This window comes from Lepeophtheirus salmonis, chromosome 3, assembly GCF_016086655.4.
Source record: "Lepeophtheirus salmonis chromosome 3, UVic_Lsal_1.4, whole genome shotgun sequence".
Taxonomy (NCBI): Eukaryota; Metazoa; Arthropoda; class Copepoda; order Siphonostomatoida; family Caligidae; genus Lepeophtheirus; species Lepeophtheirus salmonis.
Genome location: NC_052133.2, coordinates 17,308,050 through 17,441,384, shown reverse-complemented (window position 1 = coordinate 17,441,384; position 133,335 = coordinate 17,308,050). Strand labels below are relative to the sequence as shown.

General features: G+C 32.5%; 8 protein-coding genes and 2 long non-coding RNA genes across 13 annotated transcripts in view; 4 read left to right on the top strand and 6 right to left on the bottom strand.

Annotated features, from left to right (window-relative positions):
* LOC121114009 (uncharacterized) overlaps nucleotides 1-1,654 on the bottom strand; it is a 2,409-nt gene extending 755 nt beyond the window's left edge. The window contains exons 1-2 of one of the 2 annotated variants that reach the window (XM_040707816.2): nucleotides 1,108-1,559; nucleotides 30-1,026 (exon numbers count right to left, since the gene is read on the bottom strand). In XM_040707816.2, coding sequence (XP_040563750.1) covers nucleotides 30-176 — 147 coding nt within the window. In that variant the 5' untranslated portion in view covers nucleotides 177-1,026; nucleotides 1,108-1,559. Of the gene's footprint in view, nucleotides 1-29; nucleotides 1,027-1,107 lie in introns of those variants that run through there. The other variant, XM_071887092.1, reaches the window with a different exon arrangement.
* Nucleotides 1,655-1,879: 225 nt separating this feature from the next.
* On the bottom strand, nucleotides 1,880-8,526 carry LOC121114008 (protein SGT1 homolog). 2 transcript variants are annotated; one of them, XM_040707815.2, is made up of 7 exons: nucleotides 7,658-8,526; nucleotides 7,548-7,596; nucleotides 7,300-7,483; nucleotides 5,778-6,115; nucleotides 2,557-2,664; nucleotides 2,251-2,499; nucleotides 1,880-2,185 (listed from the first exon to the last, which is right to left on the bottom strand). In XM_040707815.2, exons 1-7 carry the CDS (start codon nucleotides 7,684-7,686, stop codon nucleotides 2,051-2,053), a joined length of 1,092 nt encoding a protein of 363 aa, XP_040563749.1. In that variant the 5' UTR covers nucleotides 7,687-8,526; the 3' UTR covers nucleotides 1,880-2,050. The 2 variants fall into 2 exon arrangements, with proteins under 2 accessions (XP_040563749.1, XP_040563748.1); XM_040707814.2 differs by lacking the exons at nucleotides 1,880-2,185; nucleotides 2,251-2,499; nucleotides 2,557-2,664 and adding an exon at nucleotides 2,734-4,605 and having other exon boundaries at nucleotides 7,658-8,427.
* A 6,256-nt stretch (nucleotides 8,527-14,782) lies between these two features.
* LOC121114011 (uncharacterized) lies at nucleotides 14,783-17,146 on the bottom strand. The gene is made up of 2 exons (XR_011779258.1): nucleotides 16,989-17,146; nucleotides 14,783-15,215 (listed from the first exon to the last, which is right to left on the bottom strand). It is a non-coding gene; the product is annotated as an uncharacterized lncRNA (long non-coding RNA).
* Nucleotides 17,147-19,619: 2,473 nt separating this feature from the next.
* On the bottom strand, nucleotides 19,620-21,261 carry LOC121114013 (uncharacterized). Its single transcript, XM_040707819.2, has one exon. It carries the CDS (start codon nucleotides 21,259-21,261, stop codon nucleotides 19,753-19,755), a length of 1,509 nt encoding a protein of 502 aa, XP_040563753.1. The 3' UTR covers nucleotides 19,620-19,752.
* Nucleotides 21,262-21,303: 42 nt separating this feature from the next.
* On the bottom strand, nucleotides 21,304-24,288 carry LOC121114014 (methenyltetrahydrofolate synthase domain-containing protein). The gene is made up of 2 exons (XM_040707820.2): nucleotides 23,236-24,288; nucleotides 21,304-23,176 (listed from the first exon to the last, which is right to left on the bottom strand). The coding sequence occupies exons 1-2, from the start codon at nucleotides 23,692-23,694 to the stop codon at nucleotides 22,580-22,582; spliced, it is 1,056 nt and encodes a 351-aa protein (XP_040563754.1). The 5' UTR covers nucleotides 23,695-24,288; the 3' UTR covers nucleotides 21,304-22,579.
* Nucleotides 24,289-24,610: 322 nt separating this feature from the next.
* mRpS21 (mitochondrial ribosomal protein S21) lies at nucleotides 24,611-25,202 on the top strand. Its single transcript, XM_040707821.2, has 2 exons — nucleotides 24,611-24,738; nucleotides 24,810-25,202. Exons 1-2 carry the CDS (start codon nucleotides 24,727-24,729, stop codon nucleotides 25,092-25,094), a joined length of 297 nt encoding a protein of 98 aa, XP_040563755.1. The 5' UTR covers nucleotides 24,611-24,726; the 3' UTR covers nucleotides 25,095-25,202.
* A 676-nt stretch (nucleotides 25,203-25,878) lies between these two features.
* Nucleotides 25,879-29,094, bottom strand: LOC121114012 (transcription initiation factor TFIID subunit 4). The gene has a single exon (XM_040707818.2). The coding sequence runs from the start codon at nucleotides 28,180-28,182 to the stop codon at nucleotides 26,275-26,277; it is 1,908 nt and encodes a 635-aa protein (XP_040563752.1). The 5' UTR covers nucleotides 28,183-29,094; the 3' UTR covers nucleotides 25,879-26,274.
* sina (seven in absentia) lies at nucleotides 29,070-32,250 on the top strand. Its single transcript, XM_040707822.2, has 7 exons — nucleotides 29,070-29,153; nucleotides 29,321-29,455; nucleotides 29,545-30,203; nucleotides 30,260-30,410; nucleotides 30,478-30,736; nucleotides 30,837-30,938; nucleotides 31,003-32,250. The coding sequence occupies exons 3-7, from the start codon at nucleotides 29,811-29,813 to the stop codon at nucleotides 31,178-31,180; spliced, it is 1,083 nt and encodes a 360-aa protein (XP_040563756.1). The 5' UTR covers nucleotides 29,070-29,153; nucleotides 29,321-29,455; nucleotides 29,545-29,810; the 3' UTR covers nucleotides 31,181-32,250.
* Nucleotides 32,251-33,183: 933 nt separating this feature from the next.
* Nucleotides 33,184-36,506, top strand: LOC121115393 (uncharacterized). The gene is made up of 2 exons (XR_005863472.2): nucleotides 33,184-35,432; nucleotides 35,894-36,506. It is a non-coding gene; the product is annotated as an uncharacterized lncRNA (long non-coding RNA).
* Nucleotides 36,507-68,419: 31,913 nt separating this feature from the next.
* Nucleotides 68,420-133,128, top strand: LOC121114018 (dnaJ protein homolog 1). Of its 2 annotated transcripts, none has more exons than XM_040707823.2 (4): nucleotides 68,420-68,619; nucleotides 69,404-69,772; nucleotides 69,850-70,424; nucleotides 132,350-133,128. In XM_040707823.2, the coding sequence occupies exons 2-4, from the start codon at nucleotides 69,544-69,546 to the stop codon at nucleotides 132,581-132,583; spliced, it is 1,038 nt and encodes a 345-aa protein (XP_040563757.1). In that variant the 5' UTR covers nucleotides 68,420-68,619; nucleotides 69,404-69,543; the 3' UTR covers nucleotides 132,584-133,128. The 2 variants fall into 2 exon arrangements, with proteins under 2 accessions (XP_040563757.1, XP_040563758.1); XM_040707824.2 differs by having other exon boundaries at nucleotides 68,420-68,623.
* The last annotated feature ends 207 nt before the right edge of the window (nucleotides 133,129-133,335 follow it).

The window sequence follows — 133,335 nt, the reverse complement described above, 5'->3', positions numbered from 1 at the left end:
TCCTTCGAATCTTATTTTGAGAGCCTTACTGATTTCTCCATGTCCGATTTAGCTCTATAGCTAGCTCCCACAGGAACGTCTTCCTGATCTATTACTTTAGTATGATGAAGATATTTATAGGCCGTGTTGGAGGGAACGAGTAGTGGTAGACCACCAAATCCAAGTTCAGATGCCATTTTTAATTTATGGATGACAAAATGAATATGTCAAATGCTTTTCTTTTTAAGAACTATTGTTCATGTTCTATTTGTTCTTTTAGCTCATCAAAGTACATAGTTCACATCTACGTAATTAAATGTATGCTAAAAGGAATAGAAAGTTCATATGCAGGCATAAAAAATAAGGACAAAACAACAACGATAGCACAAATATGTATGATATTTATTGTAATGAATGATTATAAGAAATAAAAAAGAGACGACTTGTAAAATTATATTCAAAGTATATTTATCCCTTATGTATCCCAGAGCCTACATAATAAGTAATACCGTACAAATTTACATATTAATAATGTTTGTAATATTTTCATTAATTCAGTCTTGCATACAACTTCGTTCACTAACATTCGAGCGATTTAATTTATCCACAATACAGATATCAATTTTCTGACTCCCGATAATTATATCTCTATACAAAAGTGATTCCCTGGTTCTGCAATACTTGGACTCCTTATACCCTAGAGAACCATCGTATAAATCAGAAGTCAATAGAAGCAGCAAATAGTGACTCAAAATTTGAGGTCCAACCCATGTATCCCCTAAAAACCCTTGATCCACTATAACAGCATAACCTTTCCCCTCCCCTAGCTCACAGGCTCCACCTTTGGTAAACCCCGAATATAAATGTCCATTTGTTGTTGCATCAAGGCCTGTGCTATAGTCATTAAAAACTAAAAAAATGGCAACATCACAGCTTGAAGAAACAGATTTAGAATCGTGCTCTGGATCTTCTGGGTAACGAAGATTTTTATCATGCCGATCAAAAGGACCTTTCCACGTAAGACGAATATTCTCAAGTCCAAGCAATCTATAAACATGATAAATGTACTATTATTAAGAAGTTTGAGGAATAGAATTAGTATTTTATGTAGAATTCATAACAGCATACCTGTTGGCTTGATATGTGAGTTCATTGATGTATCTCTTAACACCCTCCACGGTTTCATCACCCCAATTCTCATTATATATCAAATGACTTTTCAAAATGTCGTCTCCTAAAAAGTAGCAAATGTCTAAGGATCGCCTATCCCTCCACAGGTCGAATGAATTTTTGCGTAAGAACTTTGTTAGGGATTCAGGAACTGGAGAGTAGTCCTTTTTTTTGGAGGGTTTTTTCCCTGAGAAAGGGAATTTTTGTAGATAGGCGAGAGATTTGTATTCGCCAGGGATCTCATTAAGCTCAAACATGGGATCATGCCTCAGACTATTTTTCTGACTCACTGCATCAGTACTATGTGCATTAATTGCAATAGAGAATGTTAATAATATCGAGAGGATCAACACTACATGGAGTCGCATGGTGGCACTTCAATACTTTTCTACCAACTACATACTCATCTCTTGGATTTTTTTTATAAACGTTTATGCTAAAAGTAAATTACTCAGTGGTTGTTTAGGACAATGACCTGCGTTTTTCTTGTTTTCCTACGTGATTTTCTCTATGAAAGGGCTTTTGATCGGTGTTACCGAACGGGTTTTTATATTACCAATATACTAGTCTTAAAAAAAATACGACTGCATTAGAGAAATTATTCATATGGCTATTGTGTAGTACCGTTAGTCGACAAATTGAATGAGTAACATGGCCCATCAATGCTTTTTTTTATGTACCTACTACATACATGAGTGTAAATAAATATTTTTAAATAGTACATCAACACTAAACAAGGGACTGTTTTTATTTATAAGCACAAAATCAAAAAAATGGTGCTTTTTTTGTTTTTTTTTAAATGGTAAATGTAATTAAGTTATTCAATGAATAATTATATATTAATTCATGTATCAGGTCATTTATGTATATAAATAACCATAGAGCAAAAGCCTTGTCTATATTAGGATTTCCAAGATTTAAAATCTACTCCCTCCGGAGGCTTAACATCCACTTTCTCCTTCTGAATATCTTTCCAATTGGTAGAGAGCACAGTACCACCTGACTCCATAAAGGACTTATTCATGGCTTTTCGTACCTAATCAGGTTTTAAAAAAAATCAATATAGCTACAAAATGAAATGGTTAGAGAATAGAAACTCACATCATCATTTCCATCCTTGTAAATCTTTTTGAATAGGGCATCCAGCTCTTCACCCCCATCTAGTTTATCTTCCGCTTCCTTAGTCAATTCTTTCTCCAGCTTATTCCAATCCTTCCCAGAGCTTGTGGGATATGAATGAGGTATTTTCTTCACTTCCTCGGACAGAGTGATAGATGCAATTGGATCAACACCAGATCCTTCCAATTTTGGCCAATGAGCCCCCTCTGCTTTTTTAAGATTGATTTCAACCTAAAAAAGAGAATAATTAAAGTTTTTCTTATTAAGACCTTATTTATTTCAACCTACTTTATTGGAGGTAATCCTATATGAAGATTCTTCCGAAATAATAGGATGAAAAAGATTGAACTCTTGGAAATAATCCTTTCCAGTTGGAAGTCGGGCTCTGATGCTAAACTGTGAGGAAAAAGGGTTAAGATAAAGAATGATTAATTAATTAACTGATATAAATAAAGCACATATCGATGAAAAATAATGAATTATATTATGTATTAATACTAATATTAAAGAAATAAAAATATAAATTATATATCTTTTAAACACACAAATATTTATATTATAATTATGTTCTCTACTATCAAATCAAATCACTGAATCGAATTAAATGAAACATTCGACCTCGAAATATATAAACCATTATAACTATGCATGACAAGATTCCTCATTCTCCACCTCAATCGATTCTTCTTTTGGGGAATGGATGAAGATTTCGTGCTCTTCCAATAATTGTTCGTCTTTTGTGTTTTCCTTTTGACGATCTATATGATCCTGATGATACTTTTTCATATGACGCCTGAGTATATTACTATTGCCCTTCATAAATTTCATTATTTTTTTGCAGGGTATGCAGTACATTGCAATTGCATCCGAGCTTGAGAGCCTTCTTTCATCGTTTGAAGTTAGTTTTTCAGGCCCAACTAATCGAACAAAGTCCCAGTATAGACGCTCCCGCACTTTTGGGTTAGTAAAAAGTCTATGCTCTTTGTTATTGTACAAAACAGAGTTCTCACTCAGAAAAAGTCCATCCGTTAGTCCGTCCTCAATTTCACTAGAGTTGCATATCTCAAAGAGACAATTACTGTCTTCGATAAAAGATATCTTTGCTCCCTCATCTTGTAATTCAATTTTAGGGCGCTTCTTTGGTACAGGTGTGGCTTCCTCAATGATAGGATCTTCATCTTGATGTTCCACTAAATAGTCTTTATGAAACCGTATCATGTGTCTTCGGATTATGTTGCTACTTCCTTTTACAAACTTCATAAAGCTATTACAAGGTAAACAAAGCATTGCTATAGCATCTGAGCTCGAGAATTCCCGTTTACGCGAATCGTAACTCTTTTCAGGCCCAACAAGGCGAACAAAATCCCAGTAGAGTCTCTCTCGTACTTTTGGATTTGTAAATAAATAATGTTCTTTATTTTTGTAGAGTACAGTGTCCTCCGAAAGTAGGTAGCCATCGTAGATATTGTCATCACTACTACTTTTTCTACTGTGTGAGTCTTCAGGAACTGAGCAACTTTCATCGTTGGAGTAGGTCGTATCATTATGCTCAGATTGAGTCCTATCAGAAATTTGTTCATCCTCATTTGTATAGTAAAGATGATTATAGTGACACTTGAGCATGTGTCTCCTTAGATTATTGCTATTTCCTTTGGTATATTTGAGAACCTTTTTGCAAGGTAAACAAAACATGCCTATTGCATCTGAACTCGTAAATTTATCACCTTTCCTCACGTTCTTCTTCTCAGGCCCAATGAAACGAACAAAATCCCAGTAGAGCCGCTCTCTAACTACCGGATTGCAAAACAAATGATGCTTTTTATTATTGAACAAAATAGTATTTTCATTCAGGAGTGCAGCAGCATTAATAAGTTCATCATCTTTTTTCCCAGGAGAGCTCTTTCCTGAATGATACGAAGAAGATGTGTAATTTATGTGATCTGATATGGATTCACTCACATCAAAGGACAATCTCGTCGTACTACTGCACTCCGACCTGTCCTTGATAACACCATTTAAAAAGTCTTGATGTTGTGTGTTTAAATGTTCATGCAAATCATGGTATGTAATTTTACCGGACTGAACTATTTTACGACAGAGATTGCAATATGAACCAATCGCGTCTGAGGTACTAAATTTTATATCATTCTCAGGACTAAAAGAGGACTTGATGGGACCAATTAGACGGAAACAATCCCAATAGGGTTGAGCACTGTTATTATCATTAGAAAATAAGTAATGTTCTTTATCTTTAATAATAATTGCATTTTCATTCAGAAGTATCCCGTCAGAGAGGGTGTCCTCCTCATCGCTGCTATTCTTTGGCATTGTTTTAATCTGAAATAAAAACCAAAGTTATTTAACCTCCTCAGCAACACTCAGAATTGTGTGATTGTTAAAGAAAAAAAAACATTCACCAAGACGCTTTTGCAGAACAAAAAAAAAACAATGCCAAAGAACATAACGATTATTATTAATTTTTCCCATTATTTTCATTTTTCTCTTCTGTACGAAACAGTACGAATTATACGAATTGAGTACATTGCGAAATCCTTCATAATAATAGACCACAGATATGTATGTACTAGGGTTTCTCTCCCGAGATTTTACACCTACAGGAGATTCCCGGGAAATCCCGTATTTAGTTATTTCATAATATAATCTACTAAATACTGTTAGAATAATCCCTCGGTACAAAAATTTTACGATTTATGCTTCGCCCGACGAAGCACTGAAATGTTTCAAACGATGGAACTGCACTATAACAACAAAGTTATACTTTCCAAATTTAATTTTTTTATACTCCATGCATGCAGCAACATACATAAATGGATATACCTACACAAGTGCAGCATATAATGCAAGCTAGATACAAATAAAAAGAAAATATGGAGTAGGAATACACGCAAAAAGTTCATGGATTATTTATGTGCCAGGTAAATGGTTTGTAAACTGTTGGATATCGGCACAAATTTTCCGTTTTTAGAATATAATAAGTGTTCTTGAAGCAGTATGAGAGTCACATTTCAGATGTCAAATATTTTTATAAAAAAAGTTAGATAGAACTTTATTGATTCACGATTTGACTTGACAGTCCACAGGTCGTATTGTGTATTTCACAATTAAACTGACAACACTCCGCTCCACCAAAAAATAAGCTCGTTCATCTTTTACTATTTAAGTTTTTTCTTTATTGCGGATCGGATGGGTTACATATTTCAAAATATGCGGGATCAGCAGGCTATTAAAAAACCAACTTGCGCAATATTTTAATTAATATGAAGAAAATGAAGATTGAGAATATAAGGATAAGACTAGCATAAAATTTATGTTATTCCAGGGTATTTATTATTTACTAACGGGATCCCCATATTTCTTAGAACACACTAATTTCAAAATTTGTTTCGCGGGATCCCGCTCAGACAACTTTCCAGGAAATAAGAAACCCTAGTATCTACCAAGTATGATTAATAAAACACTTGTGAATAAAAATATGCATAAAAACTTACAGAGGTTGGACGAAATTCGATTTTTAGATCTTCACCGTTTAGATTTTTTATACGAACTTCGACAACGACAGAGCTAGCAGTTTGATACCACCCATGAGTGATTTTGGGCGTATCATCGACGGGTGGACTTTTGGGAGATTCAGAGGAATGACTATTCTCATCAATCTTTTTGCTGTCTGATGGAAGAGGAGGAGAAGATGTCGGCTCATTCTCAGCATGATTTTGTTCAATTTTCTTTATTTTGTCATCACACCAAACGATCCACTGCTTAAAACCTGAGTCATTCTTGTCAATTTTGTGACCTTCGGAGAAGGCTTCTCTTGCTTCTTTGTATTTACCTATGGGTGAAACATGGATCATGTAACAATTAATTATTTCATTTTACAAATATCAGTCAAAGACTTTTTTTTTTTTTTAATTATGTGATTCGTCAACACAAGAGTAATCTGGAACAAAAATCTAGAACATTCTCAATCTATTTTTGTAGGTAATTAATAAATATAAACGGCAAAAAATTTCATAGACATAATATTTCGGTCAATTATGAGCTTTATAATTCAATCTCTGATATAACTTAATAGCTATTATAGTCTACAGCAGTGGTTCCCAACCTTTACAATACTGCAGAGGCCTATGGCTATAGCGATCTTTATGTAAAGTGTTTTCTTTTTCAATATGATCAACCAAATGTTTTGTTTATTATTGATGAAATTTCTCGAGGAGCCCTTGACGATGCACCGCAGAGCACAAGGGCTCGAAGAAACCTTAGTAGGGAAACCTTGGTTTAGTATTCATTGGAATTATGAGACTTAATTTGACTATTATACTTTGGCTTTTCAATATTTTTATGTTTTTGCCTCTGTTTACTTGACTGTGCGTCACCAGATAACGGCAAAATTTAGCAATCGATTTGATCTAACTTGCTTCGAATATTATATACATATGTTTGCAGTAAGATGCCACAAAATTTTGACAAGTCTAGATCAAAGGTGAAAGTAGCACAAAACGTTATAAATACATAATCGACAATAACTTTGAAACATACTAAGGCACAGTGCTCAAATTGGTGCCATTATGAAGGTTTATAAAGTACTATTTGTACTTTTATTATACTTTCGTATAAAAATATATGTTCTATGAAACTTTTTTTTTCCCCCATTAGTTGGTCTAATGTCAATAATACCACATACCAAATTTAATTCAATTCCGTTTCCTCATGCAAATGACCCATACTTTTTTGTGTGTGTCCGAACAGTTCTAATATCACAATTATAAATTGTTTGATAAAAATGTTATATCCCTAGATTAAGACGTTGCAAGGTTTCAAGTCATCTCTAGGGGTTTTTTTATTTTTAGAAGACTGTATTTATAATAGCAGTGGCACTGTTATTAAAAGATATGCGGACATAAAATGGAATTAAATAGGAAACAATATCCGTGAAATGTATACATGATATTGCAACTACTGATAGAGGAAGGATATTATAAATGATAATGAATTGACGCTTTCATTCATCCTTACCCATATGAAAGCAGGCAATCCCACAGCGTAAGCGTGCTTTGACATCACAAGGATTTAAGGAAATGACTAAATCCGCGTCACTTTTAGCTTCTTTGTACTTTTCAGCCTTAATAAAAGCATGACAGCGACTTATAAGAACATCTGGATCAGGGGACGACCTCTGGGATAGGGATTGAGTGTAAAACTGCAGGAAAAAAGATTATCCATTAGATAATCACGGATGAAAATGAACATAAGTTAAAACTTACGTCGATTGCTTTAGCATAGTCTTCCGCCACAAATGCTTCGTTCCCTTGTCTAAATAAAGAATAAAAGGAATCAATTAAGGGCATTAATAAAAATAACGGAGGAAAATTACACATAGAACTTGTCCCGTTCCTTATCCATGGTGCTTCGAAAGATTTCTCTAGAACTTGAATAATATTAATAAATATAACGTACAAACACCCAAATAAACTTTTAACGAACAATAACAACCTCCTCTTTTTTATTTCTCTCTCCCCCTCTAGCTCTATCTCTTTCTTTCAGCTAGCCACATTCTTTATAACAAACGCTCAAAGGAAGGCTATGCCTAGCGTTGTAAATCGTAAGCATTTTTAGTACGTAAAAAAAAAAATTAACATTGTCAAGCTCGTTGATAATAATTAATAATCGCTCAATAGTGATAATCTTTCATCGTTTAAAAAATCGTTCATGAATTATAAACGATGGATTAATTAAAAAAAGTGAACGACGGATAAATTATCTCGGATACCTATTTTTCAATATTTTCTATAATCCAATTGTATATTAGTTTTTTCACAAAGTACTTTGATTTTTTCGATAGATATATTTTCTCACAGACAGAGTATTCATGACTTTATTTCAGATGAGAATATATTAATTCAAAATTACAGGGAAATTAACTTATCTGTAAATCCAGGGGGAGCATAATTATCAAATTTTATTTTATTTCTTCCATTAAAATAGTAACTGAGTTTAGGGAAGACGCTATATTTATAGGTTCTTGTGTTAGTTGCTCTCCTCAACGAATGAGAGTATGGTAATGATTCACTACCTAAAAAACCCAAAATTCATCCCTAGATGGGATTTTAACTCTCTTTGAGAGCCCATGTTCTAGAAGTCTTCTAGTATTATACATAGAGGGCTAAAGATATTGAGTGTGTACGGAGAACAATAGTACATTATAGTATTTCATGCTATCAGCATGAAATACTGATAACGATTAATGTAAACTAAACAATTTAAAAAAATGTAAACGATAACAAGCCTGAACAAAGTAACCCTGCCAATTTGAAGAATGTTTTAAAGGAGAGCAGCTTAGCTATTAAGACATTTCATTAAATTAGCAGTAAGATTAAGGAAACAAACACAAGAACACTCCATAGGAAGGAAGTACTACGTTTTCGATCCTGAATTCTACTCTGAGTCCAAAAAGGACATACTTTTAACTCATCAGCGTTACTATTCATCATTTATGAGCAAACACCCCCATTCCAATAATGACTTACTTTTATAACTCCTCAGAGTTGATCTTCCTTATTTATGAGCACAAACATCCGTGGTTACAGTTTATACCTATATGTGCCCTCCTTAAAAATGACAGAATAATGATAACACCTTTCTATATAGCTTTAGAAATTAAAAAAAAAAAAAAACGCAATATCCAGGTTGCCAATAACAGCAAAACTCACACGCTAAAAAATATTTAGGGTTTATAACCCTAGCAATGGCGTATGTGCAAAGATGTAAAAAATAAATCAATAAAATGGAGAAGTGTTTTCTAGTTGGCAATCTGAACAGGTTTTTTTATTTTCAAAGCAGCTATTATTATTATTTAATTCTTGAGAAGGGAAAATCTAAGTATAAAGTAATAACTATTACATGTGCTCATGAAAGATATGGTGTAACAATCAGGGTTTGCTCTGAAGTTATAAGCGTAAGTCCTAGTTGGACTCGGATTAGAATTGAGGATCAAAATTGGAGTAGCTCCTGGCTATATCTTTGTTAAACACAGAGTGGCAGGATTAATTTAATAAGTAGTAACAAAGCAAAAATTCCTTAATTTTGGATGGGAGCTACTTCGGACGCCCCTAATGGGATTTGTGTTTATTTCTTTCATCTCACGGCTGCTTAACTTCTTCCAAACATTCTTCAAATTGTCAGGGTTACCACGTTCATTTTTTTATTTTATATATATAGGGGCAAGGCATATCTTATGGATCACTACTGCCTATGCATGATTTGCATTATTTCAAAGTATAAGAGGTCAATTTTTTGAAAAAGAAAGTCAAGTTTTACTCTTCAAAATTATATGTATTAATATTATTTAGTCTCTTTTTGTTGTTGCTGCTGTATAAAAACATGACTTGTAAGAATTGAATTCCTCTAATAAATATATTACGTAGTTAACTACTAGTTATACCTATCGGCGGCTATGTATGTACAAATACAAGATTTGGCTAATCACAATTGTTTTCAATATACTCAGACCAAATTCTATAGAATTTTCTTATTGAATATTTTATAATTAAGCATACAAAATTAAGTTGAATAAAGTTCCAAAATTAAACACAGTAAACCCCGGTCTAGCGCCCACCTGTTTTAAGTGTGTCCCTGCAATTAGAGAACACTTCAGATATTATGTTCTCCAAGAGATAGGACCAAAGTCAGACAGAGGAAATCGAAGAATGATACTTCTCACTTGATCATCCCTCTCAGGAGAGCGTATTCGACTCCTTCCTTGTGAAGGAGATTCCAAGATTGCAATATTGAAGAGTTCCATTCACGATGAGTAGGGAATTTCAATATTTCAAATATAATTAGTATTTACTTTATTTGAATTTGTACGAAGCACGGTATTATATAGCAACATTAATTATAATTATTTATTACGAAGTATGACGTCTTTATCGTTACAATGAAATAGTGAACATTATTAAGATAATTTATTGAAGTATAATAGCATATGTTTATAATAGTAAATTAAATAAGTATGGGTAAATTTAAAAAAAAAAATACAACTCAAAAACAATTATATTAACTATAAATTTTAATATAAGTTATGAGCAGAGAATCAGACAAATGATACGACATAGAAGTTATTGATATAAAATAAAACAAATTATTTGTGACATTATACATATACAAAAAGAAATGAGACATTTTTATACAGAAAAAATTATAATTATTAGCAGAATAGAATATGCATTGGCAATGCAGACAAAACTATCGAGAAAAGAGATGCACATTATCTTTAGGAGCTTCGAATCATCTTCTACTACTTTTCCGATGACAAAAAAGACACACAAGTAATAAAGAAATAAAGGGTCCAGGTTATATATAGGTATCTATATAGATTATACATCACAAACTCCACCTTATAAATGGAATTGCAATTGAGATAAGTTATTTCTGCGTTATATACATCAATGAAACTGAAGGACTCTTATAAATAAAATATTTTTCTTAGAGTAAGAGACGAAGTAGAGTTGACTTAAGAAGAAAAGGACTTCAGAATTTCAATGAAGGAGCAGTGGATGGAGTATGAGAACTCTTTATGTTCTTCACTTGGGATTTCAGTCGATTATTCTGTCTTTTTTAGGGAATTCATTCGTTCTTATAGCAGTATACGATTATTCCGTAGAAGATTTGAAGGAATTTATGTGTTAATGAGTGTAGATGCAATGATTCACGATGTCAGAAGTCACTATCACAGACCTTAATGGGAAGAAGTATCTACACAATGAACGATCCTTCATTTAAAGAAGATGGGATCCATCGAGTGGGGCACACAGAGATGAGATCCCTTGAATCGAACATGAAAAGAGGATCAGAAGACGTGTGTCTAGAATATCCTTATGAAAAAATATGAGCTTCTAGGGAAATGGATGTATGCAGATCCAATTAATTGCAATCTAGGCGGAGGGGGAAATTTTTTAAGGTATTTGAGTAATAATATTAATTATATTCAATATTGCCCTAAGGCAAACTATAGTCTTTATTAGAGGGAGATGTACAACAATTACTAATAAATAATGAAAAAAAAAAAAAGAAAAAAAAGAGGACACGCAACAACAGTTTTCCTTTTCTAATCTCAAAACAGTAATTTATTTGACCAAACGCAACCAGCCTTTAAGACATCAATCATCATGTAATAGATTTACAAAACTTAGAAAAGTAATAAATAGTTCAATAATACTAGTAATAAATAATAACCTATAAGAATCGGAAATTAAACTTTATTTTCCGATGCCGTTTCCGATTCCAATTTCTGTTAATCGTCCCATTAATACTTTTAACTGAATTAACGTCATAATTAATTTTCGAGTTTATTGAATTTATAAAATCCTTCCGGAAGCTCCCAACAGCACTTAAAATGAGAGAAGAATAGACCTGTAAAAATAGATGATAAGTCATCGTCGATTTCAATACCTCTCGAACTTTTTGATTTAAATCCTACCTTCAGATAGTACAAGGTAGTGAATAAGTCTTGCTTCACCTAGTTAACTGTATTTTTGAGATGAGCAAAGAGTTTCAATCATAAAGTTAGACACAGCAATGAAAAGCTGATGTTGTTATCTTTCAAACGAGATATTGCAAACAAATATTCCTCACTTCTGGACAAAGATGGAAGCAAAAAGGTTGGAGATTGTAACTTTGATCCGCACCGGCCATGGCATGCCGGACATCGTCAAGCATCTTGGGGTTAACTGCCAAAACATCTACCGTGTTCGCAAGTGCCTCGAAGATGGACCCAAATTAAACGATCTTCGTCGAAGCGGTAAGCTAATCAAGCTAATCCCCGAAGCCAACAAACATTCTTTTGATCCCAACCTGGCCTTATCCATGGGCAAATTTGCAAAAAAAAAAGTCTCGTGACTCGTATACTGCGTCAAAGAAGTCAAACCTAGTGGAGGAAAGTTAAAGAGGTTTGAGAAAAGGCCATTTTTGACTCAAAAGCATACAGAAAATGGCAACAATTACGTATTGAGCGTTTGAGTCTTTTTGATTAGTTTCTGACTACTCCAGATACCGGAACTCAGCCCCCCTGGACCACAATATCTGGTGGCAAATGAAGTCCAAAGACTACCGAGTCTGCCACACCAACATTGCCAACCTCAAGTCCTCCATGAATAAGAAGTAGAAGAAGATGAGAAGCAGCTACATCTAACATGTGTGCGTGGCCCTTTGGCCCGCTTGGAGCTGACATTACCACCAATGGCTGCCAAGTTCACAAATAAAGTAAATTAAGAGTTTCCTATAAAAAATTAAAGATCCTAAATTCGCCTAGCAAAGAGATTTTTTTATTATCAATATTAGACTTTTGTAAGTCTGTAGCGTAGGAGCGCTAAAGTTTACACATAAACCTCCCAATGAAAGATATGTCAATCCACCACTGATCTGCGGGCCCCTCTCTCATTCAAAGATATATTTTTTTAAAGATACTAGTCAAAAAACTTTAATCACCTTCCCCATATTTTGAGAACCCCTACTTTATTCTAAAGTCTTGAATCATAGAGAAATAAATAGATAGATAAAGATCATTTCACTTTTTTGAATTGTAAAGGATGGAATGTCAGTCGGAATACTTGGAAAAAAAATCAAACTCCCCCAACCCCTGTATAAAAATTCTGGCAACAACCCGGCATATAGAAGTGTGAAATAATTAATACAGGATAGCGCAATAGAATTCAATTATATTTCTCTATAATGCATATGACTGGAACAAATAAACAGTATTTAACTCGGAATTAGTGATTCTCGCTAACAAATGCTGTTATATGTATGCAAATATCAACATTTTAATTTGCAGATGAATGCGAATGCAAGTATGCGATACAATAAGATTAGGAAATGATGATTCTACATAGCTGGAATTTCACTTTTGCTAGAAAGCCACCTATACTCCCTGTTTTAGGACTATGGTATGAATGACGGAAGTTATGTTTCAAACATTGTATAAACAGATATAAGTAAGTTTTTATTAATTAATTAATTACAATAGTCAACAGATTTTTAGTCTTACCTTTCGATTGGGAGGATGTTGTCAACAAGTTGTAACTTGTATAAGGAAATTGTACAAGTAGCAACCAAAAAAGGAGATAAATAATTTTAAATAAATGATTTACAGTACTTGAAATGAGAATAATTGTATATTCCATGGATAATCGATATATTAATGGTGTCATTTTTGACTATTTTAATCGAAGTTACTAAAATATAAGTATTCTGTGGCACAATATAAAGTTAACATTTAAAATAGCGTCTGCAGAATTATAAATATATGTATTTATTTTAAAGCAAAATTTATAAAATCCATAGTTATTCAAAGAAAATTAATTTTTTTGGAAAAAATGGAAAATTAAATTAAACTTCATTTATGAAATTTGTAGAAAAAAAAATTCCAATGAATTTTTTTTTTGGGGGAGTCTTGAGCCCCTGCGGACGCTCCTGATTTATACTAGGTAATTTATGCTGTTTTTTTTAATTTTCAAAAATTATTTTTTCTTTTTAAAATTTTTTTTTTTAAATATTCATGTGTTCACAAAAAATTAATTTTTTTAGAAAAAATTTCAAAGAATAATTTTTGGAAAAAAAAATCTAAAATATTAATTTTTTTTGAATAAAAATTAAAAATCCACAGTTGTTTACAAATAAATTAATTTTTTTGGAAAAAATTTCCAATATTTAATTTTTTGTACAAAAATTTCAAAAATGCATAGTTATTCACAGGAAATTGAGTTTTGGAAAAAAAACTTGAATTTTTGTTTAAATTTCATATTTAAATTTTTGAAAAAAAAAATCAAATATTATTTTTTCTAGTGAAAAAGAAATATTCCTTAATTTGGGCATGGGGGGAAAGCCCTTGTAGACCCCACTTATGTATACCATGTAAAATATGTTATGCTTTATATATATATATATCTTTCAAGGCTAAAAATTAAACTAAATTATGTAGATGTTTTACAAAAATATTGTTCAAGAAAGCACTTTGTAGGCCACAAAAGAAGAAATTTCGATTTATAAACTTCATTTCATGTTTTGTGACGTAAAAGCAATCAGAAAAATACCATCTCAATCGAAGGGCAAAAAAAAAAAAAAAGAAGTTGAAATGTTATTTACAGGTGTTATTATCAATAGCCAATAGGATATTGGATGTGGAGAAGATAGACAATAGTTAAATCAAGAGCCGACCACTTTGTGCCACCAGGGTTGTCCGGAGAATTATATATATATATTTAGGGGGAATATATTTGTTAAATTCTCCGGAAAATATAATAAGTTTCATGTCATCACACTGATAGTTTCGCACAAGCATTTCTTCCAAAAAAAAGGGAAAAGCTCTAAAATTAATTTGGTAGCTAACCAATTCTTCCCAACTAAAGAACTAGAATTGCCATTTTTTTGGGAATTGTTCACTGCTCATGATTGGTTAATTATATTTAAACCAATCAGCGTTCATAATACAAATTACACTGTATATTTTTGTGATTACGATGTAACGCCGTGCTTTATTTCCAAAATGTAATCAATGAAGAAGAGATAATGAGGCTTAATAAATATATATGTATATCAAAAGTACATTGGTCGATTTAAATAAAAAGAAACAAAAAAATAAGAACAAAAACACTAGTAATTCCCTTAGTGTCCAAGTCTAGCTAAATGATCCAGATTATTGTTCCTTTTCCCATATCTTCTAAGAAATTCTGGATTGACATACCACATGAAAGGGAAATGATGAGGATCGATGAATCCTTTCCTATTATGCATTCTTGAGAGTGGAGGAGTGGAAGTAATTTCACTTGTTGTTGATGGAGGGGATTTGTTATTATTATCCTCCTGATATTCTTGTTCTGAGTTACGGAATATTTGAACAAAATCTTTTACCATCATAATTGCAACTTCAGGATGACCTGTGTACATAAAATGGATATAAATAGCTAGACAGGTAAAAAGGCTCTTGGGTCCTTTAGGTAAGTATACTGAGTAGAATTTTTTTTTAAACTAATCAATCAGAAAAATTATGGATTCGGAACGTGTCTAAAAGTTCGAATTCGCGTCTTAACGTCACTTTAAAAAAATTGCATGAATTTACAATTCTCAACTAGTTATTCTCCAACTTTTTACATTGCGTACCACCAATTTGCAAAACTTTTAAATATGATAATTTTCGTTAAAATTTTGGATGACTTATTTTTTTCTAAAACTCACTCACAGCTTTATGAAGGTTTGTTGAGAGAAAAAAATGACCTTTCCTCTTATAAAACCATATATATATTAAATAATGACTCACCTATCTACTCAAAGATTGAGAACAACTGATCTAAAGCCTTTTTACAACAATACTGTATGCTCAAATACTTTTTTAAACGTTATAGGTCTGTTTTAGGACTATAATTGAGAGAGTTCCTGAAATTTTAATGCATTTGTGTATTTAAAAGTGATGCACTTAATGGTTATCTTTAATTGGTTCACTGTAAAATGATTCTGGTAAAATGGTTGCAGACAAATTGCAAGACAATATTATTATGTGCAATTTCATTGCAATTATATTATATTTGGACAATCAAACTATTGATTGATAAAAAAAGCTCTACCGCAGCCACTTCCCGGAGGACTATGGACTTCTTATATCTCAAAATCTAACGGGTAATGCAGATGCACAGCTGGGGCCCAAGGCAGATTTAATTCTTCCTCCGACGCTTCTTTGAGCATCAATGGCCCATTCTAATATCCTATAATACACTCTGGACCATGAGTTGTACTGGTGAACCGCTGGTTACCTATAACACACCATTTCTATCCGAGGGATTAGTAGACTAGATTATTGAGCATTAATTAATTATATAATTTCAAAGGTGGACATTTGTTAAACACTTTGATCAATTCCTTAAAAACTCTGTCTAAAGGAATGAAAATAGAAATCTTATGAATATAATTAAAAACTCTTCTTTGATTGCTGACAAATGAATTCATTATTATTTCTGAAATTTGGTGGTAAAAAAAATAAAATAATAAATTATCAACTAGAGTCTATTAACTTCAATTAAATTGTATTGCCTTGTCATATATTTTCGGGTTCTTTTTAATCGTATCTCCTGGGTTTTTAGTGGTAAAATCTGTATCTTATAGAATTTACAGAAAAAATGCCCTTCCAACAATTTTAATTTTTAGATATTTTTTTAAAGAAAATAAATCCTAAAATCCTGTTTTCCCATTATAATGTTTTCTTCCAAAAATAGATTTTTATCTTGACCAAGACAAAAATTCTTTCATTTTGAGGGGCGGGGGACTATAGCCCCTCCAGCCCCGCGCTCATAAATGTACGGAAACTAAATTTTGTCAAATTCTTAGCTGATTGGATTGATTTGATATAGAATGACTCAATACAAAATAACTTTTCGCTCTCGGATAACCCATTCGTTGTGCATGTTTTTTTTTTGCTTCTCAATGAGTTAATCATTGTATTATGTTATAAACCTTATAGTTTTTCCAAATACAAGATTACACTCATGCAGAGTACATTTTTCACATAATCTTGCACATATGACGCCCATAAATGAGGTATAAATCAAATAGAAATAATTGTCTTCTACAGGACATATTGGATGTAACTAATAAGTAATAACTAATTCTAACAACACAGTGGTGAGTCCATGAATATACATGTTCAAAAAATTACTCACTGGATTGGATTTCTGCTTGACAAAGTTGAGCAAATGATGCAGAAGAAATAAGTAGACAAAGTATGAGGAACTTCATGTTAGTTTTGATGTAGCGTATAGTAAATAAATGCGAGGAAATCAAATCCAAGTCTCTCGAAACCCAGGGACGAAATGATGATGCTCTGTACAAAAAACATACAAAAAAAAAAAAAGTTTGGGCGTTATTTTTGAGGATCAATGTGCACTCACTTCCCTCACACGCATAATATTTCCCCATTTTTATTTTATTTTTAAACTCTTTCAGCTCATCATCGAGTAATTTTCACAGCCAATAAATATTTATGGTGAATAAACACAACAATAGTAATAAAATTATAATGAGTTCGATATTTAATCCATGAGGATAATAAATTGTGAGTTGTGGACTCAATTATCTCTTACTACAATTTTCAAGTTTCAATTTTCTTTTCTGTGGAATTAATTTAGTAAAGAAATACAATATTATTTGCAGCAATTCAATTTCGAGGTCCAATATTTAATAAAGTGTTTCTTCATTCATGACGGAAGTTAGTAGTGAATACTATTATTAATTAATTATGTATAGTAGAGGAGACCGGGAACAGTTGCAACACTTTGTTTTTGGTTCAATTACTCTGAACTGGGTTGACTACAACTTTACAAATTATAACACTGCATACCTACATATGCTTGCTATCGTTTGAATCTATTAAAAATTAGATCAGTGAATAGATTTTCCACAAATTGCTTTTGAATTAATCTTATCGAATTTGAGTTAGAAATTAAGAAAATTATAATAAATAATGTTTTTGAGAATAAATAACCAGCTTTTCATGATGTTGAATTATTGTATTATGGTAGATTAAGATATTAGGTTGGGGGAAAAAGTAATTTCGCACTTCCCGCCCTTAATTTAACTAAATATATCTCCTTCATTATTTGTCACATAGGATGAGGCGGTGTAAAGGTTTGTTTGTATACTACAAACACTTTTTTTATGGTATTGCACTTGGCCGGGTCAGTAGTGAATTATCGTGCGTAGAGCATGGATATCTCAAAGATAGAAATTCGCCATATTTGACATTTTTACTACCTGAAAAGGAAAAACGCGTCAAAATTTACCAAGAAAATTTGCAATGTATACGGGGGTGATATTCTTTCGATTTGTGTTGCACAACAGGTGTTCGAGCGATTCTTATCCCCACCCAGTTCCACCCTCTACTGTAAACAACTCTATTGCTTAAAGCTGACGATCGAACAGAAGCGGCCAGCATTGGTAAATAGGAGACATCAAGCTATTATTAAGACAATGCCATGCTGCACACATCTTTGATGACGCGCCAAAGCTCGGGTGATAAGTTCTTATGCATCCACCCTACAGTCCGGACCTGGCACCTAGTGACTACCACCTGTTCCGGTCTATTGCCAACGCACTCGGAAGTACAAATTTGGCATCAATAGAGGCCTGTGAAAATTGGCTGTCCGATTTTTTTGCCATTAGGGAGTAGGACATTATGAAGTTGGATTATCGTTGGCAACAATTTATCGAGCATAACAGGGGATACTTGACTTAAATCGGATGATTGTAATACTTCTTATACAGCATTGAAATAAAGTGAAAAATAAAAAATTATATTTTTCCACAACTATTATAAAAAGATTTATATTATAGATCCGATAAATCAACTATCCAAGACCCTAATCTGGCTAAAAAAACATACTTGATGTGAAGCGTAATTCTATAGAAGAATAAACAGTGTAGGAAGAAAATGCAGAACTTGTTGCAACTGATTATCTCAAATTTCTCCTCACTGAATGAGTTTTGAATTTTGATAAAATTATATCAACTAGTAGTAAAACAATCAATAATTAATTCAAGTGATATCAGTAACAGGAAAAACAATGAAAAACTGAGTATACCATTACCAAAATAAGGTTTCTTAAACTAATTTTACGCCTCAAAAACTGTTTTTGTCAAATATGTCAAAGAAAAGTTAACAAAAATGGTTGATGTCTTCCCACAATCATTTACATTCTGTTTTACAATATAAATGTAAATTTAATGACAGTAGCTTATTTGATGTTCGAGAAAAAGGGTTCCCCAACTACATATTATGGTTCTAGGACAATTGGCGAAAAATATTATTGCCGAAAATAATTACTTAAATTAAATTATATACAAACACGTCGAACGGAAGAAGTGCAAATTACTTCTCCGTTATCAGTTAATTAATAATGGTTAATTCGACATGAGGGATCATTCATAATAGAAAGTAATCATGGATTTACAAAAAAGCATAATATCAGGCAACACTATGGGAAGATCACTGTTCTTGCCTGATATTATACTTGTTCGTCAATCCATGAGTACACACTATCGCGTTGTGTACATATAATGATCATTAATACAAAAAATATTTTTCTACAAAAAACATTAATTAATTTACCTTTCAGACAGGTATAGCATTCGAACAATACCTATTTATCATACTAGCTATCCTTTTAAATTGAATTTAAATATATCACTTTCAGGCTAATGTTCCAAATTATCATTCAGTAAAAATGATTTCGACAAATAGTCCGCTCACGATCACCGGAACAGTATTCATGACAATAAAATTTTGTAGACATAGCTAATAGATCAATAGATATACTTTTATTCTTGACATTCTTAGAAAAATAATTTACTTATAGAATATAAATCAAACTTAACCCAAAAGCATTTAGGTAAGGTTCCAACTCTCAATAAAAAAACACTTTTTTTTTTTCATCTGTCAAAAAATTTGCTTTTGCCACTTTTCTTTCTTTTATATCCGAGGGAATTTTCAAATCCCGACATTTTATTCTTACTCTTTCGCCTTTTAACCCGTTTTTCTTTATTCTTAGCTTGTGTGATAAGTGAGCTGAGAATTTGACGGTTAAGGTTGTTATCATCTTTTTTAACTTTCTTAGAGAAAAACTTCCTTTTAAGTGCAAGGGATTTATTCCTCTTGAATGCTTGACGTTTAGAGAGATTCTTTGTATTAGTATTATTACTCTCTTGAACATTTTCCAAAGAATATTCAACAACATGTCCAATGGATGCAGGATACGGAGACACTAAATATGCAGGGCATTGATGTAAGTAATGTCCCTTTTTGGCACAATTAGGACACCACTTATCTTTAGGATCAACAAATTTTTCAACACGTACAAAATCCCCTACATTCGTAGTCAAATGAAATCTTCTCCAAACATTCGGACATGCCTTTGTTTCATGGCCAAAACAACAACAGACGGAACAACGAAACTTATCAAATCTTATACATCTATTGCACCCACGAGTATAAATACGATTAGCTTCCCCACAACGAAGGCACATAGACTGATCACATCTAGTTTCTCGATGCTGACCACCGCACATTGAGCATTTTATCTGTTTACGAGGTGAGGGGCATACTCTAACCGAATGCCCTTTTTCTCGACAATTGCTACAGCGAGACAAAGGCTTTTTAAAATAACGATTACGATCTTTGAAGGAAGAGTTGAAGGATATTGTATCTTCCAGATTCACTTCCCAAAGATGGGGATCGTCAGGGAGTTCTTCCCAAATTTCTTCTAGAGTCTTATTTTTTGCTGTATCATTCACGTCATTGTAAAATTGATTCATGTGATCTGTCCAAAATTTATTTTTTGAAATTTGTCTTGCCAAGGAAGGTGTTTCTCCAACAATAGATTCAAATGAGCGAAAAGTCGTTTGTTTCCTAGTTTTAACATCATCAATATTTAATATAATATTCAAATCTTTATTTTCTTCTTCAATATCCGATGAAGATGATGAATCGGAGGAAGAGTTTGACGGTTTCCATTTTTGCGTATAGGCTCTTAGATTTTTCTTTTGAGTAATGTGAGACTCTTTAAGACCTTTCATGTGTTTATATTCGATTTTAATGCCATTATCATCATCTGAAGAGGAACTTGATGACAGGCCATGGGCTTTAGGTGTGGTTAATATTGTTTGTAATCTGGACTTTTCTTCCTCCAGTGGAGATGGGGATCGACTACCCTTTGGGGAGCAAATCCCGCTATCTGTCTGAAGAAGCTTCAAACCATTATTACTTTTAGCTTCAATAATATCCTCCAGTAAACCAGACTTGTTTTTTGCATTACTTACGACGATTGACACCTCCTCGTCAATTGATTCTTGATGATGTATTCTACTATAGAGCAAGGCTTCAGTTTCTGGATCAAATTCATCATAAAACTCCTCGTCATCTATTTCAGCTTCCGTTGCCATATTATTTTCTTAATTAATTTTGTTAAAAACATAGACTCAAAATCTGAAATGAACAATAACAACGTTGTCAGATCATTTATATATTTTGTGTGTCAATTCATTATAGTATCAAACTCCCAAATTTTATTATAAAAATTAAACAAAATGTTAAATATACAGATTGAAACTCTTCTTGAATGCAGCGAACAAACAATCATTTTAACGACTGATGACAGGGAAAATATCGGCATTTAGGTCAATGAGGAATCAAAATAATAATAAAAAGTACTCTTTATACATCGCTTTGATGTGGAGGTATACACATAAAACCCCACTTCAGGGGATTTCGTACAAATGAAAAAAACACTGAAATGTCACATTTACGACAAATCAGGGAACCTCTCATTAATAAAGAATACATCATTTAACCACCTCAGTAAAATTCATAAAATATACATGATATAAAGTTCAAAAACGTACCAAAGGGCAGGCATTTCATGACATTACGAGGAGTTAATATATAGATTTATATATCCAAAAGCGAACAAGTGCAAATTGCGACCAAGAAAGTATATATTTCAAAGGGTAATGCAACTCAAGACTAATTTGTCTATTGAAACACCAACTGTTCGACTAGTAGATAGCGGATAGCCAGGCTTGGTGACTCATATCTTTGTGAGTAATTTGAAATATCGCCAGCTAACATAACAAGAAAAAATATCTCATGCTTCAAACCAAGGAGTATCCATTCTATCTCATGAATTTGCAGTCTCTATAGAGGTAGGCTCACATTGAGATGAACTATCATAATTCAAAAGAGATGGAGAAAATGGAAATAAATGGAATTTAATTATAATCCACGAGGTTGCGTGTTCCCATCCATGGTTGTTTTGAAGAAAATGAGTACAACGTATGGTGTGAATTGATAGATGGTATAATGCTTTAGGATCAAAAAGGAAAACAATACAGAAAGATTCAAGACATCCCATTTCCAAAATATTGGAAAGGGAATCTTTCAAATCCTATTGATCCATGCAATTTGAATCAAAAGTAAGGAAACTATTGAAATTTACCTTATTAAGACTCAAATTTAAACTTATTGAGAGCATTATGAATAAAATCATCATTCATCACCTTACTTGTCTATATACATACATAAATTTACATATATATATATAACAAGGATAATAGCTTAAGATACAATATACACGTATACCGAGCAACATGACAATATATTCATGTTGCTCTGTATAATAATTTATTAAAACGAATAGAACCGTAGTTAGACGGGGTGGAAGTGAAAGTGCTGGGGAGAACAGGATAACTAAAAGATGGAATATTAAATGAAATGCTTAATAGCAGGATACTGTTTCAGCATTTCATTAGAACAGAGATTTGGCAAAATCCCCTTATCTGGTTTTTTAAATCTATTTTTCACATGAGTGATGCATTTTTTCGTAACAATAACATCTGCGGGTAGATCCTGCTTCTGCATAACAGAATTGGGCAAAACAGACTCATCCAGGATTTGTACACAATCTACTATAGTAGCAACGGTTATGTTTTTTGCTTCCACGACTCCTAATTCATGGAGAATAGCCCATTCCAAATCAGTTTGGCCTGTTCCAGTATCAATTCTAGCCCCACTTTTATTAACAGCAACTGAGCCCACAATGACCAAGTCAATCTTTTCATGAAAAAACTTCTTCCTACATTTGATTGGCTTTCCAAATGTCTTTAAGCCACGTGTTGTTGATGCGAGAACATAATCCACATCTTTTTTTAGTTTGTTTGGATCGACGCGCCACAAGAATTGGTCGGTTTTAAAATCTGTCTGACGAAAGTAAATCACTTTCTTACTACGAAGACACAATTCCCGCATGTACGTTAAGGACGCAGAGGGAGAGAGGAGGACCACTTTGGCGGACTCAAATGTCTGGAATAGGATATGATATAATAAAAAAGGATTTTGGAACCTCGAATTAAGTCATTTACCTTAGTCTTGGAGAATAAAATAGCTGCACTCTTAGAATTTTGGTAATTGGGGATTTCTCCGTAGCAGGGTCTCGGAAAGTTTGAGAGAATGGAACTACTCCTCTCCAAGAAATCCCACATCCATTCACGAGTCCAATTCTTGATGGATTTTATGCTTTTTTCGGGTATGGGACGAAAGGGTAGAACGCAATTGCTGTTGTCCACAGGACTCTGAGAGGACTTGACACTCTCGGTCTCACTCGTTCCAGTATTCGCCTTCCAATTAGGGAGGACCATCAAAGGGGGAGGATGGGAAATGTCAATTATTTTGGGCATTTCCAAGTTTGCCACGCTGGAGGAGGAGGAGGAGGTTAAAATGTTATTAAAGTTCGTGGACAACTTATTCAAACGAGAGTTTAAATCTTCGTCCGAGATGAGAGGAAGGCCGAACTCGTCATATTTCCCAAGACTTGCAGCCATTTTTCAAACGCCAAAGAGAGCTAGAGATTAATTATAATGATTGAATTGCCTCAGTTAGCTCCAAGAGTGTCAAGAGTGTCAGTCACTTGGGATAAGAGAGAGAGTTCTAATCTAAAATCTAATGTAATAAACTAATAACTAATATCTCTCTCTGTCTTGCAGCGAGGAGGAAATTGACGTCACAGCTGCTGGATTTAGAATCCAATCCTCCATCAACAATAAGTTTTATAGCTGCATGGAAAAAGGAATCCACAAACAGCTCACCCACAAAAACACGCAACTTTGCATCTTATTCCCACCTACAAATATCAAACAACATTCGAACAATCGTTTCAAATTACCTACGACTCATTTATAATAAATTCAATGCCTATAGAAACAAGCATAAACGTATTTTGATATTGCTTGATTTCACTTTTTATGCTAATAATTATGACTTAGTTTAACTTAAAAGCATGTAAAAAAGTATAATATGATGATGTAATTGTAGGCATGTGTATTATGTAATGACATGAATTCTACGTTTTAATTCAAAAATATATTAGCAAAGGGTTTGAGTCATTTCAGGCCCCATTCTCCAATAAATATTAACTGAACAAAGAAACTGATTTAGAAAATATGGGATTTTTTAAGGCCTTGTATATAAAGGATTACATAATATATTTTAAAAAGCTTTTTCATAAGCATTACAATTCTTAGGGATGTGAAAATTGTCCAAATCCTTGTGAGCATCTTAATAAACTGCAAGATATTAGTGCTCTTATTAATTTTTTTACCCCTATTTTGCAAATTGAAACGTATTAAAAGCGAGCAAAGTGCAAGTTTTTATTGTTATCTCTAGTCAGCAGATAATATGCTGGTTAAAAATCATTTGATGAGGTTGTGGGATTTTAGGTATTATAAATATAACAAAGTTCTAACTTTATTTACATTTCCAGACGTATTTCTAATTATGTTTAAATAATATCTACAGCTCAAGCGATTGAATCGTTACATCACATTGATTTTATAGAGCTCCTAGAGGCAATCCTTATGCATCTATCGGTAAATATTTCGATGATTTCATTATTCATAATATGTATTAATCCCTATTCAATTCTTCTGAATTTGTGCAGGGATCTCTTTTCAGATTCGCTAAGAATCAAACAAAATGGATCGCTCGTACTGTTATGGTAGAAAACAATGATGTGGAGAAAGCCATGAAGGTTCTTAATGGAATTGTCGCCAACGAGGGTATTCTACAGAGATGGAAGCTAACGAGAAGATATGAAAAGCCGACCATCATGAGAAATCGTGTCAATTATGAAAGAAGCAGAGCTATTTATGAAGAAGACATGAACAATAAGATCAAATTTATTATGAGAAAAAATCGGACTAATCCTTATCCTGGATGCTCATAATTTAACTTCTCTGTGTTTTTTCTATATATTGGGGGAAAAAATAATCTATTAGTATTTGTAGTGATTATATACATACTGTTAACAATGAAATAAAAATAAGTTATTTTAGGGGTTGTAGTAACTTAATATCGTGTCTCTCCCACCTTAGCCAGACACCATGCTTAAAATAATTATTGATCAATGCATTTTCTCTCCAATAAACTCTGATAGAACCTTATAACCAATAGAGTTACGCCGAGCATATGCACACATTAATAAGAAAACTGTTCATCTAAGACATGTATCAACTGATGTGCAGTTCTATTTTTTTCCTTCCAACTCGTTGAACTATACTAATAATGAGTTACTTCTCCTAGTTTCGATTCCTCGAACGGAACACTGTATTACAACGCTCCTGTGAGAGGCATGTGTCATTTCAGTTACCCCCCCCCCAAAGATCGCTTCATACTCATGTCGGGCCATAACAAATGCAATGAAGAAAGTCTGGACACAAGTTATTTCTCATCGCAATCACAATATATCAGTAATACAATGAAAAGCTTCAACTCCCTCTAGTTTTATAAAGTGTATCATTTTTTTAAATAATATTAAATAAAGTACATTTAGCTTTTAGCAATAAAATATGGCACAAGAGGCATAACTATGTAGTGAAATGAAGCTTGAAAATAGGGAACGACAATTTTTTCATTCATTCAGTCACTCACTATTATTATTCATTTTCTTCTTTTTTTGAAAGTAATAAACGTAAGTATTGTACATAATAATAAAAAGATTAAAACTATAATAATAATAATATCTTCTTTTTTAATATTTTTTTCTCTTTTTTTGGTATTATAATATTAAAAATATTTTCTTTACTTATCGACATGATTTTTTTTATATAATTCCGAGTCCAGAGCACTCTTTAAAATTTATAGAAAAAAATATATATATTGTTGATTCAAAAACAATAATGTTCACAAAATGATTTATCTTTAACACAAATAAGCAAATGACGAGACGGTGTCAATGGAACACGGATAAATATAATCGTAGTTATAAACGGAAATGCCAGAAATAATAATATTTTTTTTTTTTTTAATTCATGTTTTTGCAAAATGGTCAGAGCAGCAGTTGTAGAAGCAGCAACGACCATTCATTCATATTTGTTGTTAGAAGGTGAAAAGTGCACTTTGAAAGACTAAGAGCAATATGCCTTCCATAGGATGGAACTTCTTTTAAGTTCCTTTTCCTGTTCCATAAGAAATAACAAGTCCCTTTGATGGACCCTTTTGATTCTAGGGCGGATAGGCATAGCCGCTGTTTTGGAGGTTCCTAGACCTCCAATTAGATTATCGTCTAATTTGAACTTTTTATTCCTAGGTCCACCAGAAGCTAAGAGCGCCGTATTGTTAGCTTTATCGTGCCGTAGTCTTTCTTCTTCAAACCGCTGTAATTCTTTGGCTTTAGCCTTTAGTTTTTCTTTTTCAGGGTCTTCAGTTCTGGTCCGGGATCGGGCAGCCCGAAGAAGAAGTTCCCGCTCAGCTTCATCGTGACGTCGCCTCTCCAATTTATCTAAATCTCCGAGGAAACTCAACTGGGATTTAACGTCCTGCGTTATTTCATAGTCTTCCTCGAGTTTAACTACATCCATACGATGCTCTGCAATGATACTAAGTTTCTCAAGTAAGGTTTTGAGACGCTCCTCTGTAGCATGAGAAATAAGAGATATCACATCAGTTGATGGTTCCTCAAGACCTCGTTCCCTGCATATTTTGGCCACTTTAGAGTGCAACAAGCCTGTTTGCAAAAATGTCTCATCTTTACAAGAGCGTATTTGAGTTCCTACGAGATCTGTTGGGCCTTGCATGCGTTGACTTTCTTCTTGCAAATTGACGCCTCCCATGGCAGCAACATCATTGATATCTTCATCGCCAGCCACTGAATAAGTGTTGGATGATTTTTTTTCCTTCACTGAGGCAGTGGATATGGGTGTGGGCGGAATGATGGGTGCAACTGAAGGAGACGTAATAGGTAAAGATGGAGGAGGTGGAGGTGGTGGAGCTATTTGAGGTGTTGATATTGACTGTGGAGTCGGCATTCTAGTAACTGGTGGCATGATGACAGGCCTCGGTGTAGGTGCAGATCCAGCAGTTGAATAGGATGGAATTTTGGTATGCTGTATTAAATGCGTAGTAAGAGGTCTGGGAGTGGATACTGTGGGTATTGGAGGTCTATTTAGGGTTACCACAGAGCGATTAGCAGGGTTGAGAGGTGGTCTCCCTCTAGGCGATTGTACTATTGTGGGCGCTGCAACTGTCAACTGAGGTCGTGCCATGCGAACATGATTTGTAGAGTGAATGGGAGGGGCGGCAAGGACATTTCTCGGAGGAGCTCGAACTCCTTCAATCGTGAGTTCATTAGTAAAGAGAGACCTTTGCAAGTAAGGGAGGGATCTCTTGAGAAAGGGAACGAGGCAGGGCTGAGGTGACGAGTTCAGTTCGCGCTGGAGTCGCGTCGTAAACACTTCCGGGTCCACTTGTCCATCAATGAGTCCTTGAATGAGATTCCGGACATTCCGCGCCACAGACTCGGGCTGTTCGGATGCGAGGCGCAGGAGGGTGGCCAAAAAGTTTTTGCATTTCAGTTTGGCGGTGTCGGGCGTCATCTGACCCGTCATGCCAGAGGAGGAACTCGAGGAGGACCCGCTGCCCGAAGACACTGGCGGGGGAGCGGACGAAGGAGTGGACGACACACTCGAGGCGATGGGAGGGGCGGCAGAGGACACCACGGCGGGGGACGAGGAGGGAGGAAGCCCGCCCGTTGAACCCACGCGCAGGATCTGGTACTGACCATTGTCCGTCTTCACCAGGAGGTGTCCTGCCTGACCCGTCGGAATACCCTGTCCCGGCTGTAAGGTCTGCAGCGTCTGCAGAGGCACTGTTATTTGCGATCCGGGCTGACCCGGTAATCCAGGCTGATTTATCACCACATTCCGGCCTGTCACGGGGAAACGCACAGGGGAACGAATCCCCGTTGTTTGAGGTCGAGCCAACACAACCGTCCGATGCGGAGGACCCGAACTACTTGAGCTACCACGAATTATCATTGTCACTCTTATTTATATCTATACTTAATATGGCGCTTCCTCCTTCCCCTTTTTTCCTCTTCTAGCTCACAAGTCCCACTTCTTCTTTTTCTTCTCCTCCTCCTTCTCCTCCTCTCTCTCTCTCTCTCTCTCTTTCTTCTCCCTCTCTAACACACACACTCTCTCTCTCTCTCTCTTTCTAACTCAACACCCCTCAACTCACTTTCCCCACATCCACATCTTCCAGTTAAACAACGTCTTGGCACTCATTGAAAATTCGGGTAAAGCCTCTCCACACCTTTGGACAAATCTACTCTTTCACCATCAAAACTTTATCAATATAAAATCTATACATTTGTCTCAAATAGTTTAAAAGTCAGTTTATATCAACGTTCATCTTTTTTTAGGACGCACTCTTTTATCCTTTTAAGGGAGTGCGACGAGCGTCTTTAATTAAGCGTTTTCCTCCACTACCACGCATACTTTTTTTTAATTATGTGGCAGGAGATGAGCTTCTGTAGGGATGGAAAGGAGTTTAGTTAGGTTTCATCAAAAAAGTTCTAAGTTTGTGATATGACGTTTATCAATATAAGAAGCTCAAACGCATATAATATAATATGGGTACCACTTCATGCTTATTCTAATCCATTTTATTTAAAACCCACCATTCATATGGAATGCATCGGAATAGAGATGCTTTTACTAAATATAAGTGCTTAGACTCCACGTCATGATTTTTTTTTTTTTTTTGTAGGGTAAGAGACCCAAACGTTGTTCACCTGATATTATGTAAAGAGATGTCAAAGCAAGAATGCATTATGTTATGATATATGGTGTATTTTCCTTTCTTAAATAGAGCAATCTAATACTGTATTATATATGCATAAAATCATTTCGTGTTTTAGTAATACACGAAATGATTTGATGCACATTTCCCCACTCTGACGTTCTACAAATCCTTTCAAAAGTAAAAAATTACGTAGTGGATGACAGTGAGTACACCACTATATGGATATCTATCCACTATTAGAATATCCTGTTTGTGGATATACATAGGAAATAATCCTATAGTTATAATTATCAAACAAATGTCATTCCGTACATCATGAATAATTATTTTTAAGATTATGAAAAAGCGGAGCAATTCCATTATTTCTAGGTCCAAAATGAGAGAATGCCCTGTTCCTTTAAATGATAATAATATGGATTTAAAATGAGGGAGCTCGCTAGAGAGCAGCTGAGTGTTGGTATCCCTGGGGGTGAGAAAGAGTGAGAATTTGATTCTATAATTTCTGTACGTATTCAATGTTATTGTAGTAGTAGAATTAGTAGTACTAAAAGGCAGAGGAGGATGGATTAGTTCATAAAATATTATCTTTACAGAGCGAAGGAAGGGAAGAAGAAAGAGAAGAGAAAAAAAGGAAGAAGAAGAAGAGTAGTGAATTGAACAGACGAGGAGGATCGAGCGACAGAAGGAGAGAGAAAGAGAGAGGGAGAGAGAGAGAGAGAGAGAGAGATAAAGAAGGCCAAAGTAAAAGGAAAAAAATAGAAGACGATTTTTGGTGTCTGGAATCCTCTGGATATCGAAGAGAGTGCTCTCCTTCCACTCCCTGAGTGTGTCCTTGATTAGGATTGTGTACTCTAAATAGATGGCCTCAGGGTCTCTGGCAGTTGAATTGCATTCAAGAGGCGGAGGGAGGTTAAGCAGCAGTGTGACTTGTGGTGGAGGCCTTGACAGGAAGATCCCTCGTTTCCACTCCTCGTCTTCTTCCTGTTCATCGCCGCCGCCGTCGTCGTCCTTGTGCTCTCCAGCCTTGGGAATGAGCTCCTCCTCTTCTTCTTCACTCAACAACAGCAATAGCCCTTCTTCCTCAGGCGCCGTGTCCGCTGCCTCCATCACGGCCATGCCAGTGCCCCCAAACAGCTCTTCCGCATCCACTTCCAACTCTGCCAACAATAATTCAAGCAACATCAACCACGATTTGGCATCCTTGTTCGAGTGTCCCGTGTGCTTTGACTATGTGCTGCCTCCCATACTCCAGGTACGGACACACTGTGCCACTCACTCACACATCCCTTTCTTGTATGTTTCTTTCAGTGCCACGCAGGACATTTAGTTTGCTCAGCATGTCGACCAAAGTTAAGTTGTTGTCCCACTTGTCGGGGACAACTAGGAGGAAATATTCGGAATCTCGCCATGGAAAAAGTGGCCTCAACAGTCATGTTTCCATGCAAATATCAATCCTCAGGTAAAGAAATCAAAAGAGGAAGGGAACGCTTATTCTATCTCATCTAAAAAAATTATAATTTCAAAAGGTTGTGGAGCTTCATTACTTCACAATGATAAACTCGACCACGAAGAAACGTGTGAATTTCGTCCATATTCATGTCCCTGCCCGGGAGCAAGTTGCAAATGGCAGGGGTCACTAGAACAAGTCATGTCACATTTAATGCAAATTCACAAATCCATCACTACACTTCAAGGCGAGGATATAGTGTTCCTAGCAACAGATATCAATTTACCTGGTGCAGTGGATTGGGTCATGATGCAAAGTTGTTTCGGTCATCATTTTATGTAAGTAGATTTGAAGAAAATCACAACACGTCCACTGAGAGTGTTGTATAGTAGAAAAGGAATTCATCGTCATATTCTCCTTGTGCATATATATATATAGGCTTGTGTTAGAAAAACAAGAAAAGTTTGACGGGCATCAGCAATTTTTCGCAATCGTACAATTAATAGGTACAAGAAAGCAAGCAGAGAGTTTTGCGTATAGGTAGTGTGTTAACTCTTAATCCATTTTAAAAATCACAAATTACTATCCCTCTTTCTCTTCACAGATTAGAACTAAATGGGCATAGACGACGCCTTACTTGGGAAGCTACTCCTAGATCTATTCATGAAGGAGTCTCTTTAGCAATATTGAATTCTGACTGTTTGGTTTTTGATACGTCTATAGCTCAGTTATTCGCGGACAACGGAAATCTTGGTATTAACGTTACCATTTCTATGTGTTAATAATAAACAAATTCAAATGAGGGAATGAAACAAAGAAGACTCTCTCTCTGGGTTATAGTTTTAATATAGGCAAAGAGTTTTTTTTATACTCTTATAAAATCAACTGATATTGATTTTATTTTTTATTTAACTCAAAGCCTCTCTACTATTCAAAAAGAAAAAAAAAGTGTTATCTTCTAGTTGTGTTTTTTTAAGAAAAAAAATCTGCATAGAAGTACGAACAGTTCTTATGTTTTCCAAAATAAGATCATTCCTATATATATATATAGATAAATTGACTTGAAATGTAATTCTTGCTATTTTATTTATCAAAATTGTATTATTGTAATGTCTTTTTTAATACATATTGAAATGATATTAAGTAATTGGTACACAGGCTTGGATAGATATTTTTTTTTTTTCTCTCTCTCTCACACAAACACACACTATCTCTTTATCCATTTATCGATAGCAGCTATAATAACATTTTCGTTACAACTAATGATGTATAATAATAATAATGTCTTCGCAGAGTTTGAAGAACTTTTTTATATTCCTCAATTCTTCCTTTTTCAATAGTAAAAAAAACAACACATCTTTCTTTGGGGAGAAAATAAAAGAATTATCAATTTGAGAGATTGGGGAAAATATAATTTATATTATATAACATATATGTATAGGTGCAGTGCCAATGATAGCTGTATGAGCAACAGTAGCCTCCCTTGTTTTTGTCATGCCTCCAAGAAGCTTAAGTCTCAAGTTTTATTCAATCAATGCCATAACTTTTTTTATAGTTGTAATGGGATTTTTCTTGGATGAGTGTGTCTATTCTCTATTTTTAGATCTCACACACTTAAGAATTGAACTCCTCAACAAAATTATATATATATTGCATAATGATTATAATGTCTTATATAACTTTTTATTTGTACATACTATAACCAATTGATTGTATAATAAGTGTTTCTGTGTGTTAAACTTGTGACACAATCATTTGAGAGATGGAAAAAAAATCTGTATTCTAGTACAAGGATTTAGATAGAAAAAAAATTTAAAATACACTGAAATATATATATATTTATTTTTGATTACTTTATGTAAACTCTTTTTTTTTTTTTTTTTCAATTGAAGGTCATTAATAATTATAAAATAATGATTTTAGGAATATTCATCAAACAGATGTTTCTCCAATCTCTTTGGCTGCTCTATGCATTACCATCAGTTAACTGATCTCCCAAGTAGATGATATGCTAATCTCAACAACAAATATATATATATCATATTCACTTATCTGAGATTTTCCATGATAGAGGGATATTTGAAATGGTTTAAGTACGTAAAAAAAGGTCAATTGAAAGAGGTAGTTGGTATTAGAAGTTCTCATTATTATTTTTCTAAGTAAAAAAAAAAAGAGGTGAAGGCTAAAACTTAGTATTTTTAAGTGAACGTCATAAATGTATGATCCCATATTGGTCTTCCTAAATTTATTATATTCAATCCGCGGATATGGAATTTAATATTTCAAATAATCAAATTTAAAAAAAGGTCCATTTGTAAATGAGTAAAAATGCCTTTTCACAGTCTGAAAAAAGTTCATCAAAATATTATGTTTTCCTTAAAAAAAATAAAGGAGACTCTTTTTTTTTTCGTTTTTTCGGAGAACCTAACATTTCTACTCCAAATTATCCCTGCTGGTCTTTGGTAATATTTCTGATAATTGTATTCTTGAGTCAGTGAGTACGTACATCTTAATTATATATGTACTTCGTTGAGAACAGTGTTAATTTTGTCAAAGACAAGACGAAATAATTTTTACTGAGATTTCTATATATAACTTCACTTGTAGTTGTACAGGAGGTTTATTTCTCCGTACCCCCCAAAACCTATGCTCCATGTTACTTAGTAGTAGTAGTTACGATTTAGTCAGACATTATTAATTAAATACTAATTTTAAATTAATGTAGAGTCACATTTATATTTCCTTCATATAAAATAACATTATCTCTTCTTCACGAAATTTTCAGTGGACGGGATGATTTGAAAAATATGTGACGATATTAACATTGGGTAAAAAGAAGTTGATCTTTGCTTCTCTAAGAGAGGATCTGGATTAATTAAATAGAATCTTAGAAAAAGATTCGTGTCTTGAGTTGTATTGTCAACTACGGGATTACTGTTATTCAATATTTAATTGTAAATTTTCACTGTTTAGCAAGAGCTAGTCACTCTTTCCAATTTTTAGAAATACAAGCAAAGGGCTACCGGGCATTGCATGGACCAAGGAAGGAGTGAAAAATCACGTTGACAATGGTGTCAATGTTATTTCTTCTTAATGTTTAGATCCCTTCGGTGCGGTCGGGCATTATCATATCGTGCCTGTATAATATATATATATATATATACCGGCCGTTAAAGAACATGACTTTAATTGCGTTTTGAGAGGTTGTGGTTAATTGTATACTAAAGTTATGTTAACAAAAAAGAATATCTGATTGTTTATCTTTTGAATGCCTTAATTAACTAGTTCTTAAGGATAAATATTAACGAAAATGTAACAAAACAGTCTAGGAGTGAATCGTTTAGTCCGCGCCGGATTGAACAATTCTGATATTGTAAAAACACTTAATTTCTACGGAACCATCGTTTGAAGGGTCAAAGGAGAGATCAACAATGGTGAAGATATCAGTGATGGACATAGAAGGGAAGGTTGATCAAATTAAAGCATGAAACGGCAAAAAAAGCTTTTTTGAAAAATCCGAAGATGACGATGGCGGACTTGGCAAATAAGCAGTCGGTGAGCCGTTACACGGTATCCAATGCTATAAAAAAGCTAGTAGAAAGTATTTCCAACATATTGAACGACCTTTAGCTCAATAACAACGACAATTACGATTTGATCGGTGCAAAAAGCTTTACAATGACCTGAATTATCGCGAAACCCGAATTTTGTTCTTCTCGAACGAGAAGACATTGACAGTAGATCCCGTGTACAATAGACAAAAGGAACGGGTTGTATGTTTGAGAAAAGTCAACTACAACCTCTGTAAAGTGTCTAACATCAAATATCCGGCCTCAGTAATGATGCTCGGGATTGTTTCATCTAAAGGTCACAAAATGAAGCCAATTTGATTCCCCATTGAATATAGATTGACTAGCAAGGATTACTAGATTATTTTTCAAACGAAAGTGCATCCCTAGGTTTGCAAGATCACAAAGCAATCAAAGAAAGCCAAATATTGCGTTCAACAAGACGGGACTCCTATAAATACGACAAAAATTGTGTAGGATTCAATGGCAAAAAAAATGAAGTTAAAAACTTAAAATAAAATACTAACATATATGCAGGAAAAAATTGGTCTAGATAAGAAATCCATCTTTTATTTTTTTTTCAAAAGAAATCAAAACTCTCCAAGAAAATTCCAAAAAACTTTTTTCCACTAATTTTGGAAAAAATTTAGAAAATAGAACTTATTGACATTGTAATTGTAATTGCAAAAACAAAAAAGTTATTTTGAATAATGGCGTTGAAAAAATAACACACGAAAACTTGTTCATTTTAGCAAATATTGCAAAAATGGTATAATAAAATGTCCCGGAAATTAAAAATACTTGCAAGATAATTAAGAATATTAAGTTTTATGTCCGAAATGCATCGTTTTGTGGCATTTCTTTTTTTTAAAATGAATTTTTTTTGTGAAAAAAACGGAAAATAAATAAACCATAAAATGACAGATATTTCATTTAGGCATCAATTTTTAAGTGTACAATTTATATACAAACCAACTTCCAGACAAATTTCTACAAACTTAATTCTATCTACGAATCCATTTTTTTTGCAAATGAAAAAACTTCAATTTTCACCGATTTCTTTTTTTGCCCAGAACTAATTTGATTTTGAATTGCATCACATCCGAAGTGTATTTGCTATGCGGACGACCTGACAATGATTTTTCTGGTAGACCTTTGCAAACAATTGAATAAATAAAAAAGACTCTGAGCCTTCTAGAAAACTTTTCAAAATGTTCTGCACTGTAAATGAATGTGGAAAAAACAGAAATTATAGGTGAATACAGTGATCTAATCGAAAGATTTTGGCCACCCTTCCACACTACAATGAGCACAAAATTGCTAGGATCTTGGATTGGAGATGAATGGATGGAAAAAAACATATAAGAAATTAGGTCTAAGTTTGGGCAAACTTATACTTTTTCCCCATCTTTTAAGCTCAATACCTGGAAGAGAGTTCGAGCTGTGAAGTCATACAGTCTCATAGGTAGTACATTTTGTTAAGGGTAACACCATATGAAAAAAACGAAGTAGCGCAGGTTTCCATGCTTGAAAAGTATTTTCTTGGGCTAAACAAGAAAAAAATATATCGTCGAGGAAGACTCTAAAATACGGCGGCCTTTCTGTCATATTTTTTGATGACTTGTGGAAATCTTTTAACACCTAATGGATTGAGCAACTCTGAAGAGAGGATCAATTTTAGAACAGTCATCTATCTAACTTTTTCGAGAGAAGTTACACAGATGAGCCCCACTCTGGACTTAAAAAAAGTTCCAAGACCGGCAGTACCATTACACCTTCGGTTTTCTTTTTTAACCACATCTACTCTTAGAAAATTAAATTTGACTCCCACATGAGAGCCTTTTAGCAATTATTTAGCAAGAAGAAAAATTGACTACCCCATCAGTAATTGCTTTGGTGTTATTGATAATTATTTGCTATTTTCAGCGGAAAAGTGGCTAAAATATCGAATACTCTCCGGTACTCTCGAAGTGAGAGCAAAGTATTTCACTGGTAATCAACGTATGTGTTATTTCTGCTAGATGGAGGATGAAACAAGCGACAATTTTCTTTTCGACTGCACAACACTTAAGCCATTGTATATAGAGATTGGAAGCATTTTAAACGAAAATTTTAACTTTTATCGCCCAAAGCGAGACGATTACATAGCATTTACATTGGAAAAGAAGAAAATATGTTTAAAGCCATTATCTCCAAGGACCAACAAGTTTTATACGCAAAGAGAAGCTCTTCAACTGCAGATATATCTGGTGTTTTATCGATGGTGAAACTTCATATCCAAGTTTTAAAAAAGACAATTTAATTTTTTATCTATTAACTTTTTTCAATAAACAATATCTTTACTTGAACATTTCTCAAAAAATACTTTTATATCGTTTATTAATAAAAAACGTAAACATCCTACTGAATCAATAAACGATATAAAACACTTTTATATCGTTTATTGATTCGGTTGGATGGATATTTTTGTTATTATATTAATGTTAAATTATTAACTATTTATTGAAATAGATACACCTTGTGGCAAAGAAAAAGAAAAGAAGATTTTGAATAAATATAGAACACATCCTTATTCGTATAGTGGTTTTTGAGTCGCCAGTCACTTGTTGATTTATATCTCAACACCCTAAAGTCTCCTTGAGCTCCAAAATTTTTTTTTTTGGATATTGAATAAGCTTAATTCAAAAGAATCATCCATACAAAGTTTTAGCCTCCTATGCCCAACGGCATGGGTACCCCCATGAAGGCCAAAAAAACTGTATTATATACATACAGATAACAAATACCTTATTTTGCAACACAGTTCAATTTTTCCAATTTGGAGTTAATTCGTCTGTTACATAACAATAGTGCGTCCAAAATGCCTGAAACTTTCGTGACTAACTATCAAAAGATGCTAGATAGATGTGATTAACTCTTATTTACGAGAAATACCATCTTCACGTTGAGTTCATAAACTTTTTAGACAACCCTCGTATACAGTGCACCCGGTGACGTCTTTTAAACAGACATACTTTATTATTTACCCGCTAGATGGCTCTTTAGTCGAATCAATCTTAATTTTTAAAGACTTCTTCACAAAAATTAGCAAGATTTTTTGAAGGTTCACTTAATCCCTTAATGAAATACCCATATTACCTAATTGGAAAATCCTTTTAGATTGAAGGAAGCAAGACTAGATATCATTATAAATATCCAGGAAGTATTACTCTGAATTATTAATGAAGATAAAAGATTCTTAAATATTTTAATCTAGTCCTTTGGTACTATATATAGATCAACTTGCTATAAATCTAATCTGAATATGAATAATAATAATTGTTTTTCACGTAGGTAAGCCACAATTTGTTTTATTTAGATCATTTTATAGCCATCAAATTTAGTGTTCTTCTATGTTTGGATCATTTTCCAGCTGCACGTCTATTTTAGAACTCCATATTAGGATTTTTTTTTTTTTTAAATGAAGGGTTAGTCGTCCTCATCGCTTGAGGCATACTTATCTCAACGAGTATTTAATATACTTAGGAGCTCTCATAATACCTGTAATATTTGAATTTATATCAAATTGATTTTAATACAAATTTTGATATTGTAATATATTTGCAAGACTCACCCACGTTCCTCTATATATGTGAACAATTATGGAATACATACTTGTTGAACAAGTAATTTCTAGCAAGAGTTTTAATTTCTTTTTATCTTCCGTTATTATATTATTAGTTTCTTAAGAAAAATACGTCTGTGAATTACGTCCCAAATGCTAAATGACGTCATGATGAAAACCTCTCTACTATTAAAAAAAAAAGTATTATTTTGTCTAGATCCATGTACCTTTTGATAATTTAATCCTTTTTTCTACATACACAAGGAAAAAGGTACTGTGGGTTGGGGGCCGTCTTCTCGCAGAAAGTGAGTTTTGAGTCTTTACTAATTACCCATACTCTGCGAGTGGCTTTTGCGTTGTGAAAATTAACATCACCTGAATCCAATTACTCAAAAATTGATAAAGAGGCAACAGATATCATATATGGCCTCAAAAAATTTGAACGTTACCTGCTAGGACGAAAATATACCATAAGAGCCGACCACAAACCTTTACAATTTATCCTTGTTCCTAAGAAGGAACTTCCCAGCATTGTGTCTGCAAGACTGTCTCGTTGTGCTGTGATCCTGTCGTCATTTACTTATATAATTGAACATGTAAGGGATTAACAAAACACAAGCAGATGCTTTGTGTCGCTTTCCGGTGGATGATTCCGGTCAATGTACAGATCCTACTGACTTACTTATGGTTAGAGCCTTGTCTATTGAGTTCTCCAGAGTCGACAATACTGGCTGGTGTAGAAGGGGACCATGAACTGTTTAAAGCTATTGAAGCTTCAAAAACTGGCAATTAGTCTGCAGTGTCTGAAATGGGATTGTCTATCCCTAAGATATGGCTTATTGTTTTGGGCATCAAACTCTTGGTACCGACTTCCCTCCGTTGAACGTACCTAGATGAACTCCACCTGGATCATTGACGATTAGTTAAAATAAAATTGTATTCCTGTCCTTTTGGAACCGGAGCATAAATATAAAATAGCTGAATAGAGGGTATTTTTGTCTTAATAAGTTAACGCCGTGAGTTGCAAATTATATCAAAGTAAGGTAACAGTCACACAACCCTACAATTTTATTATAATAGTTGAAGTAAAAAGTTCAAAGCGTTTTTTTGCTTTATTTTGACAATAAAATTAGCATAACGATTTAGAAGGTTCCAAACGGTTTTTTCTTCAGTTCCTGGGATATAGAATAAGTACTCAAATACCAGTTTAACTTGATGATTTCCATTATGTTATTGACATTTTCGACGTCCATATTACCAGGTCCATAAACTGGGGGAGGAGGGGGGGAATGACCGCCTTCTCGGCCTTTTCACCTTGGTCGTAGTGATACTTAAGAATGTATCGATTTTTTTCTTTTTTACCCTTCCACTTTGGAACGCTGTAACACACAACTGGCTTGACTAAACACAAAGCTGTAAATTAATTCTTGTAAGTGTACGCTTAACCTTTAAACTTTTTTTGATGCTATGTATTAATTGTGAGGTATAGCTTACTAAAGACATCTAGCGAAAAACGCTCAAAACTTTTTACTTATCCTAATATAACGATTTCACTTATTCTAACAAAATTGGACCCAATTACCCCTATGGTTCCAGCGTCACTGTGCCCTGTTCTCTATCCTACATTTGGGGACACAACAATTTAATCACTCATTGTACATGCCGTTACTCTTATTGCCTGGTAAGTTTTAGTGAGGTCATACTGTGTGTGCTGTAATCTTCAAACTACAAAATTACTCCGTTTCAAAATGAAAGGTTTGTGACGGATTTAATTATATTTATAGGAAATTTAGCAATTTACATGTATATATTAGAGTCTTTCTGTGACCTTTACGGGTGCCCACACCATTGGAGGCCGAAACTTTGCATGGGTGCCTCTTTTGAACCTGGTCAGGTTAAGACTGGGGTGATTTTTTCAGGGGAGGGGGGAGTATGATGGATCCTTATTCCATACCCAAAACACAAAAACCGTTTTTTGGAGCTCAAGGAGACTAGATAAAGGGTTGAGTTATTAATCGAAAAGTGACTGGCGTCTCAAAAAACAACTATAGTAATGATAACTTTTTCTAAATTTTTTCAAAATCCAAAAAGTTATGCGCATAAAAATAAATCGGGGAAAATTGCACTTCCATTTTTTCATGTACAAAAAAATGGATTTGCAAGAGAATATTGGATTCGTAGATAAAATGAAGTTTGGAGAAATTTATCTGGAAATTCGTTTTCATATAGATTTCAGACATAAAAATCCATTTTTATGTCTGATATAATCCTCAACAGTGCACTATTGTATTTTCAATTTCTGGAACATTTTATTCAATAATTTTTTTGCAATATTTGCATAAATGAACAAGTTATCGAGGATTATTCTTTCAAAAAGATGACTTCCCATAACTTTTTTGTTTTGCAAGTACGAAAAAAATATTGGTTTGTTTGTGTTTTGTCTTTGCAATGACAATAAATGTTTTCAACAACATTCTTTGAAAGATTAGTAAAGAACTATTTTTTAAAATTTCTGCAATTTTTGAGAAAAAAAAAATGTATTTCTCATCTTGACCATTCTTTTATTCATTTTGAAGTCTATAATACATATATATATTTATTTTTTTATTACAATGCTCGTCCACACCGAAAGGTTCTTAACGTAAAGAAGAAAGAACATTGACCATTGACAATGTAATTTCTTGGTCTCTCTCTATGGCCTGAGCAACGCTGGGTAACCTATGCCTATCACTATTATATATTAGATACTACATAAACATCATGAGTAATTGTCTTCACAATTTTCTTACAAACAAAAGTTACTTTTGTAGTCACGAAACCATGCTTTTTATAAATTTTTTCTTCATTATACCAAAGGGAAAAGCTTCCAAAATATAATTTTTGTCTCGCAAAAGCACTCATTAGACTTTACCCACTTAAAAAAGGGAAATATTAGACGAGTATTCTTGCCCATGACAAGGACAAATTGTAATTTTTCCTTCAGAGCAGTGAACGTTCATATAAAGCAGTGGTCTCCAAACTATTTTGAGTTCGACCCCTAAAATATGTTGCTAGACAATGTGTGACCCCATCACATCTCATTGAGAGATGAATATAAAATTTGTTGTGCATTTTATACCAATGTATGACTTAAAGACTATAAAACACATCAGCAGTTGTGGTTGCAAAATTAATAGAAATAGGGATCCAGCATGAGATCCCTGCATCACTAGCAATCTCACGCACCTTCACTCTTCTGTCATCCATCACCATATCATAGATTTTATCAATGCTTTCTAGAGTATTAACCTCAACAAGGTGTCCATAAGGTTCAGCGTCACTTGTGCCCATATGGACACTCTGAAAATTTTGAAACCACTTATAAACTGTTCTAATCGAAGGTGCAAAGTCCCCATACTGTTTATCAAGCTTCTTTTTAGTCTCCTGGGGCGGTTTGTCTTTCATAAAGTAATGTTTATTCAACACTCAATTTTTTTTTTTTTTTTTTTTTTTGAAAACCACTTCACTTCCTCGATTCAAACGAATACCAAACAGAAAGAAATAGACTGATTTGCATGAACGTTGGTGTGTATTTTTCGAAGAAATGCTACTAAGAAAATATAACCCCTATACGCACCATTAATATCATCTATCGGACTTTGATGTATCGTACCGACTGCTGGGCAAGACAGACATATATTAACAAAACATGCAACCTTTCATACACTTTGACGTCAATATTAAAAGGCTTGATGGAAGTCAAACATCAGTCGTACAAGCGTTATGGTACAATTTTGTATTTCTATTAACCTTCTTTTTCTTGGAATCATTTCCATAATATTAATTCTCCTTTTTCCTTAAACAAAGTACAAAATTAAGACTCACAAAAAATAATAGTACAGGTTTTGGATGAACAAATATGTTTATAACCAAATCAACGTCTTAATTTGATGGAGGGTTACTGTGCATTGTGTAAAGCAGGTCTATTTTAGTTTTAATTTTGGACACAGCAAGTAGAAGATCATTAAGCGGCGATCTGTATTTTTTTATATTTAAGTTAATACAGAAATGGTTCTATCACATAAATAAGTTGAGCCAAACGGTATAAGTAAATCTAAAGCTGATTTAGCCATAAGGGGGTACTCATTCATCATAGAAATCCAGAATTCGGCAAGTTTTTTAGAATCAAAATCTGTTTTTAGTCCTTTTTCACATGGAAGTTTGATAAGCGACCAATGATCAGCTGTCGTGGTAAAAGGAGCGTATCCAGTTATGTTTTGTGGAGCACTATCTTCTGGGAAAGATTTTTTAAAATGATCCATGAGAGACTCTTAATAAATATGTACATTCATCGCTATTTAAGTTTTGATGCCAGAATTGAAATTATATTTTCCTTTTTGAAAATGATATCACCAGCACATTGGAAACCACTGTTATAAAGACTTAGAATACATTTTGTCGTACAAGCGATTTCAAATCCCTTTATGCATCGACTGTGTAGCCTTCCACTTTTGGATAATTTGCAATTATCATACATCAACAAAATACTGCTATTTTTTTTATTATAGTTATGAGAGATGTAAAAAAACATTCCTTAAAAAATTACAATACTTTTTGTATTTGGTAATCTGAGCAGAGTTTTTTTAATTTTTTAAAGTTGTTATAATTTTATTTAATTATTGCAAAGAGACACAACCTCCAAGCATAGAGTGCATTTATTCCAGGGCTGCCAATGAGTGACTTTTCCAACGAAACCTTCAGACGTAGCTGGTGTCCGGTACTTTTGCCTTAAAGTATTTTGCCCAATCGCATTTTGTTTTTGGATATTTCGTCTTAAAATATAAATAAATGAAGCTTATACGTCGTTACTGTTTATTTTTGGTTAAAATTGATGTTCCATTTGATTTTTTAATCAAAATATGTTCTGTGTATTAGGATAAAAACATGAATTGGTTGTTTTCTGTTGGAATAATGATGGAGTTATTATGATTTTCTTTCAATATATACTTGTTTGTCAATCCATGAATTCTTTCCAAAATAAATAACCTGTCATGTCTAATACTAATACTTTATTGATAACGGAGGAGTAATAAGCTTTATTACCTATTTAGTCTCTAGTTCGAATTCCTTACATATTGAAGTTTCGACAGTATGCATTGAAATTTTGGGGCATAATTTCATCCTTTTCCCAAAAGAAAACGGGTATCATGTACGTCATACTTATTATATATATATATATTGACGTAGGAAATGGAAAAAGATCTCGACTTTTTCGAGACGTTCGAGTAATTAACACTTTGAAGGGGCACGAAAAGTAGATGGAAGGTCTTCTTATATCTGTGGAAAAAGTTGTGAATTTGGTTTTGGAGTAGTCAGAGGAGGGTGAGTTCTCTCGGAGTCCATCCGTTGACTGAGGGATGAGGCTGGAGGAGATCCCTACGCTTGACGTACCGAAGTTATTTCCTTATTATTAAAAGGTTGTGATAATTGAATTTCAAGCCTCCTCGATCGCTGTCTCCCATTTCGAGATAGAAAGATAAAGTTTGGAAACAATCATTTAACATATTTGATAGTAATACTAAGTACATATTTTGATTAACCAATTCAAAAGGAAAATCAATTCCAAACAAAAAATACTGGTATGACGTAGCTATATAACCCCCATTTAAAAAAAAACAACAACAAAAAACACCAAGGCTACAAGAATATTAATATATTAAGCTATTTTACTCTCCGGAAATGCATCTTCAAAAACTGGTAGAAGATGAATATTATTTTCAGCAAAATATGCTTTAAAGTTTGTTCGTTTTCGCTTAATTTTTGTTATAAATTGAGTTATATTATGTTTCATAACCCTGGATATATTTACCTTTTTAGAGCAACTGCACAACACTTTCAAAAAACAAGAATCTGTTAAGTTTTTATTTTGTTAGAACTACTCTTTAAATTTAGATACAACTATTCATTTTTCATTCATTGCTGCCATTTTAGCTGATTTCCCGCTACTTCTAGCTGATGTTTTACTAGTCTAACTGGTAAGAATATCATCTAGCTGATGGCTGGAAATCTTAGCTGATTTTCGCAATAGTTTAGCCGATTATGGAAAAAACAACTTTTTAAGCGATTTTTTAGCTGTTTTTTTTTTGTTGAAACTATCGAATTTTTAACCGATTTTAGATGTACATCTATCTGATTTTGATTAAACCCACCTGACAACACTGTTTGCATTGAAAAAAAACATTTACAACTTTCTTTTCATTGATGAAGTCTGTTTTCATCAGTCTTATTGATTAGGATTAATTATTGCATACAATTAGTTTTAAAAAAATGGGTTGATTATTCATTAGTTTAACCCCCAAATGAATGAAGAAGTGTGAGAGTAGTGATAACAGTAACAAAACACTTAAAGTTGGAAACAGGGCCCAGAACTGTGGTCATCGTATCACTATAGTTTGAAAACATTTCATTCAATGTTGAAACGTGTTCATACCGTTTTAAAGCATATATATATATAAGCTTGTATCAAATAAGTAAATACAATTTATCTCTAATGAAATAACATAGTAAAAGTTCTTTATTAGCTTTAAAAAAGATCCAAGATTCGATACAGTTTCTAAACTAATAACCAATAGCTCAAGAAGATGTTGTAAAACCCAATGTCTGGTCCAAATCCCCGAGCATTGGCAGCTAATCTGAGAAGATTTTCACAATAGACGGATCATTTTGCAAGTATTTAAGTACTTTTTTGTATCTTTCAAGCCTTAAGGTCTTCAGTTTGTCGGTGAGGAGATGTCTTGGAGTCGTGGGAAAGCTCTTCAGGTTGAGGTCATCATGAACTTCCCTCCTGATGGTGATAACGTCCACGTTAAGCTCGTCATCCAAGCGGTGAATTGACACGGTTGGATCTTCCTTGATCTTGCCCTCCAGGAACTTGAAAAATGTTTCATCTGCCTTCAAAGCATTAACCTCACCTTCTGGCCTTCATTTTGACTCCTTTTCCATTCACCCTGGCCTCCTTAATATTCCGGACTGTCCTCACGGTCAGGCCGACAATGTCTGAAATTCTTTTTGTATCAACATCGGGGTTGGGAAAATCTGAAGCCCTTTGCCTTTTTGATTCATGTTCACTCATTTTTCGTCTGATTTTGATCAAATAAAAACAATGCTGAAGGAAATAACGCATGTATCGGAAACTTACTTGAGATGTCGCCCAAAAGCTTAATTAGCGCAAAAAAAATAATTTTTCTGAATGGAAAGTTTCCCTTTCGCACTCTGTATTTATTTCACCGTAAAAATGTCACATTATATTTTGTATATATGTATATAATTTACATTTGTCGCTAATTATATTTTGAGTTCATTTGTAATACGTAATATAAAAGTTATTTATATTACGTATCATTTGTCATCATTATTATTTTTTTTTTTGATTTTCTGTATTCACTTCTATTAAAATTTATAAGTAATACTTTTTGCAATAGTTAATCGTTTTTTTAGTTTTAGTTTTATTTTACCCATACTTTTTTAAAATAATATGACCCATATACGTTATAATAGTTTAACTTATCAATTTACTAGTAATCTACTGTTAAAGCTAAAGTGCATGCCATTGGTTTTTGATTTCTCAATGTATAACATATCATATTAGCGCCTTTAAGGTAATAAACTTAAATGATTTCAATATTAATTTTCCTACGATATAGAAATATCAAAGGTTTTTTATGAGTTTCATGAAGTAACTCCGGTATTTTTGAATTTGAAAATTTTAAACTACATTTTAACTCTTCCAGTGTTATTTAATATATAGACGATTCTCATTTCTATACCAGAATCACGTGATATTATATTGTCCAAAACCATAATTTCAATCAATAGTACCATATTTCTTGCTCCCACTTTCTCCTTGCACGCGTTCGATGCCCAGTTCTGGCTATAACTATGTCTAAGTCCTTGCAAGGAACACTAAAAACTACTGGAAAGGAAAGAAAAATATAGTGCTCACACAGAGAGGCTGGCTTTCTCTTTTCCTGTAACTACAACAATGATTTATAAACATTGATTGATAGATTTATCCGACCCGATCCGAAATTAATCAATTTCTTATCTTATCCTAAATTATACTTATCCTATCACTTAATAGTGTTATTTTATACCCAGACAAATTAAAACATTATTTATATTACTTTCGATATTGATTTAGCATTTTTTTCTTACATTAGTTTAAAAATAGTTTTTATTTCGTATGTTATGATAAAAATATAATATTGGAGTACTGGTGGGTCGAATGAAGTTAGACAATGTTTCCATTATTGCACTAATGATGCAAATATTTTATCTTCTCTAAGCAACACGAAAATTCTTCATCACAACGTTGAAAAGTTTATCGACAATTTTCAGAAATATAAGTAGAAAAACAGTGACCAGATTTGCTAGTTGTTGATATTATTTCACATGATATTGGATAACATACAGAGTAAATACTCAATTACTGTTACCTACTAAAAACTATCAAAATACCCTCAACTAAAAGTAAAGTGATTCTAAAATATTACTACATTTAGTGTATACATAACTGTCAGCGTAAAAAGAATCTCTGATCATTGCTAAAAGACATGAGCGTATCTCCCTTCCACATCAGTTTCTTTTATTTACAAGCGAAGTTCATTTCTAGTTGACGCTATTATAGGTGTGCGCGTCTAAAACTGAAGACTCTGGAATTTTTAAAAATAGTAACATAATTCTGTAATTTTTAAAGTGGTCGAATAATTAATTTATTTAACATGAAAGATGAGAGTCTTAGACACATGTCTATTCAATATGGCCGCCCATGTTCTCCACTACCAACTCCAGCCGGGACCAGAACTTGCAGCATGACTTGGCAATGAAGCTCTGGTCGAGGTTGTCTCAGGCATTCTTGAGGGCTGACTTCAGCTGGTCCTTAGACTTACATTGGACTCCCGACGGTATGTTTACAAGCAATATCTATAGTATTGGGGAGTATTGCTTACCTGTGTTGTGGTAATTTTTCCTTTATTACGGGATTTATATAAAGATTCAGTCTTAAAATCGGTCTCTTTAAAATGCAGAGTCTTGAATTCGCTGTTATGGTGTAGTCAATCTTGGCATGGGCATAAACCATTTGCTTAAGTTTTTGGAGTCTTTTATGGGGAATCTGTGAAAGCTCAAATCCGTACCCTTTGTAATGCCGTCATAGCCTTGGTTACACCCAGGAGCAAAACACATCATCATGATTAATTATTAATTAAGTAATAACTGAACAAATTTCTTAACTATTGTGGACCACATTTTCCTTTGTTATAATTTAGGGAACAAAGGAAAGTGAGCCCGAACTTCTAGTTGTTATAGTATTCATTGGTCCTTGCTGAACTCAAATTAGAATTCCTGCGTATTTTTTTGTTGGATAAGAAATGGGTTTTGTGTCAATTTCCTTCTTCTCATAGCTAATTGTAGCTAATCTGTTCTTCTCACAAAAAATCTGTTAATTGTCTGGCTTACTGTGGCAATTTCCGCATTTTTTTGAAACATATCGACAGGCTAAATTGCCAACAATTCTAGTTATTAGCCCCACTACAAATTACGGTGATTTGAGCTTATAATGAATGACAGACTGATCCGAGGGAAAATGAGTCCCTTTACTCTTTACCCACTACTGTAATTTGTAAATATACATAATCAATTAACTTAATCGAAATTTTTGATTTGTGTATCTATGATAAATATGTATACAGCACATTGAATTGATAACAACTTATGTATAGCTAGTATGCATAACGAATCGTTTATTCCTTTTGATTGTAAATAGTGACGTCATATCACGTGACGTTCATATACAAATATTTATTCAAATAATTGGCAATGATAAACTATATATTATTTGCTATATAATTAGTATATACATAAAAAAGCTACAAATACATTAAATAAACAATATATATACCCTTGAAAACTTATATTTAATTCTTCAAATTGTATGTTCTGGCTTAATAATGCACATGCAATTAGATCCAGGCTGACTTTGAGCATGTTTATTCATCAAATTTGTATTTGTAAAGCAACGTTCTTCACTAGCAAAAGTTACAGGTAGCTTTAAAAAATCCGACGCACAATATATATGTTAGTTGGAACCATGGTGTTGCTAGCCTCTTTTGGAGGGGGCGAGGGGGGTTTGAACCGCCCTTCCAAAAATTTCGTCATATCTAACAAACATTTATAAGTCTGTTTTTAGTGTTATTGCATATATAATCTAAAATGATCCAACAAATCTGTCTGAAATTTAGCAAGAAGACGTATAAAATAACCAAGCATGCCTATGATATTTTTTTTTGGCCCCCGAGTTCATTAACAGGATGTTTTTGAGCGAAATAAAACCTCCTTTTCCTTTTTTTTTAAATTATAGATATATTTTTTAACAGCAGTAGATTTTTTGAAATTATTTTTCCAAAAAATTTAAATTTTTGTGATAATAACTATTTATTTGTTAAAATTTTGGTGAATAGCTGTTGTTTTTTGAATTTTTTCGAAAAATATTAGTTATTTAATTTTTGCGATTTTTCTTACAAAAAATGTAATTTTCCAAATTTTAATCCCCATAAATAAATTTCCAATATTAAACTATTTGAAAAAAAAAAATTTAATATTAAATTTTCTAGTAAAAAGTACAAATTCCTTAATTTTTTTTTTTTTTTTTTTGGGGGGGGGGCTACAGCCCCTTAGCTCACCCCTGGGAACGCCCTTGTAACACTAGTCAACGAAATTTCAATTTTTTTATTTGTTCTCGCTATGTGTCTGATTTATTTTACCTCAAAAAGCAAGAAATTGACCTTTATAACCCAAAATGTCTGCTTTTTTGAAATTATGTTTTTACAACATCTGCATGATTATTCTTCGTCTTGAAGGATCTAAATCAAAGAAAAAAAATATGAAATATAGTTTGTATGTACATGCATTATATATTTGCATTATTTATTCATATTTTTCTTAATATGCGAAAAAGTATTTAGAAAAAAAATAAAAAAAATGGTTGATAATGTAGCTTTTTTGTATAATTCTTCAATGATCACAATGATAAGACACATAGTTTGTATTAAAGTGAAGACAAACTACTTCATATTAAAGAAGGAGCACTAAATTAGAAATAAAATTATTATAAAAGTGATAATTTTTTTGTTGCTTGAAAAAATATCAGAGTTTAATGATAGTACTCGTAAATGAAATGTTGCTCTCTGTTGGCCACGAAAGCATAAATTTGAGTTACAATATTCTTGTGGTAAAAACAATCATGAACACATCATCTCAATCCAAAGGGAAATGTTTGTTTGCAAGAGTGTTTTCCGAAAAAATTGAGACGATCTAATTTTGTGTTTACTTCATTTGCAATATTTTTGTTAAATGTATCATTAAAGAATAACAGGGTATTTTTCTTCATTCCTTTCAAGTGTGTAAGTTTCAAGTTTTCACCCCGTATATTCTCTCTTAAAGAATATTAGAATAATGTAAAAAGCCTTGGAAAATAAAATATATATTCAGATAGCAACTACAAAAAAAATCTTGTTCAATTATAATACTATTTTCATCCATGATCTTTACCGTCATTTCTAATTTCTTGTTCTTTTTTAATTTACTAATCTTAATCTAATGGATTTAATCATATTAGTGGTATTTGGTCAATGTCTTTAATTATGACATCATTTGCTTTCTTAATCTAATTTTCATATTTTTACAAAGATTATTCTACATACATTTCTGATGACATTTTTTATCGGTAAAATAATATTTTTAACTACTTCATGTGAACAATAAGCAATGCTATCTCCAGTGTAATTGGGAATAGTTATACGTTTATGGATTTTATCATAATAAAATTCACTTTATGTCCGATTTTAACATATATTGACGAGATTCATGACGAGAATCATACTTCATAATTTTGAATAAATCAGCATAATGATAATTATATGATTTAACATCCTTCATAAATTGATTAATGCACATTAACCTTTAAATATATTTAAACTCCTTATCAATAGGGGAAAGATTGGTTGCTCTTACCATGCTGAATATTAAGTACTGAGATTAATCTTTATGACTAATAGCAAATATTAATTTTCTTCAACATATTAAATCATACGCTTTTCTTAATGGATCAATAAAGCAAGATGTGACTAGAAGATTCTTATTACATTTATTTTCTTTTATCATACTTACTTGTGACCAAAAATTTAAAGCTTGCCCAACATTTACTCTATTCTATTTACCGACTTTTATTTTAGATTAATCAAATTTACCAACATTGTTTGCTGTAATTTGAAAAAGACTTGAAGAAATAGTGTTAGAAGGAAACAAGGTTCAATGGTAACAATCTCCTTCGATAAGATAATATCATTAGTAAGAAGAAGATTTCTCTAAAGGCTTAGTTATACAGGGATTTTTTTTTTTCAATTTGGATAACTGGATTATTAATTTTAACGCCATAATTTATACCAAATAGCTATATTTTGAGAACCTATATCAGTTAAAAAACTAATTTCCTAACTTCACTTGACATTTTTATTAAACTGGTAATTATGGAACCATACTATATACCATCATATACATTTGCAGTAAAATAGTATGCCATAACTTGTTTCCACATAATAGTATAAATTTGTGTTGGGTTTCGGTCTAGAAATCCTTGACCGGTCTGAGACCTTTATATTTTTTGCTTGTCCGAATTAGTTCTGTACAACAAAAAGCTCAGTCTTGACCGGTCTCATATAAAAATTCGGTCTAGATCGGTCCAAAGGAAAAATTCGGTCTAGTTCAGTCCCAAAAAAATGGGTCCAGACCGATTTTACAGATAAATTGTTTATAACATGACGTCATATGTTTTTTTCAAGCACAATGACGTTATACGAAGTTTAAAGAGAGATAGCTCGGATTAATTTTGATCCCGCCGTCTCTTATATGTATACAGTATTTTTTCTAGAGCTTATCGTGTACTTTTGAGATTTTTGGAAAAAAAATAAATGACAGCTGATCTAGAAAAAAAAAAGGTCTCTCATAATATATGAGACCGAAAAAATCGGTCCATAAAGTGAGACCGAATCAACATCGGTCCATGGTCTGAGACTGCGGTTTGGACCGAAAAATTGGTCCAAATCTGTCTACAAAAATCACTTAAGACCGAACCGAAAAAAAAAATACTGGCTGGACCGAGTCTCAACACTAGTATAAATCCAAGAGAATATAAAAACTAAGGCATTGTTTGCGTCCACTTTGGCATTTGGAAAGGTTGATTCTCTTATTATGAAGCCATTTTTTTACAACATTATCGACATAAACATTAATTGAGCTTTCATCTTAAGTCAAAAAAGCTCAATTATCTTTTTCCCTCATAGTTCTAAGCTTTACTCTTAACATATCAAAAATTTCATACCAAATTCCTTCATTGAAAATATAAAAAAACTCTCATTCTGTTCTGAAGGTTTCTTACACTTGGAAAAGATAATTATTTTTTTCATAAAATTCATGATTTAAGGATTGTCTTTAATTGACCTGTTTGTAAAAGTTATATTTGTCAAATTTTTTACCCTTCGATGTTTTTATTCCATATTATCATTTTATTCTGTAATTTACTAATCTATTTTATCTTTAGTTTGATATTTTTTAGTCAAGTTATAGCACTATCTTGTTCTTTAATCTTGCGTAAGTAATTAGAAATTAGTAATTGTCCACCCGCACAACCTGTTGGCAATAGCATATTTTGCAAAATAAAATTGGGTCTCTTGTGACAATTTCTTATCATTCAATAGTTTGGTTGTCCTAATGCAATATAAATTTCAATGACACTGACCAGGCTTATCAAATTGTTTGCAATGAAATTATATCATGATCAAATCCTCTATGATCAAATTGCTTGCAATGAATTCTTTCAAAATCAAACTACCCACAATCATTTTATCCGACAACGTAAATGAACATGCTCTATTGGGCATTTTGCAAATGTATTTTACTCATATCTACCCAGAAAGATGAATTTAACTAAATTAATTATCTACCTTAGTAAGAAAAATAACTAACTAACGTTCATGCACACGGTTCGCTTTTTTAAATAAACTAAAAGCTATTAGATAGGACTGTTATATTAATTTATATAAGTGGAGGGCCTTCATTTAGAATTCGTATCATTTTATACTCAGTCATTGGTCAGATTGTCAATTTCAAATTTCGTTTTCTTGTATACTAATAGTCAATAGACAATGTGGATAAATGGATAGAAGTTGTCCATTGAAAGGACATTACTCCGTCCTTTGATTCTACATTACGCATATCACTTTTCCGAAGGATCATTTGAACAGTCAAGAATACAGTGAGAATCTTAAAGAAATTAAACTACAATGCTGTTTCTAGTAAATTTAATTTAATCTTATCTCTCATAAGATTTAGCATATATTAGTCAAAGATTAAAAAAATGATGCAAGACAAGGGGATCGAATCAAAAAATAGATATGAAATAACTAAGAAAGAAATCCTTATGCCTCTCCTTGTAGGATGATGATGCTTTCTTAAATTTTTCGGATTTAGAAGAAATTAAGAGCATTGTTTTTTTTTTCATTTTTAGTGTTCTGGGATTACTTTTCGTTAACTTTTATTGGAAAATAAATACTTTAATTGAAAAAATATTTTATCGAAGTATCGAACAGACAACAATCCACCTGTTAAAAGACAAATAACGAAATTGTCTGAATAAACTCTTAATTAAATATATAAACATTTCATTTGAGTTGTATGCATGTTAATTTTAGTTCCATTTTGTTAAATTGATGAAACATATGTCTAATGGTATGTCCTTACTTACTCAAACTTGTGTTATTTATTAGCCTACCTGTGTGTAGGAATGTATGAAAAACAGTCACAAGGTGCACATCGTATAGTTCTCCTGACGTATAAGGAAATAAAAATTTAGTCGTATACATGAAATACTGCAGGAGTGTACATAAAACATCGAACATGTGAACCTGATATTTATCATATTTATATTCTTGATTTAACAAATAATAATTTAGTCGTATTAATGACATATTGCATATGTGTGCATATTTTACAAGAGCGCTGTTTCTGTTCGTTTTTGTTGGCGGTCTCTTATTCATATAATAATTCATTTGTATTCAAGGGACCCTCAGAATATATATATATATATTACTAAAGCAAAGTTTGTTTGCATTTCCATCTGTATGAATACATGAAAAGAAGTCATGGGATGCACTAGATATAGTGCTCCATGATGTATATCATAAGAAAATTTCGTTCTAAGAAATAACAATTTAGTCGTACTAATAAACTATTGCAGGTGAGTGCATGTTGCATCGAACGTGTATACAGGTGTATCCATGAAGCGCTTCCTGATTTATATCATATAAATATTGTGATTTAAGAAATAATAATGTCGTTTTATTAATGAAATAATGCAGGCGTACGCATGTATAACAAAAGCAATGTTTCTGTTTGTTTTTGGTCTCTTATGGATATCCTAACGCACGTGCATTTACAGTATATATTAAAATTTGAATGAAATATAAACCCTGGTACGCTAAAATGAATTTTATTTATTTTTATTTTTGAACGTTCTAAAGTACTCATGAGTCATCCTATTATATTTTCTTTTTTTCCCAAACTCTTATTATTTTTCTTTCATTCTTGGAGACAGAACACACATTAACTGAAATAAACATTGAGTAGTTATGTGTAAATGCACTCATGAAAAACGAAGAGCAACTATGGGTTATCTTCTATAATATTAAAGTAAAATTTGTCTAATTACTCGACGCAATGCCGGGTACTACCGTTGGTGGCTGAATAAAATCAAAAAACCATCTGAGACTGATATTTTTGTCCCATCATACAAATAAAAAAAAATCGTACCAAACAAAGGCCAAATTCCTACCAATTTATTAGAAAAAAATTGATAAATAAGTGGAAGCATAATCAAGTGTTGTAATTTTTCGTGACTGACACATCACTACACAACACACTGTAAACACAGGGATCCTCTGATAATTGTTTGACTAATAGTAATTATCGACCATATTAATTAGTAAGGATGCCATTTTTGTATGGAAATAACTACTTTGGAAAGTTACATAACAAAAACGGTTGTTGTGTGTGCTGTTCCTGCTTTTTTGTGCATTATTTATTAGGTCGTCGGGGTGCTAAGTCTTCCCACTGAAGTAAGCATTATCGCCTACTTTTGTACTAATTGTTTAAAATTTGATAATATGGATGGTCAAAAAATAAATAAATAATAAATATATGTGAATTAAAATATTATTATTATATTCTTCCTGCATTTTTAAATATAGAAGGTTCTACTCTTAATAGCAGTAGTTCATTTTCTCCCCTTTCTAAAAGGCAGCTGATATTAACAAGTGTTTTATTCAGTAATACAGATTACTATAAGTATAACAAAATCCCATCCTTACTATGCATCATTCATAGTCACTCAAATAAGCCCCCCAATTCCGGTAATTACAGCACTGTTACTATCTACCATGCAGCAAGTTTGGAAAAGACCCCTTACAATATTTTTTAAATATAACAACAACAAAATTTTCAAAAACATTTTAAGCTTGTTTTCAAACATAATATATTTAGTCCAAGAGTCTCAAATTTTTGGGATTATAAAAACAGCATTCAAAATTTATATACAGAGTTACATTTAATAACATTCATACTTATAATGAAGTCCGATCCTCTTGATAACCTGGTCCACACGTTGCTGTAAGCTTTGGCAGCCAGGGTGACCTCGTGCGTATCCAGCTTTGCATTTGTGCTTATTCTTGTTTTGCACTTTTAATTTACATTCCCTGGATGGATGGAGTAGCCACAAGGCCAAAAAAGTGTAGGATGTCTTGGCCACAAAATTTCCTCAATTTTGGAGCCCGGCTTTTTGGCGTACAAACTGCCCAGACCTGAACCCATGTGATTTCTAACTCATGGGAAGGGTTTATCAGGAGGTCTGTGCCAAGTATCATTCGTTTGTGGAGGGCCTGAAAAAGGCCATTACTTGTACAATGGTAAAGTTGGATTCGTATGAGGTTGCCCTGATCTACCAAAACTTCTGCACCGTGTGTCCGAAGATATCAAGAGAGGCGGATCTCGATATAAATAAAAGTAGTTAAATATAGCATTCAAATAATAATTTTAAAAAAATGGTTTTTCTTCATCTAATTCGTTTGTTAAAAGCCTTTCAAGACTTTCCCAATTCATCTGGACCACCCTGTACAACAAGTTGCTGAGCTAGTCAATCCACCACCCTTCAAAGAAATATCCTAGTCACCGCCCTGATTGGGAAATGATACAACACAATGTTACCATGCAAACTTTCATGCCGGGGGAGGGGGACTGAAAAAAGTGCCAAACTCAGTTGGCTGTTAGCCAATTCCGGCCAATTCTTCCCAACGATGGAATTATTATACAACAATTGTTGAGAAGTGTTCACTAATTCTAATTTAACCAATCAACGTTCAGAAAACGGAGTAGGGGAAACATCGGTATCTCTTAATAAAATTCACGGTATTTTTTTTAATAAAAATAATTTTGAATCTTTTTTATTAGATTTATGGAAATAACCTCAATACTTTTTATAGTATTTTAGAAAATTATTTTGTGTGCGGCCCCTATATGTACTATGGTTTATAGCACGGAGCCTGAGACAAGTTCTCAGATTAAGTTGACAAATTTGTAATGTAATTATATCGTTAAAATTAGAAACTAAAAAACGGTTGTTCCGTGTGTTCTTTCTTATTTATTTGTAGTAATGGTGTAGTTTCTCCCTCTGAAGTACGAATTATTGTTTATCTTTGGTGTAAATTAATGATTTAAAAATGCACAATAAAATCACTAAAAACATCATTATAATATTTAAAAGGAGCAATTTATTTAACCTCCTCCCCCTCATAACATAAGTTCAAAAGGCCATTTATCATGAAAAAACCCACAGATTTATTAGGTTCAAATGATTGAATGTATACTATAATAGGCTTACTATTGGAATTAAATAATTTTATAAAAACAGGGATTTATGAATTTCACAGGCCTAGTTTTTTATATATGTGCATGTTGGACTATTAAACCTAATTAATACTTTTTTTACATAAAAATTTGACAAATGGCCTTTTAAACATATGTTATGTCAATGTAGTAGTAATTTCTCAGTTCTTCTACCCCATTTGAAGGGGGCGCTCTTGAGCCTAGCCTTACAGGTTTCTAGTATTATACGTAGTAATGAAAATCCTTTGTATAATGAGCATGTTTAAAAAACGCCCCCAAAAATCAACATGGTAATCCTGACCATTTTAAAAATGTTTTGAAGGAGATAAACAACAATCAGCTATGACAAGGAAGGAGGGGGAGAAGGCAATAATCAGGGACATTGGCAAGAACTACAACGATGTCGATCCCTAATTCGACTCTGAGCCCAACAAGGGCTTACAATTACAACACTGCAACAAATCCTCAAGGTTACTCTCCCTCTTTTAATTGAGCACCCACGAATATTAAATCAGGTTTTGACTATAATTGAATCCATTCAGGAAAGGAAGTACACAAATAAGGTTATTGAATGATAAATATAATTTTCTGACTACCAATTCCAAAAAAACAGGACGGCTAAAAAATTCAGACGATTTACATGACTAATTATATGAGCCAGGCGGTCTATGTCTCGCTCCTACCTTCTCCTTGCGCTCTATTTTCATTACAAACTACTCAACTCTAATAATGCCCCTTCTTCTAAAACTGGCACTGAGAATAGAAGAAGAAAATGTGGGCAGGTAACGAAAGACAACGTTTTTGTATCAATAGAATAACATATCCTTCCTACATTAACCTATATTGTAGTTATCCTGATTCTGAAATTTCTTTACGCACAATAGTTCATAATAATATACTTCTAGTAACCACATTATTTGTCATTTAATTGGAGTTGAAACCACTCGTCGTAAGAAAATCAAGGACGTTGCCAAGAAAATATATGATTTACCTATTTGAAACAAACTTTTAAGTAAATAAATAAGTTTCCCACGGATTTATGAATAACAAGCTTATTTTTTTCCAAACAGAAACAAAAAAACAAAAGCTGTGCATGTTACGCAGGGATCTGCTCCGATTTTTGATTATACTTATTTCAAAATAATCATCTTAATTTTAAAAACTTTTAATTTCATATATGAAGTTTCCAATAATTATGCATGTCTTTCGTTTAAGCACAAACAAACTTAAATAGTTACCTATATATTATCCGGGTTGTTTAAAATAATTGTTTTAAAAAAATGGGGGATACTGAGAAAAATTTTCAAAGCGCCCTCTATGTAAAGAACATACTCCTATATTGAATAACTAGCAGTACTATCTGGCATTACCCGGAGTAATTAGGCATCGGCTAAAAGACAAATTTTACTTTAATATTATAGAAGATAACCAATAGTTGCTCTTCGTTTTTCATGAGTGCATTTACACGTAACTACTCAATGTTTATTTCAGTTAATGTGTGTTCTGTCCCCAAGAATGAATGAAAAATAATGAGAGTTTGGGAAAAAAAAAATATATAATAGGATGACTCATGAGTACTTTAGAACGTTCAAAAATAAAAATAAATAAAATTCATTTTAGCGTACCAGGGTTTATATTTCATTCAAATTTTAATATATACTGTAAATGCACGTGCGTTAGGATATCCATAAGAGACCAAAAACAAACAGAAACATTGCTTTTGTTATACATGCGTACGCCTGCATTATTTCATTAATAGAACGACATTATTATTTCTTAAATCACAATATTTATATGATATAAATCAGGAAGCGCTTCATGAATACACCTGTATACAGGTTCGAAGCAATATGCACTCACCTGCAATAGTTTATTAATACGACTAAATGGTTATTTCTTAGAACGAAATTTTCTTATGATATACATCATGGAGCACTATATCTAGTGCATCCCATGACTTCTTTTCATGTATTCATACAGATGGAAATGCAAACAAACTTTGCTTTAGTAATATATATATATATATTCTGAGGGTCCCTTGAATACAAACAAAATCAAAATTAAGGGAAACCAAAATGTGATTTCAAACTCAAAGGGCTTCCTAAGAAAATATTAGAGTTTGAATAATTAAAGCTTTGTACTCAATTTACTCTAAAATTGAACAAGAAAATGATTTTTTTAATATTTGTATATAGGTCTAGGTTAAATGATCTACATACATTTGAAAATTGTTTCTCTAAGTTATATTATAAATCATATTTAGAGTATATTTATCATCCATTTTTGAAAGATAAGTTGTCATGACAACAGTTAATATTGTGACTTCATAAAGCAAATCATTTACGTACTTGGAAAAACATGCAATAACTTTCGATAAAATTTTATTGCTAAGTAAATTTTATATTAGCAGTATTCACATATCTGTTTTAAATAGCTGCAAGCAATTTGATTTATAAATAAAGGGTGAGCCATAAGTCTTAGGACAACTTCAACAGCCAAGAAGGTATAATTTGTCTATTACGTGTACCTTGACAACGGCGTCTGCATAATTATATTTTTGGGGAGGGGGCGTTGGTTTTTTGAAGTTTTAGTAGAAATTCATTTCAAAAAATCATTTTTTTTGCGGGGGGGGGCAACAGCATTTCCAGCCTGCTCACTGTGGACGCCCCCGCCTGTATACATACAAAACGCCTACGGGATCAAAAACAACTGGTTGTCGTTTAAACATGCATAAAACAAATAAACTTTGCTTTATTAATGTGGATATCAATCTTGATTTTTTGAAGTGTGTGATTTACCCGTTACCCCATTAAAGTATTATAAATATTTAAAATAGATCATTCACGTGGTACTAATGTCATTAATTCGCTGACCAGGAAATATTCATACTTAATTTGGATTTCATTCAATTTGATAATACAATCAGAAGAGCCTAATTTTATAATTTTGAAAAAAAGAGTCAACATATGAAGGTACTGACTACATATCAGGGAAGTATCGATATTATTTGTGCTCAGATAATCGATTAAACAATACCAAAGAGTTGCTTGAATTGTCACTTATAAATAACTGTGTTTCCTATTATAAATTGTCAATGCCCTAATAAAAACTAGAGGTAGTTCTCGACAATGCCACGAACAGACAAACTTTGCTTAAATAATTTACATTTTGTCAAAAACATAAAAGGAATTTTTAATTTGAATTGCCCACGCTGAAGGAATGTAAAAAGATTTTTTTTTTTTCTATGACAACAGTACGGGCTTTCATTATGGTGCCAACTATGAGTGCGATCTGTAGATCAGTTTGCTTGCAATAGCTGGATAAGTCAGTCTACCTCACAAGTGCTCCACGATTTTACAACGAACGAAATTATTGAACAAATATAATTTCAAATGTTCTGTTCCATTCAGGCTTGCACAACATTGGCTGTGTGGGCGGTAACTTTATAGTTAAAGTTTTATGGTAACAGTTAAAATAAATGCTTCCACGACAACATGTCAACAAATCCAGTAAATATGGATCTTGTATAAATGTATGGTATTAAATTTTTCCATAATCAACCCATTGTTAAAATAATTTTAGTCAGAATTGGTACAATGGTCAACTGTTTAAAGCCTGTCACTGCACTAAGTGGCCATTGTATCATTGAAATAAAATAAAAAATCTTATTTAACCTGCACTAAATGATTGCTTCTTCAGATTCCCTTATCTGACCGCTTTTACATTTATTAATTTACTATTTAGTTAATTTTTTTATATTAATCAAAATCTATTTATTTTATTTAAATCGGATATTTGGATTTAGGTATATTTTACGTTTATATTTAAATTAACACGGATTATACTTATAAACAGTCAATATCATTTAAAATAGCTGAATTTCGAAGTATTTATCTGACATTTTCCGTCTGTTTGTACAAAGTACTAAATTGGCTTTAAAGAAGAGCTTCTCACTGGAGGCAATTGTTGGGAGACTGGTATTCATGTTAAGGAAGACATTCTTATTCTTATATACGACAGTATATAATAAAAGTCTCTCGATTTATTAGACAAATATATGTTGACTTCTTGTTCAAAAGTATCAGTTCTTCCTGATCTTTTGATATTAAAGCCATAGGAAGCTGTTTCCATTGACACTGTTTGGTTGGACAAAGATTCCAAATCATCCATTGCTGTGAGTTCTTCAGATAGATACCTTTGAGCCCGGACTCTGTACGGATATTTTTCCAAGAATTCTACTTTGAATTCGGGGAGATAGACTGAGGCAAGATTCAAAATAGAGATCAAATCGCTTCTTTAGTCCCTCCATCGCTGCATCAACCAATTTATCAACTTTCTCCTGTGTCTTTTCAATGTAACATTTAAGAGTCTAAATTGTCGGAAGGAGGTGTCCCAAAAATATGGCTTTATACTCTTACAGGAGTTGTAAGGCATCTGCCATAAGGTTCATTACAATTATCCATTCATCCAGGAAGTTGTACTGATGAGGTGTGAAAAGTCTGACATTGGTAACAGCTAGGAACGATTGGAAAGAGCTGGGATCCTTGTCCTTCATTTTCCTAATCCGTTGGACAGAATCATAAACATTTTTCCACTATATGTCAGAGAATTAAATTTGAAGTAGTTCTTTAAGTATGTTCAGGGATATTAACACTCTCAGTACTCGATTCCCTGGTCTATGAAAACTTCCAGTAACCCCTAAAAATTCTGATGGCGCCGCAAAACACTGAAATTAAAAAGTACTAGTACTCTGAACTAGGTGGGTCGGCCCACTTAAAACAGCTTATAATTAATCAACTTTTTCATGGATTCCATTCAGCGTTTTAAGTACTAATGTTTGAATTTTAGAGGGCACTTAAGTATGGATATACCCAAGGGCTCCCACCTACAGAGGGTGAGCGAATTTCAATTTATATATAAAACTAACGGGAGTACCCAGCATTGCTTAAAATTATTTGTTCAAATATAACTCTAAGTTATTCTACGTCTTTTTAAACCATATTCATGGTAGATTTAATTTGAAAATGTTCAATTTGTTTATATTTATGCCCCATTTTAAATTTAAGAATGTATTTAAAAATTATAAATATTTGAGAAAAGACTTCTTTTTAAACAATATTTTTTGTAATTCCTTCTTGTGTATTACAACTTGTGACCCTATTGAAAATTTTAACTAATCATTGTGACACGGTGAAGGCAAGGATAAAAAAAAATTATCCACCTAAATTACCCATAAATAGGGTTGCTTTTAAAACATTGTCCATCATCTTTTTAAAAATCAATCTTGTGTCATTACGAAGTTTGGGACCATCTATATTTTTTAACAAAATTATTGGAACACCAAGTTTTAATGACAGCTTATTTAGATGCATTTTAGTTAGCTATGTAGAATTAAGACTCTCGGTTGGATAGCTTAGTGGGTAATTTGTATCCATTACCTCGTCAACAAGTTGATATGTTCTGAAGGATATTTTACCCAGAAGATCTCGAATGACTTTATCAACTTATTTAATCCTTGGTACTAGAATGGTTCCTTTTTGTAATCATCGGATTTTATTGTAGTTTTAACGAAAAAGAAACTTCTCTTAAATTTCTAATAAAGAAAAATATTTATTTCCACAATGCAGATTTTTTTTAGACCAGTCCAGACCCATCTTCTTTATATGACCGAATTAGTTTAGTCCTCTCAAAATCATTTCGTTTTCAGACCGGTTTAGGATTTCCAGACCGAAACCCAACACTAATATACTGGTACTATATACTAATATATATCAATTTTATCTTAGGCACTCCAAAGACAATAATAATTATATCCTGAATGAACAAAAAAAGTAGTAATCTTTGACCAAAAAATAGTTACATATTATAAACAATAAAAAATAAACGACGAAATGAACGCCATTCATTTTTTCCCCGTTCATCGTTCATTCGTTCGAAAATGAATGGAAAGCGTGAACACCGTTCATTTTTCGTTCAATGTCCAAGCCCGAACTTATTTAAATACCCGTAAATTCGAGCAATTTTATCGCTCTTCTAAAATAATGAGCCCGCTCCCGCTCAAGAGTTTCGAGCAGCGCTCAATTGACGTATTATTATTCAAACTCTAACGTCACCTTTTGACATGCCACTCGAACAATATTACCATATATCTTTATAAAATACTCATGAGCGTTCTATTTGCGCTCACCTTATTTTTTCCAGGTTATGGATTATTTTTAGTATTTATTTAGAAGTCTAAAATAAATAAAGTTTTACACTATTTATGGTACTGTTAGAAGGACTACAGCTGTTGAAATAACCAACCTAATTAAGAAAAAATAAATGCGCTGAAATTTCCCGAAGGAAGCAGAAGACGAGTTTGTTTACCAGACTCCACAGAAAAGACTGTTTTTGCGGAGAAAAGTCTGAAGGGAAGACATTCTGGGACACTATGCATGGTTCGTATCCTCACAGTGCTCTGCTGGAGCTCACACTACTGATTGTATTTCCATAGATGTTCCTATACAAGTAGGCGTTTTCGAAGCATGGTTAAGATCAAGGTTAATAGGAATACAAGGTTAGACCATCATGTAATCTGGCTTGCTAGAATTTTCTATCTTATACCGGGCCGTGCAAAATTATTTACCGATGATGTAAATATACTTTTTAAAAGGTTTTGTGGCAACCAATCTTATTGTTTTGTATTTTTAATGTTAAAATAAACAAAAATCCTTCCTGTGAGAGCGTACCAACTTCCACACGTGAGACCATGTCCAATCAGGAAACAAGGAGGATCGAAATTGCAGCCCTCCTCCGAGCGGGAGTGCCTCATAACAGCATTAAGGAACAGGTTGGGGCCTCGTTGAAGACAATTTACAACGTTTCCAAGTCCTTGGAGGCTGGGGGTGATCTCAAGCATTCCCCTGGGGCTGGCAGGACGCCCACTGCCTCAACAAGGCAAGTAAAGGCAGTGTTCAAGAGGACTACAAACTGGTCCATTGCCGACATGGTCAAAAAGATGGGAACGTCGACATCAACTGTTTCAAGGGCATTGAAAAGGGCTGGAGGAAAGTCCCTGAGGCGTACTGAACGCCCTCTGCTAACTGAACGTCAGCGAGAAGTCAGACTTGAGCGTGCCAAGAAAATCTTGAATGAGCTCATCTGAACACATCATCATTTTTTCAGATGAGAAAACTTTTACGGTCGATCCTGTGTTCAACAGGCAAAATGACTGTGTTGTGAGCTTCAAAGATGTTTGGAGATCCAACAGGAAGGCCATGAAGCCGGTATGGTTCCCCACTGCCTCAGATTAACAGTGGATGATTATGTGAAGATTCTGGCGTCCAAGGTCCTTCCGTGGATCAAATCCATAGTCAGCAACTCTCCTTGGTTTTTTCAACAAGATGGAGCACCCGCCCACGCTTCCAAGAAAGCTCAGGAGTGGCTCAAGGACAACATGAACTTTTGGCCCAAGGACTATTGGCCCCCTCAGAGCCCAGATCTGAACCCACTATACTTATCTATCTAGGCACACGTGGAGACCAAGGCCTGCAAAAAACGACACAAGAACATAAATGCCTTAAAGGCTGCTGTCAACAAGGCCTGGGCCTCCGTCGATGCCGATTACATCCAGCAAGTCTGTGACAGCTTCAAACGTCGCCTGACCAGTGCCATTGAGTCAGATGGTGGCTACATTGATTAAATTTGATCACAAACTATTTTATTATTCTAAAAATGTATGAACAAATTGTTTCTCAAGTCATTCAAATGTCTTTATTGTCCGCAATATGTTCTGAACAAAAATTGGTAAATAATTCTGCATAGCCCGGTATATTGTACCGATTGCTGGTCAAGACAAGCAGATTTTGACAAAATACAAAATCACTTATAGTTTATGACGTCACTATTGCTAAAATTTTTAATTTAATGTATCGTACCGACTGCTGAGCAAGAAAAACATCTACTCTGACGTCAATATTAAATGCGTGGTGGAAGTCAAACATGAGTCGTAGAAGGCGTTAAGGTGTATAACCTTGTATTTTTTTCGAAAAATTTAATTTTTTGAGAAAAGCCGTGGATTTTGATTTTTCCCCAAAAAAGTACTTTATTGAGAATAGATATGGATTTATGAAAAAAATTTCCAAAAATTTAATAGTTGAACTGTTTTTCCTAAAAATATAATTTTTAGAGAATAGACATCGATTTTTGAAATATTTTTCCAAAAAATTTAATTTTTAAGAATGAATATCGATTTTTGAAATTTTTGCAAAAAAATTTAATTTTTTGAGAAAAGCTGTAGATTTCCATTTTTTTCCTCAAAAAAATACTTTTTTGAGAATAGATATGAATTTTTGAAATTTACCAACAAAAAAAAAACCTGCGAAACAAAGTTATGAAACAAAATATGGATTTTTCAAATTTTTTTCCAAAAAAAAAAATTTTACAAAACAAAATAAAAAAACAAGATTCCTGCCAAAATAAAATCCTGCAGACAAAACCTTTCATTGAATTTAAAAATGCTCCGTGCTGGTATGGGGGTAATTGAGTTAAATGAATAATTTACAAGTGGCACATCATAAAACAAAGGTTGAGAACAAAAAATAAAAAAAAAGAATAACAAGGGGGATTTATATGAAAAATTCTGTGAATTAATTTGAAACATTTTTGAACTAAAAGATAAGTCATTACTTTTTTCTGATGTGAGTATAGGAAACATTTTTTATTTTTGTTTCTATGTATTTCCTCCCACCCCAAGTCCAGTAATTAATTAATGCAAGGAAAAATATTGATCAACAACAACAAAAAAAAAAAAAAAAAATGCGAAAAAAGTTTCTAATCTATAAAAAAGTATGCAGGATGGACTAGATTTGTACAGGGGCGTACGCAAGATTATGTTAGGGGGAGGTGGGCTTGTTTTTGGATTTAAATTTTTTGTATAAAAATTTAAAAATTAAATTTTTTGTATAAAAATATAAAAAATTAAATTTAAAATATTAAATTTTTTGTGAAAACATTTGAAAAATTAAATATCAATATTAAATTTTTTGGAAAAAAATATGAAAAAAAAATTCAAAAATCAATGGTTATTCACAAAAAAGTTAAAAAAAATTCCAGCAAAAATTTCAATATTAAATTTTTATGAAATTTTTTTTAAAAGTCAACTGTTATTTACAAAATGTTAAATTATTTGAAAAACTAATTCAAATATTAAATTTTCCTGAAAAAAAATTTTAAAAATCAAGAGCTATCCACAAAAAAATTCAAAAATCAAGAGTTATTCACAAAAAATTCAAAAATCAACAGCTATTCACAAAAAAAATTCCAGAAAATTCCAAAAAAATTTGAAATATTTAATTTTTTAAAAAAAATCCAAAATAAACTTATATTTACTAAAAATAAAGTTTTTTTTGAAAAAAAATCCAAAATCAACTGCTATATACAAAAAATAAAACTTTTTTGCAAAAAAATTTCAAATATTTTTTTTTATTGAATTTTTTTTTTCAAAAATCAACAGCTACTCACAAAAAAGAAATCAAATAGATATTTTCTATTAAAAAGTAAAAATTCCTTCATTTGGGGAGGGCTATAGCTCCTCCAGCCCAGCCCTACGGACGCCCCAGATGTCCGTAGTATTTTTTGGTTCCGCAGCGATGCGGAGGCACGCATTATTACTAAGCTTTTCTAAGTAATACTCTATTTGAGCAGAAGAAGATGTATTTCTAGGGAATAAGGTGTGATTAAGCTACTTAGACCCACACCATATTCTCAATATATTTGCTTGATAGTCATGTGTATGTATGTAACTAGAGAACAGTTTAAGTGGTTTTGTTCTGACGATGATGATTTTACCGGTAGGAGTTGTCTGGAAGCATCATATTTAATGAAAATATACATATTTTCATCCATATGTAAGGCTATCATCAAAAATACATTTTATAGCCTTTAAACAGGGTTCTCCAGTTTTGAAAATAATTTAACCTGATATTTGTACGTAACGTGATTCAAATGGGCTATCGAGTTTTTAAATAAGCTTTAAAAAATGTAGAATAAAACATGCAAACAACAAAATATATCCGCTTTAAGATAGAATATTTAACGGCACTTATTTTGAGGTCATTATGACGAAGCTGTGTGGCTCCTATTCGAAACATCGTGATTCCAAATCAACCATTTATGTTGTCATCATAGAGTGGAAATGATATAACATTAGGTAGAAATGTGTGAGTCTTACGTCAATTTCGTGAAACTTGAGAGGACATGATTTGACAGAAAAATGAATTGTGATCATTTCGATCTTGTTTTTTAACCAAATAATTCCTGTATATTTATAGTTGGCGTCCATACACAAATTAGGTCAATGGTTCAAAGTACTAATTAGCTCCATAAATAGTTTAAAAATAATTTGGATTTGACGCAACACCACTTCGTTAACATTGAAAAGTGTGACAATCATGATATTTTAAAATTTGTTTTTGAGCGTCACTCTCTGGAAAATGAATCAATGCTTGACTAACCGTACCTCTAATAATTATGATTAAATACAAATATGTGACTTTATTACGTCACAAAAACATTTTGCAGACATTATTATCTCAAATTACAAAGTCAAACCATGAGTAATTCTAAACGCATTAATCTTTTAGAATGTTCTATAATAGTCTCTAGAAAGTTCATTTAATATCGATTACTTTTTTGGCTTACAAGCTTTTTTTTGTTTTTGATGTGTCGTTGTCGTTGTTTTTTATATTTTAAATGCATGCACAAAAAATAAGAAATTTAATTAAATTCGCAAGAAAATAACCAGGCAAATAATAACTTGTAGTTCTTGTTGTAATACTGGGTGTTACATTGAAATCTGAACACTTACTAATCCAATTGTTAATGAAGATTTAAATTAATTTATAAATAAATATATTAAAGCGTAAACAATTAGTAACAAAACAGAACAAACCCGTGTTCTCGGGCTTACGGACAAGTTCAGAAAATGAGACTTAAACGTGATTGACGAATTTCCATTCGCGCTCTCTTAGTAGTTGGGCGTCTCTAGGACCATTGTTTACGCCATTACCAAGTCCAAAACGTTGGAGAGGAAGAAGGGCTCTGTCAAAAAGACCAAACTGGAACCGGAGGAGTGAAAGAAAACAGCCCAGGGCAATCTCCTCAAGACCATTAGGGTCCATACAAGAGATCTCGAGGTCTCACACCAGACTATTCAGAGAGCTATCAAAAAGTTGGTGCAAAGAGCCTTGTGAGGGCTTTGACAACAGTAATGAATAAAAAAAAACACCATCTCCTCCGTTGCAAAAAACCTTTTGAATACACATTTTGGGTGCATGTCGAGGGGAAGGCCTTCAGTGTCCATCATTCAAACACCCCATCCCCCTAACTGACAAACCATAATATAGGACTACATCTGCAGCGGGTGCCATGCCTTCCACCCCGTCTGGAAGCCATTATTACCGCTAAGGGAGGCTACATTAATGATTATGAGAGCTCAGACACAAATCTATTTATATCATTAGTTTTGTTGAAATATACTATATAATTTTTTTTAATAAAGTGTAAAATACATTTTAATGGACTACTCGGTAGATCTTTATTTAATAGAGAAATGGTTTGAACACAGTGCTTCTCAAATTTCTTATTTATATACCAAACACCTTCAAACAAACCACGTCTGGGCGAAGGTCAGTCTCGTAACCAGTTCTATATCCAAAGTGGACCATTCCTAATTCTAGGAAGGGCCATGATCAGCCCTAGGATTTTTCTTTTAGGATTGATATTTTTTATGATAAAAAGGGCCAAAAAAAAATTCCACTATCATTGGAGGGTCACATGACCATTTTTTTTCGTACTGAGTGGGAATGAGGACCGTGTGCGGCTCCTGAGCCGCCAGTTGTCCATACCTGATATATTAAAATGTCTATTAAAAAGAAGTAAAACGTTTATTTTGTCGGTGACTTAGTATAAGGTGTTATGATGAATTGAGACTTTGTTGAAGTGTGGAAAAAGGACACTTGTAAAAAGAGGAGTTGGTCGAATGTCCGACCTAAAACACACTTTTAATTATAAAATAACAATTTGACAGAATAAAAATTGGAGCTCTACCTGCCTCAAATGAAGCCAGCCTTATCCTATATATTCACTGCATTGTTTTTAAAAGGTATGGTAGGATTTATACTTCTTTTTTTCTGTATATCACTCAACCTTTCTTTAAAAACAAGAGAAATAAATGGCAAATAGCACGTCATTACGTCATTCTCCACACTTTTGGAATACTCTATATATAACAATTAAATTAAATTAACTGCTTTCCAGCCTATAATTTGCAGAGTTGTTGTAAAATAATGAATCGTGTCCGCACTGGTTTCATAAGTCATTTTTGTTAATGGACCTAGACCTGATTTGAATCCATAATATGTACTCTGACTCAGAACCAGTGGATAAGAGCTGCATATGATTCCACATTGTCCGAGTCCATTTCGTCTTGAGGTTGAGACAGGTCCTTGGACATAAAAAAGGACTCTAGTGAATCTCTGGGCTTGGAGTATTCGGACTCAGAATCGTTAAAGGTAGATCAAATGAGCTAACAATCATATACACAGCATCAAGGTTGGCTGATATCATCATGTATCACGAATAATAGTAGTCTCAAGTGTGCCGCAATAGTGATGGAACCCTGGATTTATAGGAAGGATGATTAGGTTAGTTGCAGATTGCCTAGTGCCTACATACATAATAAAATAAGGAATGACATCATATGGAAGCGCGCCATTTGTTCAATTTTACACACACTCATTATAGTCATGCATGTATGTAACATATTTTCCTTCCCAAAAAACATCCTTAGTCAGTGATGGCGATGCTCGCCTGTAAGACACATATGTGCGTAAATGTGTGCTCAGAATACCTGTGATTGAAGTAATAGAATTATTGTTCTTTTATTCATCGTGTAGTGTTTGTTAAACTGTATATCTCTACGTATACTACGTTCCCTCCACTCCAAGTACTTTATTTACTCGTCTTTCCAACTGGATTTTTTGTCAGTACTTTGAATTGAATTCCCAATAATTAGAGATACTTAGCACGTGGTTCAATAGTTATTAATTATTATTGCTATTACTTGTAATAGCAATGACGCATTTCATATTAAGCCTGCTTTGTGAGTCTACTAGTATAAATAACGCATGAAAAGCATTGCGTTGCTAATTTATTTATTCATGTTTCCGAAGGGATTTTGTAAAGGAGATAAAATTGGTATTTTCCATGCAGCACCTATGTGTGTACTTATTAGTACACACTTGATGTGAACTTCACACCCACTCCTTAGTGTGTGTCATTCATATATGTGTAATCCCTTAGAATTTAGATAGATCCTATCGTACTTATTATAATAACTAAGGTACTTGACCTATCAACAGAGGAGTTACGCATCCTACAACCTTCATTTTGAAATGTTGCAACATCTCTTTCTACATTTTTGCAGCGCTTTCGCTCTGACCTACTTTTGTGCCTTGCTTTTGCATATTTTCTCTCAAATAGTGTTGCCAAAATGGTATATTTCTAGCATTCATGAGTCATTCTACGTTCTATGATGTGATCAATTCATATTTGTTGAGACATATGCACATCAGAGTTAGTACGCGACTATGCTTGGACAACTACACATAAATCAAATTTGTTTTTGTTAAGTATAAGACTGGCAGGGAAAGAAGGGCTTGACTTGAATGATGAATATTTTTTTTTTTTTGAAAAATGAGTTGAGTTATTTCTAATTGTAGGAATTCAATTCAATCCTAATTGTATTTTTCTATATGTCTACTAAGTCTATTTGCGAATGTTTCACAGAGGACAAAAGGCTTAATTAATCAGTATACTTATTCTAATCATCGATAAGTGAAGAAAATCATTGTTAAAGTTAAAGGAGGACTTTTATTCATTAACCAGCAACTATTGAGTCTTGATTATGACCATTATGGGGAAAAATTACTACGAGACACTAGGACTCAGCCGAGGGGCTACCGCAGATGAAATCAAAAAGGCATATCGAAAAATGGCCCTAAAGTACCATCCAGATAAATGTAAAACCCCAAACGCGGAAGATCGATTTAAGGAAATTGCGGAAGCTTATGAAGTTCTTTCGGATCCCAAGAAAAGGGATGTCTATGATAAATATGGCGAGGATGGTTTGAAAGGTAAGAAACCTTCCTTCATCATTCTTGTAGTAACAAGTTTACATGTGTATTTGATAATAACTGTTCATGACCTTTAGGTAATGCTGGAACGAGGAATTCTGGCTTTACCAACTTTAACAATTTCAGTCACTCCGATGCTCGAGCCACTTTTGCTGAATGCTTCGGAACAAGTAATCCCTTTGAAAGTATATTCTCTCAATCTATTTTCGCGGATATGGACTTTGATGATCATTTTGGTGGTCTTGGTGGTCTAGGTCGCAATTCTCGTACCCCTTTCCGTTCTCAGTCGTTCAATGTAAGTGGGCACCTTGGAGGATTCCAAAAAAACGAGAAAAAAGTTCAGGATTCTCCTGTTGAGCATGATCTGTTTGTAACCCTAGAGGACATTGCTAAAGGGGTGACCAAACGAATGAAAATATCCAGACGAGTTGTTTCAAGTGATGGAAGCATTCGTAAAGAGGAAAAAGTTCTTACCATTAACGTCAAACCTGGTTGGAAGCCTGGGACTAAGATAACCTTTCAAAAAGAGGGTGATCAAGCCCCAAATAAGATTCCTGCTGATATCATCTTCATTATTCGGGATAAACCTCATAAGAATTTCACTCGAGAAGGATCGGATCTGAAATATGTTGCCAAGATTTCTCTTAAAGAGGTAGGATTCTCTTTTAGTTTATCATCTATTTATTTATATTTTATGTACTTAACACATGGTAGGGGCGGGGATTTCCTATGTTAAAAGAGTTTTACATTGTAGATACCTACATTCCCGTAAGGAGAACTTAATGAAAGATCAAGCACTGCAAATTATAAAAGAGTCCATGGCCATGACTAATATTTTTCTTTGATCATTGACTAGCTAGAGATGAAATTTTAATTTATTTTTTCTTAAGAAAATCTTTTTTCATTTAAGTCAAAATTTGAAATTATTATTTTTATTTATATATGTCGTGTACAAGAGGAATTTTGTACCTGTTGCAACTAGTACAAGTTTCAACCCAGAAAATGAGATGAACAATCTTAAATGCTCCATTTACAGCTACTTGAGATACGGATAACGCAATAATAGAATATTCCATGGATGATTGATTTATTTATGGCGTAATTTTTGACTAATTTTATAAAAAAATTGATAACATATACAAATATTCTCTGACACATTATAAAGTTTAAATATGCCCTATGTTGTAATTAAATAATGAATTTGAAGACTAAGAATTTGCAACTGATAAAACTTACAAATACTAGTTGTAACTTGTGCACAATATATTATGTTCAGTAAAAAGTCTGAGCGTTTTTTGGTAGATGTTTTAAGTGAGTTATATTTCACGATTGTATCATAAAAAGATTAAAGGATGCTTAAAGGTTAAACGTACACTTAAAAAAAAGTTCATTTAGAGCTTTGTGTTTGGCGAAGCCAGTTGTGTGCTACAACGTTCGCAAGTGGAAGTAAAAAAGTAAAAAAATCGATACATTCTTCAGAATCACAACGGTCAAAGTAAATAAGAGGCAGCCCCAAAAAATTGTGCTGTTTATGGACTCAATATACGCTTTTGCAACAGGAAGGCAGTGGTTCCACCGATTCCGTTCTAGTAATATGGAGGTCGAAAATGTCGATGAAATAATGGAAATCGTTGAGTTTGACCGGCATATGCGCACTTATTCAATTGCTCAAGAACTGAGGATTACCTAAAAAACCGTTTGGAACCATCTTAATATGATAACTGTTAATTTTATTTGTATTTATGTTATTGTTACATCCCTTAAAAGTCACATGACCAGAGAGCACATTTAAAAATATGGGATAGTTTGGAACAAGACTTTATATGCGACTTTATGAAATTTCTGTCTGTACCAAAATTTGAGTCCAGATGGGTCTTTAAAAAAATCCCTTAGGATCGAACCGGTGAAAAAATTGGGTCTCGGGGCGAGTCTCAACACTAGTAATGGTGTTATCTCGCTTACATAAAAATACTCGCTTGTTTTTTGTTGTAAACTGTCGATTCACTCATCTCACTTGATACGTCATGGTTATTTCATAATTTATCATTATTGATAAATAAACTAATTAATAAATAGTTCTATACTTTTGCTCCGTTTCCGAATTGACACGAATACAATTTCTTGTTGATCACTCGATGTATATACGACGTATGTATTATATTGGCCATCTAATTATTTCCATGCAGACATTAGGCTATCATATAGAAATTAGTATGTATACCAACTGCGTGTAAAAAGTATAGCAGTTGGTATAATTGACTCATTTGGGTAGTTACGAGATGATTTCCGGCCTTTTCCTGCTTCTTTCTGGAGAAAAGGTTGCATGATATAATAAAGGTAACGACGTGTAGTTTCTTTTGGAGTGAATATTATAAATGATACAAATCCCACTCCTAGGTTTAGTTTGCTCCTACCTCATTTATACAAACTTTTGGATAAACAAATCATATGTTCAACAGGAGATATTGGGGGGGGAAGGTGGATTATATCCTGATTGCTATTTTTCTATAATATTATGTAGAATGTATATACAATACATAGAAATAATACTAAATACATGCTTCGAAGAGCTTTTCAACAATTCGGCGTGCTTGAAAAAATAATGACATCATTCTATATTTTTAAGACGAACTATGCCCAAAATCTCTGTATATAAATAAATACATTTATATGCTTATAACACGTCCTTACCTTTATTGTATCATGCAACCTTTCATCCCACAAGTACCAGCAAAAAGGCCCAAAATCAGTTGGTATTTAGCCAATTCTTCCGTACTACATATAAAATAATAATTATTCAATCATTGTTTATCTTAAAAAGATATGATTCTAATTCTACTAATCAACGTTCAGAACAGTGATTAGGGAAAAAGAAGAAGAAACATTAACAGCTGAGAACAAAATACACCCTTTATTTTTTGTGTCAGTGAAGTAAATATTAAATACTTATTAAGCAAAGTATATAACATATAAGTACATTTACCAAACCGTTTTTGGGAGTCGCATGTATCATCATATCCTTTTCATTCTTGTATATTTTGAGCTAACTCTGTTATGCTAGTATTAACAGAATACTATCACCAATACATCATTAATATTTTATTTCATTTCAACATTTTTGCGAATAAATAATAAAATTTATTATAAATCAATGGATTATATGTAATCAAAATGGTTCTCTTTTGTTCTTGAAACAAGTCAAGCAAAATTGAGAAAACTAATGTTGGGGTTCGGTCTGAAACCGTTATAATTTTTTTGGGGTCGAGCTAATTCGTTCCTATAAAAAAGTTTTTATATATGTCCACGAAAATATAGGGTGGTATCCAAGAAAAAATTGCTCTAAATCTGTTGAGAAAAATCACGTGAGATCTAACCGGAAAAAAACGGTCTCGGACCTTGTCTCAACACTAGTATTGTGTTGGTCCTTATTTAAGACTGAAGACAACAGTCCCGTCCAATTCAGTCTTGGTCTACTCCAGTTTAGTCCTAAAAACTGTACAAGTACTGACGGTCTTAAGGACCGATAGAACCGGTCCTAAGACTGGACCCTACCGAATAAATAAGGGCCGACACAACACTAGTTAGAACCCCTCTCCTTCCTATTTTCTTCCTAAAATAAAGAAGGTTTGTATGAACTATAAATAACTAGGATTTCAAGACTTTTTAAAAGTATATCATAGAGGTGAAAAACTGCAACCCGCAGGCCGTATATAGTTCGGCAAATAATTTGGAGCGGTCCGCCTAAAATCAATTTGATTCGGTTAAAATTTCTACATATAAGTAATTTTCCGTTTGAATTGATGAAGCAAGTGGCAATCTTGATTGTACATATCAACCTTTCCTCTACCATAAAGGGTAAGAAAAAAGGCCCAAGTCCAACTGGCAATGCTTGGCCGATTGGATTTGGGCTATTCTTTATTTACTTATGTAGAGAATATACCTGTAGACTGACTCAGTTTTACTTGATTTGGCTGATATTACGTTACTTCATGTAAGCTGTTGTTTAGGGAATTCATGCTGGATTTTGTCTCTTTTAAAATATTCAAAGATTTTCATGTTCCCCCAGCAACAGCTGATATGAAATCATGCAATAACGGGGCCCTCAAACAATCTACATTTATACATTATAGTTCAAAGGATGATCATTTTTATTATTATCGTATTTCAATTTTAATATATCAACACTTATAACAGTTTGGTTAATGAGTTCCATGAACATCCTATATCTGGGCCGTTCATCAATTATGAATTTTATTGAAAGGGAATTGAACAACTGTACTATATCTATGTATTTTCCCTAACCTCTGGTGACTTTATGTGGGAGACATAATATTTTAGCTCATTACAGGAACTTTTAACGTCCGACTCGTCCGGCGCTAGTATCGTGGCAAAACTCAACATGATTTTAAACGAAAATGATGAGGGGGGAAATGATAGAATGTAATAAATCTAAGCTCAAAGCAAAGTTTATATCACAAAAAACATGATGCCACAGAGTCATTTGAGATCCTGTTAGATTTTGATATGATAGAGGGCGCTGTAGTTGTCAATGGGAATAACGATTTGATTCCTCTATGTTCTTCTTTCTCTATTGTTCTACTCCGGCCATATCATGTTTGGAATTCCATTGTCGCATCCATTAATATTGGAACTTCTATAAAAGCCATAATTTCAACCCCCATATATCTAAAGTATAAGAATACTTTTTTTAAACAAAAAAAGAAAAAAGATCTACTCCATGTTCAATGTTCTTCAACATTCATATATCAATTACGTGCCTACCTACGTTTGTACACTCTTCTTAATACTAATGTATAACAGTTAACTAAGATCATGATTGATGGCTTTAGCTTCTCTTCCTGAGTAAATTGATTTAGTATGTACACAGGCATGAGGTATGTAAGTACTTACATAGGTAGCTAGAATTTATGTTTGTTTAATGTTTAAAGAGTTATAGCCTTGAAATTAAGAGTTAAATATGATTAATTAATTTTAATTATTATTATTGGATCTCAAGTTCTAAATTGCTATTGTTATGTATGTGAGCTAACAATTAATAGTATGTATAATGTTTGAGATGTTTATAGTAGACACGGATCTTGGACCTGGATTCGAAGTACCGTGCTAAGATATTAGTAAGCTTGTCCGAAAATATAAGAGAACCGAACCGGCTTCGACTACTCCAATTTCTTTACAGATCCTTAAAAAAATCCAAGGGATATTTCGCATCTTAAAAAGCGTATAGCAGTGCTTAATAAAGATAAAAGGGGTCTGGGATTCGGATTCAATGTATACAAATAACAATATAGGTAAATTTGTATTATCTGAGATCGGAACAGGCTTTGTATATCCATAATTTTCCGGATCTTTGAAAAAATCCGACGGTTTTTTTATCCTAAAGCTTTGCTGAACAAAGATAAGGGAGGTTTAGGATCCAGATCCGAAGTGCTCGGATATTTATAATTAATTTTGCATTATCCAAGATCGTAACATGCTACGGATACCCAAACTTTTACGGATCTGAAAAAGTTTATTGTATTGCTCAATAAACATAGAAGGAGTCATGGATCTAGATCGGAAGTACTCGGGTATAGGTAAATTTGTATTATACGAGATCCCAGCATGCTTCGGGTACCCAAAATTTAACAGATCATCCAAAAGACCCAAGGTATTTTTTGGATCTTAAAAAGCCTATAGTATTCCGGTATTGGATCCGGATCTGAAGTGCTTGGGTACAGTATATGGTATGTAAATTTGTATTATCTGAGATTCTAACAGGCTTTGGATGCCCAAACCTTTACGTATCTTAACAAAAATCCAAGGTATTTTCCAGATCTTAAAAAGCTTATGATATTTATTAATAAATATAGGATGGGTCTTGAATTCAGATTTTATGTACGCGGGTATTTTTTTGAAGGTTTGTATTATCTGAGATCCTGACAGGCTTCAGGTAATTGAAGTTTGCCGGATTTTATATAAGATCCGAGGGTTTTTTTCGGATTTTAAAAGCTTATAGTATTGTTTAATACCTAATTCTGGTGCAAAAATTATTATTGTCTATATCAAATGTTGCATCTTAATTTATTGCTTGGAGCGGCATCTGAATAAACAGTGCTTCGCCTGTGTATTCCAGTGTTATAACAATAATTCATATAATAATTATATTGTAATGTTAATAAGATTGAGTTATTTATTGTTACGTCATCAGTAATCAATAAAAATATAACTTTAATCCGGATCATATTTTATCTATATTTTAACTTCAATTAAGATGCTTATAAAATTTGAGACACGTATCCTTCAAAATTTCGTTTCGGATTCGAAATTTCGATTAATTAATATTAACACAAATATTTACGTCTAAAGCCCTGAACCCACCCAGATCCGAGAAAAAGTGGATCTTTCCTATATTTAGTTCCTAGTTGTTTTTAAGGAAAAACAGGAAATTGATCATGCTGCAAAAAATACTTATTTTTAGGTTTCAAGCCAAAAATAACTTTCCTCCCACTCAATTTAATTAAGAATATATCTATGTTTCCCCTTTAAATATTAGGCTTCCTCCTATACTTATTTTTACATAGGTACTACATAGGCAATATAACCTGTTTAGTTTTTTGAATGAAAATAAACTTGGATTGAAAGGATCACGTAATCCCATACAGAATTCCTCTTGTTGATGGTAATCTTTTTGATATATTATATTACCATGTACCTCTATGCATTTCAAAGAGATAACGATGTTAAGCTAGTGTCCTTGAGATGACCTCATTTTGTGGATCGTGTACATACAAGTGTCAAACGAACTTACTTGCAAAATATTTTACCTATAAGTTGTTACTCAAAAAAGTAACATTTTTTTAGTGGTGTGTCAGTGTTTATTTAAAGACCGGCCTTTATAAGTTTTTAGGACTGTAGTGCAGGACTGGACCGAGACTGAACTGGACATGGCTGTAGTCTATAGTCCAAAATAAGGACTGAAGCAACACTAATTGGTGGTGTTTCCACCAATTTTTTAACAATGCTTTATTTTTTAGTTCAATGTCGATTTTTCAACTATTTTCACCTCTTCTTGCAAAAGTTGATGAGTTGAACTCGATTTAGCTATTGTTAAACGTTGAACAGTGCCCTACTATTAGGGACAGCAGGTGTTGTTTTGAGAGTATGCTTTAGTTAGCGAGAGGGACTTATGGTACCTACAGTGCAAGGCTGCTCGACTATTATGATGAGTAAAGGTTCATCATAGACATGTTCCAATATATATTAATAGGTCTGGAAATTTGTAAAACATGACGTATGAAAATATAAGAACTTGGATCCTGGAGGGCAATAAAAACACTCAAAATGTCCGAATTCGGTGCGCAATGTTGAGTGGCATTGGGAAGCTTAATCATCTCTCTTCTCAAGCAGTGGGAGGTCAATAAAAAAAGAAAAATGATTATGATAATTCACCAAATAAGAATTTTGGATGTTATCCCTTTAACCCATTTTTATGTGAGGCTTGAACCAATTTTGGAGTTACAAAGACTATTCAAAACATGCAAAAACTACATTTATAGTATCTTAATTGTTAATTATTCCCTAAAAAATCGAATTTCCGATGCTCTTCTGATTAAGAGTCACCAAATATCCATACATAAATAACGGTCAATTTTTCTACTCCTCTTTTGAAAAGTTTTTCTTGGGGGTCGGCGTTTTGAGACATTGTGTTACCCCAAAAATTTCCCCCGGATTTTACAACGTTTATGTAGTGAGCCCCTTGAAGTGTACTTCCTAGTTTTTATAATAATCCTAACCGCTTTACTGACTAGTGATGCTCTATTTAGCTAAATAACATGACCAATCGATTTGAATTATTTTGAAGGTTTATTTATAAAAATAATTAACTACTTTAATTAACTATGTATTCAATTAAGCATAATGGCTAGCTATTTTTATGCATAAAAGCTAAATAAAAGTATTGAACGGATTTAATTGGGGCATGAACGTTCTTTACTTATTTGTATATTATGACACCTTATAACAACATCTGCGCCATTTTGCCGTTATTAAGTTGTATTTTTTTAGTTTGCTTATGTCCTACTTGTAAAATGAAGTATTGTATTATAATATTAGTCAATGTGATTTCAAGTAGAGGGCGCTTTAAAATTTATTGTAAGCTCAATATTAGGACGATTTTAAGTCTCATATTAAGGACGAGTATAATTTTATTTACTATTATACATATGCCGAATAATTATCCTAAAGAAGGGAATAGTTGGCAAACTGCCCACGGATTTTGGGCCTTTTATTCCCTTCTTCTTTTTAGAGTAAAGGTTGAGAGTTGTGTTATTTTAAAGTATGTCTGACAGACTATTTTCTCCTTACATACATATTATCTCAATTTTATCTGCTGTCTATGTTATATAATTAATGCAGTTAAAGAATTTAACTTGTTGAAAACATAATCAATACTCAGGTTCCTGCATTTTTCAACGATAATAATTCACGTTTTAATTAGTCTGATGAGGTTAAGAACGATAAAGAAAAAACGTATTTAATTATTTTTTTACGACAAAACGTTTAGTTGAGTCCATACTATGTATAGAATACCGGGTGCTGGAGAGTAAATTCAAGCCAGAAAACCTAGTCTGCTAGAGTCAAATAATATTTAAATTTTGTTGGCTTAATTTAGAGAACTCAACTTTGCCAACCTCAACCTCGATATCACATTCAAACCGGTTCTGAAAGCCAAGTGGACTCTTTGCATCATTGCCTTGTGCATCTTTTCCTATACTGAGTTGGCAGAGACTGAAATTAATGTGTGTGGCAGGCCTTGCTCACGACATTTGCCCAGAAATAGTAACCCTATGTGTCGGCGTCAGGTGGAAATGATGGCCACATGCAATCACCTAAGAAGCTTTGGTCAAATTGACAGTGTGAACAATGACATCATTTTGTTCTAAGATAAGTTGATATCACAGTCTTCCTATTCACGCTAATTTGATAGGGGGATTTTGGTAAGACAGTGACCCGCAGTGAGGAGGTTGGAGACTTTTATGGAAAAAAAAAAGTCTTAAAGTTTCGAAATTGTATTGAAATAAAGAACTGGTTGCTTACTTTTTAGCCCTAAATAATGGTTAAAATGGACTAATACAATTTCTAGTAGTGGCTATTTGAATACTGGAGGGAAATAGTTAACCAACATTCAGTTTAGTTTACGTTGATAAATGTGTTGGATTTCGGTCAGATAATCCTAGACAGGTTTGAGACCGTTAGTTTTTATTTGTGTATCGTTAAAGGACTAATTCGGGCATTTAAAGAAATTGAACAGGCTTCTAAGAAAAATTTGCTATAGGTTGGTCCCAAAAAAAATCTCCCTGGATCGGTCTCATTTAAAATTCGATCTAGACCGGTTCTATAGATAAATTGTTGATGACATCATGTGTGAATCCAAAACTGCGGACATCAGAAGAGTAATTCGTTGAATTTTTTTAATTTCTACAACTCATAAATCATGATAGCTAAAGAAATTCAGTCTATATAGATTGAGACCCCTAAAATCGGTCCAGGATTTTACAACGATTAAATTTGAGAGTACGGCCTTATATCGAAATATTGATCTAACCCGTCTGAAAAAAACATTTAAGACAAACCGAATAATAGATTCCGTTTTTTGAGCGACTCTCAACACTAATAGGTACCTATAACATTTAATCAACAATTCCAATACTTGTATCTATGCATTTGAAATAGTTAATCATGACTTGTATTTTGTATTATTTCCACAAAGAATGTTGTACAAGAAAGGTTCATATTACTTTATTTTTTAAGTCATTGCTGTAGGTTGATTTTTTGGAGGTTACTTTGGCGTATATGTACATATGTATTATTAAAAAAAATCTATTTGTAAAATGGATAATTATAGCTCATAGCCGGACAGCTAACTAATCAACGGTGTTTATTTATTGATTCTCTTTGTTTCATGACGACAGCAGGGCGTATAGGACGTGTCCTTCACACTGTCAATACTAGAACTGTTATAAAAAAGAAGACATAAAGTTGAGTGAGACACTCTTTTAGTTTTAGGACTGAACTAAACTGGACGGGAATGCAGTCTTCAGTCCTAAATATGGTTCCATGCAATACTAATTGTAATGCCCTAATGTCCAGTTAGACAAGTTTTAATATATTCAGGGGTTTAATAATGTGTATAGCATATGAAAGTCTAACAACTTTGAGGCTGGAGTCGAACAAAAACACTCAAAATGTTCGAATTCGTTTTGCCAATTGAGTAACCTTGAGAAACATAACCGCCTCTCTCCTCAAGCAGGGCCCAGTCAATAAACAAGAGAGATGATATTTCACTAACAAATAATTTTGGATGTTATTCCTTAAAAAAAATTTATGTGAGGCTTGAACAAATTATGGAAATCTCAAGTCTCTTAAACATATAGAAAAACTTCATTTATAAGCTCTTAATAGATAATTATTCCCTGAAAATCTAATTAGGATTGAGTGTCACAAAAATGGCTCTCACAATTGTATTCCTGATTAAATATAAACAACTGACGATCCTCTTCTTCTCCTTTGTTCTTATTTCCTGTTTTGAACATTGATTTATTGAATACCAATGAATTCTCATTATAGGTACGGTAAATATTCATAAATACAATAAAAAAAAGAGAATTGTCCATAATGGGAAAAATGACGTAATTGGCAAACCAAATGTCCCTTTTGAGATGTCACAGTTTACCTTACCTTATCATTTTTCCTCGTGATGTAATTTTTTCTACCCTTTGTAGGATTCACGTTATTAATTCTATTAAAAGAGTGAATTAATTGATTTTGCGTAGTTTGTTATATGATTATTCAAAGATGGTACATAGCTTAAAATTGCTCACATGGCTTTGTTTTACATTTTGGGTTTTAGCTAGTGACACTAATCGGTTGCCAACAGGAAGAGTGAATTTTCTTTTCCTAAGCAGCTACAATTATTATTTAATTCCCTGAGAAGTGAATCTATATTTTTAGACTGTACACGAGCTGTCCCCCCAAGTTAAATAACTTTTGCTTCTGACTAGATTTTGTTCCCTGTCAGGGTGACAAAATTTTAATCAAAAATAATGTTTCAAAAAAAAAAGAAGAAAAAAAAAAAAAAAAAGATTTATATTAATTAAAAAAGGTCATTTGGGCAAATTATGCAGCAAATCAAAAAATGTAATATTTAAAATTTCTTCCCCAAGACTTTATTTTCTGTGAATAGCTATGGATTGTATAATTTTATTGGAAAAAAATTTAAATATTTGAACTTTTTTTCTAAAAAATTTAATATTCATTATTTTTTCCTAAAAATATATATATTTTTTTTTTTTGAACAGCTGTGGATTTTTCAATTTAAAAAAAAAATTTAATAGTTAAGATTCATATTTTAAATTTTTTTTCATACAAAAATTTAATATTGAATTTTTTTTTCAAAAAACAAACTTTTTTTTGAACAACTGTTGATTTTTGGTCTAAAAAATTGAATATTTGAGACTTAAATTTTGAAATTTTTCTCTAAAAAATATATTAGTCGAGACTGTTCACCTAAAATTTGTATGTCCTTAAAAATAAAATTATAAAAGTAAATTTTTGGGGAAAAAATTTCAAAAATCCATATCTATTCACAGAAAATTAATTTTTGTGGAAAACAATTGCAAAAATTAAATTTTTTGCTCTGCTGTATAATTTGAGAGAATGACACTTTTTCTTTAAAAAAAAATCTATTGAAAAGCCAAAATTCCTCAGCTACAGGCCTTCCATCCCACCCCCTGGAGACGCCCCTAATTCAACAATATATAATAATTTATAAGTATCAATATCCTTCATTGATAGAAGTGCTTTTAAAAGGTGTTCCCGACTTCTCTCTACATAAAGTTGATGATTCATCTACCTTCGAGATTCAACCACAGACTATAATAGAGTGCCCATTATGTTAATAATTAATATTAAATTACAATGGACCATTCTATTCAAAGGAGTTTATTTATGTGCAGCACTCCACTTGCAAAAATAACTGCAGCAAATAATGCATCTCTCTTTCTTTTTAATATCATAGCTGTATGTTAAAACTAGTGTTGAGACTCGGTCCAGAAACGATTTTTTTTCGGTCGGGTTTACATGATTTTTTCTAGCCTGATTTGCTCTATGAGCTTTGGAAATCCCTTTACTAAACACCATCGGGGGCTAGGGTTATTTGAAGCCATCATATATGGGTGCAAGGTGATTCTCAAAATGCTGCTTTATAGCTGTTAATGACTGTATTACTGGGGGTGTACTTTACTTGTTTACAAGGCCTAAAGTATTTTGAGGCAAGGCTTAGTATTGGGGATAGAGTGTACGGTTCAAACTTTATTTTATAAACAGGATTCCACGGTTTACGGGGAATTTTGTAATGGTTAAGTTGTCACTCTTGAAAGAGCTTACCATAGGCTATGCTTGTGAGCAGCTTACATGTGATTCCTTTCCTTTACCTTATTGAGTTAATATAGTCTGGCTTTCCAGCTGGAGAGGTTAAGATAATTTTTGTACTATTTACGTGTTTTGGTCAATGGTTGAGTTACTTTAAGCTCTAGTAAAATACAAGTTTAAATAAGTGTGTAAATTTAGTTTACGTTGTGGGGCTTACCCCAAGTTATTTTAACTTGGGTTAGTTGAAGCGTAAGATGCACCGATTTTTTTCGATTTCAGTTTGTTGACCAATTTTTTTCGGTCTCAATTTATGGACCGATTTTTTTCGATCGTATATATTATTAGAGACCAATTTTTTATTATAGATCAACCGTCATATGTTCTAGAACAAATACTGTATACATATAAGAGGCGATGGGATCAAAATTAATCAGAACTATCCCTTTTTAAACATCGTATGACGTCATTGTACTTGTAAAAATATATGAACGCTCTCTCTTTTTTTTGGGACTGAACTAGACCGAATTTTTCCTTTGGACCGATCTAGAATTTCCAGACCGAAACCCCAACACTAGCTAAAACCTACTCACTTGCTTCTTCAATGTATGTTGAATCTATGTAACAAGACTATCGATGGGAGTAAGTCATATGAGTAATAGGAAATAAGAAGTTAACGTATCCTTGGTAAGACTACATAACATGTACTCGCCTCTTGATTACGTAATATATTGTTACGATTTCCTTCTTTACACATAATATGTACATAACTGCAATCGTCTACAACAGTGGCTCTCAAATGGGGGTACTTGGAGGAACTCCAGAGGGTACTATAGATGTTAAAGAATATTTTACATGTGGTACATAACTCAGGGGTGTCTGTAGGTGTGGGCAGGAGGGATGTAGCCCCCCCCAATTAAGGAATTTTGTTTTTTTTACTATAAAATTTAATTTTGGTTTTTTTTCTTGAATAAATTAATATTTAAAATTCAATTTAATTTTCTGTGAATAGCTATGGATTTTTAAATTTTTCTCAACCAAATTAATAATTGATGAATAATTATTTTTTTTTGTAATATTTTTATAAATTTTTCTTTTTTTTATGAAGAGCTGTGGATTTGGATATTTTTTTTTGTAAAAAACTTATTTTTTTGAGAATATATATGCATTTTTTGAGAAAAGGTATGGATTCTTAAATTTTTTTCCAAAAAATGTTTATTTTTTTCTGAATAGCTAAGGTTTTTTGAAATTTTTCCCCAAATAATTTAATTTTTGAAATTTTTCCCCAAATAATTTAATTTTTGAAATTTTTTCAAAAAAATTTACTTTTTTCCCCAAAAATTTAATTTTTTGGATTTATTTAAAAAAAAATTGGCCGTCTTTTTCTTGCTTCAATTAAGTATAATAGAGCTGTTTTCACTCAAGTCCAGATTAAAGATTGGACGTGTGGGTCTTGGAACTGGATCCAAAGTACCGAACTGGCTTGAATCTTAAAAGGCTTATAATATTACATAATAAAAATAGAACAAGTTTGGAATCTGGATCTAATGTAGAGGGGTACGTTATAGGTAAATTTGTATATCCAAGACACGAACCGGCTTCGAGTACTCGAACTTTAACAGGTCTTTAAAAGAGCTGAGGAATTTTTTGGATCTTAAAAAGCCTATAGTATTGCTTAATAAATATAGAACTGGTGTAGGATCTGGATCCAAAGTACTCAGATACGTAAATATAGATATAGGTAAATTTGTATTATCCGGGATGTGAAACGGCTTAGCATACCAAAACTATACAGGATTTTAAAAACCTATATAATTGCTGAATAAAGATAAAACGGGTCGGGGATCTGGATACGAAGACCTCTGGTACGGTATTGGCTTATTTATATTATTTGAGATCCAAACAGGATTCGTATACACAAACTTTACGGATAATAAAAAAGATCAGACGGGTTTTTCGGATCTTAAATAACCAATAGTATTGCATAATAAAGATGAAACTGGTTCGGGGCTCGTAAAAAGTTCACTTAAATGCAGCTTTTAAGTAGAGAAGTAGAATATTTGAATATCAGTCTTTTAAATATATTATATTCGATCCCCGAAAAAATTCATTAAAAGGTCATCAAAAGGTATTTAAAAAATTTCTTTAAAAAACGAGGATTCGAAATTATTTTATTATCGTTCGACAATATTCTGCATTGATTCTGAATCAAGCCCATATGTGTTGGTACTATATCCAAGTCATTTTTTAAAGATTTTTCTTTTTTTGAATAGGATAACTTATGTTTAGAGCAATGGTCACCCACCTTGATAAAGCTGATAGCCACCAGCTGAGAAAAAAAACTCTATAAACGAATCAAAATCATATAATTTTTTTATAGCAAGACCATTGGGCGATAAAGAATAAGCTACTGGGTGCCTGCGGGCATAGGGTTGGTGACCCCTGGCTTGGATTGTATGATTGATTCATCTGTTTTTCATTTGTAGAACTCTGATCAAGTAAGGAACCCCTTACACCTCAGTATACATGAAATGTACATTCTTTTTTACCAACTTAAGGTTATTCTTTTCTGAGAGTAGAAATGTTATTAAATGAATGATGGAATTGAATTAAAACAATCTTTAAATGAATATCTTAAGGAATAATAAGAATTTTTTATTTGTCTATAGAGTTTATATTATGTGAGTAATAATTAATAAATAAAGTTCAAATAATTCCTTTGGGCATTCATTACATGATAGTTATAATTATATTCTCTCGTAATTAGTCATCTCTTCGTCTTTACAAATGCTTCTTTTTTATAACTATTGTCCACTCTGGATTTTTTACACTACTCATATATACCTTGTTAGTATCCTCTAAGTTTTTTTTTTGTTTGAATGATCCCTTCTTATTAAGCAATGCACACCTAAATAAAGAATATTACAACAGATGCAAGTAATTTTCCATAATTATAAAAAATGGTTTGCCCCATTTTTTACACTGTTTGAAGGAGAGGTAGATAGATAAATAGAGATCAAACAACTTGTTTAAACTTCCAAATATGCATTCAATGATTTTGGATTTTAATACCATAAATACAAAGTTTTACCTGTATCAGTCTGGGGGTTCTATCGGTTACTGTTCTTGAACCGCTTTAACCAAAACTGACAAACTCAAATCGAGAACACTCAATATTACTTATCCGTCTTGGATAGTTCTAAATATTCCAATAAAATTTGTTACCTCCCTTAAAAATTATCCTTTTCTACTCCCTATGATTAGCGATGTGAAAAGTGTCAAACTCCCGGCAAGCGTACCTTAAAAAAAGGTAATTTTTGTAACTTTTCATTAATTATTAATTATCCCTCCCTATCTTGAAAATGTATACGTATTAGCGAGCAAGGAGCACCATTATAATTTATAGTCATCCTTGTCTGCATATACCTTATCCTTCAAATTTACCAAATTTTTTAATAGCATTGCCTCTGGTGCTCTCATTAACGCTCACTGGGATTTTGACACTTTTCACATACCCACCTATGATATTTACTAAAGCTTAAAGCAAAGTTACGAATCGCACAATTTAGCTTGGGAAGATAGATGGTTCTGGAGATGTCACTTTTAATGATGTCGTAGATGACGTTATTTGATCATTTTTTGTCATTGTCGTTCAAGTCGTAAACAACTGTTCCTTTACTTTGCAGAATTTGACTTGTTAATTCAGTTAAAAGGAAAAGTTTATGGAGGCTGTTTAGTTAGTTAAGCAGATATATTCAGCGCTCCTAGCGGACAAAAAAAGTGTTGCCACGATCACTACTGCCTTATAATAATAATGATAACGTAGCCTTCGTTTCGCTTCTTTCTTGTAAAGCCTTAATATTGACTTATTGGGGCAAAATGAAAGGGGGGGGGCAGCACTTTTAGTTTGAATCGATTGCTGAATCGAGAACAAAACGGATCAAGCCATCGAGCCTGGAACGAGTACATTTACTTATGAAAGAACAAAATAACTAAGTACTTGACTTAGTGTAAAATATTTCGAATCTGGAGTTGCAAAACTTGACCAACAAAATATTCATATATCTATGTATTTATTCAACAATGTATTTAGTAGTTCCATTGCAAGTATGTATAATAAGACTTCCTTTGAGTTAGAAGAGTCCTCTATTCGTCATATATTCCACAAAACGTATGCAACCATGCTCATATGGAGGAAAACACGAAATACAACTATCCGCCCACATAACTAGATATTTATGTATACACATACCTAAAATCAAACAAGGAAATAATAATTGGGGATATTGTAGATGACATCAGAAAAGGTTTAGAGGGGTTTGTGTCATGTCATATAATGACAGCCACCTATGCATGCAATACTCATTTCCAAACAATCATCCAGGATGATTAAAGTCTCTACTACTATTAATAATAATAATATAATGGCTCTCCTGAGAAATCCTCACACTCTAATTAACCTTTTCATTGTGTGTTTCGGACTATAACATCCTTCAGTACAGAATTAAATTTGAGGGGGGATTCTTTCTTTGTTTAATTTTGGTACTACTTGAAAGAAGTAGGCAGTATATACTTTGTTGCGTGTGTTTAAATAAATAAATTCTTCACTAATAATAAAAGTAATTATCTATCTACCTATGAATAAGTACTTTGGAACTTACCCTCCACATCGTAGAATCCCTCATGAGAAATTCCTGTTCTTTCTCTCCAACGACCCAAGCAGAATATTTATTTAAATATTAGTGTTGAGACTCAGTTCGAGACCGATTTTTATTTTATTTTATAAATGTTATTTTAATTTGAGCTTAAAAAGATAAATAACTCAACCTGACCCGTAATTTGTACTCGTTGAAATCTTTTTGCCTCATATACGCACTGCCTTTTATGTTATCGGTTCGAGCTTTACTCTTGTACCACGCTCAAATTAGTCATATAGCTAGCACGTCCTTATCTTTATTGTATCATTCAACCTTTCTTCCAAAAAGTAAGAGAAAAAAGGACCAAATCCATCTGGTAGTTAGCCAAATAAGGAAGTCGTACCAACTGCTATTTAAAAAAAATTAGTTATGATTAGTTATTATATTATTTCTGGGAAGAAATAGCCAAAATTTATTCATGGAAATACTAAAATAGCCAATATATATATATTATATAAACGACGAGGGATCAACAAGAAATTGTATTCCGAAACTTTTGGAATAAGTATGAAATAAATTATTAGTTCGCGTATTTATGAAAAATAATAAATGATGAAATAGCCATGACGTATCAAGGGAGAAGAGCTGACAACAAACTGCTTAGGATATTTTTGTGTTAGGAGAATAAGTAAAAAGGAATGGCGTTTAAATAATTTATACAGCAGTAAAGTTCGAACCTATTATATATATATATATATAAAGGAAGGGAATATTGTCATGCAGCAAAATTTCATGGAGGAAAATGTTATGAAGGGGTGACCGTGAATCGAACATACGTACATTGAGTTCGATAGAATAATTTTTCCCTCGGGCGGAGTCCACTGATCTTCATCGCTTCACGAATTTTTCTCAGTTTGGTTGGATGTGATCCTTTGTAGACCGATCTATATAAATATTTTGGTCGAGACTGCAGTTTTAGACCGTGGACCGAAATTCAATCATTCTATGGATCGATTTTTTTCTGATCTCCCACAGCATACCTTTATTGTATCTCACAAACATTTTGAAAGAAGAAAAAAAAAGAGATTTGAATATGTTTGTTTCGATCCTCTTCCCAGTCAATAGAAGGAACTTACAGCTACTGTAAGTTATCCGTGGAGAGTTTTCCGGCTATGAAACCATTAGAAAAGTGGTCGCAGGAGTTAAAATGTGGGAAATGGCTGTATACTGATCTATATAGTAACAAAATGCAACGATCATAGTTCTGATTTATGGATAATGGTATATGGCTCTAATATAAAACACTTGTCAAGGTATTTGAAAGAATCTAACCCCCATGACTACATTAGTCTACTATCTATACTAATAATAATAATTTCAGTAGTTGTCACGCGAGGTTGCAAAGTTTTTGTGAAATTAAAGGCTCTCCTTTCATTTTAGGCGTGTTTTTTTTTTCCTGTTGATTTTCTTGGAATCTTTTAGCCAGCCCTAAAAACAGACGACACGGCAAGATTTTTTATCCATTCTCAACCTCGAGTGCTATTAGGGAAAATATGGTAGCTAGCCTTGTGTATTTTTCTTATTGCCCACTGTCATTTATTATTTAGATAATAGTTATTATACACATTGAGTTAATAATCAATGACTGGGTATGAAATGCCGTGAATGCTAAATTAAGACCCTTGATTGATGTACATACAATAGTATAAACATCCAAATCCTATGTAATACATTTTTGAGTTCGTAAGACGTAAAGTCAGCTCCTTTAAATCATACAAGAGTCAACTTATGAAATGTGAAGAAAACAGCTGAAGGGTAATGTACACCCCATCTTTGTTTATTTCAAGAAACGAGCAGTGGGAACCGATATGTGTCTAAATATAAAGATTGATCTTCCAGTTCTGTAGCAATTTTCGGGTAAATGTTTGAGGACTCCTGGATTTGAGATAATGTGTTTGTTTAAAATTATATTATCTCATACATATTTGACAGATGAGTCTAAATTAAAATATTTTTCTGCAAATAAAAGGATTCATTATTTGATCAGTTTGTATGTATATAGCTTAGACATTTATACATAATGATGAAATACAATATTTGCACATAATTGTTCAAAAATATCTTCATTAATTTTATTCATAATAATCAATGTATCCATGGGGATATTCGGGATCCCCAATTACGGAATGACAATTTATGATCCCAAATATATACATTCATAAATGATTATTATCCTTTAAATTCAAGGACAGCGTCGTTTTTCAAATAAGGACATCCATAAATAGATATGTTGTTTATAATTGAGTTCTATTCGTTGTTTATTCTATACGATAATTAATTGATGTGTTATAATATCCTATTACTAAGACTGTCTCTCCATGACTCAGTCAAGTGAGAAGGATAGTATATAATACTTGAACAGTATTGAATATAACACGTCTTTAAAATAACTGTTAATTAGGAGAATGTCATCATCTTTTACTCGACAACATAACAAATTAATATATATTAATTAGAATCTTTGTTCTTATAAGGATCACAAAACAATTGTTGAATGCCAACAGCAGTACTATAAGAAGTAGTCATGTTATGTAGTGTTGTCTCGACTTAAGTCGGTTCGAATCGGCTTGAATTGAGCTGAGCCGAGTAAATAAGTTAGAAAATCAATAAAGAAAGATAAAAATTAAGTAGTCACTCCTAGGAGTTATAAACAGACGACCCCTCTTGGGTTTAATTATATAGATATTAGTGTTGAGACTCGGCCCAGCACCGATTATTATTATTTTTTTTTTGGCTCGGTCTTAAGTGATTTTTTCTAGACCTATTTTTGGTCCAGACTGCAATTTAAGACCTTGGACCGATTTTTTTCAGTCTCACTTTGTAGACAAATTTTGATTCGGTCTCACTTTATGGACCGATTTTTTCCCGTCTCAATTATTATGAGAGACCAATTTTTTTTTCCAGTTCAACTTTCATTCATTTTTGTCAAAAAAAATATCAAAAGTACACGATCAGTTTGAGAACAAATGCTGAATCCATATAAGAGATGGTGGGATCAAAATGTATCCAAACTATTTCTGTTTAAACTTTGTATAACGTCATTGTACTTGAAAAAACATGGGGGGCTACGGCTAGGTGGTGGGGACAATGATGTCATGTTATAAACAATTTATCTGTAAAATCGGTCTGGAACGACTTTTGTGGGACCGAACTGGCTGAATTTTTCTTTGGACCGATGTAGACCGAAACTTTCCTTTAGACTGATCTAGGTTGAATTTTTATGAGACCGGTCCAGAATTAGTTTTTGTTCCGCCGAACTAATTCGGTCCAACAAAAAATGTAAATGTCTCAGGCCGGTCTAGGATTTCCAGACCGAAACCCAATAGTATTAGATATAGGTTAAAAAAGAATGAGAATTGAAGATCGTGCTCATTTTGTAATTGCATCTCAAGAGGATTTAATATTTTCCAAATAAATCTGTTATGATTATTCTTTTATTTTTGAAGAGGGAACAATAATTAAAAAGTAATCACGAGTGCGTCAAAGACAAAGAGTTACATTTAGGATTTGTGGTGGAATTATAAATTTATAAGTAATTGTTTGACTCAGAGTAGAATAGAGGATTGACATCAGAGTATCAGGCTATCCTGCTATCATAGCTAGATAGGGAGTAGGATTTGTGTTTATTTGGCTAATTTCATAGCTGCTTGTAGCTAATTTAATAAAACATCATGGCAGCTACACTGCTCTCCTTTAGAACATTTTTCAAATTGTCAGGCGGACAACATTTTTAACATGCGGGAATTTATTATTATTTGAATCTATGAATATAAATATATACTCGTCTTTTCTTTTTTAATAAGAGGAGCTGAGCTTAAGGTGCTCGCGCTCGTTGCTACATTGTTAATTCTTAGACCGAGTAAACATTAAAAAACGAGTCTTCCTCAGATGGACAAACTTGCTTAATTAGAAACGATATTAAGTAGTGATGGAACGATTAATCGGGTTTGGATAAATAATGTTTTTTTTGCGATCCCAATTTTTAACTATTACTTTTTCTATGAAAAAAAAAAATTAAAAAAAATAGCTCCATCCAAAATTAATGGATTTTTCCTTTTTACAAGAAAATTTAGAATTTGAAATCACACTCAAATTTTTCCCCTCAACATTAAGACTTTCGTAGTTTCAATCACAGAACCTACGTCTTCCTTGATGGGAATTGTACGAGGTTAAGTGACCGGAAAGGAATTTGCATTACACAAACATGACAATCCCGTCATAATTTATTAGCAACTACAAAATATTTCATCTCATAAAACTGATATTCTCAATCAATTTATATTTTTTTTTTTCACTAATGAACAGAAAAATATTTTAGCTTCCTTACGTTTAAAAAAAAATTATCAATTAATTAGAAGGGTCATTTTTCACCCAAAACGTCAAAGCCAATTTAAAGATACATAAATAGTACAACTATTTATTAGAGACAACAAACTTCTTAATCTCATAAAAACAGATTCCGTCAATGAATTTTTATATTTTTTTCACTAAAGAATAGAAAAAGATGTCATATTCCTTAGGTGTTTTTAAATTTTTATCTATCATCTGAAAGTGGTGATTTTTGGTCCTAAACTACCACGTAAACCTGCAGTTCATTATTCATTAGTGACGACAAACTATTTCGTCTCATAAAAACTGATTCTTTTAATCAATTTATATATTTTTTTCACTAATGAATAAAAAAAGATGTCATCTTCCTTAGTTGTTTTTAAATTTTTATTCATCATCTGAAAGTGGTGATTTTTGGCCCTAAACTACCTCGTAAACATGCAGTTCATTACATCTTCTATCATTAGTGACGACAAACTATTTCATCTCATAAAAACTGATTCTTTTAATCAATTTATATATTTTTTTCACTATGAATAGAAAAATGTTCAAGCTTCCTTAAGTTAAAAAATAATTCTTTGGGTCATTTTTGAACCAAAACTTCGAAACCAATTTGGAGGTCATTCTAAGTTATTAAATGACGCAGTATATTGCAACATTTTCTTGAATTTTTGCAATGCCAATATAGTTTAAACCCTCTAAAACATTATAAGTGTAATTTTTTTTGTAATGTCTTAAAGAAAAAATCATCAAATTTATGATTTAAAGATATATATATTTTTGGTGTTTTATGCGTCGCAAAACTTTTCGAGCAACTTAATACGTGGGGTAGAATAAAGATGGATAAAGCTTATTTTGTAACATACCTAATATATCAAAACAATCATATATCAAGCAGCTGATATTATTAACATACGTCATAATTCAGTAATACTATATGTCTCGCTCCGTCCCTCTAATCGCGTTCTTACAAAAAAAAAAAAAAAAAAAAAAAAAAAAACAATCTGTAGATCTGAGAAAATATAAATTACATTTACAAAACTTATTGCATTAAAACAACTATTCCTGTTATAACTAGTTTACACTCCATTTGTGTTTAATTTTTTTCTTGTCAGTTTTCAAGCTTTAGTACAATTTATAAATTTATTAGATTAGTCATAAGTTCACATGGTTGTCTCTTGTATTTTGACGGAAATTATACATATATATATTTATATATAATTAGTTAAAAACGCAATAAATAGCTAAATACAAGTAATCAATAATAAAACATGAGAATTGGAAATCATATTTTATTTTCTCAATGACGATGCCGATTAAAGAAAAACAGGGGCGTCCGTAGGGGGGATGTAGTCCCCCCCCCCAAATGGAGAAATTTAGACAGATGATTAATATGGGGGGGGGGAAATTAGCCCCTATCCCCCAAAAATAAATGAATATATATCATCCTGCAGGAGCACCTGAAAAAGCACCCTATTCTCCGACTCCGATCTCCGATGAATTGTCTCATCACTAGTTGAGAGGTACAATTATATTGTGTGTGAATTCATGGTACATGTAATGTATGTTATTTTCAAATCCATACACTTCATTAGCTTTTGAAAGATGAATCGTTCTAATAATGCATGAGGGAAAGTGATGTGTCAGTGAGGTATACATATAAAATGTAAAACAAAACTTTGACCTTATTCATTGTAATTAACATAAGTATAGACTTATGGTCATACATACTTGAATTGCTTTCCCTATGAATTAAATATATTATATCTCTCCCTTGAGACACGACAGTCTTTTCTTAAGGGATGTAACAATGTTTCTGTGCTATGCAATGCATGCATAATAATCGTTTAACACTTTGCCGAGGAGGAAGGTTCTAGAAAACGGATCGGAGGGGATTGGTATTTCCTGCGTTCCTTTTATTTCTAAGTATGTATGCCCTTACATACAACATTATTTATCCAAGTATAATTATATGTATAATGCATGTTTATAAATACGTGTTTCTATGCCTATTTTGTGGAAGGTATCGGCCCCAATCTGTCTAGTATTTACTCACATACTATCTATGAATTTTGCAATAGAACATAGGTATTTACGCTTTATATTCTACTAACGGTTATTTTTGAGGTACTCAATCCAATAATCCTTGTCTCGCTTCTACTAAAACTACATATACACTAGTGTTGGGGTTGGGGTTGGAAATCCTAGACCGGTCTGAGTCCTGTTTTGTAAAAAAATTGATCTAGATTGTCCAAAGAAAAAAATTCGGTTTAGTTTGGTCCCAAAAAAATAAGTCTGGACCGATTTTACAGATAAATTGTTTATAACATGAGTACAATGACGTTATACAAAGCTTAAACAGAGATAGCTCGGATTAATTTTGATCCCGCCGTCTCTTATATGGATACAGTATTTGTTCTATAACTTATCGTGTACTTTTGAGATTTTTTTGAAAAAAATGAATGACAGTTGATCTAGAAAAGAAAGTGTTCTCTCATAATATATGAGACCAAAAACATCGTTCCATGAATTTAGACCGAAAAAAAATCGGCCCATAAAGTTAGACCGAATCAACATCGGTCCACAGTCTGAGACTGTCTGGGCCAAAAAATCGGTCCAAATCGGTCTACAAAAAATCATTCAAGACCGAACCGAAAACAAATTCGGTGCTGGACTGAGTCACAACACTAATATACACCTAGGTAGTTATTCGTAATTATGCCTTTGAATCATAGTAATATACATAGTAGTGTTGTTTGGTAAATCTAGAGTTGTAAAAAATATTACGTTGGATTGGTTTTATTTACCAAATCTTATAAAAAAATTATTTTATTGTTGAAGAGAGAACATTTAAGTACTAAGTAGTCACTTGTGCATGAGTGGGAAAGAGTAAAACTGAGGAGTTTTCAGGAGTGGGCTGGAAGGATTACAGCGCCTTGTAGCTGGAATGTTTGCTTTTTAACAGATTTATTTCTTGTTAGGATGAAAAAATTTGACACAAAAATGGGGGTAAAATAAATTTTTATGAACGATTTCTTTTCGTTATAAAAAAGGACATTGTGCAAAATATGCAACAGCCAAAAAATTGAATATTTGATTCTTTTTTCAAAAAATTTAATTTTTTTATGAATAGTTATAGATTTTTGAAAGTAGTATCCAAGAAATTTAATTTTTAATGAATAGCTATTGATTTTTGTTTGTTTTTTTCAAAATATTTAATTTTCTGTTAGTAGATTTGAATTTTTGAATTTTTTTTCCAAAAAAGTTATTATTTGAACTTTTTTTCGAGAAATTAAATTTTTGGAATTTATTTCCAAAAAATTAAATTTTCTGTGAATAACTATGATTTTTTTGCTTTTATAATTCATGGAAAGAAATTTTCAGAGCTGCCAATCAAGAGTTTATTACAATTCAACCAATCAACGTTCAGAACACTGAATGGGAAAAGGAAGGAAGAAAATTTACAGCTGTCAACCAACGGTTGACAATTACTTACTGAAGTTTCAGCCATTTTGGAAGCGCATTTGTATGTTGTAAGTTGTGAGCGTTATTGTGAAGAAAAAAAATAGGAACTTTTATTTTTCGACATAGTCTCCTTGGTAAGTCTACACACTTCTCCTAGCACAGTTACAGACGGGACGGATTATAGAGATGGAAGCATGCATCACTGGGAAAATTGTTCAGAGTTACAAAGAAACTATATTGAAAAATAAAAAAAATCAGAAGTTTTATTTCACAAAAATATAGACATCAAACCTTTTAAACGACTGTTACATGACAACTGCGCATCTATAATGGATGCAAATTAGGTATGTAACTGTCAAGAGGTCATTGACAGCTGTCAAATTTCCTGCTTCTTTTCCAATTATCAGTATTCTAAACGTTTTTTTGGTTTAATTATAATAAACTCTGTAAAATTCATTGCTTCAATTCTTCTATTATTTCTATTACTAGTAGAAGAATTGCCTACCAATTACCAACTGATTTGGGTCATTTCCCCTCATGTTTCTTTTGCGAAGAGAGGTTGCGAGATACAATAAAGGTAAGACAGACTTGAGAGATGACGCAAATTCTGCAAGTTCCATTTATAAGACGTAATTCGTCAAGGACAAGTTATATTTTTGCGATAGAGTGATTAGTCTTATTGTTTTTCAGCCTTAGGATACAAATTCCTCGATATATTTGTACTTGATATATACTTTGTGTATATATAAGTTGTTGTCAGTTAATAGATATTTGACAAGTTCGATAAAACTTCATACCTATATCATATATTTACATACAAAAATGGTCACTTTCAGTTTGTTTTTTTTTTCAATTATTTTGCCGTTTCATTACTTACTTAGAGATAATAATCAATCATATAGTTCGTTCTTTGATACTTTGAAAATATGAATATTTGTGTTGGAATTTGATCTGGAAATCCTTGACCGCTCTAGGACTAGAGATGTTAATATCGCAAAGAATATTCGAATACGGTTTATTCTACATTTATTTTATTTGATTTACAAATATAGAATTTAATTAATATATGTGCTAAAGACAATTTAAAATCTCTATTTTGGACCATTATAATGTTTGTAAGACCGAATTAATTCGGTTAAAGTTTGTCGGTATCGGTATTAAAATATATTTTTCATTCCAACAATTTTTGTTGGGGAAAAATAATTTCGTACTTCCCCCATATTTTGGTGTATTGAAAGACATCAGTTCACCATATGAGAAGTAATATTGGCCCATATTTCTCCAGAAAAGATATCAAAGAAGACCAAACTGGGGGAAAAAATCAGTCTCGGACTGATACTCAACACTAATGCATTAATCAATTGGGACCCGTGCCTCCAATAATTTTTGGATAGTAGTATATGCAGTCTTATTAATGATGAGTCATCCATGGTCACTCTAACAAATCCCTTAATAACAAAATCGTGATTGTACATGGCTAATGATCATGCTATTTTAGGTAGGACACACACCGCCTAACTTAATGATTTAATTACTCCAATGTACATTATTAAATACCTACCTATATAATCATCGTTGTCATATCCGGTATGTTAAACAAATATTTTCTTTTCCCTGTTAATCGTTGATCAAATGATAATCATCATGAACTTGATAGTCAGAGGAGTATATAATATTTGTTTGTAAGCGGGAGTGGCTGTTCTTTGTGGCAATTTGAACATACTTTTTTATTTCCCAAAAGCTGCTATCATTAAGGTTGTACCAGTCCTTATTTATTCGGTCCAGTTCCCTTTTAGGAACGGTTCTATCAGTCCATAGGACTGCTGATCCTTGGGATCGGTCCTTAACAGTCCGTCCTTGAATTTTTCATAAAAATATCGATGATTTATTAAGACAAATAAGATGTATGAAATATGTATTAAGATTATTGGACATACCTAGCAAAAAATATTAGTTTTTCTCACTATAATACGAATTATTATATTGTTAATTAGTTATAAACCATAATTTATTCTATTATTTAACGGAATAATTTAAAAAGGAAAACCACGCTCATTGACGTCACAAGGGATCGATTTTACTCTCTGTAAGGACTGACAAATGGACTGGACTGAAATTATCTCAATATAAAGTTATAACTATTGCGTGGACTTAGAAAATACAGAGAGTAATATTGAGGGTTTGCTCAGGAGATATTAGTGCAAGTTCTTGTTAGACTCTGAGAATAATTAAGGATCGACATTGGGGTAATTCTGACTTATATCACTTTGCTATATGCAGAGTTTATTTCTTACTCTCAGAAGCTTTTTGGAGCTGTTCTAATAAAACGTCATAACAGCTAAGCTGCTCTCCTCCCAAACATAATTGTCAGGGTTACCATCTTAGTTTTCGGTTTCTTTTTAAACATACCGACATGACATACTTTATGGATCACTGTTGCGAGTGCTTTAATTTATATATACGGGATGCACTAACATCTACTGACACTAAATTATGGTAAAAGTGTACGTTTGTGCGATATGCATAATTTAAATTATTATCTAATTGACATTGAAGAAGTAGAAATAAGAACTACATAAATATTACACCTCTGCAGAAAATAAAAATCTTTTGAATCTGATCACCGTCCGCACCTTGTTCCTCGGCTTCTTCTAAGTAATTAGCATATCAATGGAAGAAAAGAAATGATTTGTACCTAATTTAATGTGTGTATAACTTGGCTATCATTTATCAGGGGTGTGTAAAATGTATATGGAATCGTTGATTGTGGTTCATCAACACCAAAACAAGCTAGAATTAATTTTAGTAAAATAGAGATTGGATTATATTCGTATTCTTTGACGAATTATAATCGTCAATCTCTATCACCGAAATTGAAATTGTAATTAAAAGGTGGGATTGATACTTTTTTTTTTTCTTACTTTTTTAACAAATTCCTTTTCTAAATAAATAACACGTCATGTATATTTTGTTGGACTGAGCAAGAAGCCCTATTTTATTGTTCGTTAATTGTATTTCCAGAACTTGGACACAATTAGTACAGTCTTACACAAATTATTACAGTCCCAGATCGGCGTTGGGAAGGAATTTTCAACAGTTTTTGGGGGTTTAGTCAAAAAGAAATAGAGAAATTGCCTTGCAGGCCGGAAAATTATAAAAGATTGGCTTTAATATTGGAAGAGTCTTCTGTTCATCTCTATCTATAGAACTCTATAATTATGTCTAATGATTGAAGCCTAGTGCCCCCGCATTTTGAATAACTATAAATATAGTATCAAATTAGGGAACACTGAAATTGGTGGTTGGATCAATTTTAATACTGAATAATTTGTTGGTTGATCTAAAGTCAGAGGAGATTACCTAGCACCGGTAGAAGAATCTGTACCACCCTCTCCATATATTACTGATTAGTGTATGCCAGTTTAATCAACATCAAATGTATAAATTCAAGCAAATATGCATTTTTATAAATCTTTTTACTTCTGCAACAATGTTGCTTGTTTTTTTAAGTCACCAGGATTACGGTATAAGTTATAAATCCATTTTGATCAAACTTGGTGGAAAGATATATATGATCACAGTAAGAGACCACCATTAAATTTGTCCATGTTATCTTAACACAAAACATAAAAAATGCATAATCGACTAGAAATTACTAACAAATTAAGATTCATATCTCTAATTTTCGCAGACTGGACTTGACATGCGGATTACTTGTTGATAACCCCTGATCTAAGATGTCCCGATCCAAACCCCATACGTACAGTTGCATAGCTTTGATCTTCAGTCCCTTTGTTTGTTCCAAAAATAGGGCTGTTAGATTCAAATATGTATTGACGAACAAAGTAATCAATAAATGTTCCTTTTAAATAATATTATGTTTGAAGATAACAACTGTACCTCAGTTTAAACAACGAAAAGAAAATGAAAAATTCCTTGTAAGGAATAACATATACTTAATACTTTGAAATTTATCCTCTGGTTACTATATTTATAGTTACTCTATGAATAAAGCCACTTATAGCTAGCTGTACATTATACACAGATAGAATATATTTTTCAGGGGAGAATCCATAGTTAATTTAATGATGGGAATAATTTATGTGTATGGATAATTTTCTTCAAGATGATGGGTAAAAAAGGAAGAGATCGTGTCTATGGTACTTGTGTGTATAGTACATAAGTACTTAACTTCCCTAATATGTACACTGTATGGTGTAGGTACACTGGTTTTTCTTCCGGGATATTCCCGGAGAAAATATATACCGGGAAATCCTGCATTACATTATATAAGTTCCATTTAATAATAACTTAACGGATTGATCTATTTTCTCAATCCATTTCAATTTCTTGGGGAAATATATTCTAAAAAATTATGTAGATAACAAAAAAGAAATATGGCAACCCTGATTCCTGAAAGATACCATATTAGCTCTCGATATTGGAATCTTTGAAGAGGGGATTGGAGTCATATTTTGCTGTGAGAGAAGAGTTATGACGAAATTGATGACACATGGATCTTGGATCAGTGAATGGATTGATCGTTGAAATATTGTCTCATTTTCAACCCTATATATATATATAGGGCTCATTATTTCCTTCTAGACGAATTACTCGGGTTTTTTTTCACCGGAAAAAAAAGTAGAAATTGAAAACGAATCTTGTAGAATACGTTAAATGGTTAAACGCTAAATACATAATGAAGAATTACACTTTGAATATAATTCATCAGTTACTATATATTTTTTTTTTTTTTGAGAGTTGGTTACTGAATTTTAAAAAAAAAGCGGCATCCACAGGCTCTAAAAATAATTTGGTCACTATTAGTGATGAGGATTTATGAGAGGAACATGGAAATTGGGAATATATTAGAGGTAAGCCACGCTTAGAGTTGATTATTTCTTCTTAAAATACAAAAAGAAATACTCTAATTTGACAGTATTTAAAATGTACTATAGAAGGAGATCCCGTAATTTAAACAAGGTGTTCCCCGGGAAATAAGAAACCGGTGTAGGTACATCTACATATAATTTACAATATACATACTCAAGAAGATATCAGCGGTATGAGTCACGAATTAACTGCTCATTATGTTATTTCAAACACAAATAAATAAATAAATTTGTTTTCTTATCTTCATAGAACTAGTTAGGGTGGGTGGATGAGTGAGCGATAAATGTAATATGTTTTCACTATCTACATACAGGGTGAAGGTTTTAAATTCACTTAAAAGCAACTACCTCTAGCTTCAACCACAGCTTCCAACCTAGTCCTGAACCTGTCATAGGCCTTGATAAGGAAGTACATGCTGACTACTGCCTCGATAACGGAAGCCCACAAGAAGTCAACAGTGTTATGTGGTTGTTTGTTGGACTCACACATTCTAGGGCTTCAGATACGGCAAGCTAGGAGGCCACATGTCCATTCATTTTAATCGTGTATTCCATTAATTTATTATCAGTTATTAGCTCCAAACGATTATAAGTCTTTCTTGCAGGTCTTCCCGACCCGTCAGCCTCCTGTTGATTGGAGGCACACAATAATGAACGGCGTTCCTACTCGGAGGACATCTCCAGGGTTATGTATCTTTTTAATAAAGTTTTGTCTGTTGAATCTCATGAGCATATTTATGCTAACATGGATCTCAGGGTTGCCAAGATACTAAGGTCTAAACTTGTTCTGTATTTTAAATCCCCTCCCGGTATATGTCTATAATATATATAGCTGTATATATATTGACGAATACTTATTCCAGTGTTGCTTTTTGACAAATTCTAATTTGAAATCGCGTCATATACATATACTTAAAAGTAAATTACATAGCACATTTATGTATTTTGACTTGTGAAGGGAGTAAAATAAAGTAATTTAACTTTCTTTTTTGAGGGTCAAGGTTTTGGCCGGACAAACCATGAAACTAGGGAAGAAGGATCAACTCAAAAGATGGAATAATAATTTCTATTACATATAATACGTATTATAATTTTATGATCCACAATGTTAAGTAGTGAAAGTTAGGGGTGTCTTCTCTTCCTTGGTGTGGCCCTAAGAGGAGAGGGAGAAAAATAATCACTTATCCATTGTTTGCTGCTACAAGTTAGATTAAATCATTTATATTCTTTATAAAAGGAGTTGGGTCCATTGTTGTACATACTACATGTTAAAATAAACCAGATGAAGGGAGGAAAGAAGAATAAGGTCCAATGAAGTTAAAGAGAGGGATTGACTAACTAACTCACTATTCTTAAAAATGATCTATCTCTATGTTCGTTATTTTTAATCGCGTATCAATTACATATTATATAGATATAAAAATGTGTATATTATATTAGTGGTGGGTTGAATATTCCCATCTGCATTTGACATTGAACACAATGTTGGAATACGCATTTGCGGATTGTCAATGTGGATCTCTTTTCTTCACTTTATTTCACCGCTAGGGAGGATTGTATTGTTTTTTCGTTGGAAATGTGATGGGGGAGACGTAAACCAATAATTGGCTAAATATTAAATACTGAGGGTTCAGTGTTTAGTGTTCAGACATTGTTTACATCTACAGAGCCTCGGAGCTTAGAGAGCATCAACAACCCAAAAAGAATAAATCCTTATATATATTATCCTCAAGGTTTTGAGTATTTTGTAGCTCGTTGTTTAAAACAAATGGGGAATGCTAAAAATCATTTTAACATTCACCTCCATATAAGTAATTTTCACTTACATTTTATATTAAATAGTACGTCGACTTTTGTCCCTATTGCCTTAATCCTATGTGGAATATGATGGCATAGTCTTTGATGGCAAAGGCCAGATACTCCACCAAAAGTTGACATTAAACCTCAACCAAAAAACGATAGGACAATGAGTCATAGTTCTACTTTGCCAGTTGATCACCCAAAAATTGACCGAAGATCATCATTTAGTGAATTGTATGAATTTACCACAAGACGGCGCCACTCTCTGTCACTTTGTTTGCAAACTAAAGTACGCTCATGTCCCATTCGTTCTGGATTAAAAGCAATGTGGCAGTCGAGTTAAGAATCAATTTTCCAACCAACACGGATCTGTGACATGTGACCGAAGCATAAAGTGTATTTTGATTATAAAAAGGGAAGTTAGTCCGGTGGATGTCCGAAGTATGGCTCGAGATGTGGGGTAAAGTCTGTGGTGGTTTGTGTCTGGTGAAGTCAAGTTAACCCAAAGAAAGGGTATTTATATATATTACTAGAAGAGCAACGCGTCAGCTGAAGGAAATGAGTCAGCAAGACAAAAGAATATATATTTATTAAGGTAGATGTTGTTTAACATAATCAGACGTTGACCTGAATGTCAGCTGTTTAACGCATTAATCAGTGATGTATTGAATATTCGTGTATGATGTTTATCCCTATTTTAGAAATATTTACATATACCCATAATCGCATTAGGAGATATTTGATACATCACTAATTATATCTCAAGGACATTTGTCAACTTATTATTTTAAACTCCAAATAGTACTAAATATTTATGAGCCAAGATCAGGTTTCTTCATAAAGTCAGTAACATATTTAGGTTCAAAAATATTATATGTCACAACGATAGTTGTAACGGAAGCTTGTAAAGGCTTACTGATGCTGTGATTGGGGAAGGTTTTTGATCTCATCTCTTTTGTTTGTACATATAACTGATAGGCCTACTCAAAACACCACCTAATAAAGACCTTCATCTTTCTTTCTATTCATGCCAACTAAGTATATATTGCCTAGAATACTGTGTATATAAGTAAGTATATAATACCCAATTCCCCCATATTGTACACATACTGCTCGTCTTCAAATATGTGATGCTTAGCCTCATTTCCTCACTAAATGTTAAACGTTGTTTAACTGTTTTTCTTGTATATAATACCTGGATCATCAACGCAAAAACAAGATATTATTTTTTCAAAATTATATCTGTATTTCCACGACGAATGGTTAGCGTCAATTCATCCCTTTGAAAGTCTGGTAAATTGCACTAAGGCAGCAAAAATTGATCATCATTATATAATAATGATAAGTTGATGGATTTTATGGTTGAAAGGGGTCAATTTGAAAGGAAATTAAGTCTCATAAATCAAATAAAGGGTTTGAAGTATAATGAACACTTTTTAGGGTATCTCAATTCATCCCATAAATTTGATTACAGAGCCTATAATTGACTAAAATATTGGGATGTATGTACCGGGTGTGGTGAAAAATCTTTACCCTTCGTTTTTTCTACATAAATCAAGGTTTGTGTGAATACAATAAAATTGTTTTGGTCAAATACTTTTTAAAAAAAAGCTAGATCCTTTTAGAATCTTTTAGTGTCTTAGAAGCACAGAAAATGCCATGTGAACGTGACCAACAAATTTCGGTACGTACACTTTTAGACGCTGGAAAAAAAACTAACGGAGATTACAAAGCAGTTTGGTATCTCTGACATGAACCAGGACATGAACGTGATATTCTAGGAGGATGGTACACCTGCACACATGTCCATAAAGGCCCAGAATGGTTGGATGACAACTTGCCTTTCTGACTAACGAAAATGTGGCCCCTACTCACTTTTTGGGTACATTTTGAGTCCAAGGGCTGTACTGTCCGGTGCCCAAATATCAACAACCTCAGGGACACCGTCAATCAGCACTACTGGGATGCAATGTCTGAGGACTACATCCGCAATGGGTGCAAGGCCTTCCGTGGCCACCTGGAAGCCATCATTACTGCCAAGGGTGTCTACATCGATGATTAGGGTTGCCAAGACATGATATTTGGTATTTTTATTTTATTGACATACCCTATTACAACTGGTTGCTGAAATACATCTTGATAAATTTCTAGATTGAAAGTGGAAAGATTTTTTCATAGCACTTGGTATTTCTCTTTTACTGAATTTTTGTTCAAGATTGTTTTTATATTAACTCACTTCATGGTTTATGTTGATATTCATAATCATATCAGAGGCGTTCGAAGGCATATATTTTGAAAAAAAATCCAAAATACTAAAAAAAATTTCAAATTGTATGAAAATAAATTTCACAAATTAAATTACAAATAATAAATTTTTGGGGAAAAAATACCAAAAATCCACAGCCTTTCACAAAAAGTTAAGTTTTTGGAAAAAACTTTCAAAAATTAACTTTAAAAATTTACAAATCTGTATCTCATGTTTTGGAAATTTTTTTGTAAAATTAAATTTTTTTAAAAAAAATTTGTAAAGCTTTTTTTTAAATTGAAGAAAAAAAAAATCAAATTTTTTGTGAATAAATTTCACAAATTAAATGACAAATACTTTATCTTTTGGAAATAAATTCAAAAATCCACAGTCTGTCATTTACGTCATCTCTCGTGAAACATAATTGAGAGCCACTGCGTTATAGGAAAAGGAAAGACGCATGCAAAGATCCAATTCCTTTTGTATATTAATATATACATAAGATATCAATTAAAGTAAGGATTAGAATGTATCTTATTTGTCCATGTAGTCAAGATATTGTGTATATATCTTCCATTGTTTGATTCAATCGACTTTGTCATTAGATATTATTCAAGACTTTAATGCATATTAGTGTTGGGTGTAGATCTAGAAATCCTAGACCGGTTTGAGACCGTTATAATAATGTTAACTTATTCTGTCCAGCTACGGTCTGTATCGGTGTCGCAGTCAATGTCGGTCTTGATCCTCTCCCACGTTATATTTATATAGAAAAAGTAATGTTTATTTATTTCTTTCGAAAAGCTAATCCTGATTGTCTGTCTTAAAAACATCACTTCAGACCGAAACAAGAATTTTATTGATCTCAAACCGAGTCTCATCAGTCATCACTATTACATATTATAAATAAATATTACACAGTTCGTATTGTATTATACATTCTGTTGGTACGACCTAGGCTTGTAATTGGTTGATAAACTCATCTTCTTAAAGAAGAACCATTGAAGGAGAAGATCTCTTATTTTCTTAAATGGGATCCTCTTGAATATTGTATTATCTATGATAATATTGATAATGAAGCTACAGACTCATTTTTATCTCATCTTCGTTTCTTTTTTATAGGAGTACATTGTAGTAGTCTCTAATATGTACATTAGGGTGTTTCTATATAGAGGCACAAAATATCAAAGAATTTATCCTCAGTTTGAAAACAAGTACGAAGAAACCAAAGTCTTAACCTTCTCAAATCAACCATCCCCTCCTACCCGTCCTAATAAGTAGAGTTGAAATTATCGTGAGGAAAAAAAGAGCATGAAGAGAAGGCCCCTTCAGCTGCCTGTGGTATGATTTTGGTTGTAGAAAATGAATTACGGTTATAAAGAGGAGAACAGTCTACATTTAAAATAGCATTAGTGCCGGGAAAATATTGGAGTTATATTTCAATTAATACATATTATATGATTATGCATTTTTTCAATAGAATTTACACCAAAGATAGACGAGAATGCTTGCTCCAGAGGGAGAAATAATGAACAAGAAATAACACACACAACGGCTAAACTTTTATGACAACTCTTCTAATAAGTAAGACTTAATGAAACAATTATTTAAAGTACCCCTGTACGGTATAAGTAATCTGGAATTATCTGGAAAGTTCCGAGGCCCAAATTGGTTTTGTGTACTTACACGTTTACGGATCTTAAATAGCTTACTGCATACTACTTACTCCTGGTTAAATAATAATATTATCTATATCGAAAGTAGAATCTCCATTTATCGTAATTATTGCTTGGAGCGATATCTTCATAAACAGTTGCATCCCGTGGCTATTCCAATTTTATTGTAAATAATAATTATCTTCTAATAGTAATAACACGCGGGAATTCATTGTCAGGACATTGGTAATCAGTAAAAATGTAACCTTACTCTTCATCCTATTTTATTTATGCCCGAGCATAGGGTCTCTTAGAATTCGAGACAAGTATCCGTATAATTTGGGTGTTGTCTCTGAATCCAAAAATTCGAGTACAACATTCACGTCTAAAGATCCGAACCCACCTGGATCCCACAAAATATGTATCCATCCTATCTCAAACTTGGGATGGTTTTTTAACATTTTGAACTTTATATATATGTGTTTTGTTAGATGACCAATGACTCTTTAGTAATTAGAAAAGAAAGTAGTAATCAAATCCTTTGGCGGAGGGAAGTGGATTTTTGAGAGGGGATCTTTATGAAACACCCTAGTGTACATAAGACTGTAAGAAGATTTCACTTTTCATGACTTTACGCTAACACTTGATGACTATAATAGTTATAATATTATCCTGGGTATGAGTTATGACTCATTCAAAGAATCATAGAATATGTTAGGATGACGATGAAGAATGGTGATATAAAATATATGTGGTGTGAGATGTCAAGAATACAATGGGCACGTTGATGGTCAATACATTATAATAACAATATCAATTCATTTTACGAAGGGGAGCCTGGGTGCAGTTGGAACAAGGTGACTCGTTGAAATGTCAGAGCGAATCCGAGTCTGACTTGAAATTCAAGATCAAGTCCCAAGTGTAACTGGAATTTCATTTGGTAAGTCAAATACTTGGATATTTCTGTCGATCAATCTTGATGAACACTAGGACAAAAAGATGGAAAGGATTGTACTCAGAAGATCCTCCTTCATTGATGTTTTCTGCTCACTTGGAATGCATTTCATAGAAGATAACAATCGTTCGATACTCACTTGTGACGACAATGGTATTGATACCAATTTGTACGCAAGAGTACGAACGTCTGTTGAATATATGGAAGGATCTTTATTTATGGCGTCAAAGGTTGTTCTGAATTCTGTGTTACGTAACTAAGGTTATGCTTCATTCTGCTGGGACCTGGAGGGCAAGGTTGTTTTTTTCTTAAATAAGTTGATTTTGGTCATATAAAAACAAGATCGATTAAAAATTCAAAAAATGAAAATGGACGAACGTGCATATATTAAATACGAATTAAAAATGTGCATTAGGAAGGGGATTAGCGAGTCAGTCTTAGTATGTACTAATAAAATAATTTAAAATTAAATCTATAATACATCCTAGTATATAAAAAAAATTATACCAGTAGTTTTTCCACAAAATATATTTGAATGCAACTTGACAAATGTTGCAACCGGCCTTGTAGCCAAGGCAGAGGGTCTAAAAACAGAGGGTTACCCCTTCTCACATTGGCTGAATTTTAATCACTATTATTTAAAGAAAAAATCATCTCTTCTAAAACATGTAGATGTCATAATTTTGGAGAAGAAAAAAACAATTTCCCTTTTTTTAAATAAATGTTTATTTAATCTCTCCTTAAAATTTGAAAGCTTTAAATTTAAAAGACAAAAAGTATTTCTTCTCTTCTAAAAAAAATTCTTTGGCAAATTTGGCAATTATAAAAAGACAAAAAAAAAAAGAAATTTTGATTCAAAATTGTTAAAAAAGACCGATAGATCTAGTGACGTCACAATAATATAGTTGACTTGGAATAACCCGATATATTTTTAAAATCGCTCTACCTATGTACACATTCTCATGTGTAGTATTTAAGTTGAATGGAATCATCACTAAAAATGTATTGTATATGTTTATGATATATTATAAATTAACATGCCTGATTTTTTTAGGTCAAATATTGACCTCGTGACCATATAGGAAAAACTCATTTAGTTGGCTTATACAATAAAATACAAAAAATGGATAAGACAATTATCCATTAAATGGTTTTGAAAGTAGATCAATATCTTCAAAAATATGTATTCAAAATACAGTGTTAAAAAATAGGTTAGGTGGCGTCGAAGCCAAAACTTTAGAAGCCTCTAAATCCTGAACCGGAGGACAAAAAAAGGCTGAAAATTTGGAATTGCTTAACTAATATTAAAATATGTGCCAAATTTGAATTCCCATACATTATACAATTAATATAGTTTTTTTTGATACTCTGGGGGAAAAGAGCCTGTTGCAAACCTTCTCCGGTCTTCCCTACACATGCAACGAGTCCCGTCCTTCATTTGATCTTGAAATAATAATAAGTTATTAGATAGTATTATTGTTATGTGAGTTACCTACTTTTTTTATTCGATGGAGTAACTTTATTTTGCACACGACTCATTTTCCTGTATTTTATATTAAATTAAATTTAGTCTGAGGTAAAATCTTACTCCTTGGGATGATGCCCTCATTCCTTGTGCATCTCTGCTTCATACTAATAACGTATTCCTTCAGTTCAGTTATTAATAATATATAGTAAATTATGAGTACTTATTTATGGGTATAGAGTTAATTGAAAATGAATATGACTTAAACTATACCTATATAGAGGCCACAAAGATTTCTCCTTTACTTATTACTCGTCTCCTTCCGATTCATTATCTCACAAATGGAAAACCATTTCCAATATATTAATTAATTATTATTGTTAGACAAAAACCTCCCAAAAAGATATTTTAATTTACTTATTTCTCAGAGAGTTGAATTTCTCCTTCTCGTGATCCTCCTAAATGAGTAACATCCTATTTTATTATTTTTAGTAATATATAATATCTTGAATGAATAAGCTTTGTACATCCTTGATCCAATTCTGTTTATTGTATGACGTAATGCGTGACGTCAAGAGTCACATCTTTGTTTCTTAAAGGTGACTCAGTCCTACTACTTATCAGTCTTTTACCCCTGCCTGTTCAGTCTTTTTCTTTTATCAGTCCACAATCCATAAGGTCTGACATCGTGCAATCCTCTAGATATTTTATGTAATAAAAAACTTAAATAATTTTTTATTTTTCTCAAATGTAGAAGTAAATAATAGAATTAAATTTTTTAAAGCTGGTCAAAGTACTCCGAAGAATTTTAGCCCTATTATGAAACGATCTGATCTGGTGCAAGTGGGATTAGGATTTTAAAAAAACCTACCCTTGTTGGAGACTGATGAGCATTTCCGTATACAATTGAATTATTCCGGCAAATTCCGAAGCAATGAAGGATGATAAGTTGCATGATCGGACAATTATGTGATGAGTGCACTTTTTGCTATGACGTTTCTTTATAGAGGGACTCCAGTCTTTTTCGTTGTTGTTGTTTTTTAAACCGATCCAATGCTAGCTGTCATTGATACTTATTTTAATAAGATTATCAATTCAGTCGATGTAGAAATTAATGACTATTCTTTAAATAATGATTAAGAGTTGGCAACATGAAAAATACAAAAGGCTCGTTACCATATGTTTTGTAAAATTTATATTTTCCCTTTTGATAGTCGAGGTTAAGAGTGGATAATAAAGGACGTCTTCCACGTTACCTCTATTCTTTAAAGCAACATTTCATACAAATAGAAAAATGGTACATAAGTGCAAACAAATGTACATCCGAGTTCGAAAAAAACTTTAGAATTTTACTTAACTCACTGGAATTTTCAAAAACAAAATATGGTTCTTGCTACCACCATAGCCGGCTAGATGTCGTTTTTAGTGGATTTTAAATCATTATATGTACAAGTACAAACTTGATTGCTGATTTACGTCATTTCTTATGGGGAATATTGATTTAGAGTTCAAATACATTGCTTCTTCACGCTTCTTTAGGAACAATTAAAATCGAGTTCTAGAGTTCTAATGTACTTTTTCATGGGGCCGGTATAACAATGAGCAGAGAAAAAATAAATGTCCTCAGACTTTTTATTAATTTTTTTATTGCGATTTTTTATTTTAAAGAAAATAATTTCGAATCCATGTTTTATTTAGAAATTAAAATCCCTTTTAATGTTTGTTTTTTCTTTCGGATAACCCTTTCAAGAAAGATATATTCATTAATCAAAAATCCAGCCTCAATTTTTATTCTCAATTGTAGAGTTTGCAGAAATGCACTTTCCTAAAAACCACCCTGTTTGATCGAACTTTTCATTACTAGCCTGGAGGGAGAATTTCTTCGACAATAATTAACATCAATTATTTCAATCCATTCAACAGAACCATGAAAATTGTAAAGCTAATTTTACAGCTTTTTTTTATCAGGCTGTTGTTGTTGTCAGAGTCTTTAAAAAAAAAAAAAAACAAGGCTACCTTAAAACGTTAAATAACTTTTTAAGACAATTTTATTATTTGTGCACCAGGTTATAAAAATGCAATTCAAGTTATTTATACATTTTCCGATTTTTTTTGGATTGATAACAATTATTAATGATGTATTATATTTTATTTTGTAAGTACACTGTTCTGGAGTAATGATCCAAAGAAACGTTTGTTTTTAAGTTAATATTAAAAAAGATAAGTGACGCCCCCTAATGGAGGAAATAATTATTATGACATCATCATACTCATATTATAATTAGGGATGTGGAAATTAGTACTATTAAATTATTTCTCCTTATTTTGACAATTCAGACAAATTAAGGCGAGTTACTACATCTATCGTGTTTGTACACTTATATATATTACTGTGTACAGGTTGTGATTCCTGTTCAAGTTACAATTTGTATAAGCAACTTGTACAATTTTCAATTTATTCGTCTTAATATGCATTAATGATTGAATCTAAGTATTTAAATTTTATAATGAACCTCTTATATTTGAGTAATTTTTATATTCAATTATTGCATTATTTTCATCCAAAGTACTCTAAATCCTTCATTTCAAATTATTCATCTCATTTTCGGGGGGTAAACTTCTACAATTTGCTTATACAAGTTGCAACTTGTATACAATATATATATGTATATTATCTCTTGTCAGTATTGAGTAAATTAAGAGATGTCTCCGTGGGATAACACTTCTTCGGATATCCTTCCATATTATTTCAATCCCACATAAAGTCGGTGTAAACAAACGATACACCTGGTAAGCCAACCGCCTTAATACTTTTGAATTTTCAAAATAAAGATAAATAATTTAATAGGAGCTATAATTTCTATTGAGTGATCTCATCAGCAGATATACTAGTGGGTATTCGAATAATGAATTTACTCTGAGGTTATTTGACCGGATTCGGCCCTCACCATGATTTTTTTTTCTTCCAATTTTTCGACATCATTCCAATTTTTCAACTCAAATAATCCAGGAGAGACTGTCACACACTCTTCCGTGCGACATCCTTGCACTCTTACATTCCAAAATTTGAGACAACGTACGAACTTATGTTTGAGTCTATTAAGAAATTATTAATACCATTCCGTAGTTTTTCTGCAAACAACATTTGAATGCAACCCCTCAAATGTTGTACCTCTCCTGGGGTTTCCATAGTTTAAAAAACTAATTTGAGTTTGAAATTAAGAAAATTAGACAGAGGTAATTGTATTTCTAGAGGAATAAATAACTAGATATTTTCAGATTGTTGAATCATCAACTTTTAATGTATTATAGTAGATTAAGGTATAATAATATTTATATTTTATAACAGTAATCAGTATTATAGATCCACTTCAGAGCCCTGCTCTGACTAAAAAACATGCTTCATGTAAAGTGTAATTATACAAAATAACACAGTGACAAAATTCGAGCAGTTGTGCGTTCAAAAACCCCTTTGTACTTAACATTACAGTATCTCATATTTCTCACCCATGACTGAGTTTTGCAAAACGTTAAGTCAATCTGAATCGTATTTGCATTGTAGTATAATTTTGGTCGCTATAGTTTGGTGCTGTTGAAACACCAACTGATCGAATTTTTTTATCAAATCCCACTTTGCCATTTCAAGCGATATGGATTCTAATTCGAGGACACGGTTGATGATTAAGTGAGCACTCCCCCATCTTGTTACTTAATTTGTTATTAAACCCTTCTTGGCTCTTCTTTTAATAATATTAATATCAATTTTGGGAGTGTATGTGACGTCATAAAATACTAAATTATCAGATTGAATCTATTCTTTATCTACCTTTCTCTACGCTTCCAACTCAAACTATTGATATTTATGACACTCTGTCTTCAATCATGTAAAATTCTACGACTCCGAGTCCGGCTCCGACTTAAAACTGTCCGGGGCCTCCGCTACGTTTGACGAAAACGACTTTATAATTATATATATATATTATATTATTTAAATTAAAGTGCAGTTCAAGTGAAATCAAAAGAGAGTTGACCTCTGGAAATGAACTCTTGAATTCATTTTTGTGGTTGTTATTAGAGTACATACACAGACTTAAGAGAGATTCATGATTAATACCCATAATTCAAAAAACTGTAAATCTTTATTACACATACATATTTGATGTAGTTTGTTTTTCTTTTTGAGATGGAGAAAATATCAAGGGCACTATCAGTAAGGAATATACTTATGTTTTGTTATTATATTCTAGATAATTTCCTTTCACCTTGCATTATATATAATAGTTATTACTCACATATAGTTTACCTAATATATAATTACTTTCAAGGAAAGTGAGATTAATTATATATAGGTAGATTATAATCAACTCAGACTTATCAGCAGTGATGATAATCGGGAGTATTTTGAGCCTGTTAGAAAATACCAGAAAATCAATGTGGTAACTCCTGACAATTTGGTGAATGCTTTTGAAGAGAGTAACTCAGTTATCATAACGTTGAATTAGATCAGCTACAAGCAGCTATTAGAGAAAATAAACAAACTCACATCCCACTCCGTATCTAGTAATGATATAGGCTGGAATTATTACGATGTCGATCTTTAATTCTACTCTGCGTCCAAAAAAGACTTCTTATATCTGTAATCATTTATGATAATCCGGAGCTTTTTGGGGTGTGTGTTGGAGGAGAGCAGCTTAGCTGTCATCACGAGCAGCTGTGACGCAGAGGGAGGGGAGAAATAAATAAAGAAGGACACTGTCAAGTATGACTCTGATGTCGAGCCTCAATTCTACTTTGAGTAAAAAACAAGGAGTTACAACTATAACTCACCAGCAAATCCTCTGTGTCACTTAGTGTTCTGTCGGTCATTATTTATTCGGTCCAGGCCAGTCTTAGAACCAGTCCTATCGATCCTTAGGACTGTCTATCATTCGGACCGGTCCTTAGAATTTTTCATAAAAATATCGATGGATTATTAAGCCAAATAAGATAAAAGAAAAGTGTATTCAGATTATTGCATATATCTTGTAAAAAATATTTTATTACTTCTCATTATAATATGAACTTATTCTATTGTTTCTTAATTATATAATTTATTCAATTATATAACGGAATAATTAAAATAAAGGAAACACAACCTCATTGAAGTCACAAAGGATCGATTCTACCTTCTTTAAGGACCGAAAAGTGGGACTGAACTGGATGGGATCAAACTGGAATGGACAACAGTCTTCGGTCCTAAATAAGGACTAACACAATACTCTTTTTTACGAAGACACTTGAATGTCCAATCCGGTTTTATTTATATTAATGAAAACATATATCTTCAGGAATTAAATAAAAATCACAATAGCTTGGGAAAAGAAAATTAACTCTACAAAAAAAAAAAAAACTGAATGTAAAATATACATTCGAGTTTCATCTCTAATTATAAGTGATGGATAAGAATGCTTTTGTTTGCTATGCCTAGTACACAGAGTTGTATTATTGGGTTGGGGTTTGTAGATCCTAGACTGGTCTAAGATCGTTATAACTTCAAATAATTCGGCCTAACATCGGTATAAACTTGTCTCGAAGTAAAATTTACTCTTAAAAAAGATCGGGTTTTCATACGACGATTTTAATTTCCTTCCACGGTTAAAATATATCACGTCGTTAGCTTTTTTTGCATCTTGCAATCTTTTCTCCAAAAAGAAACACAACAAATGCCAAAAATTAGCTGTTAGAAGTTAGCCAATTCTTCCTTACTATGGAATGACAAATCAATAATTGGGGGGGGGGATTTGTTCACAGCTGCTTAACAGAACAACATTTTAATCTAGCCAATTAACGTTCAGAACACTGATTAGAATAAAAGATGTAGAAAAATTGACAGCTGACAACAAAATATACCATGTAATTTGTGTTAGCGAGGTAACACTGTGTTCTGTCTGTACCTACATATCGGTCCAGATTGGAGTACAAAAATCTATTAAGACTTATCGAAAAAAATGGCCTCAAACCGAGTCAATAGTTAGTGCTGCGAATCTGTCTGGGACTGATAATAATAAAAGGTAGTAGGTCCACCTAGGATCACCTACAAAAATTAATTTTAAAATCGGCCGACTGGTTAGCAAGATATGGCCCATATCTTTAGGGCCAAATTTGAGGATGAAGGATTACACGAAATTATGAAAAAAAATATTTTTGATTTGTTCAAAAGTTCCAAATCCCACTCAAAAAAAATAAATATATTTATGTTAGTTACTTCCTTCAACTTTAATTCAACCATGCAAATTTAATATTAATTTAACATAAAGATATTGAAAATCATTGCTTTCCCTAGTTTTACACTGATTATACCATCAAATTCAAGCTCCTCATCCCGAAAAATATATAGTTTGATACCAAAATCATACTTTTAGCATAAGAAGGACCTTTAAAATCAGTGATTAAAGTTTTTCAATATGTGGGCGCCACCTAATCGTAAATACTTTAAAAAGGCCAATATATCGCTAACCGATCCGCCGATTTTAAAATTATTATTTTGAAAGTGTATTGCATTTGTTGAAACATAATGGAAATGCCCTTAAATGATTTTTTCTGAAAGCGAGAAAAAAAAATTAAAATGACTTTTTTTTTTAAAAGTGTTACTTTTATTTTGTGGGACCGATTAATCTTGACCGCTTTTTTATCTTATGTGTAGTCCCAATTTTACTATGATATAGGTCCAGATGGATCTTACAAAAAATTTCACGTTTTTAGACCGGTCTAGGACTCGAAACTCATCCCTACTTCGTACCCTTCTGCTTGAATCCTCTCCCTCCATTTCGTGAAGAGTGTTTTGCTTCTTTTGTTGTACTATGCTTCTTCTTCCTCTTTTCATATTATTGTAAATTATGATAATAGAATAACACACTAACTAAGTGTTTGTCTTCATGTACCTATTATAAGGCACGTATCGTGACTTTTGAAATTAACTTTTCATTACCGAATTAATATTTTCATTTGATTTCCAAGAAATCTTTTGAAGGCATGTTAGTCTCTACATATATCTCTATCGTCTTAGATACTACATACATGGAAGCAAAGATTATATTCCGAACAGTATATTCCATAATTAGCTTGGTGGTACAGGACCAGTGCTTGGATATTTTCTTTGGTGGGATGTTAAACATATTTTCAAATTTTTCTATAGATATCTAATTTTTTTCGTCTCTAATATGAAATGGTTTTATTTTCACAAATTAAATATGAATCCTTTCATTTACGCTAGAAATAATAACTTTTTCGAAAAATAGAAGTAGTATCCGGAATTTCCAGAGCTTTTAGAGGTTGACAAACAGTCAAACTTTGCTTTAAAAATATATATAGGATAACTCCCCAACAATCCTTTGTGTTACTCCGGGTTTCATGATCATACTAGCAAGTAGTTACTTATTTATTTATATAAAGTACTTTCAATTTTTTTTTCTTTTTTAAATTACCGTTTTTTTTTTTTTTTTTACAATTCTATACAAATACTCTTTTATATATATAAATATATATATGACTCGCACGCTCGATTGTATTTTTATTTCTTAAATCAAGTATCTACACTCAAGAATGACTTATTTTTAGCATAGATACAAAGAAACAGACAGGCTTTGCTTTGTTAATATAGATAATTTTGTTTTTTAAAGTACTTAATATTTCTTTTTACAATATTTATAAAAATGCCTTCTTTTTTTTTTTTTTTCTAATAAGGTCAATTTTATTTTTGAAAGGGCCTTATCATTTTTTTTTTTTTTTTTTTCAATTCATAACATAAATAATCCTAATTTTCTGACTAACATCGCATTTCTCCCGATTTTAATACTCCAAAGGGGGTGTCAACCCACTCTTCCACATTTCCTTGTGGAATCCGCCCTGATTGAAGCCGGATTAAATTGGGTACTACTATATAGCAATAATCTCATGTGTTCCGGCTTTATACCTGGCCAGTATGGTTGTATTGTCCTAAATATAAGAGATTAAATGGATCCTGTTCCTTCTATCAGTCCTTGACTCCCGCCAATTTTAATAGTGCCCTTCACGTAGCGTCATTTTCTATTGACATTAATATTATATTAGAGTAATTTAGTTTACTGTAGTGAATTTGGTTTGTCATCATCCTTAATGTATGATTAATTTAAAAAGAAATATTGGATGTACATATATACCTCGAAGTTGCTCGAAATAAATCAATGGCTGAGAACTATAAATGAGGTCATTCAACATAAATTGTTCTTTGTGAAATCGCTTTGCGTACAATTCTAGCAAAATTTTAATATTTAAGATGGGACTTCCCAAATTTCCATTCTTAAAGTACCCCTTATGACCAAGGTTTAAACCCCTTCATTTTAAAAATATCATTGAATGTTTATTTTCAAAGAAATGTTCGATAATTATATTATTGATTATTGATACACCTATGTCTAAGAAAATAATATTGTAATGTGTTCAATTCATGTATCTTACACTCATATTACAAGTTCTTATCATTAGAGATGTCCGACCTCTATCCCATTACATTACCGCATTAGATCTGATGATAATTTGGATTTGTGGTGTATCAAAATACTATATTAGCCTGTTAGTAAATATGTCCATGTTGCATAATACAAGTACATCTTCTATCATAGTAAAACAAAGTATGTCTGTATCTATACCAAAAGTAAGTCGTCTTTGATTGTAGATTTTTTATCTAAGGAACAATAACACAATCAAACATCTTATTAAAAAAAGAGTATTTCTTATAAAATTGTAAGAGTGTCATAATAATGACACTCTTGAGGTGAGAATGGCTAAGTATTGAGTAACTACATGTGAAAAAATGAAAAACAATGAGTGACACTTTGGATTTCTTGTCGACTTATCTTCTGTACTAATAAAGCAATGTGTATATTTTTGTAAACACATCAAAGCTGTTATTTTTTACTAAAAAATATATGTTCATCCGATGATAAACATTACCAAAGACCAATTTTATTAAGAAAAACCTTTTTTTTTTTTTTGGAATGAAAGAACCCAGCTTTACTTTCCTAAAAAGAGTGATGTAGGCAAGGGGTTATGGCCTTTCTCTTTCCAAAGCCTCTTTATCTAGGGTAAGAGCTTCTAATATACCAGTAAACTGGCAATTGGTCCTATGTTGAGACATATGTTTGCCTCTAATTCGAAAGTGTCTTTAAGTTTATGAACGGGACGTTAAAAATTTGGGACAGATATTTTATAAACTATATATTTCTCAGGCTAACAAATAAATATACCGTGTATTTGACTGCTAACTGTCAATTTTTCGCTGATTTTTCCCTTATAAGTGTTTTGAACGTTGATTGGTTGCATTAAAATTATATAGCGTTTAATTGCAAACAATTCCCAATAATAATTGAAGAATTAGTTCCATAGTTGGGGGAATTGACTAACTACCACCTCATATTAGGCCTTTTTCCCCAATTTATTTTTGAGGAAAAGTTGCGTGATACAATAGATTGTATTTCGTGCAAAACAAAAAAAAACTCCATAAATTTGACTCACAGTGTGAATGAAGTGAAAAATTATTGCATTAATATGTATGTATGTTCCTTGCATAATCCGTGTTATTGATAACTACGTGATATCTTTGATTTCATAGCTGTTATAAATACCTATGTACATATTATATTTTTGCATTATTATTCAAGGATTGCAAAATTCATGCATTTTTTAATAAAAAAAAAACTTCTTGTTGCAAAGTTAATAATTAAATATCGGATTTCATTCCAAAAGGGGTTTAATCTCAAATAATATTAGTAATAACAATTAAAATTATGTCTTGCTGCGTACAGCTTTTGGAATTATATATGTACATTAGATTGCCCCATTTTTGGTTTACTACCCCCTCCCTTCCCTGCACAAATACATTTTCTGCGGAAGGCAATGCAAAAATTATTTTTGCCAAAGTTTATGGACTCTCAAGTTATTTTAATTGGGGGAAAAGATTATAGAGTCAAAATTTAATATTTAGGCTATATTAAAAAAAAAGGGATTTAGGGTCAAAATAGATCCTTTTAGTAGTGTTGAAACGATTTAAAAAAAAAAAAAAATCCAAGGCGATTCTTGTGAAAATTCGGATTCTGTAACATTTTTAATAGTATAAATTTATAGCAAAATGGTATTTTTGTACTAAGAATTATAATTGATAAAGTAAATTGCCTAAAATAAAAGGGGATACTTTCTCTCGGCGAACTTTTCCAGGGCGAGTACTCCCACAGCAAACTTTCTAAACCTAAACTTTTCAAATCCGAGCATTCCTGGATCCCTTTATAAAACTTATTCCCCTAAAATAACAATACCTGTACCGACCGCATGTGTTCACGTGTAGTTAGTGATTAGTTAGTTTTGTTTATTTGTTCCAGAATAGGACTTCGTGCACGGCAACTTTTTTTTCTTTTTTAATAAAAAACTTATTTGAGATTTTTTTAGAGTAGATTTTTTTTTGGAAGGGTCTGAATTTAACAGAATGACCTTTTTTTCAAGAAATTGTAGTTAAAAAGACAAAAAATGTATGTAGTGCTGACGATAAAAAATGTATTTTTTTTTTTTTGGGGGGGGGGTTAAAGTCCCTGGAGACGGCTCTGATTAACCGTCTCTATTACTTTTGTTAGGACATGCGGTATTTATTATTCATTTCAGGACTGTTGTTCAATTAATATTCATTCCTTATTTAAATATTGAATGAATGTCTAATGATTATTCATAGCTTTGCCCATTGAAAAAAAAGCGTAAAGGATGGGCCTATCTGGTCCTTTTTTTTTTCAAATATGTACTGTTATAACCATCATATGTACTTCATAATATGGATCTATGTTATAGTAGGTAGAAGTTGGTATGTAATAGGTTCAACTACACTCTGACTCATCTTAAAAAGCCTTGCTTCTACTTCCTCACTCATACTAATAATATTTTGTTGTAATGAATCCAACTGAATTGAAGTGGAATTAAATTTTCTTTAGGTCATACTTCAACCATTATCGGCGTTTGTACATAGTAAGTATGTATGTAAATACACGTGGTGAGACTCGATCCAAGACCGAGTCTCAACCGGGTTCGGTCCTGATTTTTTTTTTTTTTAATGTTCTTTTAATTACGCAGATGGATTTGTACTCATTAAGTATAAATAAACATTATATTATTACCTTTACTACGCCTGACTTAGGAATCGTTTTTGTAGTCCATATTCATAAAGTATATTTCCTTCTTTATGAACGACCGATATTTCGATCCAAACCCCTATCTCAGACCTTAGACTGAATTGTAAAGGATACCCATCATAAACAAAAAAAAATTAGAGCGGTCAAGAGTGAACTTTTAATAAGGAACGAATTAGTTCGGTTCACTAAAAATCATAAAGGTTTTTTTAATCCTCTCTACCGTCAGATGGTAATGGAAAATTTATAAAAAACATATACAGGGTCTTATTTATTTTTTTGATAAAAAAAAATCCTAAGTTAGATTTTTTGACATGGTCCTGAATTTGATCTAATGACCTTTTTTTTAGAAAATAAACTCTGAATATAACTCCTATTTAAAATTTCTCTTGATTAGGAGTAGGGGGCAGTGGACTATTATAGCCCCTCTACTAACTAGCCTTTTCTGTTTTCTTACTGCTAACTGTGAATTGCCTTTTTTCGCTTTATTTTGACGATAAAGTTAACATTGTTAGGATTATCCGATTTAGATGGTTCGAAACGGTTTTCTGAATAATCCTCAGTTCCAGGGCAACCAGGAAATTAGTCCTCACAAGCCGGTCCAACTCGACGATTTCCGTTATTTTATAGACATTTCGGACGCCCATTTTACCTAAAAGGAATCGCATAGCTGTTGCATTCGATACTGTCTTGGGTCCATAAACAGCAAACAAAAAATGGCCGCTTCCTCCACCTTTTCACCTTGGTCGTAGAGATACGGAAGACCGTATCGAATTTTCTCTTTATTTTACTTCCATTTTGGACCGACGTAGCACAAAAGTTTACATAAACTTTTTTTAAGTGTACGCTTAAACTTTAAGCTTCTTTTTATGTAATGCATTCATCATGAGAACAATAGCTCACTAATGACATCCAGCAAAAAACGCTAGGAACGTTTTACTTAACATAATATATGCATATTTAATTGAGAATCTTAGCAAAATAAGTATCCATGACAGTGTATGAAATGACACAGATTCTAAATGAAGACCATTGATTGATATAAATTAATATAAAAATCCTTAACATTTTTTGAGTTTATAATACGTAGAGTTAGTTTCTTTAAATCATACATTAGTCAACTTATGGAAATAAATGAAAACGGGGTAAATGAAAATACAGCGAATCTATGTTTATTTCAAAAAGTGAATCGTGTCTCAGACCGGTCTTGTATTTTCAGATTGAACCCAACACTAGTGAATACATATTAACTAGGTCAAAATATAAGAGACAACTTTTGTCTATTAAGTCGGACAATTGAACAGGAATAGTATGGCAACAAGTGTCAAATAATTGTGGAACACGATGTACAACAGTTTTAAGAGATAAAATCACGTTGTAATTGCATCACAACGTGGGTTTATATTCTATGGATTATGTAATCTCACTACATACAAATTGTTTGTTTTATTCGACGGGTAACCTTTAGCTCAATTCATTTCCGGGTAGTTCTGTTTGAGTGACAATATTTTTCTTCCATCATAAGATTGGCCATTTTTAGAAAACGCAGATTTGTACCTATCATAAGGAATCTCCCTTTTTTTTTTTTTTTTTTTTTTTGTAAGTGCCTATTCATAAGACTATACACGTCTATCAGAGTCAACCTTCCGTGTGAAGGTGTTGGTAGACTGTGGGTGGATACATGAATAATCCGTTATAATGTAATGATTCAAACCAAAGGAAGCAGGAAATGTCTTCTTCCTTCATCATTTGTGACTTGATCCTTGATTGCGTATTAGAGCCGGGGTTTTACTCCAAGGGGTTTGCCAATTATTTTCATAGTGGTAAACTTGTCGAGTTAAATTATTTTTATGAGCATAAGACGTCATTAATATCTTTTTTGTATCTCACAGCGATAAAGCAACAGAAAACAAAGTCCAGAAATAGTTGTTTGTAGTGGTTTTCGTAGTGTATCGAACCGATACAAAAAATTTGGTAAAATTTGAAAGGTTGGCTCTCTTAGTATATACTAAAATTGGGAAGCTCTTGACTCTTCATTTACCGAACAGTAATGACTAGTTACGTTACGCCTTTGGTTAGTAGTTGTCCAATAACTGAAATGGACATTTTGTATTCAATATGGCCTCCCTCAGCCTCAGTGACGGCCCTCCCTGTTTCTGAAGGCTGCATAAACACTACGGATGTATTTATCCAACAAGTCAACCTAACGGCCTTGATGTTAGACTCCAAAGATCTCACAGACCTCTGATGCTTTTTGTAGGAAGCAAGGATTAAGATCGGAGGAACTGGATGGTCACATGTTCTTGGAGATATTCAATAGAAGCTTGGCTCTAGACAACCTCCATTCCCTTATGGCCGTCGTAATGAGATGTTTCTTCATCCTTGCTATTGATTTTGTTCCCAAGTCATCATAGTTGATCCTTCAGAGTGCAACCTTGTTCAAATTTATCTTGGGCATATCGTGAATCGTCACTGGATTTCAAGCAATGGGGTATTTGACACGCATAATCATGGCCTTTGTTTTTACTGTTTGTTTCCAACCTAGCCAGACTTGATGACGACGGTTCCTTGGCCTTCAAATCGCTTTTTATACCATACACGGCCGTCAAAAACAATTGGCAATTATAATTAAAATATACTGCAACTTCACTTATCTAAAAAATTCCCGTCAAAACTCGATCAATGAGCATTTCTTTAAGTGTACACTTAAACATGACGCATGGAGTACACAGATAAAGTCTTTTGTACTATGTTACACCTCCTTATGGAGACAAACTACAAAAAAACACAATTAGACACTGAAAAAAAAAAGATTTTCAAATTGTATGTACTTTGTACATACTTCCTTCGTGGGCGATCTGGCCAGCAATTCTCTTTGCATTTATTCGTAATTAAAGAATTTATGATTCACAATTTTTTCAAAGGAACAAATATTGTTGCATCTGAATCAACTTCAACAACATTGACGGATCATTCATTCTAAATAATTTAATATCTTGATAATGTATATGTTTGTACATGGATTATAATCTGTCTTGCTTGTTCTCACGTCAAAGAGATAAGAACTTAGCTCTTTATATAAGATTTTGGTAGAAGGAGTCTTTCCACGTAATAAATATTGTGCTTTGTGGGACCTTTTTTATTGTTTAAGTAGTACCGGCAGCTGCATTTTTCGAGACGAGGGCAAAACTTCGCCAATCCCCACAGATTTCTTCCTGCTCCATTTCGCCCCATTCCCGGATTGGTTAGTCATTGAGTGCATTGGCACTTGAATGGTGGACGTAGCAAGTCTTCCTCTCGAGGACGCCCCAAAAATAAAACCCAAAGGACTTAGGTCTTGTGATTAGGGGAGCCACATTTCCTTCCCACAAAATTTGAGCAATTGTTTAGAGATCACTTTTGAGATTTTTTGTCACAAATAGCAGCAGCATCTTGTTGCCAAACATATACTCAATTAGCCTAATTAGTATCAATCCAGGGCTTGACAACGTTCGGCAGTACCTGAATATAGGCTTTGGAGTAAATTCATGCCCATTGACTGGGAAAAAGAGACATCCAAAAATATAACTGAGGCTTTAAACTTGGTTTGGATGACTCCTTCCAATTCTTTAATTGACCCAGCAGATCAGCTGTCGTTGTTCCTGTTGTAAAGCGTATCTACAGTAAACAGCTTCTTGTAGAGCAAGATAAACCCACATCGGCGTAGAGTCAATCAACAATTCGTTGCCTTTGGTGTTGTTGCTTCCACATCTTTGGAGCAATTGCCACGTGGCGCACCTCTTTTAAAAGCTTGAAATCTTAGGATTCCAATAATGTAACTGGATTAGCAGGGTTTTAACTATTTCAGTCGTAAAAAGATAATAACTTAACCGTAAATTTTATTCTAGAGACTCTGTACAGTAGGTTCTCTCGTTTTCAGGTTAATACTTTTCCCCCCTGCAAAAATACCTCCTTTTCTGCCGAAGACAAAGAAAAAACGGAGTTTGTGAATGTTGGATGTCTCTGGGCAATTTGAATAAAAGGGGAAACTGGATTTTCGCGTCGAAATTGGTTATTTGTAGACCTCAAATACCGCACCAAGTAGGATGTTATGAGTCAAAAATTGTACAATTTATACTTTTTAGTATTTTGTTATTCAGTATAAAATATTATACACCTTGTTAATTAATTAAAGGGGTTTTTAGCAGGCACCTTCAGAGGGGTCTAAGAGTGCAAAAACACCTTGCTTTCTCTATTAGAACGCCCAAAGTACTCTATTTGATGATTTTTTCCACTTTTCATCTTCTTCTTGTTAATCTTAATAACATAATCAAAGTTGAACTCCTGGGTATGCATAATAACATCAACTCTTGCTTCCTTCAATCTAAAAGGATGTTCCATTAAGGGAATTAGTACATTTCAATATATGACCATGATATTCAATTTGAGTACTCAGTGAGTTTATGGCATTAGACTGAATTGAGTGAAACATGGGTTCTTTTGCGAAAAACCGTGCTAATTATAATAAAAAGTATTTAAAAAGTTAGTATTGGCCATTTAGTGAGTAAAAAATAATGATTGCATGTTTGAAAATATGTATATCATATTCTTATACATACTTCTGATCTAAAAAATAACAATGTAGTCATATTAATGAAATCTTACAGGAATATTGCATATAGCATCGAGCGCGTATACAGGGTGCACTGTATATAGTGCTCCCTGATGAATATCATATTCATATTTCTGTTCTAAGAATGGACAACGTAGTCATATTAATGAAATCTCACAGACGTTTTGCATTTACATAGACTTGAGCGTGTATACAGGGAGAAGTATTTTTGTTAGTGAGCGCTCTGGAGACTTAAGTACCCCTGGCTCATCAGTTATCCCATCATATTTTTTTTTTTCTTCTCAAATTCTTATTATTCTTCTTTCATTCTTGAGGAGAGAACATCAAGTATTTAGTAGCTACGTCTGAGTGTGAGAGTCACACTGAGGATTTTTTGGGAAGTTATGTTTTATAACATTCAAGCAAAATTTGTTTTTAACCGACGCTAAATTACTCTGGTCTATACCAGGTACTATCGCTAGAATGTAATATATATACAGTGTTTGGCGGAGAAATAAATAATCTTTTCTAGGATCATTCAAAAGCAAAAATATTCGCAATTTCCTCAATTTAAACTATAAGCATCTTCCGCTCCAAATGAGCTCAATAATTTGCAGTTTTCCTGTTTTATCAAACATAATATTTATTTAAAAAAATTAAGTTAGATGAAGGGATAGCACGTTGTTGATTAAAATATGAGAAACAGTAAAGTTTAAAAGGAATTAACCCACTTTTGGGCACTTATATTATATGAGCAGCATGCTATAGGACATTGAACTAATTTGTCTCAAGGATATCCAGAAAGATTTCAGAGTGTTATTTATTACTTAATATTTAGAACACGTCAATATTTAATACTTATTATTAAATACTATAGACTCTTAGTACGCTGAGATGTATAACATCGAAATTTATCATTCATATTTGAAGTGTTTGTGTATTATTTGTGAATTTTAGTTTTTATTCACTCTCTGCTCTCTCTCTCTCTCTCTTTCTGTTAGTGTTAGTTAGACAACTAAATGCTTAGCATTTATCTATTGAATAAGTATATGTTTATTATAGGAGAAAGCTATAAAAGAAGACGTCTTCTTTTTACCTCTTATCCTTAAAAGTTGCTTATTCCTTCAACAAAAAGAAAAAAAAGAAGTAAAAATATCCTTAGTATTATTCATAGTTTTGAATTGAAGGTAATAATAAGTATTCTAATGACATTAGAATATTTCCTTGACATAAATAAGTAGTAAAGTAAAAAGTAGCCATTTTGAAAGAGGTTGCGTGATGATTTGTAAGGTACCGTTAATTAACCAATTGAGACTCTGTATTCTTTTGATGCAATTTTTGGACAAATAATAAAATAATGCACTGATACTTAAGACTCTAATGCACTTTTGACAATGAAGAAGAGGGAACACAAAAACATTCTCATAAATCATTCAGTGTCTTAACCCTACAACGACGACTACTGATGGAGTTGTATCTGAAATGTGTGTTGTTGTTTTTTTAAAGCCAGGAGAGAGGAATAACTAGAATTTTTAAATACATATTATACGTACTTAGTTATATTATTATTTGTCCTTTACAAGTACGTACATGTTTTGAGAAGAGTTAAAAAGTTAAGGAAGGAGTAAAAAAGTATTTGCCAAGATTTTATTTCTATTCCTTGTCTTCTTTATTATTATTTCATTTATTTTCGCATTTTCCTTCTAAAATGAGAGAGAAAGGGATGGAAAATGATTAGAACATCGATGTAGATAGAGATATAAATATATTATAAACACTCCCTTTAGCAAAAAGAATGGGATTTCATAATTGATTTTCAACTCCAATATGAGTCAAATTTCAAAGTTTATACGTTATAGAAATAAAGACGTAGTTGTTTTACGATTACCTTCGTAATATTGTAGTTTTAGTATCAATTTTACGACAACATTGTTACTTATTTGATGTTATTATAGTCAATAATATGTATAGTAATTCCATTCTATTTCGCCTTCCAAAAAACATTTGGAAAATCACACAACCTCTTCCCATCTCCTATTAAATTTAGTGTTGGATTAATCTTAAAAAACTGCAGTTCTATCGGCCAGCTCCTGATAAATTTTGTCAGTCCTTATCGGTCTTTTATGGTAACTATAACAGCGTATATGGGGTAGTTACTAACTACGTCATTTACTGATAACGTACTGAAACGGGAAGATAAATAAGACTAATTAGCTAGAAATGCAGACCTAGGACCGATCCAACTCTACTTATAGCTCTATAAACAATGTATATCCCGTCAACAAAAAAGCTAACTAGATTTTTAAAATAATTGAGTACTTACTACATAGTATTCTTCGATGAATTATAATCCATTTCTATAAACAAAGTATTTAGATATTTCCTTTGGATGAGTTGCAAATTACACACTAAAAGTATCAAACATTCATCATCTAAACTAATTATCCGATTTTAATAAAAACCGATCTCAAATGGAAGGGGAATACTTTTTTTATATTTATTATTCAATATACTCCCCTTTGGCGTCAATAACGGCATCAACTCGACTACAGAAAAAGGAAATGCTTTTGATGACAGTCTCTTTTGGCATATTCCAGAATTCATCCCTGATCCTGGAGATCAGCTCGGATTTTGTGCTGCAGGAAGATATGTTTGCATATAGCTCAACTGCGTCCCATACAAAGAAGTATATGGGATTGAGGTCCGGTGAGCTTGGAGTCTAAACACTGAGTCAAAAAAAAAAAAAAAATTATGACAACCAAGTCAACGTTTTCTTTGGAGTGTAGCATAGAGCATAATCATATGTCCAGGGAAAGAACTTGTCCAAGGTTAAGAAGTTTGCAATCTTAACATTGTCTCATCCGGCGTGGATCTCAACAAGGACACTGCCTTTTCCACAATAGTGGGGGGAAAATCCTTCGTTGATCGATGACAAACACTGCTGGCTAGCCACCAAAACAACACACACTGTTCTTACTGCGGATGTGCTCAAAGTTTCGCACGCTGTCATTTGAAAAATAAGATTTTCATCTGGATTTTTGTACAAGTTAGTTTTTGTGTTAACTTACCACATTTATAAAAACTATTTCTTTTTGTTTTTCCACGATCCTGGTTCGAATGCAGGTGTTTATAATTATTTTTATTACTACTAAAGCATTCATTTGTAGTTTGCTCGTTCTGACATTGAATTTTTATTTAGTTAAGACCCCCTACTAAGGAGGTGACGTTAAATATGATGTATTTTGTTCCTATATATATTTACAAATAGACACACTCTAAAAAAAATGTTTTTTTTAATATAAATCGTCATTTAATGGGGATTAGGTAATATTTTAATAACAATAAATAAATACAAATCTGGTTATGTCTGGATGGTGAGTTGAAGGCCTCTTTCATTCATTATTTAAAAGTACATTGGATTGCCAGATAAATTTTTCGTACATAATTTGATATATTTCAAATGTTTGTGTCACAACATGGGGGCGTGAGCCCTTGGGCCTGCTATTGATTTATAATTTAAGATGATCATGTATGAGGAAAAATATAATATATTATTCATATAAAAATTACTGTTATTGACCAGTGTGCTGAACCTACTAGTTAAGCTTCTTTTGAGTATCCTTGACAGTCTGGAACAGTCCAGAGTAGAGTATCATATATCCATGGCATGACCAGTTTTCATTTTTCCTCTAAATCTGCCCTGCTTGAGATATAAGTATAATAATATTATTGGTTACTTTAAACAAATGTATACACCAATATCAAATTTAGATTGCGTTCGATCGGTTCGTATGATGTAGACCGATTTTTAATTTCAAGGCCCCTTTTGATAAATAATCTAAAATACACTAATATTCAAAAAATCAAATGTTTGTTACTAGGACTTGCAGTCTCAAATAGCCGTTATATCCATAGAGCCAATTGGGTATGGACAAGCTAAACAATATATATTATCCGCAACGTGGTGTGACGAATTAAAAAAAAGTGGTCCTTGACGAGAATAATTCTTAGAACACTTTCTATGTGAGTTTATGTATTAATATAATAATATTATCATCCAGGGAGTTGTATTATATTTCCGTAATCTGTTTGATTGTTTACAAACTAATGAACGAAAACAACACTCATGCCCCAATGCTCGGATTGTTCATGTATTGCTCTATATATAATCAAACCTTGTATAAAAATACCTTCAAAAAACTGTCAAAAAGTGACAAAGGCCAAAACTATATAACTCATAACTGATTTTTGTCCTAAATCATCTTGTCTGGAGACATGTTTCATTATTTTTTTTGTCAAATACAACACTCCCATTTATTCTGGTTTTAGATGCTATTTCAATGACTTGGGAGTATCAAAAATTCTGGAATCTCTGCAGAAACAATTACCCGGTCTGGTCATAGAAAAATGTCGGTACAGTGTACATATACCGTAATCACAATTTCCATATTATTAAAATTGGAAAAACTGCATAAAAGTCGTCCAACTCTTCCGTGCGGGAGACAAACTCCATGACGTTCTATGGAAAGATGGTCTCCCTCCCTCCTCATAATATCAATTTAACTGTGAACATAATTGATAATTACATGACCTTTTGGAATAATACCATCTGGTCATCATTTTCGCCTGATGCCAAACCACTGGACTACTCTTTGTAGATACATGCTGAGAGCAAGGTTTTTTGCAAACTTCACCACAATACCAATGCTTCAGAGTCTACACCAATGCAGTATAAGAAGAGATGTCATGGTGAAGATGACTTGTATCGCTTCCAAAAACCGTTTGAAGGCTATATTGAGTTTTAAATTATACCCAATATTTGAAATATATCATTTGACTCTAGCAAACATCGTTTTTTGACTAGATATGGAGGAAACTTTTGATTAGAAATATGAAATTAATTATCTGATACTCTATATTTGTAAGGAGATAAGCAAAATACAAATGAACTACAAATTGTATTTGTTTGTTGTATTTTTTTATTTGCAAAATGCACTTAAATCCACTCGATTTCCTGCTTAATTAACTCCCTAGATTTTTGAATTATGATGTCCTATATATTATTATTATGAAGTGATTGCATGAATTCTTTCCCCACTTCTTCTATTGTGTACCTATGCCGTAGTGATATACTAAGGTTAAAAGATTTGCATATTTAATGAAAAACGATATGCATTTTGTGAGGGACACTATACATAAATATAATACTTATACAAGGTCAATTCGTATGTATGTACGTACATAATATATCATCATTCAGCTCTAAATATAGCAGGGTGCACCTTCTTTTGTCTTTGACTTGTTCCATGATCTGTACATGGGGGACTACACTACACCACCCATTTCTTCATTTATATTCGTATCTTCATAATATAAACATACAACATAAAAAACCCTCACATCAATCCCATACAATTAACAAAACCTCGAGACATATATTTTAACATCTGGATAGACACCTGACTCACTATATCGTTACAAGAGCCTTACACAAGAATAATTCTTCCATTGAATAACAATTGTACAAAAAACTAAAACTCATTTTTGTTAAAAGGGAGTATTCATGAACGTGCAGACAGGGCCTACTTATACCATTGAAAACCCTGATGTGTGATTGATGTTATTAATCATGGAGCTGTGGAAAGACAATAGATTTTGTGGGAAAATTTTGAGGTTTTTTTTTTCGTGGTGACACTTGAAAGAGTGCTTCAAAAGCAATTATCAAGTATGATTCAATTTGGTCAAAAAAAGATAATTTTATATATAGAATTTCATAACTGACTTTTAATCCCATCTCATTTTTGATTGAGTATGAAGGAATACATTTTTTGAGGGGGTATCCATGACTAAGCTATTTTTTGTTTTTTAAGTACATATAATTTGGACCTTGCCTTTATTACTAAATATATTTTGGATTTTACTTTTTTGTATTTAAGTTGGGGTTGAGCTTACATCGTTTGTCCATCATGCCCTAATAGGTTTATTTTTTTCAAATATATATATATAAGCATGTATCATAAAAAAATAAGAGGGGGGCTACACAAACTGTTGGGGCAAGTCCCCCATCCCAAATGGGCCCAGAGATGCCACAGTCTCGGTGTATATATTTCAATTTTAAAATTTATATCCAGTTTAGTCTTCTCAGTCAAGATTGGAACCTGGGGCAAGTTCCTGTCTGAAGACGTGGAGGACTCCACCACGATACCCCCCACACACACAAATTAGACCAATTCTTGTAATTAATTTGTCTGATTTGAAATATTAGATACTGTTTTAATATTTAAAAAACTTATATTACATTTTTTATTTTTTCCTTTTCTTGTGTCATACAAAATATATATTTCTATAAAAAAAAGGCCATCCAAAAAATATTTTGTCCGTTCAGCAAAATGGGATTCGGCAAAGTGTCTTAGAACCATATTTTATTTAAAAAAAAAAAAAGGTAATCAAATAAATATTCTTGTATAAAGTTTTTTCAATACCTGTCTCAAATTTGTATTTTATTAGTTATTAATATTCCGGCAAAATTGATGTTATTCTACTAAAGGTAAAATATTCTTTTTTTCCCACACCTATTTATAAGTTTATATTCAAAAATATGTTAAGATACAGTCTTATTGAGTAGTTTTAATTGAAATTTTTGAACAACAAACAGTAATACTTTGGAAAGCGAAACACTTTTTTCGTTAGACATTGCTTCGGGAATTCAGAATCCCTTTTTTCAAAATTGATGATAAGAAGACATACTTTGAGGGAGATGGATTAAATCCATTTACTTTACTCACTCTTCCGAAAAGGCCAACTCACCTTTGGACTAGGTGATAGAAAAAAAGGTGTTGTTCTGGACCAAAAAATTGTGAGGGTTTGAAAAAGTGTTTATTCATTACAATTTTTTATTATTACAACTTTTAAACATTTTTGGGGTGTACTTGTAAAAAATTATGGGAGGGTGAACCTTTTAAACTGTTCCTAAATGCAAAAATTTCGCTACATCATTTCATCGAGTAATAGATAAAACATATTTTGTAGAAAAAAAGTGAGTTTTATATGTCAAACACATAATTGCCACGGATTAAAACTCGTAATCAAAGATATGACTGTATTTAAGTATGCAAATTTAAATTTACTCACATATAATGTAATAAAAAAACATGTTTTCCGTGCCTTAAGGCAGTCCTAAAACGGAGGTAAGGATTGACGTTTTGAGGCAACACTGTTATTTTAGAATTTTGTGGAGTGAGGAAATAATTAGTCAATGTGTATATTTGATTTTGGTTTGTATTTTAATATTAAAGTAACTACTATACATTTTATGAGCATAAACCAAATCCCCTTTTCGTATTCAGATTACATTTGATCATCTTCACTACTCCTTAGATCTTACGAAGGGAAACTTATTATATTTTATTATCTTTTTAAAATTAGAATTACCATATTATATTTTGATTATAGAGGACATTTGGACCAACCAGTGTTTGTTGTATAATATGTGGATTTTATCTAAGAAAGATGTGCATCGTCTTTTTAGAGTCTAAACATTTTTTTTTTTTTTGGTATCCTGTTTGATTTTGAGAAAATGGCGTAGGAGTTTCAAAAATAAAAGTGTTTTTTTACATGATTGAGTATGAAAATTTGAAAAATAGGGTTTAAGAGAGATATAAAAAACTTAAGAATTTTAAATTCCAATAAATCATTTCTATAAAAAAAATACTTTGTTTTAGAAAAATTAAAGATTTATAACATGAAAAAATATTCAAGATTTATAACAACATAGGAGTACTTGATTTAAACATTGTGGATTTCAATCGAAGATTGTCGTCAAAAAATAATAGCCTTTGGAAAGCCAGAGAGGCATTTTCAACCAATTATAAAAAACTCTAGATTTTAAAACCTTAAATGTTGATATTATGATAAATTTACTCATTAAAATGTTTGAATATTTAAAAAACCCAAATAATTTATATGTTTAAAAGACAGAAAATGAATTGAGGATTTATAACCGAGACAAATCATTTCAATTTAAAATTGTACTTTTGATAATGATTATGGAAGGATTTTCATTCCATTTAATGTTTAATATATTAAGGGTGTAATTTTGACATTTTACAATTACTAATTGTTAAATATATTGTTATATTTAACATTCAAGTGTCACTCAGTTCCATAATTCTTAAATACATAATACATAAGTAATTTTTAAAATAGCAAAATAAAATGAATTTGTAGTTGATGATTAAATTGGACAGTGTATGGAAATCTAGAGACCTAGAATAATCACGGATAATTTTTATTCCCCATAAGGGTAATATAAAAGAATTGATTGCCTGAAAAAAAGTGACAATTTCATTTTTTTGACCATTCCTTCTAGAGCAGTGGTTCTTAACCTGGGTTCGGTGAGTCAGTCTCAGGGGTTCTCCGGAGGTCAAAACACACATGATTTGTGATGACACACTCCACTTGACCAGTTAAGAAGGGTTCTGTGAATAGTCATATGAAACTGTTGGGGTTCAATACCTCTAACAAAATTAAGAACCAGTTTTCTAGTGGGAAATAAAGAAAAACCAGCTAAAGGGTGATATATTCATGACGTCCAGTTGGACAAGGGCGCCTCTGATGAGTGGTCTTTTCGGTAACCAATCGAGAGGGAGGGGGTGGGTTAAAAATTGGACTTTTTTTTAAAGTCATAAATGTATGATCCCTAAGCTGCATCCGTGATTATTTGATGTGTCTAATTCCATGGTCAGTTTTATAACAAAAAAAAAAAAAAACATTTAACGCACAGTAATTGTTACTTGATCAAAATGTCAACTGTTTGTAAATATATTTTTTAACAATGAGGATTAACACTTTTCTTTTCTTTTTGTTCCTTTCCAGTCTCTTTGTGGCGTAAAATTGAGTGTACCGACTCTCTTTGGTAATCCAATGCCTTTGAGCTATTCGGAAGTCATTCAACCCAACGCTGTCAAACGCTTACCTGGCCAAGGACTGCCATACCCTAAGGATACTTCATGCAAAGGAGATCTACTTGTCTCCTTTGATATCAAATTCCCTGAGAAACTCGATGAAAAAACGAAAGGGATTTTGAGTAAAACTCTGCCTGGAAAATGAGTCGCAGAAAATGGAGGTCGTCGGCGGCAGGCTCATCGTCGTAATATTTTATATCGTGTTTTAATATATACATATATATATCTGAATAGCTATTATACATTTTTACTAATTTTTTGCTCTTTTTATATAAATTCGTATTTATTTAGTTCTAAAAGGCAAGCCACACTTTTTTTGCGATTTGTGTGGATAAAAAAGGATTTATGCGTTTTTCGACACACAGAATGGGGGAAATTTCTTGAGTATTATTCTGTCACATTAATGGACTATTAGCTGTTATTATTGCAAAAATATGTAATTTAGATGTAGATGTACCTATTTTTTGTAAAAGACACTCAAATTTGTATGATTATTTTTTCTAATTATGAGGGTTTAAAAAGAAAAAAACATTGCCTAAGTTTATTTTAAGTCTTTTACACAGAACTTTTTGAGCGAAAAACCAGAGTTAATCATTATTATATATCATGTCCCCAAAAAGATATGTATTTTTTTTTTTTTTGTCGTTACAAATATTATTTAATTATATATAAATATCTACACTGTTACAATGATAATGTTTTTTATTTAACTTATGTTATGCCTTCTTAAAGAAAACGAGGAAATAATAAAAAAATCTTGTTTTATACATATTTTATATTATTCCAAAATCTTGTTATTATCAGCTTATCTCCGTAATACGAAAAAAACAATATGTTTTTTTGGTTCGTCACATCCTTCTTTGCGTTGAATAAATTCGACAATGGTTGTTGCCTCTA

Coding starts and splice junctions, on each gene's coding strand:
- LOC121114008 (XM_040707814.2), bottom strand. CDS start 7,686: ATGGATAAGGAACGGGACAAGTTCTATGT. Junction 7,597..7,657: donor GAACGGGACAAGTTCTATGT/GTAATTTTCCTC, acceptor TTCTTTATTTAG/ACAAGGGAACGAAGCATTTG. Junction 4,606..5,777: donor TCGAATTTCGTCCAACCTCT/GTAAGTTTTTAT, acceptor TTTTTATTTCAG/ATTAAAACAATGCCAAAGAA.
- LOC121114013 (XM_040707819.2), bottom strand. CDS start 21,261: ATGGCAACGGAAGCTGAAATAGATGACGAGGAGTTTTATGATGAATTT.
- LOC121114014 (XM_040707820.2), bottom strand. CDS start 23,694: ATGGCTGCAAGTCTTGGGAAATATGACGAGTTCGGCCTTCCTCTCATC. Junction 23,177..23,235: donor TTTTATTCTCCAAGACTAAG/GTAAATGACTTA, acceptor ATCCTATTCCAG/ACATTTGAGTCCGCCAAAGT.
- LOC121114012 (XM_040707818.2), bottom strand. CDS start 28,182: ATGATAATTCGTGGTAGCTCAAGTAGTTCGGGTCCTCCGCATCGGACG.
- sina (XM_040707822.2), top strand. CDS start 29,811: ATGGCCTCAGGGTCTCTGGCAGTTGAATTGCATTCAAGAGGCGGAGGG. Junction 30,411..30,477: donor ATGCAAATATCAATCCTCAG/GTAAAGAAATCA, acceptor TAATTTCAAAAG/GTTGTGGAGCTTCATTACTT. Junction 30,939..31,002: donor GCAGAGAGTTTTGCGTATAG/GTAGTGTGTTAA, acceptor TTCTCTTCACAG/ATTAGAACTAAATGGGCATA.
- LOC121114018 (XM_040707823.2), top strand. CDS start 69,544: ATGACCATTATGGGGAAAAATTACTACGAGACACTAGGACTCAGCCGA. Junction 69,773..69,849: donor TGGCGAGGATGGTTTGAAAG/GTAAGAAACCTT, acceptor CATGACCTTTAG/GTAATGCTGGAACGAGGAAT. Junction 70,425..132,349: donor CCAAGATTTCTCTTAAAGAG/GTAGGATTCTCT, acceptor GTTCCTTTCCAG/TCTCTTTGTGGCGTAAAATT.